Source organism: Phalacrocorax carbo, chromosome 3 (assembly GCF_963921805.1).
Source record: "Phalacrocorax carbo chromosome 3, bPhaCar2.1, whole genome shotgun sequence".
In the NCBI taxonomy this organism is placed as follows: domain Eukaryota; kingdom Metazoa; phylum Chordata; class Aves; order Suliformes; family Phalacrocoracidae; genus Phalacrocorax; species Phalacrocorax carbo.
The window spans coordinates 16,810,261-16,954,439 of NC_087515.1; the positions used below are offsets into that span (position 1 = coordinate 16,810,261).

The window sequence follows — 144,179 nt, forward strand, 5'->3', positions numbered from 1 at the left end:
GGATTTTTAATTAGGAAATTTGAATTAGGAGTCAGGGACTGTGGTGAGAAATTCGAACTGTCATAAACTTGTTTCCTGTTGCAATACACGACTACAAACAACCTTTACATTTCTATACTTCTAAGATTTTTAAATATGGGAATGTCTGGGTCAGATTCACAAATTATTCAACACAGGGCCATATGAATCCTTCAACAACATTTTATGGAAAAGATTTAAAGCAATTTCTTCTTTATAAGACAGAGGAGGTAAGCTTTGTGTTGAAATTAGATACCTATCTAAATCATTCTCTCCACAAAATCATTACATCGAATAAATTCCATAAGGCAGCTAGACCCCAAAAGTAGATACAGCTATTTCAGTGCATTATGTAGTTCACACAACTCTAGTTAAAAAAAACAAAACAAAACAAACTTTGCACTCATTTCTTTGTTGTCACCAAGTAATATATAACCCAAAGTGTACAAGCCATACTACCTGAGAGCTGAAAAACTGAGCTGTCCATTTTGCTCAAGCACTACTCGTTCTTCTTGTATATTTTCATAATAGCAGGCCCTTATGTCTGGAACTGCAAACTAGCAACAACTTACATTCATTCATTCTGAGTCTGCATCTACAATACCACGTTATAGAAATCTGGGTGATTTCAACCCCTACACTCCAGCACTGTGTAGCTACCATGAGACATCTCATGTACTGAGCACATTCTCCTACATATGGGCAGGTAACTTAGGTAACAGAACAATTAGCACTTATAAGCACTAAACTAAAAATAATGAGCTTATTGAGCAACTTGATCTAGCAGAAGGTGTCCCTGCCCATGGCAGCGGGGTTGGAACTAGATGGTCTTTAAGGTCTCTTCCAACCCAAACCATTCTGTGATTCTATGAGATTTAATGCATGGATGAGTACTACAACCAGTAACCAGAAGAAATTCCCCTGCTTCCTAATGCACATTTAAGTTTTGTACATTAATCTGTCACGTAACTATTTGCTGTAGCCATGTTCTGATCTAGAATACTGTAAGATCATTCTGAATATTACTAAGATGCTTAAATTACCCATTCCCCAAAGACCAGGTTTCAAGGTACAATTCAGATGATTAAATTTCGTCAAAGATATTGAAGTATATATCGCTCCAAGGCGAGATGATGTCCCTTCTAAACACTGATGTGCTTGTAATTGCAGCTGTAGCTTATGTGTTTGTAACTCTCATTTGCATAATGAGAGCTACCTCAGAGCTACCTTTCCTTTTTTTTTTTTTTTTCCCAGGAGGTCTACAGAAGGATTTTGCTTAAATGAACTTTTATTTCAGTTAAGTAGGTATCTATGCAAATTAAAATTCTACAAACACCATCCACATTCAATGATTCAACACTAAAATTCTTCTGCTTCATTTCCTAAAAACGTATTTCAAATTTCTAAGTGATACATTTGAGTAACTTCATAGGTGCTGGGCCTGAGCTCAGATACTTCAGCTTTTATTGAGCTTGGAAAGATCTTTACTGACAGTTCCTCTGGGCTTTGTAAAGAAAAACAATGAGCCGAAGCGTATTCACTGCTGTGGCACACTACTGCTACAAAACACAAGAGTAAACAGCTAACAGCCTTTCAGGCACATGGGCAACTCTTACACAGGCACTGTTCAGGGCAGCAGATCCCTCCATTTTTCATATAAATCCCAAGTTTACATAACACACTTCATTCTCCAAATCTCAGCAACCCTGTACCCTGCAACTTCAAATATACAAGATAGAAAGGAATAAAATTTCACAACGAGTTTAGATCTACTTGTGCTGCGGTTGTTTCCAATAATTGTATGCCTCTTTCCCATAAACAGACTTCTTATAAAAGATGATGCTTATAGAAGTGAACAATTATTGGTCATGGAGAAGCACAAAGTGCGTAACTTGCACTGAAAACTGATACCATTCTTTAGGACACTGCCTAAGACAGCTTGGGAAAATGTTACTCAGCAAATGTCACAGCAGAAACGGGCAGTTTCTCTGTGAAACAGATTTTTCTCTTTAGAAAGTTTCAGAAACAAAGCATTCAGTCTCACGTGAGAGAGCCGGGACCCTTGTGAGGGCTTTGTCTTTCACCCATGGGAGGATCCCATGGCAAGCCACCGATTATGCTGTTTCTGCAGAAAAGGATTATCAGGGGAGGTTATTAAAAGAGACACCAAGCTTTTTCAAAATGCAGTTTTGCCCTCAAAATACACTAAATCACATTAATAATGCTCAACAGTCATAGGAGTACAGCAATCCACGTGCTGCGGTGTAACTGGAAGGTTCCTTCTCCTTAATACATTTGAGAGGTTCGGTTTAGCCTAGAGGTAGAGGAACAAGAGAGAAGTTGTGAAGTCCTGCATTTTAAATAGCATTTGCAGTCCTTCAGCTACAGAAAAAGAGGTGTTTGCCTGAACAAACAAAATTCTTAAGTTGTACAAAGCTTCCTCGGCTCACTGCAGTGTGTCTTTCAAACAGAAAGGCCCCCCAGCTAATTTCAAATTTGGATAGTATCATTTTAATGCTTCGCTTGGCTATTTTCAGACTGTTCTTTTCTTACACGAACACTGAAAAACGATCAAGTTAAATTTTAGTATTAATAAAACCATGAATAAATATGACAAAAATCCAGCAGATGCAGGCTTTAGAGAAAACTTTCTTCAGTATTTCTACCACCCCACCCCCACCAAGACTTGAATTTGTTGGAAAAGTACCTTTCCATCTCTTGGAAAATGTCTCTCTTATTACAGTGATTTAAGTCAATAGGACTTGTTCAGCCTTCTGAAGTTTGATAATAGCTTCTTAATGGGCACATTGAATATGTGCCTGTTTGGAGTTTACTCTGATACTTTCTTTTTTTCCCTCTGAAAACACTAATGTAGATAACACTAATGTATGATGTCATTACACCTAAAAAGTTACCTTTGATTATTTCTGGAAAGCAGAATTATTTCAAAATAATACCTCTGCTTCCAGAGTGATATATGTCACCCTCATAGCCCTGATAAGGTTCTTCAACAGAGACGTGAGCCAATTAAGGTCTTGCAAAAGCAGCCGGCCCTCTGCTGTGCACAGGTGCTGGGAGTCCTCTTGGGAGCAGAAGTCCTAACTGGAAAACTTAAATAATACGCCTGGTGCAGAAACAGTAGAAAGCAGTAGAGATTTGCATGTGAAGTCTGTGCACCCCGCTAAGGCTGGCGGTGCTGTCCAGGTGGAAGAGGTTTCTTTCCCTTAATTTAAAGGTTTCTGTTGCCAGGCCTGAAGGAAGCTGGAGGATATTTTGCTCAGTTGTCTGGTATTTCTGTTGTTTTATTGAAAGGACGTGTAACATGTATGGTCTTCAGGTGCCAGGAGGAAAGGCCAGCCCATAGGCACTTCCAAAGGGGATTAGGTGTCAGGCTTCAAGTAAAACACTCCTGTGAGGTGTAACTAGGCTTGGGCACGGCCCTCTGTTAGCCTTTCCGGGGAGTCAAACCACATAAAACAGTTAACAGCCAACTGTTAGTTTTCCTAGTCACGTTTCTGGTATAGCAGGTGCTCTCCGGTTGTTTCCTTCAGGACATGAGATGACTGCAGGTAACAGAAATGTAGTTTATTTCAGAAGTTTCTTGTATCTACGTGTAATTTGTCTTGGAACGTGCACGCACAAAAATACAGATTCAGGCAAAATAAGCAGAATTTTCCCTGTCTCATTATCTTCATCCGTCTGAGGCAAGCATCAGGTATGGGTTTAAATCTTTTAAATCCAGGGAATTGCTGATTTCTTTAAAAATCAGAGAATCTTTTTGTTGTTCCAGGTGACAATGCTGTGGCTGAACATGCTTTTGCAATTAAATCTTCATTCTTCATTCCTTCTCACTGTTCCCTATGTCTTCAGCAATGTCTGTTGCAGACATACTTATTCTACAGGAACAGAGTATTTATTTTACTGGGATAGTAAAAAAATTAATCTCAACGAGCGACATAAAAAACATCACCTGAGGCAGACATTAGGGGTTTTAACTAACTTGGAGAGTTTGGGCATCATGTCTTTAACAACCCAAAATGCACGTTCTTTCTCTCTTCTTTGGGAGTAATTTTTTTTCCTTCCACCTTTGTTTTCTCTCACTTTACAAAAGTTGAAGGAAGTATCTTTTCATCCTTCAGTCAACCAGACCAACATGGCAAATTCTTTCTGCCTGGAGTTATGCATTGAGATGTCACCGCTGTCCTGGCAATTCACATGCTGAGGGATTTCATGATCTCACAGCATCGCTGCTCTGACTAGTTACATTCCCAAAGCATCAGCCTGATGCTGTGTTGTATTTGAAATTAATATACGTCATTAATATTTAAGCTATTAACTTCTTTGTATTCCAGTAGCATCTAACAGACCAATGTGAAACCTATTCCCAAGTTCCCTGTTCAATGTTGAGCTTTCCTTCTAAATCTGTTAGGTTCTGTGTGCTTTCTTCTTCCAGATGCTGGTGTACAATCTCACCAAATATACGTGATTTATTGAAGGTTTGGTTTTGCTAGTCAGCGCAAAGTGAATACGTAAGGACAATAATATGAATCTAGTACAAAACAAATTCAGAGCACACTTTTGCGAGGCAAGTAAGTTTTCTAAATCCTCCAAATTTACACATCATACTACTGCCAGGACTGAACTGTGCCCTGACTTCAAGTTGGAAACCAAGCTCCGATCTGACGTGCACCTCTGCAAATTCATGTTATAAACGGGTGATTGCATCTACTTGTGATTAAAAACTAATAAAACCCGGGCGTCGCGGAAAAGCACGAAGGCCACCAAGATGCCCGAGCCTGGACAAATTCAGATTAAAATAAAAGAAGGTGAAGAGAGGGGGGCCAGGATCGCAAAGGCATTTTCTCCGTTGTGTTTTTTTTTTTTTCTTTTTCCTTCCCCTCCCGAAACAGCCCTTCGCGCTGACGACACCGGCCACCGGCCCGCCCGCCCTCCGCGCCAAGGGGCGACCCCCGCAGCCCCAGCGCCGCCGGGCCGCGCACAGCCCCTACCGCACCGCACCGCACCGCGCCGCGCCGCGCCCTGCCGCTCCGCGCCGCACCTCGGCCGCCCCGGCCCCGGCCCCGGCCCCGGCCCCGGCCCCGGCCCCGTCCCCGCCTCCGACGCCGCTACAAAAGCGACCGCCGTCCCCCGCCGCGGAGCCTCCGCGGGGAGCGGGAGCCGGAGCCTGGCCGGGTCCCCGCGCATGGCGGGGGGGGGCCGCCCCGGACATGCCCCTCTCCCCGCCGCCGCTCGGCTTCGCTCTCCTCCTCCTCCTGCTGCTGCTGCTGGCGGCCGCGGGAAGGTCCCTCCCGGTGAGGCGGGTGAGTGCCGCGGCGCTGCCGGCGCCCTGCGCCCAACTTGCGCGGCCGCGCTCAGCGGCTGGGGCTGCTCGGGTGGCTGTGCCTGCCCCTGCCCGGCGGGCCCGGCCCGTCCGCCCCGGCCCCACACCGCCGCCCCACACCCGCGCCGCCCCGAGGCTCCTCCGCGCCCCCGCGCCCCGTCAGCGCCGGCGCGGGGGCCGCTCTCCGCCGCGGGGGTGCGCGGAGCGGGAGGCGGGAGTGCTGCGGGGGGCGGCCGCGGTGCCCGGGCGCGCCTCGAGGGCAAGTCACAAGTTGAAAGCGTTACTTTTTGGGTGCCCGCACCAAGGCGGGCGGCGGGGTTGGTGCGCGGGGACGCTCCGCGCGTGGGGCGGCGCGCAACTCCCGCGCCCGTGGCGTGCGCCCCTGCGGGGTTCTCGGGCGGGGGGTTGTAGAGTTTGGGTTTAAGGCGGCCGGAGAGGAGGAAAGAAGCGGGGACGCTGCCCTTGAGATAACGCGCCGCGCCCCCCCCCCCCCCCCCCGGCAATAACACGCCCGTTTGTCGTGTCAAACGAGCTCGGCGCCGTGGGAAAACCCGAGCGGGGCCGTGGCAGTGGGCTGCGAGGGGAGGGAGCCGGCGGGAAACCCCTTTACCGACCCGGGCGGGGGCCGGCGGGCGGGGGCTGCCCGGGGCTGCCTCCCCGAAACGCCCGGCGGGTCACCCCAGCGCTCCCGCCGGCGGCGCGACAGCGAGAAACGGGCCGCTGGGTTTTCCTGACCTTTCGCGGGACCCGTGGGCGTCCCACGGGTGGGAGGTGTGTGAAGTTGCCAGCCCTGCCGAGCTGTGTCGCGGAAGAGCCCCGGAGCGTCAGGGTGGGAAAACAAAGTATGATCATCGTGAAGAGCAACGAGAGGCGATGGAGAAGAGGGAGTGGGTGAGGGAAGGGGTGGTGGATGGAGAGGGCTGCCTGTGGTCTGGTGGGGCTGGGGACAGAGAGAGACGAGAGAAGGTGGTTGGGGGGGTGGAGGTGACGGGAGGAGGGCTGCTGCTGTGGGGAGAGCAAGGGCAGGCTCCGAGGTGAGGTTGTGGGCTGCAGAGGTGAAGGAAGGGACAGTGAAGCTGATGACAGACCAAGCTTACTGTCTGTGCGGCTTCTTCTCAGTTAAAAGTTTTTAAGGGTACTGATTTATACAGAACAGTGCTAAGATGATCTGTTTAACCAGTCTTAACTAAGAGTGACTTAACTAAGACCCAGCTAGGTCTCAGTCTGTGGGGTTGTCTTAGGTATTGGCTTCTGGGGTTTTTTTGTGGTTTTGTTTTTCCTTGTTGTGGACATCAGACCCATATCAAAGGAGCAACAGGCACAAGTTGCATCAGGGAAAATTCCTGTCAGCAAAACCTCTTCATCATGAAGATAATTAGATACTGAAAGGGGGCCCAGAGAGGCTTGGGAGCCTCCATCCGTGGGTGTGTTTGTTATTTGACAGGATAAGGCACTGAGCAGCTTGATCTTGTACCACTAAGCAAACTAACCATGGCACTGCCAGAGGCAGAGAGTGAACATGAAGTACCTTTCCTAGCAAAGGGGCTGTCTTTAGCTGGATGCAGAACTGGGGGGAGGTGAGAAGAAAGAGGCTTCTCTGGTTTCAACACTACGATTGCCCTTTGGCTTCACTCTTGCAGTAAAATAAGTACTTTTATAGCCTCTTATGACGCTAGAGGGTCTTACCTGACAACTTGTCTAGAGCAGTGACTGTGCTTGTTGTATGCTGAGAAAATGTACAAGTACTCTGCTCAGGGCTAAGTATACAAAAGGGTGGGACTTTTGCTGTCGGGAGGCTTTTCTCAGGTTCCATTCAGAATAGTGTTAAAGGTAGTATTTCAAGTCAACTGAAAATAGCACTGCTTATGCAGTAGTGGATAGTAAAACCGAGGTGATACAATTAGCTGCAAGACAGTTGTGTGATGAAGGCAGAACGATTTGATACCGGGTTGGGGGAGGAAGTATTTTATTGATGCTGTGACTACTGTTTTGCTTTGACCTTCCCCCCTCTCCTCCCAACCCCTCAAACAAGTGAGAAAGGGCAGAGGGAGAAGAAAAAGCTGAAAATGTACATAGAGGGAAGAAAAACGGAAGTCCAGAATTCTTGTTTGAGGTGGTGCTGCTGACCTGCCTCATCTTGAATGCAGGGGGACTGGAAATTGCTTACTAAGTGTCTAGATCTTCCTTACTGCGTTGGGGGTAGTAAAAGGACCAAGAGCTGGTAGCACATGGCTGCATTGCAGAATCTTATTACTAATGACAAGCCTGTGTCCTTTCCCTGCTTGGCCTTGAGCAGCAAAGTCCTGCTGCTGACAGAGCTGGCACACAGCTGGATGCTGGTTCTCTGCTACCTGGTTGTCTCTTGGATTTGGATTTCAGATCACAGTTTTCTAACGGAGTGCTTATGCTCAAAGGTTTGATAAGATAATATTGAAGTAGTTTAAATGTCAGTGAAGAGCTGACAGGAGCTGTGCCAGTTCTTAACTGGGGGTTCTGTTCTTCAAACCACCCCAGTGCTTTTGTCCCACAGGCTCAAATGTGAATAATATGGGCTCTCGGGTGGAAGTACAAACAATTGAATTCAATGGAAAGGTTACAGATCTTTTGCTCTCCTCAGTTCTTATTTTTTGAGTGCTCTTGTGTAGAAATTGAAAAGTATTCACATCAATATCAACATTAATTAGAGCATATGCGTATTTAGGTATGTGTATGTTATTGGTGCTCTCAGGTGCTATTGTATTATTCAGGCTTTTTTAGATAGTTGCTAGTCTGTTTTCCAAACCAACAGTCAGCATGACTCCTTAGGCTGCAGGTGTTAGGGGTGCATGTAGTTACTGCTACTTGCTCAACCTTCTGAAGCCTGCCATGGCTGCTTCTGGTTCTGCAGCATCTGCTTCTTTAGCCACAGATACCTAGGATCAGGTATTTGTCTCTGAGAGTGCTAGCTTTGAATCCTGATAAGCTATGATGCAATGTGGGAGGGTGGTTTAAATGCCTCAGTAGTCTGCTGTACTCTGCCCTTGCCAGCACAGAGGTCCCTGTGTGTTTGGATGTCCAGGCACGGGCTTGCAGGACTATGCCTATTTTGACTTCTTGCCTTTTGTGGCATGCCCTAATGCTGAGAGAACTGAACCTGTCCTGTAGATTTGAGTTCCCTGGAAGTCATTAGGGTAAGAAAATGGTTATAGAGTTTGGCTGAAAAACAAAGAGAAAAGTGACCCAGAAACTAGTGACTCCATGGGGAAGGAAGGGTGGGGACTTGGACTGCATCTTGACTAGTTGGGTCTTCACCTGGGCAAAACCCCCTCCATACTGGGGAGGCTGGCTGGAAGTTCTGTGTTATTCTTTTTCCTTCTCCATTTTCTGCTCCCAAAAGCTCACATGGAGCTGGTGGTCTTGTTGCCTGCACTCTGAAAATCAAAACGTGCTAGACAAGTCTCAGCAGCACATCCTGGCAGTGGTATAGAAAGCAGTGGAGAAAAGGATGAGGAGACAAGGTCTGACACTGTGCTACCTTATTGTAGTTATTATCCAAAGATACTTGGCTGGCTTCTAGGTAATGGGCTTCTTTCCCAGGGATGTGGCCAGGTTCTTCAAAACTTAATATTTGCTGTCTACCTAAATTCATTACTATATTACTATGATATAAAACTTGAAATTGCTTAATAGTAAAATAATCTAAATTAATATGGATTAAATTGGCATCCCAAATGATTAACACCTTTATGTACTCAGAATAATGTGGCTTTGTTGTTTGTGTTTTTTCTAGAAATAACTCTAATTTTCTAGAAACTCTATAAAGCTAGTGGTAGTGTGTGTGCTATAAAACCAGATGCAAACACAGCAAATCTGATTATACATGCTAGAGAGAAGATACTTAATTACTTGTTATAATATCCCAAACCTAAATTTATGGGACACACACACACACATGACATTCCAGGCTTAAGGAGCCTAGGATGTTGGATCTCCAAGGCCCAAAGGAGAGGACTGTATTTCACGCAGCAGAACAATGACGTGGCCGTATGCATCGTTTTAAAGCTCTGATGTCTGATCCAGGCAAGTCTAAGTTAGTGAAACAGTTATCAAATCTTTCTACCTTCCCCATATTTCTAGTGCCATTACTGCACACACACCCCCCAAACTAGGCAGCAGTCTGAAAGAATTTGGACAAAAGTATTTGAGGTAAAATGTAGGCAGATACAGTTGGGCATGGAAGGGGATGTTTCATGGCTGCATCTGCAGTGAAACATGTGTAGCACCCTTCTGTGAGAAGAAAAACTCATATTCCCAAAGTGACAAGGATGGAGCTTTGCAAAACTAGAACTCTTGCCCTCCAAAAGTTGTAGCTCTGTAGCTGCAGTAAAGTTCAGTGAAACTGGGCCCGATATATAAAGCATAAACAGTTGTCTGCTGGCTGTCAAAGAGATTTTTAAAGGCACTGTATCATATCTTGTTTCTGTTAGCCTGTCAGACTAAACTGAGCTTTAATTTGCTGTGTTAATTGATTGCCAGTACTTGAGAGGACAGACCAGGAGGAGCTGTTATCTCTGAAATCACAGGGCCTTCGCTAGTTATAACTTGGAGCAGTCCTTTGGGAAACCAATTGTTTCCTTCTGCAATGCTGTAGTGAAATGGAAGCTATTATCTTTGCGTTCGGCTTCTTTCATTAAAAGCTTTTGTATTTCTTTCTCTGTGGTAAACCAGTGTATGTACTGCCGCCAAGGTTGTCTGCTCAAGTTTCCTTGGTGCAGTGCATCAGTTCTATTAGTTTGTGTTTTAAAAGAAGTAAGTTTACACAATAGCTGGTATGTCTTTGCTATGGAAAAAAGTTGTCTGCTCAGTGGATAAGAGACCTTCTATTTAAGCCCTACAATGTTGTTTTCTTCTGAGGCTGAATTAAAACATTGTGCAGGAGCTCCTTTAATTAAATCAAGTCTTCCTAACGTAGCTACCTGAGAAAGGACTGAGTTTAATGCTTGCATCCAGTGCTTCCCATCAGAAGAGGGTCAGGGTGAGCAGTATCTAGGGATCTCTAGCTTGCCAAATGGAAGGTAGCCCCTTCAAATGTCATAGTTTTATACAAAATGCAGCAAATTTAGACTTAGGTGAATATAAGTTTGCCTCTGGTGCCTGAACACTGTTTTTAATGCCTCTTTTTGTTCATTATTGGAAACTGATATTTATAAGTTGCAACCGTGCTGGCCTATGATCTCCTGCATTCAGTGATCCTTCGGTGTGATCGAGGACAAGCTTCAATCTCCAGGCAAAGTTGCTTCAACATCATCTGTGGTTTGTAAAGCACAAGTGTGGAAAGTCCACCTCTTCCACTGCTGAAGGAAAGTAGATGACTCTGCTCTCACTGCCACGAATGTGGTTCCGTGCGAAGGGAAACTCCCTGCAGTTTTATCGGACTTCAGTAAGCTGTACAGACAGTGCTCCCGGGATACAGCACGGCAGATCTTTGTGGAGGAGAATATGAGTGGATTTCTACCAGTTATCTTCCCCTTAATCTTTATGGTTTTATGTTCTTAAAGAAACAAACAATAACCCCTGCCCTCCCATGTATGTGAATGAACTGATACAGCTTGCTAAGTGTGGGCGAGATAGCGTAAGAATCTTTCCCTAATGCTCGCATGCAAACCTTGTGAGCAACCCCCTGCCCAGGTTCCAGCAGGGCTTCTTAATAGTGTCATAAATACTGCGGCTATGTACAGAAAAGACGCAGGCCTAATTTAATTGAATGAACAATTAAAAATGGTAACTGTGTAGAAGAAATTGTAGTCTATATATGTAGAAAAGAATAGTTCCTCCAGCTGGTCATCTTACTGACTACGTCTTACTGCTGTTTCACTATAATCGATTGTTAATGGATTGCCATTTTAGTGCAGTCTGGTATTGACTGCTATTTTTCTTGTAATTTATTGCATTTCATTGTTAGTTCAACCTCTTGCTGTCTTTTTCCTAAATTGTTTTATGCTGGCTTTCCCAATTACCATATTTTTCTGTCCATTGAGCTCATCTGCATTCTCTTATTCTGCTCTTGCCTTGTCTCACTTATGCATGTGCCCTGCCACTCTCCCAGTGCCTTCTTCGATGCCTTCGGGACAATTTTTGAAACTTGCGTTCTTGTCTTGATGTGTAGTTTTAGCTGTTTGCTGCTGCCCTTTTCCTTGCTCTGCTGCTGCTCCTGTGCACTCTCACTGCTGCACTACAGGAGAAGTTCAGGAAAGTGAACCTGCTTTACGATTGAGCTCCGATAATCAAGGGAGATGTACAAAACTCGTTCCAAAGGAGTGTGTGGATCGCACTTCTTTAAAATCAGATGGGATATTTCAGGATATGTAGCATCAATCTTCCTTTTCCCGAGTTCTGCTAGAACAAACTTCTATGTGTTTCTTTCCCATAGGAAACAACTGTCTTATTCTTCCGTTTGCTATTCTTATTCCCTTTCTGCTTTATAGATATCAACACTGCTCATGGTATTCACCAACATCTCCTGGATGCGATATTCATCCTTATGTATTGTTTTATTCTGAAAACAATTTTTTTTTCTCAAAGCATATTCCAATTGTTTCATTGCAGCCCAACTCTTTGCAACTAAGTTTCAAAGAGTTTGTTTTTAACGTGACCAGATTATGAGTCAAATTTTGCATTTGCTCATCTCTTTCATTAGTTCAGCCTTTATTAGCATCTGAAAAAAAACCCATAATTGGAAAAAGGCCCACATAAGAGTATAATTGGACGGCTTGACAGTGTAGGGTATGACTGGAGGGAATAAAGAAGGCGTGGCAAGTAGATGACTTCTCAACTGCAGCAAGCATGACTCAGTCTTCGAAGAATCTCTTTGAGCAAATAAATCAGAGGATTACTTTGTTACTTTGGGTGTCAAAACCTGCCACCACCCTAAAAAATCAAACAAAAAAACAACCCCAACCCCACCCACCCCAAGCCTCCCAAACCCCTCCCAGCTCCTGCCCCTGCACAAAAAAAACCCAAAACCCACCCAAACGAAACAAAAAATACCCCTCCTAAAACAGAACTTCCATAGCGTTGCGGAGCATCCATTGTTTTGTTTGAATTTTGCAGTCACTGTATAGGGCTTTTGGAGGGTAGTAGGTGAGAGGGTACAGTATGTCTCTGCAATTGGTATGTCTCACCAAATCTTTTATTTTTTCAAGGTGACATAGTCAGCTTTTAATGGAGAGAAGAAAGGGCAAAGGGCCTGTGCTCAGTTAGATGGGGAGACTGTGTTTTTAAGTTAGCTGTTAGATTTGAGGCCACATATGCACAAAGCATAGGAGAAAGTATTTGATGTGCATGTTAGCAGGAGCCTTGGTGGATGTGGCTAAAGCTTGTATTCTGTGCTGCAGTTCACCTCTAAAGCCCCATCTTTCAGGAGTGGTTGGAGATATTTGGCTAGCTTTCTCGTCACTTTTGTCTCACATTCTTCTGTGATATTTGTCTCTGTCTTAGCTTTTTGTCAAGTGCAAGGTAAATCCTAGGCACAGCGTGCCATATGTGCTGTCAGCGACCCAGCAGACTTTTTTGCTCCCTTCTGTAAAGGAGGCTAACTCAGACTTATTGGAGGTAAAGTAATGGCAGAAGCCTTCCTCCCTTTGGAGTGTGTTTCTGGTCTAGTTTTCTGCTTCTGCAGGTGCCTGGTAGAAATTCTGAAGTATGGGGTTAATGTAACTACTAAGCTGTGGTGTGAAAAATAGTAATTATTGCCTTTCAAATCTTCTGGGAAAGACTGACATGCCTGATATCCATGTGCTTCTATCATAAGATTCACTTCCTGATGTGCACAGACTCCTGGCAATGCAGTAGCCACTTCATAGATTTTCTTCAAGATGGAAACTGATAACTTTGTTTGCTCCTCTGACATGTCTAAAGTGCTGTATAGAAGTTGCTGTAAGACATTTTGACATACAGAAAGGGTTGGTTGTACAGAAGCATTGACAAGCATCAGGTGTCTTTATGCCAAATTGGAGGGAGAAAACCAGGAAACTTTCAAAAGACTTGGTTTATAAGTTACAGAATGCTCTATTCAGGTTACTACTTCACGAAATGAATTAATTTACTTATACCCTTGGGAGCTGGAAGAGGGTGGCAGGGCAAGGTACCAGTCTGGTCTGGGAAGTCCAGGAGCCTGTTGCCTTTATGGCTGGCTGTGACTCCTCTGCAGACTGATCATTGTGCTGGGGAGTTTTGTACACAGAAATCCAAATTCTGTGCCTTTTGGACAGGGTGAGAATTTTTCACTCTGTTTCAGTACATGAAACTGAGTAGTAAGCTCAAAGTTTGAAGGGAATACCAACAGCTAGGAAGGTAACTGCCTGAGGTGCTACTTCTGTTGTGGAAAGAGCCAGACCCTGGGAGAAAAACTGCACTTGCACATAAGTCATCTTTAAAAGTGTTGTGGATATTGGCACAGCTGTGCATGGGTTACAAATAAGAGATACAGCCTTGTATCATTGGATCAATGATATTCAGTTAGGTCAGTCCCCACTTTCCTCCCCTAGTCCCATTCCTCCCAAATGAAAATACCCTGCTGTACAAAGGTAGTTAAGCAGAGTGAATGAAGCTTTTGGTTTTTATCCCTTGAGATGGGAAAATTAAAGGTATAGTATTTGATCGGAATAATTTGAGATAGGTATTGGTCTTTCCTTTTGTCAGATGCTGTGGTGTCCTCTAATCTATTGCCCTTTTCATTACCATTTCTTAATGAAGAAAAAATCATCATGTACAGTTTGAAATTCATCACTCTAAGAACAGTCCCTTTTAATCTCAGTGTCACTGCAAGCAGAGGACACTGGAGGAAAAAAAGAAAAAAGACGGGAAGCTATTATATGCTGTTTCCAGTGACACTGCAGAATTATAAATTGCACATGCAATAAATTAAGATGTATTTGTAATGGACTTCTTTCAAAAAGCATCAAATCCTTAATATGTGTCACTTTTCTAAATGAAATACAAAGCATCACAGAGATGGTATGGAAGACATTCAGGTATAAAGGTGGTTAGAAACATCATGTTCAAACAGTATTTCAGAAAACTAAGTTCCAACACATCAGTGTTGTGATAGATACGCTTTAAGCCCAGATCTCAGCACTTCTGTTTATTAGTTGAATTTAGCTAAAAGTTGACACAGGGAACTCTAAAAAAACCTGCATTGAGTCCCATTCAGCTGAGCTCCCTATGGACTTCAAAGGGGCCTCTATTGTTAAAGGATAAACTTGCATTAGAAGATACCTGTGGAATAATTCAGCGTGCTCTGAATTTGTTCATTGCTCTTTGGGGATTAAGACACCTGGTGGTAATGAATAAGGCTATTAAAGCTTTCTAGAGTAAAACTGATTCTTTTACTAAAGAGATGCAAGGATAAAAGAATGTTAGCTGTATAGTTTGAACCCTTGACTTAATGGCCTTGCAATGGTAGAGATGGTCATAAGTTGCAGGAAACAAAGCTGGAATTTGAAACTGCATTTCTTGATTTCTTTCTTGTTTTGTCTAAGCCATGTTGGTGTCTCGGGGCTAGCATCATAAAATGGTTGAGGTTGGAAGGAGGTCATCTGGTCCAACCTCCTTGCTCAAGCAGGGCCACCTAGAGCTGGCCCTGCAAAGGAAAAATGTGTTTGTTTCTTTATTTACTTGTGTGGCAAGATAGCATCCATGCTGATGAATCATCGAGCAGCCAAAAAGCTCTGTATTTCCTAATCTGTTTTCCTCCTTCCTTGCTGCTTATGATAAATGAGAGTTCATCTTGCTCCTTACTCTTACCTTCTTTCATGCTCTGTCACCCTTCATCCTTCTTAATTAACTAGGAACTGAGTTTACATGTGGTATTTCACCATTCAAAACTTTTTTCAAGATGTAAAGGTCTAATAAATATTCATACAATAGACTTATAATTACCTGACTGTACTCAAATAGACCGTTACGTGATTGTACCAGCAATGAAACATTATATGGGTAGGGAAATGGGCAAATGCTTACATGGATTAATCTCTTCCCCTACATATTAGTTCTAGAGGAAGCTGTTAGAGTTGTAGACTGTTAGTTTTCTGTAGAAGCAGCCTTGAGTTAGTGCAGCTTTCATTGCTTCTGCTTGATTTTGGCAAAAGGGTGTCACAGGCTTTCCAAATGTGAACAGCAGTCTCTTGTTTGGACCTTCATGGTGATCTTCCAGGATGCTCTTTGTTTTCCCAGACGGAAGATAATAAAGAGGTTTTTTTGTTGTTTGTTGGTTTTTTTTTGGGGGGGGGGAAGGAAGGAGGCGGGGGTGGTAGTGTATTGTGGGGAAACTCAAAACCTGTTCAGGATAAAATGTTCATTGTTTTCAACAGAACACTGATTTTGATGTGAGGGTGGGTGGAAGCTACACGCATTCAACTACAAAAAGTAGCTGGTTCATCTGTGGGGACAAAGCTCTGACTTCTGTACATGGGAAAGGAAAGAGGAGAAGATGGGTAACAAACTCTCCGTGTTGTTGCTGTACTAGTCATGGTTAGCCTGAGCAATCAAGGGAGATGTGCCATCCAAGACAGTGGTTGTTGGTGGCAAGGAGTCTGGCTGAACCGAAACTTCTGGTTCACAAGCTGTTGCTCTTTGTTAGAGTTCTTTTTTATCTGATATAGTGCCTGTGCTTGCAGATAAAGGCTTTCTTCTAGGAATAGGGAACGGAATAGCCAGGTGAGAAGGGAAACGTGGCTCAAGATTTATGTTAAACGTGTGTCTGTGGCCCCTATGCAAGCCTGGTGGAACATCTTGTGGCCGATAGATGACAAGAAATGCCCAGGTTTGGGCTTGGGGGTGTGTTTGCCTCTTTCTTTTTTTTTCCTTGAAAATCTTGCACAGAAAGATTTTAAAATTGCAAACTTTTAATTTTGTTCTTTCTTCATTTTAGGGAGATGGAATTGGGTGATTAACATTCCTCTGGGCATATGGTTTAATTATTAAGAAGGGAAATGGGGTACAGTGTTGTCTTGCATTTTGCATAGAAAGCAGGAGCAGTTGTCTCTCTCTCTATTAATAACAAGGTAGCATGATGACACATGCATGTTGCTATAATCCATGCAGTAAGGTGTCCCCTTCCAAATACCTCTTTTGGGGAAGGAGTGGTAGTGATGAGCTTTCTTCTGTGTGAGCTTAATTTACCAAGTCTTGTGTGCTTGGATACTAATACGATAGGTGCCTTGGAAATATCTGTAACAGCTACAGAAAGCAGAAGAGTACGAATCCCTTTTTATATTGAGTCAGGGTTGAAGGGCTATGTTTTTCTGAAAATGTTCGCGGTTCCTGTATCGCTGACTGCGGGGGGAGGAGGCGTTACAGCTGCGTGGTAGACATCTTAATCAATGAGACTGTCTGTACTATTAAACAATTACTCTTTAGAGCCAGGCGCTTAATAACAAACTAAGCTGTCAGTCGGTCTTTCACATACTGCTTAGGGAGCTTAAAGGCTGTAATACTGAGAGAACAAAGCTAATGTAAACATCCTTTATAGTTCATGAGGTTAACTTTCTAGTTGCTCAAGCTTTCAATTAGTTTCTTTCATGTCTGTCACTTGTACTGCCCCTTGCTTGTAGAGCTCTCAGCGGGTTCAGCAACTTTATTCACAGCCTGGGTTTAAAACCAGGCTTTAAACACACAGCTCTTTGCTGTGTGCTGTCCCCTGTTGTCTTTGAAGATACTGTGTAAGTTTTATTTCAGCAGAAAGACTTAGTCTTATTTAATCTTGGCTTTGCCATTCTATCTAAGCTGCTTGGCATAATGCTTAAAAAAAGCTTTAAAGAAAATTCATATGCTCAAGTAATTCATGAATATGCCTGTACTTCAGAGAAGGGGAGGGAGAGAGAATCTTTGTACTGGCTGATCAAGAGCAGCTAAATTTCCCATTAGCTGCTAGAAAGAACTTGCATAAAAATTCTGAATTCCAAGTACTTTATCTTGTCCCCAAATTACATCTGAGATGCTGATCTTTATGTTGATGCTATTTTATGGCCTCTGGAGTTTTTTGTTTTGTTTTTAATTTATAGCTGTTCTTATTCTTCCCTCTTTCCCCTATTTTTGTCATGCTGGAAATATTTGGACCAAAATCAAACTCTGAAAATAAACAGATTTATTACGCTGTTCAAAGTGTCTGTATCCTGCTCAATGGACAGCTGGGATCAGCACAGAAGAAAAGTGTTTCTTGAAAGGCAACATGGGCAGCAGACTGTCACTGGGAAATAAAATAATTTCATGGCAAATTTGTAGCAATCTTGGAACGCTGTCAAGTATGGGATGACAGGCAGCTGACTTGGAAATAATCAACTTCCAATACCATTGTGAGCTGACTGCTTTGTGCCTCTTTTGCAATGCTTGTCTTTTAGTTTCGTGATCCAAACTGGAAAATAAACTATTTGAACTGTTGGGAATGGAAAGTGTCAGCCTACTTTGGTCTTGACTAAATCATGTTCTCTTTAGCCTTCTTTGCCCTCTCATCTGTCTTCTCCATCCTGGCGCCTTCCTAAGTTTTTGACCGTTCCTGATCCAAGTAATCTGACAAGAGAAATGTTCTGCGTGTTAGTGTCCTTTCCATTAAAAGTTGTGGTAGAAACAAAGCAGACGAGCTGGCCAGTCTCCTGTGTATTTGTCAGGTTGCCCAAACTGCTCATCTAATGGGCTCCTCCAGGGAGCATGTCCCAGCTCTGGCCGGGGTTGTCTTCCGTACAGTGAGTTACTGCCTTTTTTGGTTGTGTTGTTTTTTCCTTGAATTCCATAAAATGGACACTTCTGAACATCTCCACTGTAAGACTGAGGTTTTTAGGATTTTTTTCCCCCTGAAATGCTTGTTTAGCTAGCCACCAGCCTAGTGAGATCCTGTACTAAACTGGAGCCTTGCTAAGTTGTAGTGATGAGCCTTGGTGTTTTGTTTGTGTTTTGAAAAGCTAATAATTATTCCCTTTTTCCTTTTTTCTTTAAACACTCTATGTAGGTAAATGAGTCTTCATTTTGGAGACAGGATGCAAAGGATGAAAATTTAATGAATTCATGGCTTGTTCATTTTAATAATTGGAAACTGTTGTGAAAAGGATGTTGAGAGAGGTTTGCATGCACAAAGACTCATTCACAGGGTCTGAATAACTCTAGGTTGCCATAAAGGAAGAGGATGCTTCCTGCAGGTTGTTGGACCACAAGGCTTTTCATGTACCTGCCATTTGTAGCCTGATTTGGGCTATGGCCTGTAAGAATATTATCAAAGCTGACCTTTCCTTTCCATTCTACTTAGTGCTTTTAATTCTACATGGGTAATAAGAATGCTTGGCTCATTAGGTAAAATCTTAATTGTAGCATATTCTATGGTGTCTATGTACCATGTGCCAATCTTAAAGGTCTATCTGATCTACTGACTAGTCTGTCAAAGGGTTTAAAATTTGTATTCTTATAACTTAGTGATGAAGAATAACTTGTGGTTTTTTGGTTGATTGGGTTTTTTCCTTTTTTTTAAGGAATTTTGGTGATTGCTTTCAGTCTGTTGAGAGCTAAGGGTGACAGAGTAATAAGACATTGAGAGAGAAGCTGTAGTAGTGAGTTTCTTAGAAGGTGCTCTTCTAATAAAAGGGCAAGAGCATCTCAGCTTGGGAGATACTAATCTTAAGTTGAGATTTGCTGCATTTCCGTAACATACAAAGTAAAAATATGAATTCAAGTATTATACATGGGTGTATATGTAAAGCGGGTAAGACAGCTGAGAAATTTAGGCAGCATTCAATAATTAAAGTTAGAAAGTGAATGGAGACTACTCATGTTCCATATTGTGAATCCACTTAAGGTCCTGTGCTTTGAGTCGTGTCTTCCTAGACTCCACCTATTCTCAGCGAGAGGAAGATGGCAAGAAAGGAAGAAGGCAAGGGACATGTAATGCAGTATTCTCTGGGTGCTTTGGAAGGGTGTAAGAGGGGTGTGCGGACACACACAAGCACGTGTGGTTGGTGTGATGTTTGAGCAGAACTTTCACGTAGAGTGGCTAACTTACTTGTTTTAAACTTAAACGCTTCAGTGAATTGTCTGTCCTCAATCTGTGCTGCTACAGCAAAAAAATACCTGAGGTGGAAGAGGGACTGTTGTCTGTAGTACCTCAGCGTGCTACTTTGCTAGCTCTGAGGAACAGGCTTATTTGTTGGGCAGGGTAGTGAGGCATGAAAGCTTTTACCAATCTCTAGAAGCAGATGTGATCTACAGCCCTGATACTGCACCGCTTCCATCTACAGATTTTGACTTGTTTACCCAATCCATTCCTTCTCCTAATTGGAAAAGTAGAAAGAAGTGTAAGCTCGCATCTGCAGCTGCAAAGCTGAAAGAGTGAAAATGACGTGAAAGGAAATAAATATATAAAAGCACAAATACTTTTGACTTTTTGAGGTGTTCAAGATGCTGATAGTGGCCCCAGTACCTGCAGCTGTGTGGTAGTCTTCCGTAACAACTTAAGCCATTCGTGTAAGAAATGGAAGTGGTGGCTAAAATAACTCCAGCAATGGTGTGTAGCAAAAAGGTAAGGAAGCTGATGGCAACAAGTACAAGCCAACAGTTTAAAACACACTAATGAAGGTTAAAGTATCTGAAAAGTCTGGGGCTAAAGGACAACTGACTCCTTTGTTAGAAACCAACTCAGTCTTAACAGCAGTGGGGTGGAGGACTCTGGCCTCTCCTCTACAGGGCTCCAGAGCAGAACATTAGCACAGAACCATAGAGTAGCAACACTATGAAAAATTAAATTTGTGTTTGCTGTCACTAGTAACTATTAGCTGTTTAATCTGATACTAATCCAACAGGGTTGTGAAAAGGCTGAAAAATGATCTAACGTCACAAGTCCTAACCAACCTGTTATCTAGGGAAAATTGAATCGGGTGTATTTTAATTATATCAGTCCCATTTTATTAATTAAAACTATTCTGACAGATGATGTTTTGCAAGGTAATTCCTTTTAAGGAAACTTATTGCATGGTTAGTTCAACTCAGACCAGAAATAAGTGTGGAATTCAATATGGAGGGTAATCAACCACAGTAGCAGCTTGCCTAAGGGTGCAGTGGCTTCTCTGTCCTTGGAATCGTCAAGAAGTCAAGATTAGATGTGTGTCTGAGTGGTAGTTTCTGGTTAAGCTAGCATGTGTGAGATGGATGTGGAAGTTAGTGGGAGGCTCTAGAAGCTGCTGTGCAGGAAATTGATGAGATTATATCATCATGGGTCCTTCTGGCCTCAAGGTCACCATGGTTGCCATGTACCATTCCTAGTGGCAAAAGGTGAAAAATCATGAGTTGTCTAGTAACAAGCATAGATGAAGAGACCTTAAGGGCTCTTTCTCCAATAGCTGAAGTCCTCGAGTCTTTGCTTCTTTGTGAGTAATAAACATTTGACTCTTAGCTTAACATTTTTATACAGGTAGTGGTCTTCATTTTAGGCTCCTCTTAGAACTAAGATGGTGGATAATTAAGATAATTCTTATGCCTCACTGTGAGCTGTGCTGCTTTTGCCTCTGCTTCACAGCAACTCTTACCCTCTTAAACATTTTGATTGTCTAATTTTACCCTGGAGGGTTCAGCTGTCTGGCTCACAGTGTGATGGCAAGAGTGCTTATGGTGGCATAAGGAGAAGAGAGGCGTGAGGCATGGGGGAGGAAATCACAACCTTTCTCTGGGGATAGAGGAACCACTTCTTTCAACAGCAGTGCTGGTTTATGCTGATAGTTATGCTGTATGATGACTCTCTGCTCCAGAAGTACATCTTAAGGATGAACTGAGATGTAAAACATAAAAATCCTTTGCAGAGCAAGTTAGTTCACAGAGCAGAGTTTGCCTGGAAAAGACAACATGTCAAATAAAGCCACTGCTATTGAACTTCCCAACTTTTTTCTCTAGCCTCTTCTCTGTGAATCTATTCTGTTCCTACAGATGCTGCTTGATTTAAGGTTAGTGTCAGATAGGAAATACGTGGCTGTGAAACTACTCACATGGAACTAATTGAATGATTTTAATTCCTTTAAGTGACCTATCAATTTTCAGCTTTGTCACTGCTTCCCTCAGTACTTTGAAAATCGGAGCTGGGGGAGGGGAAGCTTTGCGCTCAACTTAAAATACTCATTTTGACAAAGCTTAGGCTTGGCTGGAAGGGCAGTTCTTTTTGTTTCCATTTGTCTAGGCTGGACAGCTTTCTTGAGAAACTCTCTGCATGTTTTTTCTTTGCTTGGCTTATGGAGTTATTTCACCCTGCTCTTGGACTTCACCCCATCCCTTGCTTTCTGAAAACCAGCGTGCTTGCTGCCTGAACGGCAGTCTTCCTCTGTTGCTCACTTTCCCCCTTTCTTTTGAAGGTCTCTCCAAAGAAGGATGGAAAGAAGTATGAGTCCACTCAGCTTTAACATCAACACAATCACAGTTCACTTCTGTAGCTTAAGCCACAAACCTCTTTAGTTCCATATACCTCTAGGAGAGTATGGAAGGGAGGGAAGGGCTGAGGTGAGGAGGCAGGCTGATTTCCGTGCAGAGGTATGACTGTCTTTGAAACTGGCTGTTGCCACAGCAGTCCTGCAGGGCTGAAGGCTGTGATATCTGCCAGAAGTAATGAAATAAGATCTGGCCCTGGGCTTGGCAAGGATTCTGAATTAAGAAAATCCACCAATTTCCCACGTATTGGGAAAACGATGTTGTGAGACTCCAACTGACAAAGGTCAAAGCCTGCTAGAAGTGGCCTGAAGATGGGGTAGGGATTAACTTCTGAAAAACAAGAGGATACATCTTGCATCTGAGTTCCTTGCTTCTGCCTCGCAACGGTAGCACAAGAATGACAGCATGTGGGACTGCTGTGCAGAACTAAAACATAGACCCTTTGCTACTGGTTCAACTTGTGCAGTCAGTGCCAGGATCTCTGGGCTGAAGAGGGACTATTAGCATCCGAATATTATGTATGCAAGTTTAATGCAACAGAGGTAAGAATGCGGAGGAAGAGGGAGAACAGTGAGCTGATGTATGTATGATGCTGAAATGGGTTGCAGACTGCTTACTCATTTTATTTCTTACCTAATCAAAATACTTGGAGAGGGAATTGTGAAAATTGCTGTTTTGCTTGTTTGAGAGACTCGTGGTGTAGAATGTCTGATAAACTGTCCCAATATTGACTACTGAAGGAAATGTTTGAGGATTGGTTTTTATTAAAATTCTTAAACTACAAAATCCTCTGAACTCAAGGATGTACTGAAGCAAGATTAAGCATACAGAAGGATTTTAAATTTTATTAACTTCTGTGTCAACCATATATGCAGTTGTCATGCTACTAACTTCAGAGAACTGATATTGTCATATCCTTGGGACTTCTGTCTTATCCTGGTTCCCCAGTATCTATTTGTGTCTTGGTCACCTGTTCACTTGCTGTAATACTCGGCAACTCTCAGAATATTTGCATTCTGCTGTGCTTCCATAATGAAGAAGCTACAGTCGTCTTTTTGAAAGAGGTATTGTGGTAGACTAACTCAGATTTGAGAAAAAGCCAGATCTGATTCCTGGGGTGATTGTGTGGTTCCTAAGTTGCTTTGCAGTCCTAGAGTAAGGAAAGTCTGTGATTCAACTTGACTTGCCTGTATTTCTGTAGTCTGCTTCCCTGGCTGAGAGGGACTGTAGGAAAACTGGGAAGTAAACCTATTCTGGATAAATTTGACAGGTACTTTTACTTGTGTAAACACACAGGAGGGGAGGGTGTTATTGATCCTGCCAAGTCATTTGAGTCAAAGGTGGTAACATAACATTGTCATGATGAAATACTGAACAGCTAAGAATTGTTTGGAATTACTTGATTTCAGTCTTCAGCCTGCTTAGTCCTATGGAAAGCTGTAAAAGTACCTGTCCTGTATTAAAGCTACCAAAAAAAGAGGGGGGGGAAGCTAATGTCAATTAAAGTATTATTGAAAGCTCTTGATTTTAATGGCTTTCATTCCTGTTTCCTGCAATGTCTGCTCATAACTTTAAATATTGTAGATGATGGTGATGGCTGTCTTCAGAGACTGAAAAAGAAGAAAATTTTAGGTTGCAGGTTGGAGCTGTTGTATTTTTGCTCTAAAGGTAGCTGAATTGGCCTCTGCAAATAAAAGCAAATGTAAAAATGTACAGAAGTGAAAGCAAACATTGTAGTGCACACATATCTGCTGTTGACTCTTGTTTGTAACATCACTTTGGGAGAAAGATGACCATACGGTCTTAGCTACCAAGACCTCTCAAATAGAGCAGGCGGTTGTTAAGATGATGCTTTAAATTGCCTCTCTGCTTAGAGGCTTTCAGGAGCATAGCCAAAAAAAGCAACCCTGTGCAGGGAAGCTAAACTCTTCTAAGTTCTGTTTTAAAAGAAGGTAAAAGGAAAAGGACCTGGGAGTTGGGATGAAGGCAGAAGTACAAGTTCTGTGCTTGGGTGGCCTGTGGAAGTGGTATCATCTGGCTCCCTCTGCCTAGGAACTCAGCTCTGAGGATGCTGCTGCAGTAGAGCGTGGTGCCAGGTTTTTTTCTTCTAGCTTGTGCCTCCTATTGATTTCGACATCCACGGACTGCAAGATCTTCCCCTCAAACTTTGGATAAAATAACACAATCATCTAATGTGAGCTTAACTTCAGGCATGCTGATTTGGTCCTTGGTGTCAACCTTTGTTACTTCTGTGTTTCCCATGATCGGAGTGCAGTCCCTGGGTAACATCTCAGTACACCTTTTTCTTTTGTCTTACTACTCTTTTTTTGTTCATGATAATGCTTCTCCATATTGGGCTTAGTTAGGACTCTAGCCTTTATGCAACATTGCTCGTGTCTTGCTTTTGACAAATCAAACCCTTGGAATATAACACTTGGCAGCCATGTGGGTTGAATACTGAAAAGTGTAAGATCGTATGCAGGCTATAAAAACACCACACTGCATCCAACCAAATAAATGTGAACTGTACTGTACATGCTGCAATACTGCAAAGGTATTGTTGTAGGGGTTCTGATCTATCTAGATGTGATAAACCCATGTCATTATGTTATGTGAAGATGCACCTCTGCATTGTCTTTTATTTAATATTAGGAAGGAAAACAGATGACGTCTGGAATATGAGCTTCACTGGCAGAACTTCTCTGTATGCTCTGTTCTCAAATGTGTCATAGCTGCTGATGAAGACACTAGCAATTTGCAACGGCGCTACATTTAACTGCCTTGGCAGGGGGATGGGTAGGCGGGAAAGAGCAGTATGGCAGATAATGGGAGTGGACCTCAAGCCACTGTGACAATAAGGGAGCTAATTTGCATTAGTTAAAACCAAAATAAACTGCTGCTCTCAACTAGAACTGCAAAAGCCATATAGATTTGATTGCATTCTTTTCTAGCAATCTCTATACAATAGTAGATGCAGAACCCGTGAAATCATACACTGGACTTCTTGGGTTTGTGTGCAGTAATGTTTTTTAAATAGCTTTGTGGTGATTGTTTTTTCTATCAAATCCTTTTCTTGAATTTTTTTATCTGGAGAATTAAGTTTGTTTAAAAACAAAAAAGTATAAATGGAAATGTATTCAGTGAGAGAAAAGTCCGAAGGTTAATATGTCTGATTAATTGTGTTTTTTTCTTGTTATTGAGGTTATTGGAGGGATTGCAGTGATGGGATGACAAACTGGTGACCAGGTTTATGTTGCTGTTGGATTTGTGATTCTGGAAAGAATAGCTAACTCTCTACACTGTGCCTTCTGGTCCAGCACCATGGGTCTTTAAGAAGAGTGACTAAAATAGTCAATTGGGAAGTTGGGGGGAGCTTAATTTCCTTGGGACACTTTGGTGTGAAAGGTGAAAAGATTTATTTTTTTCTTGCCTAGCGAAAATACAGGTTATTTACAACAAAGTGATGTTCTCTCAGTCCCTGGGGTTGTGATGAAGATTACTTTTGGGGTTCCTTGGGTGAAATCCTCTCCCGGCCCCCCCCGCCTTGTGCTTGGAAACTCAAATGTTGCAATTCCCTGGCTCTGAGACTGCAGGCTCTCTCAGCCAGCTCTGGGACTGGACTATTGCTGGCTGTTACAGAGAAGCCAGTCAGTTATAAGCTTAAGAAACAGATCCTTTTAAATGCGCTTGGTTTGGTATGTCATAAAGAACCAGCTTAACTAATTGCATTTTAAACCACAGCAAGAGGAGCCAGAAGTCCAGCTTTGACAGATGTGCTTTGCTTTGTTTTGCTTCAGCAGCTCAGAGACCTTCAGGATGTCAGTTGCCCAAATGCAGACATGTAGTGCTGCTGCAGTATTCAAGACCCTATACGGGACTAATAGATATGTCGTAAGGTGCAGGGGAAATCTGCACCTCTCTGCAGCCACGGCAGGAGACAAAGCAAGGCATTAGTGCATGTTGAGAGAAACAGTAGGTGCCTGTGATCAGGTACCTGAATTCTTACATCTCCTCTCCTTTTTCATCCCTGTATATCCCTCACTGTCCCTGTACTCCCTTGTGATAGTACATGATAGTGGTGTCCCTCTGGGGGCTGTAATGGGACTGGTACTGTTAAATATCTTTATTAATGACATAGATGGTGGGATTGAGAGCACCCTTGCAAGTTTGCAGGTGACACTGAGTGGTGCAGTTGATTTCCTTGAGGGAGGGGATACCATCCAGAGGGACCTTACTAGGCTTGAGAAGTAGGCCGATGTGAACCTCATGAAGTTCAGCAAGGCCAAGAGCAAGGTCCTGCACCTGGATCAGGGCAGTCATCAGCACCAGTGCAGACTGGGTGATGACTGGAATGACAGCAGCCCCATGGAGAAAAGGACTTGAGGGTACTGGCGGCTGAAAAACTGGACATGAGCTCACAATGTGTGCTTGTAGCCCAGAAAGCTGACTATATCCTGGGCTGCATGAAAAGAAGGGTGGCCAGCAGGTCAAGGGAGGTGATTGTCCCCCTCTAATCTGCTCTCATGAGACCCCACCTGGAGTTTTGTAGCTGCCTCTGGGACCCCCAGTACAAGAAAAAACACAGACCTGTTAGAGTGGGTACAGAGGAGGGCTGTGAAAATGATCTGAGAGCTAGAACACACCTCCTATGAAGAAAGACTGAGAGCGCTTGGGTAGTTCAGCCTGGAGGAGAGAAGGCTTTGGGGAGACCTTGTTGTGGCCCTTCCCTACTTAAAGGGGGTCGTGTAAGAAAGATGGAGAGAGACTTTTTACTAGGGCTTGTAGTGTGATAAGACAAGGGGTATTGGTTTTAAACTAAAAGAGGGGTATATTAGATTATATTATATGTATTTTATATATAATATATATATATTATATATATAATATTATATATTATATTATATTATTAGAATTATATTAGATATAAGGAAGAAATTTAGTATGAGGGTGATGGAACATTGGAACAGGTTGCCCAGAGAAGTGGTAGATGCCCCATGCCTGGAAACATTCAAGGCCACGTTGGACAGGGCTTTGAGTAACCTGATCTAGTGAAAGATGTCCCTGCCCACAGCAGGAGGATTAGAACTAGATGATCTTTAAAGGTCTCTTCCAACCCAAACTGATCTATGATTCTATGTTATTACAACATTTTTAATGAAATGTCGGGTTGTTCTTCCAGTAGCATGGGCTACATTTTGCTTCTGAATCTGTGAGGGTAGATCTGAAGCGCTCTTCTCATCTTCAGTTTTGTAGCTTGCCCTGCTCCCACAGCACTGCTCAACTTTGCTTTTGTTCCTTCCATAGTGTTTCTAGCTCTACTCCTTTTGTATCTGTCTAAAAATGCAATTGAAACTCTTTATTCTACTGTTTTGCTTGCTCTGTTGTATAACTACATCAGTAAAAGTCCTCTTCTAAAGAGCACTTCACAAAGCATGTATCTAGATTTGCAATGTAAAGTAAAATCTCTTTGTATGTGAGTCCTATGATCATTTAATTGTCATGAGTGCTGGCCCACTGTCTCCCACTAAAATTGTGAAATTGCTTTCTGCTCTTGGAGAGTTTGGGAGTTATAGTTGCTTTTAAATTTTGCTTTTTTCTTCTGTCTCTCTGCATAGTTGCTCAGTAGTTTCTTCTGTCATGTTTATGACTGGCTCATGTAGTACATCCTTGACAGCAACATTTACTAGAACAGATGAAAGCCATTGTAATGAAAATCACATTTTCTGGTAACAATGGCTGTCAACCTAAATATGTGTCTGCTTCAACTGTAAGCATATGGATTCATAGGTCCTACAGTGACCAAAGCAGAAACCTCTTTCCAGGCTGGGAAAGCTCTTCACGGGGCAGAAAAACTCTGCAGGTAGCTGTTCTTGTCCCATGTCTGTCCATCACTGAAGACAGAAAGAATAGAATAACCCCCAGAGCACAGGTTTATAATGCATTTTCAGTCCGTCCTACATGGCCTACAGGAATTTGATTTTATTTATGTCTCTAGAAGATGATCCTTAATTTTGTATCATGCTGAAATATTAGGCTGCACTTTATTCCCTTGATTTTGAGACTGTATACTATGCAAGTTGATTTACGTGTTAAAAAAGTTTGGTTTGACATCTATACCTCTGAATGCCAAATACTTTGCCTTGATCCAGGAAATTCTAGGGGCCAAGAGATATTATTCTCATTGAAATGCACTTGTCAAAACAAAAATTTCAGGGATGAGAACAGAGAACTGGTTGGTTTCAAAGTACGAATGAAGCATCCCAGGACAGCCCTGGGATGTTTGGTCCCAGAGTGGAAACCCTTGTGGTTGGGGCTGAATTATCCTGCCTGTTAAGACAGCTTACGTACTTGGAACAATTTGTGAAATGATAAGTCAGCTGAACTGGGAGCTGCCTGGGCCTGGCCAGCAGAAGTACTGAGAGCAGGAGTACGTCTCAAATCAGTTTTGGTTTTGTTCTTTAAAATGCCTTATTTAAGACTGGGCAGAGCATTCTGCATTTGTCAATCTGCTTTTCCAAAGCTGCTTTAGGAGATGCATATGCTTATCCTTTTTTTCCTTAATCTAGCAAGAAGAGGTTTTAAGAATGAGGGAAGCTGGGGTGGAGATTAGTACCCTGTGCTATTATAGGCTGCTGTGGGATTGAGCACAACCAGCCCTTCCTTCTGAAGCTGTACAGGTGTGCAGAAGAGGAAGAAAAAGGCATGAGGGCAGGCAGGGCAGAATGAGGGACCTGTGGTGCAGTGGTTTATTTTCAGCTGAGAGAGGAATTCTGAGATTCAGCCTCTGATTTAAAACAAACAAAAGAACAACAAACACCACCAAAACCAAAAATCAAAAAAAAAAACAACCAACCCTCCACAGAGGTATTTTTATACATATCCTTGTCTTTGACAGGAGTGTTTGTCCTTGTCTTTGACAGGAGTGTTTGTTCTTTCAGGATGCTCTTTGGGTGGGCTGAAATACTGTTTGGAAGCAGCTCAGGCAGAGGATGAAATGGAATGGGGGGAATCTTGTGTGTTTTGGGAAGTTATTGAAAGCCCAGTGTTACTGTTCAGGACTGGAGGTACGCTGTCCATCTGGGCTGAGCAGCTCTGAAGAGACAGGTAGAAGAGGAGTGTCTCTTCTGTGCATTGATCAGATGTAAGTGCCTGATGAGAGCTTGCTCTTGCAACTTTGAGGTCAAAAGCTTGATGTCATGAAGTCTTAAAATAGTGACAGAATAGAGTGGTCTTCATGGTTAAACAGCTCATGAAGCATTGTTTTCAAAATTTGCCTTTATTGAAGTCCTGGGACTTTTTATTTTTCTTGAAGGTCTCATAAGTGCTAAGCTGCTTCAGCCTAAGAGAAAACTCAGCTGGCAGGTGTCACCAGCATGTCTCTCACTGAACCCAGTAGCTCCTTTTGTGGGAGCTCATTTGCTGCTTTTCACTATCAGGGAGGATGCTGAAAGATTGCTTTTTCAGGCGCTCTTGAGCTACTGAAGTCATTGGATCATTAGTAACTAAGGAACGGAAGCATTTACAGGAAAAGCTCCTAGAAGCTGGCAGTAGACTTTTTCTCTGGGGGAAAAAAAGTTATTTTGATCCTCTGGCTTTTTTTTTTTTTCTGAAGGGTGAGGGATTGATCCAGAGTGATCCAACTGCTGGTGAAGTATCTTGTAAAATATGACTTTGGGAGCATAATTAATGCTATGTCGTCTGATCAGTCAAGCAGCCCTACAGAAGGGACCGAGAATAATGACTTTATGTCAAAGGGTTGCTTAGTTTTGCATATGTCAGATGACTACATTGAATTTTATACTGGGGCCACGTAATATGGGAAGAGAACATGATAAATACGGAAGTCTGGGGGATGTCACATGTCCTAAAGTATGATCTCATTTTATGATCTTTAGAAAAGGTATTGCTCAGGTACCTTTAATGATACTTTTTTTTTTGTACTATCTGTTGTAGAGACGGCACTGTGATTTTTGATGTACCTACTCCTTTGATATAGCTTCAGTACTTAAAAAAGCATAACTGGACTGTCGGACATGTTGCCTATAATGGATTCAGATTAGCTCATTACCCAGAAGTTGAACTAGGTAGTTATAATTAGGTTAAATCTCGTACCTTTGCATGGGGCGGGGAGTTAGAACTCCCCCCGTTCTAACAATAAAGCCTGCTCCTATACTAATGCATTTCCAGAATATCTTTTGGTTTTCAAGAAGCATTGCACTCTTGAAGAGCTGATCCTCAACAGGATTGCTTTGTCATGGTGTAAACAGTGGGTCAAAGGACTCTATTAATCTGAAGTTCAGTATTTGGTGTTTTGGTTTAGTGTTGTATTGTTTTGTGTTTTGTTTGGTTTTTTTTCCCCTGCAACGGTTAAAGAAACACAATTGTTCTTACAAACTGGTGGTTGGAGCATCAACATTTGCAGGACTTTCTTGACAAATTTACAGTAGCCGTTGAGAAATTGCATCTTGACTGATAGGCTTAGGGAGGTAGTAGTAGCATCTTGCCATTCATATGCTTTCGTATTTATTTCAAATTAGAAGTGGAGAAAAGTGATGACAAGTTTCAGGAGGAGACAATTTTGTTCTGTGAACGGCTAGCCCTGTTGCAGAGTTGTGCTGTGCTACAGCCGCTGTTTTCAAACCTCTGCTCCCAGAGGTGCTGTTGTGGCAAGCCGAAGCATTTTGTTAGGTGGGAAAGTGCTTTCAGGAAGGCCCCACACAAGTTAATTAATTTAAGCCTGAAACCTGGAAATCATTCTTTCTTGGACAGGAGGAATCTCGTCCCAATAAATGCAAGGTGATACTGGGTCAGGGCAAAGCTTTCTGGGCTAGCAGTGTTGTGCTCTGCCCCATTTGGGCTGTGAACTGAGGACAAAACTCTCTCCTAAATCCATGCTATGAATTGAATAAACCTGTTAGGTGGCCAGCTTAGCCTCTACTCTGGCTTTTATTGATGTAGACCTATAGCTTATGCTGACATAACAAATGATTTAATAAGGTCCATATTATACAGGAATGTCAAGTCAGAATGAGCATAAAGCTACTAATGTACAATCTTCACTTATCTTGGACTTAGGTGCTGTGCTGATCCTGAGCAGAATTGCCTTGAAATAATGTGTCGCATTGGACTTTTCAAAAAGGGCAATAAAGTTTAAAAGTAACTCACTGGTGCTTCTGAGATAAAAGGCGGTAAATGTAATCTGAACCCTCCTCTCATGAGGTAGATATGTCATTGTTACTATCCGAGGGAAGAATACCAAGGCCATACCAAAGTGTGGTTCAATGCCAGGTTGCCTGGCTTTTGCTTTTGAAGACTAAGATTAGCCTTTTGGAAGTCCCAGTGGTTGTAACATTACATATGAGCCTTTAGCGGCAAGTTGAAGTCTTGCTTATTATCCTGAAATGTTAAAAGTCTGAAAAAGCTATAACATAAGTGTTCCCATTTAAAAACAGACAACACAAGACATAAGAAGGACATAAGAAGACATAATGTAAGGAGGAATTCCTCATTCTGTTGCATGTAAGACCTTTTATATGGAGATGGGAGAAGAGGGAAGAAGGTGACTCGTGGGCTTGCTTCTGAAGCTCTGAGGATTCTCCCTTCCACTCTGAATGATGCCATTTCTTGGTGCATTTTGTCTGGTCTGAGTCCCCTGAAGGTTTATACTCTGTGCGCTCAGATTTCACTGCATTAGAATAGTGCTCTTGCAGCATTGATCACCTTGGATTTGTGTGGATGCTGTTTTTGTCATAGCAGGAATAGTTTAAAAGATGTTGAGAAGTGATTAAAATGCTTCCTTTGACTGTAGGGTCTCTGAAGACAAATGACAGCTACAGAAATAGGCTTTCCTATAGAAGTGTTAAGGATTTGTAAGGAACTCTGTCTTCAGAATGTTGTATGAGCTAATTTATCACTAGAAGTTAATTACACTTAATTATACACATACGCTGAAAGGCTCCTAGTCTCTGTGCTCTTGCCTGTCTTAATTTTTCTGCATCCGTTTTATGCTCCTTACGCTGCACCATTACCTCCTTAATGTCCTTCATCCATTCTTGCCTTCTGACTCCTCCACCTTAACCAGTCAGCCATGTTTCCATCCTCTTCTCTGCCACTATCCTTCTGTAATACATTTTCACCGCACAAAACTACTGTTTTTCCTGGTTGAGTGGTTGAGTATAACGGGGGGGGGGGGGAACCCCACACCCACAACTAAAATGCAAGGACCAGTACCTTTAGCAACAAAAATACAGTCCTGAGTAATAAAGCTCTTTGAACTTTTGCAATTTCCTCCAAATTTTGGGAAGTGACCAGGAACCTTGTCCTTGTATATGTCTGTTTAGTGCTTTTGAATTCCTTCTGCAACATAATCACTTCTCAAGAAAATATAGTATGTCTTATTTTAATAACTACTTACATTTTAAATCTGTGGCACTGAATGACTTGTGATTCTTGTTCACATGGGCCAAAAATCGCTGGGAAGTTGGGATTAGCGTATGTTGAGATCAAATTTAAGTCAGTTTGTCTGATAACAAAATGTGGTATTTAGCTGAACCAGAGTAAACTGTTGCATAGACATAGAGAGAACACATTACATAGTCTTGGGATTTGTATTTGATTGTCTTATTGCAACAGAGTATAGGTAATAGAGAACTGTCTACCAAATTAGTCATCTCCACAAAAAGGCCTGTCTAATTATTTTACTTGTATAGTTTGCTAATCTCCTTGTTAGAGTTGCCTTCTCACATTATGAGAAACCAATATAAGTAGAATGTTTCTACTTTTTCATTAAATGGATAGAGGCTTGCTTTTTCCTAAGCTGTAATTAAAGCTGGTTATTCCTGCCTTCATGAAGGCAACAGATGAAAACTTGTTTTAGAACAAAATACTTTAAGGCTTGCTGACTCCAAAAGAGCTAATTTTCTTAGTGCAAGCAGTTTTAGGATATTTTCAGGATATTTTAAAAGGTAGAGTCTTGTTTCTAAATGAAACTCTGTATGCATTTTATCTTTTAATGATTTTAAAAGCTGAATTTGGATTAACTTGTGCATGATCATAGTTACTTTTTGGGAAGATGTGTGACACGGTAGCTTTTGATATTATTCTGAATCATAATTTAAGAGTTCATACTGAAAATGTTCCTTCTAATTCCTTTATTACAGTGTTAACCTGATGATGAGAAGGTGGTGAAACAGTCCTGTATATCTTCAATAACCATCCTTGTAAAATGAAGACCATTTAAACAATGCATAAACTAAAATTTACTTTTTAAAGACTACCTGAGAGAAACTTAGGTTTGAAAGTGGTTTCCTTTCCCTATATTTCTGTCATCCATCTTTATTAAGCCTACATGGATCTGTAGATGGCATTTTAGTTTTAGGGTTACTGGTTATGTGTTTCTCTGCACACTCCTGTAGACCTAATTTAGGTGATGTTTTCTTTCTCCTTCAGGTATGTTGAGCGCAGATCACTATGCTGTGGGTTTGTGTGTTTCCATAGGCATATGGGGTTAAAATTCAGTAGGATGCATTCATTTTACACTAGGGACTTCAGCACAGACAGACTTCGGCAGCATTTATTGGCATAGATAAGATGTTTTAAATCAGGCACACGAGGGTCAGAGTTTCAAAGATCCACAGGCTTGTGCTTGTTTTGACTGCAAGGGGAGCTGGCTAAATTCTTGTAAAATTATGGCCGTGAGGCCCTAGCTACAGTTAAGTTGCATATAAATATAGGCAGTTATTCTTGAAACTCAACACAGGTATCTACTAAAAGTTGTACTTCTCATCATGTGCACAAGTGCATCTTTAATGCAATGTAGTGGCTTAATCCAGGCAGAAGAATGGTGTGTGTGGTGTTTTGGTTTTGGAAACACTTTTTTTTTTTAATTGAAAGATACAAGAGAAGAGGACTTGAGATCTTGTCGTGGTTTAGCCCCAGTCAGCAACCAAACACCACGCAGCCGCTCGCTCACTCCCCCCTGGTGGGACGGGGGAGAGAATCAGAAGAGTAAAAGTGAGGTAACTCATGGTTTGAGATAAAGACAGTTTAATAGGTAAAGCAAAAGCTGCGCGCGGAAGCAAAGCAAAACAAGGCATTCATTCACCACTTCCCATGGGCAGGCAGGTGTTCAGCCATCTCCAGGAAAGCAGGGCTCCATCACACGTAACGGTTACTTGGGAAGACAAACGCCATCACTCCAGAAGTCCCCCCTTCCTTCTTCTTTCCCCAGCTTTATATGCTGAGCATGACGTCATATGGTAAGGAATATCCCCTTGGTCGGTTTGGGTCAGCTGTCCCGGCTGTGTCCCCTCCCAGCTTGTTGTGCACCCGGCAGAGCACGGGGAGCTGAAAAAGTCCTTGACCAGTGTAAGTGCTACTTAGCAACAACTAAAACATCTCCACGTTATCACTACTGTTTCCAGCAAAAATCCAAAACACAGCCCCACACTAGCTACTATGAAGAAATTTAACTCTATCCCAGCTGAAACCAGGACAGATTTGTAGTCCAGAAATGCTAGTTCTACTTCTTTTATACCAAGGTGATTGCACTGGTGTGTAAATTTTAGCCACAGTGGTTGTAGTGGACAGCATTCAGCTTGGCTTGCTGAAATACAGAATAGATTTAAAATGACTTCTTCATTTTACAGTAATCCTTCCCATGCCCTGGTTTCCTTTTAACCATCTGAAAAAGGTGTAGAAGCATAAATAGAAAATAAAAATTGGCAGTTGAAGCTGTGAGGGTAAAATTACAAGGATTATTTACCCTCATGTTTCAATGAACAAACTGATTGACAGCTGGGATTAAATGGATTTTCCTCCACTTGGTGTTAGTATGTTGTACCATTAGGTTCATGTTGTTGATTGTTTGTCTGAGATATCCATGCTGGGCCTTTCTCTAGAAAGAATGCTGAGTTAGCCATGTTATTGATTGCTTACAGCCCTCTAATCGTGACACTTGTAATTCAGTTTATACAAATGTGGAGAGGGGAGAGAAGGGCTGATGTCTCTTTACTTAAATGCAATGGGTCTCTGAGCCAAGGTGGGGCATCTGCTAGGGTTGAGCAAGTAGCCAGTGCTAAATTTTTCAGTTTAACAGCTAGTTTCCTTCGTGCTCAGAGAGAGTTTGTACACACTTTTTGCCTGCCCCTTCGGTGCTTGGGGTAGCTGATGGTGGGACCTGCAGCCTGTCAAATTGCAAAAAGGAGGTCCCCGCTCTTTCAGCAGTTTCAGGAAAAATGTGTTGGATGCAGGGAAAAGCTGTTGTTCGTGGAAGAAAAGCTGAGCTGGAAACCTTTCATCCACCTTCTGGAAGAATGCTTGGGGATATCCCTGAATACAGTGAATTAACTTGGTCTCATTTATGGGATAGCAGAAATACTGCTGTTGGAAAGAGAACCGCTCCTGAAAGGACGCGCTGCTGTCCCTGTCTTTTCATGAGATAATAAATCACACAACTGGGGCATGTTCAGGAGAGCAAGGCTAACTCAGTTTGGGTTTCAGTGAGGACACAGTATAGTTGTTTATGGGTTTCTTCAGTTCCTCATAGTACAAATAGAAAGGGATTTCTCTGGTTTCAATCAGGCATAGCAACATCTTGTACCCTTTATGATAAGCAGTGCTGTTTTGGCTTGTGGTAGTAATTTTCACATCCACCTACTCGGGCTGCGTGAAAAATACACAGTTTAAATCCCTGCCATGTCTGACACTTAGGGTTTCTCTTTCAGAGTTCAGATGGGTCCCTCTCTGGGGTTATGCAGAAGTGGAAGGAGTATCAGCTCCAATGTCTGAAATACCTGTATGAGGCACCCCCCATTACGGCAGGTAAGCCGGTTTGGTAGGGATAGGATGTATGAATTTTAAAATGCATTATAACAGTAACAAGGGGGCGATGATGAACTTGAAAATACCTCTCCAGCTTACTTCCCAGTCCATTTCCTTTTTTTAATCCCATTTGCTTCCTCCTGCTCTCTGTGGGACTCTTCCCTCTGAGGAAGCATTTTATAGAACAATTTCATTGTAAAGATCTTAGTCTTTAGGTCCAGAGTGTTTTGCAATGGCAAGTGGTGGCTGTAGCACATCAAAGCAGCAAACTAATGTAATAGCCTTGGAACTTTTTTAGGGGGCAGAGCTGAGAGAGCGCACAGGTGTTAGGAAAACTGGCACCATGCTGTTCACATTGACGTAGCAGTCTGTGGGCCTTAAAGTTGGTATAAACTATTTCTGAGCATTTTAAAATGCTGAAATGGCTTTAAAAAAAAAGATTTCCTTAGCGAAAATGAAAATGCAGCTTGTCTTAGCAGTTGAGCTGCTGTAATGTGCTGAGAGCAGCTGTGATGTGCCAAAATCATGGTGTTTAGAGGACGCTGGTGACTTGTCAATGACGCTCACAGCTGGACACAGTGTGGTCTCTCCTATGCTTCAGTGCTTTTGTGACACACTGAGAAAGATAAGATGGGTCTAAAGTTGTATCTGTGAAGACTTATTTCAAAACTGTTGATTTTCCTTCTCTAACTACGTTGTTATGGCAAAGTGAGAGCAGTAACTGATGACAACAATGTCAGGGAAACATTCATCTCCCTCTGCTCCATTATCCTGTTGAGCGGCTGAGTGCTGCCCTCTAAGAATGACAGTTTAATAAATCTGAAGTTGAAGTATTCTCCTGTTGATTAAGCTGTAGTGCAAAGTTATGGTTGCATGTGGGTATTTCGTTGATGGATCTGTATATTAGGCTAGACTTTCCAACTGCATGACTGAGAAGCATTCTCAGGAATTATCTACAGTATTCATAGCAAAAATTATTTTAAATTAAACTGAGACACATGAGGGTATAGAAGATAAAAGAAGGGAATGAATCAGTATTGATTTACCCTTCTTGTTCCTCGATTTAGTCAGACCCTAAACTGTTCTTCCATTCTCCCCCTGAAACCAGTTTCTTGTTTTGTGGGGATGAACAAGATTTATCTGTCTGAAAGAGTTTAACTCCATGTCAAAGCTTAATTGCATAATGCTGTTATGGCTCAAATGCACATGTCTCCTTTTATGCACGTTTCCTTTTACCTTCTGCTCTTCAGTCTTTTCCTCCTTGCAGTATTAATACAAGGCAGTGGCATGACCCTCCCTTCCATCTTTCTGCAGAAGGCAAGTTCTGCAATAGAACATTTGACAATTATGCCTGCTGGCCAGACGGACTGCCCGGCACCTATGTGAATGTCAGCTGTCCCTGGTATCTCCCCTGGGCTAACGCAGGTAAGAGCCTTTCCTTATAGGCGCAGCTTTAAACCAGCTCTGCTTTCCATGCACAGTCATAGGAAGGATAAAATTGGCTTAAATGGCTATATGTGCAGCCAATTCTCTACAATATAGAAGTAGGAATGGGGCTCAGTATGATATGTTCTTTATCTCCATTTAGCAAGAGAAATTGAAAATGAGAGAAGAGGCTGTTCTTAAGGGTTGCATTTAGTTTGGATTTTTGTGCTCTCATCTGTTTTTGCTGCTTGACTAGTGGTGACTATTAATAAAATAGTATTGTGCTTGTTGAAGACTATCTAACAATAATAATGGTGTAGTTCGAAAACTCAGGAAAAAGTGGTAAAGCTAGATGGTAGGTCATCCTGTAGCAGATAAAGACCAAAAGGTCTAAAGTGAAAGTCTTTTGCTGCTTCCTGAGATAAACTTATTTCTCAGAATGCTGCAAGATGAAGGCGTTGTCAGTGGTTGCAAAGAATTTCTCTGAAGGACTGAATGTCACCTTTAGATTTTACACCCAAGCGTACATGTACACTTGATGCCTCTTGAAGGCAATGCATGTTAGATTGCTTCATCTAGTATTCTGTCTTTGAATTCAGTGATTGGTACAGCTGCTTCTTCTGAAGACCTTTCTGTGTTTTGAAGCCTAAATAAAACCTTGGTGTGGTGAACTGTCTTTGCCCCCACTTAAGGGACAGAGGATACTGGTTAATGAGGATGTATAAATCTGCTGGATGTAAAGATGGTTTAAGTGTGGAAGAATACATGTGTTAAGTGTTGGTACAAAGGGATTTCAGGAATGAGAAAGAAAAGCAATGGGGTGGGATGGTCAGAGGATACTTGGGTAATATGGGACTTGGGTGTGATGCAAATGGTATGGAATGAGGGGTGGAGGTTGTACTGTGGCTGGGATGGAGATAACTTTCTTCACAGCAGCCCTTATGGTGCCGTTCTTTGTATTTACAGCTAGAAGTATTGATAATGCACCAGTGGTTTGGCTGTTGCTAAACGGTGCATGCACAGCATCAAAGCTCTCTCTAACCTATGCCCTGCCCAAGGCCGGCAGGCTGGGGTTCTGCAGGAGGCTGGGAGTAATGGTTACATGTGCTGGGGTCCTGCTTTCCAAGAAGTGGCTGGACATTTGCCTACTGATGGGAAACAGTGAATAAATGCCTTATTTTGCTTTGCTTTGCATCTGCAACTTTTGCTTTCCTTATTAAGTACTATGTACTTAGTGGTTAGGGACAGCCGTGGTGTGGGTGGGAGGGATCATCTGCTCCACTCCTTCTGCCCCCGTGCTTTGGAGTCCTACTGCCATTGCTTATCTCTTCTGCCTTGCCTGCTTTAAGTGACCTGCATGTTTTGGCAGTTTTTTTCCTGTCTTGTGCTAAACATCTGTGTTGGGGTGACTTCCCCACTCCCAAAAGTATTGCTCTGTATTCTACCAGGTTAATATTATGCTACTGTGTCCGTATTTCTAACTTCTGCACATCTTTTTTATTATCTCAACCATCTTGGCAGTAACTGCCAATTTGATAACCTCTGAAGTTAAAATGCTGTTTGCTAATCCTCTTCAGATTGTTAATAAAGATGTTTTGCTTTTAGAATGGCTAAATAAGCTCTTATAAATATATGAAATCAATATTTGCCTCATAATTAATTGACATAAAATTATTGGATGCTGCAGAAATTTTTGTAATAATACTAATATCTCTGGATATCTCAAACTCTTCACAGGATTAAACTTCTTTCATCTAAACCTGTTTATTTCCAATCTTTAAGACCCTGGACACAGTTATTTGACTTCTAACTGCTCTTGAAACATCACTGCTGGAGACAGCCAAGGTTTAACGCAATACTGCAGATTAATAAATTATTGGGATGTGCAATATCTTTCATACTTTTGGAAATAAGGTTTTTTTTAAAATTAATTATCCTGAAAACAATGTTTGTTCAATGAAAAGGATAGCAGCATTTTGTGTAACGCCTTGCTAGGGAGGATTGCAAAAGTACTTAAGAAAGCCATTAAACCTCTGGATGTGTTCCCTTGTTGCACATACTGTGCGTACACCTCATTCACTGTTTTATCAGCAAGGAATAAGAATGGAACAAGGACTTTCATTGTCGAATATAAAACAAGAATTTTGTATCGGTGCCAGGTACACAATTCAGGAGCATGAGTTACCATGACCTGATACTATTTCATGATGTCTTGTGGAGTCATGTTCAAAGTGAATGCTAATGGGCTGCCATGATGAAGAGGTAACATCTTTATAATGGAAGATCTAGAGCAATAGGAAATTGGACACCCTGTGATTTACAGTAATCACTAAAGCATGCTTATTACTTGTTCTTGCTCAGCCCCCTACTCGGAACTTGAAATAGGTTCTAGCACTGCAGGGCTTCCATCTCTTCACCTGATGAAAATGGAGAAAATGAAAAGATGAGACCTTGTTTGGGAAAGTACCTTCAAAATATGTTCAGTGAAGGTCACCATTAAGAATGAGGTGCTCCAGCCAAGCTTACCTGTTTAAGAATGCTGTTCCTTTGATTAGGAGTCAGGTTTTCAAGTGTGTAAGAAGTTTGCTGGGGGACTTCACACCATACTTCGAGAAGTCCCCTGGGGAACAAATTGAAACACTTGAAATGGAATACTGGTTATGATGGGGTACAGAAACAGAGCAAGCATTGAGTGCAAGTCTCTTCGACCTAGCCGTTTCCCTAAAAAGTGTAGAAGAGCTGGGAGCAGGGACAGGTGAGCCAGGAGGCATATAGAAACACTGATCACTCAAGCACAGGATTAGGAAAGCCAAAACCCATGCAGAATCTGACAAGTGATGTGAAGGGCAACCAAAAGGGCTTCTAAACAGATATGAGAGAAAATTTGGATCCACTGCTGATTCGGGTGGGACGACCTTGTGACAAAGGATGGGGAAACAGCTGAGGTATTTGCTGCCTTCTTCACCATGGCCTTTACTGGTAAAACTTGCCTTCAGCAATCCCAGGCCCTGAGATCAGTGTCTGGAGTAAGGAAGACTTATCCTTCATGGAGAAGGATCAGGTTATGGAACACTTAAGCAGGACACCCACAAGTCCATGAGACTTAGTGGGATGAACTAAAAGGTGCTGAATAAGCTGGCTGATGCCATTGTGAGGCCACTCTTGATTATCTTTGAAAGGCCCTGGAAATTGAAGGAGGTTCCCGAGGACTTGAAGAAAACAATTGTCACCACTAGCTACAAGAAGCTCAAGGAGGAGAACATGGGGAACTATAGGTGATTGGCCTCTCATAAGTCCCCAGGAAGGTGATGGAGCAAATAATCCTGGAAACTGTTTCCAAACACATAAAGGACAAAAAGATAATTGGGAGTAGTCAGCATGGGTTTATGAAGGTGAAATCATGCTTGACAAGCCAGATGAAATGACTAGCTTGGTAGATATGTGGAGAGAAGTAGGTGTTGTTTATCTTGACTTTAGTAACACTTTTGACACTGTCTCCCATAACATCCTCACTGACAAACTGATGAAGTGTCGATTAGACAAAGGAACACCAAGGTTAACTGAAAACTGGCTGAGCTGCTGGCCATATAGGGTTGTGGTCAGCTCTGCAAAGTCCCATTGGAAATCCTTCCCTAGTGTTATACCCCAGGGATTGATAATAGGGCCAATACTGCTTAGCGATCTTTATTAATGATCTGGATGATAGGACTGAGTGCACCTTTAGCAAGTTTGCAGACTGTACAAAAGTGGGAGGAGCGGCTGATACACCACATGATTGTGCTGCAGTTCAGAAGGACCTTGAGAGGCTGAAGAAACCAGCTGACCAGAATCCTGTGAAGTTCTGCAGAAGGAAATGCAGAGTCCTGCCCCTGGGGAAGAATAGCTGCATGCACCAGTACTGATGGGCTGGAAGGCAGCTTTGCAGAAAAGGCCCTGGAGATCCTGGTGGACACCATGCTCGGCAGGAGCAGTGATGTGCCCTTGAGGCAAAGAATACCGAGAGCTTCCTGGGCTGTATTAGGAAAAGCATCACCAGCAGCTCAACAGTATGATCCTTCCCTTCTACTCTGGGGGCTGAGACACATCTGGAGTGCTTTGTCTGGTATTCCAGCTCCCCAGTATGAGACACATATGGACATACTGCAGCAGTTCCAGCAAATGACCATGAAGATTATTAAGGGATGGGAGTGTCTCTCATATGAGATGAGGCTGAGGGAGCTGGTGCTCTTCAGCCTGGAGAAGGGAAGGCTTAGCAGGGATCTTATTGATGTGTATGATCACATATTGAAATACAGGAAATTTTCCTTTAAACATAATTATTTTACTCTGAGGTTGGTCAAACACCTGGAACAGGTGACACAGGTTTTGGAGTCTCTATCCTTGAAGAAGATGAATAAAGCTTGCCTGGACGTGGACCTGAGCAACTTTCCCTAAATCACCCTGGTGTGAGTAGGGTGTTGCACTAGGAAATCTCCGGAGTCTCCTTCCAATCTTGGCTGTTTTGTGATTCTCTGTTTCTTTTAATTTTTTTTTTGATTGTAAGTCTTGGTAACTAGTTACTGTCAGGTGTTACAAATTTCCATTGGTGTCAGCCAGAATAGGAGATGGGGAAAAGAATTAGCGTGGGAAGAGTTTGTAATGCTGTAGCATTCCTTGATCAATTACAGGTTTTGCAAACCTTGTACTTTAACAGCTTATTCTTGTTTCTGTCCCGCTCCTCTTGTCTTAGTGGTTGTCAGCCTTGAGGCTGCCCTTCCGCCAATCTTAACAGCGGATGTAGCTCAGCAGGTTGCCTAGCGCAGTGGCAAGCCAAAAATTATGTGGAGAACTTTTTACCTGCTCAGCAGGTATATGCTGCATCACTAGTCCAATGCCACATGATGTTAGATGGTTCTTGTCTCTACTTGCTGCCACCGAGGTGCTCACTGGGGTGTAACTTTCTTTTTGCTTCCTTAATGTGGCAGCTTTGGAACCACTGCCTGCATTGTGGACATGAAGCAGTAAAGCTTTCTCCAGGTCTTTGGATTGCTCATATATCTCAAGGTACAAGAGCAGCTGTAGGGAGATGGGAATCTGTTCGTGGGAAGACTTGAGAATAAAACTGGTATTCTCAGTTCTGTATGTCTGCTCAGACTTGTGTGTGTACAGAGACTCAAGACCAGGACAAAGCCATGGAGGATGGATCTGCAGGTCTTTTGTGCCAAGCAGTGTGTGCAGTTGCAAGCTTTTGTCTCACAGCATCACTCACCTTGTGATGACGATATTAATCTTCTGCCCTTTTTGACAGTGCTGCTTCCTAAGGTGGCCTATAAAGTACAGCAGAGACAATCAATCATGCCCTGCTTGTGTGTCAGATCTCTTTGGAAATGCTGAGCCTGAGACTTTTTCTTGTTGTGTTACCTAGTGTGTGTACGCATCCCTGCCAAACTCAGTATTGCCATGCTGTCCACAAGGATGGACTCTCTGAAGGCTGGGAATGTGTCTGTGATAATTGGTTAGACAAAAGATCACAACATTAGACCAAGACTTTATGCTTGAACCCATGTATCCCTGTACTGCTACAGACTTGCTTTGTGATAGGCGAGTAAATTAAACCTGAATTTTTAGAGGACTTATTGTATAGCTCACACTGAAGTACTGGGCATTGAGTTATCAGTGCCCTTTTGGGATGTGGCTCAAAGGTTGGTTTATTACATGTTCATAGGTACTTCACCACTACCTTTTTTCCATCTAACTGCTAAATTAACTCAGCATTTATGTAGCTGTGCAGCAAAATAGATTGGAAATTGCACCCAACTGAAATGTGGGGGGAGTTTCCCCATTCTTTTGAGTCCTCCTCTCCACCCTGCCATGCAGATCAGTTTCCTGATTGGTGTGATTGCAGCTGCATTAGCATTTATCTACTTCAAGTATATTGGCCATTATAGTATTGCCCTAACACAACAAGAAATCATGAAATAAGGGTGTTGTAGGTATCTGGGTACTCAGTATCACCCTGAAGCCAAAGGAACTGAGGTTTAAAGTAGCTTCTGCTTCAATGCAGGTTAAACCATTGTCACTGGAATGAGAAACAGGTGGCTGATGTGTTTTACAGCATAGTGCAGGGGTTTGGTATCAGAGCAAATCAGGAGCCCAATCACTGCTGGGCTGTAACTACATGGTAGAAATTCATGAAGTTATCTGTGTCCCTCTAATGCCATATAAAATAGCTTCACACATGTGGTGGGGAAGCCCTTTGGGACAATGAGAAGCAGTGGCAATGGGGCAAACAGAAGGTGGAAGGGAATCAGATTGTGGTAAAACAAAGCATTCTATTTAGGATTATATAGGTGAAATTCATAAACTTTCTCTTTGGGAAGGCTTCTTGTGTTTCAAAAGGGTGTTTTGAAATGCTTTGAAAATATGATGCGAAAGTGTCTGTCATCAAAACAAGTGCATGCTTAATATCTGCTGTGACTTGCTTCCCCATTTCCCCTTCTCTCTAAAAAAATTAACCCACAAAAAAAAACCTACAAGAAAGCTTTTTGGTAAGACAAGATTGTGTTTGTCCTTCTAATAGCCTGCTTATACATCTTTGAAACAGCAAAAAGCAGCAACCTCAAACCTGTATGGGCTATTTCACTCCAGCTCTTTGTCTTGGTTCTATTTGTTCTTCTGCAGCTCCTGCTGTTGGGCAGGTCTTCATGGGGAGATGCTGAAGGAGGAGGAGGGGGGTTATAGCTGAAAGGGTTTGTTCTGTGAAGTTTTCAGCACAGATTTTGGACTATGGTCAAAGCTTGTTGAAGGCAAATTTCACATACTGGTGAAATTTCTGGCTGCCTTAGTTGCAGCTTTTGTTCCCATATGTGTCTCCTGTCTTGTCTTAGGGCCAAACCTTCCATTTAGTGAAAACCCAGAAAGCCTGCTCAGTTTCTGGTAGCACTGAAATTAACACCAGGTAAACTTTGCACATTTTGCTATCCATGATGTAGTCAGATTACCATGGGTAGCTGCTGTAACAAAGTCCAATCGGTGCAGAAACCTCCAAGGGGAGCAGTATTCCTTTAAGGGATGGCGAGCACCTCACCTCACTGTCACTGGCTTTTGCTTTTTACCTTATAATTGAAGGCCAGCTGCCAATAACACCATGTGGATTTGGAAACCGTGGAGCTGCACAATTCATCTTGTAATTATGCCTCCTCTGGGGTTCTGATATTTTATTGTTTAATAGCACTAAATCCTTTTTAATTAAAAAAACCTTCCAGGGGTACTAGTTTTGGGCAAGAGTTATGTGAACAGCAGCCACATCAGTTGCTCCTATATACACAGGGCTGCACAAAGTCTGGCTGCAAACTTGTTGTAACACAGATGTGGCTGTTATTCAAATCTCCGCTCAAAATCTTCTGAACAATTTGAATGCTTTTGTTTCAGCTTAGGACCTGTCTCTGGTTTTTGAGGTGTCTGACACCTGAATTGGCTTGACTGCTGGTCTGTACCTGTATTGGTACCTTGCTCTGGCACTGTAATGAATTTTGAAGCAACCCCTTGATTGTCCTACTTGCTGTGACTGAGTTAGTTTGAGCCATTCTGGGGTCTGTTTCTTCTCAGGAAACTAAACCAGAAGTTGTGCCCCAGGTGTGCACTGGATTCTCTTCAGTTCTGGATGGAGACATAAGACCTAATTATTTGTCTGTACTACTATGAAGTCTTACCAAACTACTATGAAGTCTTTCAATATGACCATACGTGAGCCATTGGAGGATTCCTGAAGTACCAAGCTCTCGTTAAATCCTGAATGTTTCTTGTGCTAGGTAAAGGGCTAGATGGCTTGTATGCCTTTAACTGCTGTTGACCACGAGGCCTCAATGTGTTGTAATTCCCCATGATTTCTAGCTCCACCTTTCTCCTAGTTTGAAAACCTTTCCTTTTTTTAACTAATAACTTCTGTATAGGGACTGTTGGGAGAAATAATTTTTTTTTAAATCATTAACATAATATTAACATGTATCTATTGTGGGCTATGTGGCAATGCCATTCTCCATTTTATCAATTTTATTTTTTTAAACAAATATTTTATTTGTAAATTCCTAGTTCAGATTGAGCCACGTGCAACAGAGCAGTGGCTTATGAACTTTCAGCTGGGGTGAGATATGTGACTTCCTTTAGGGACAGTGAAAAATCTATATGCTCTGATTCCTCTCCAGCTGTAACCAAAACCATGGGCATTTCTCATCAAATGTGTGATAGGAACAGAAGGAGACTTTGCATGTGGCCAGACATTGAAGTGCATATATGGGTGATGGGAGCAGCAGCATGTTGTTCCTATGTCAGGTGCAGATCTGGTCACCTGAGGCCCACTAGGAAGAATTTAGTTTTCTGCATTGCTGGACATAGCATAAATGCTGGACAGCCTTGCTGTAGGATATCAGCTTGCTGTGACTGCATCTGTGGGAGTTAAGAGTAGTTGGCAGCACTGCATGTTTTCCAGCAGTTTTTCAGTTATAACTGTATAATGTTTTTGTTTTGTTGAAGTAATTCCTTGAGGTGTACTGTCAAGGATATCAAGGCATACCTCTGCAGAAACATAGGTGAGCCTCATTGTGTGACTGCTAGAGAAGTTGCCCCCAGTTGATCTGACTGCAAGGAAGCTACTGGACTACCTCTGTGCCTTGCCCATGCTAGTCTAGTAGGTAGCTTAGCTTCCAACAGACCTGTTTGAGCTCACCAATTACCTTAAACTTCATCTATGCTGTCATTACAGTTCTTGTCTAACTGAAGTATATATTATCTACCCACTTTTATTTGTTCGCAGTACCAGTATACTCTAAACAGAGGGACCTTAAATCTTCATGTTACTTGCACTTAAGAGCTTGCAGTTTTTAACTGTAGTGGACAAATGAACTAATTAAGGGCCCGAATAAACATAGTGCTTGTGTGTGCTACATAATTGAATGCTTTGCTATAAACAGCTCATCTTTCTGGCTTACTTAAATGTTGCTAATTAGTACTTTTTTTTTTACTGAGTCCTAAAGATGGGATAAAACACAAATACCTGATCTTAAAACAGCATAGGTGGAGAACAATTTGCTAGAAGAGCCAAGTGACCTACAGCCCACTTCTTCCTCCTTTTTTGGGAATCCCTGGCACTTCACATTTAGGTGATGGGAAGTGCTCCTCTCGCATCCAACCTATATGTGTTCTCTTGCATAACAAATATACTTCTGGTGTAATAGTGATCTTAAAGGCTGCTTCTTTCTCCCAAGATCCTCAGCTGATTTTGGGTGAAGATATAGCTCAATCTACTTATATATCTAAAAGTAAATGCTTTATGTGAAGGTGAATCACACTCTTTGCCTCTTGAAGTTATTAGCTCTGTGTTTTGAAATTTTTTATAGTTTTTTCATTTGACAGAGTAGTCATGCAAAAAATGTGGACTGACTTTAAAGGTGTCTGCATGGAAGTACTCTAGTTATAGAACATCCTCCTTTTCATGCCATTTCACAAATGCAGCTTTAACCTGAAAATGTGCTAACCTATACAATGATTGCACTTGTTAGTCATGTACAGAATTTTATTTATTTTGTAGTGTTATCCTTTTCCACTCGCATTTTGCTGGTAGCTTGCCTCTTGTGATTTTTCTGTGATAGACTAGCTTTTCCCTGAGAGACCCACATCACTGCTGTGAATTTTGAAAGTATATCTAATCTGTCTCAAACATGCTCCAAATGTTAACTATTAAGATTCCCATACATAACTTTAAATTTTCTTTGAATAAGAACAAAGTTTTTCTGGGCAACATGTTTATGAGAGAACCTGGGTACATGACTAGTTCAATGACAATAATAATGGTAGTGGTAGTTGGCACCTGGCCAGACTCATCTGACCTTTCTGGAACTAATTTACTTTTTGATAATTGGAATGAGCAGAAATGAATTAGACAAGAAAAGGATCAAGTGTGCATCAGCATATTTCCTCTGAAAGCAAAAAACTGACTTCCACATGCAAAACCTGCCTGATAATTGTCCTGGAACTTAATGAAGCAGGCCATCAACAAATTCCTTTAAATAGACTGAAAGTGTGGGTGAAAATGTGGAAAACATTGTGTTTGTGTGGCTGATGAATGACAGTGGGCCTCTCTGTTTTTAGAAATGTGAGGTAGGGTTTGCAGTGGATATTCAAGGAAAGGATTGCACCGTGGCAGTAAAATAAGTTTTAATCAAAAGGATTGTATGTCCATCCAAATACCTTTCAAGCAATGAAAATTGAGTGGAAACAAAAGTAGAATAGAGAACTTGGGGAATATTACCAATAGAATGGTGTAAGAGTTCCTGGTTCTTAGATCAAGGGTAGATCCCAACTTTGGGATAGAGGGTAAGATTCAGAGACTGGTGTAAAAATTGGCTTTGTAATGGAAAGGTAAATCCAGACATAACTGCAGATTTAGTGGCCTTCAGTCATTATTGACAGGAAAGATGGTGGTTTCCATGATAAAAGCACTTGGTGCTTTTTTAATTATTTGTAAGAGCTTGGATTTAGGAGCTTTTAGGTTTGCAGAATTTTGCTTGACTGAGATTCAACCCAGTAGAAGTCTGTTTTAAGGCTGGGTTTTTCAAGACATGTTCCTGAAAACATGTCAGAACCTTGTTCTGCATTTCAGCATGTGGATGAGGATGAGCAAGATGGCTGCTATGGTACTGATAGTATGCCTCTTGCTGCTCCCAGGGGTGAATTCCTTATGTGTGCTCCCTAGGATTCCTAGAGTTTGTCCTTACAGTCTCCAGAGGTCACATGAGAGCGGAGCAGTTGTCCTTTCTTCTCAAATCCTGTGTGACTGGTAGGCTAGATGTGCTTTTGACACATGGGCTGAGCAGGACTTGTCATGCCCTTGCTGGCCACAGTAGGCTCCGGATCGGAGAGCAGAGGTGCTCCATTGATTCACCCCTCCTCACTGCTCGGCTGAAGCAGAGGAGCTGCTGGTGTGTCATGAGGAGTGCCAAGGAACAGATTGCTGAGAAAGGAGGTGCGTGAGGCTGGAGTCAGGTTGCAATTTCGTTTAGTTACAGCATTTTTGGAGAATGGCAAGTCAGAATAGGAGCTGAGAGAGGAATAGGCAAGTGCGGGGTGAAGGGGAAGGGTCAGCAGTGGGTAGGTAGATCAGCAGCATAGAAGCGTTGCAGCAACAGGGAGTGTTGGAGGAATAAAGCTTAAGAGAACCAAGGAGGGAAATACAAGTAGGGGAGAAAGAGGAATGGTGTGACAGTAGTTAAAAGGACGGGGACAAAGGAGGCAGAGAGAAGAGGAAGGCAGAGAAATGTTAGTGTTCAGATATATCTGCTACAGAGCTCGACACTCAAAATTGGTATCCCCTTGTTGTGTAGCAGAGAAATCCATTGGCAAAGCACAGGGGTATATTGATGTGGCACGGGGCAGTGTCCTGAGCAGTAGACTCAAGGGCTATATTTCTTACACTTGAGCCAGGTGGGTTTGGGGTTTTATTGCGTAGTACTACTTCTTATTGTGTAGATGCAGCTTATATCTATAATGCTAGGTCTGCAGAGAGTATGAGTGACGTTTGTAGGAAAGCCTTTACCAGTTCATCTAACTTTTCTTTACAGCTTCAGATGCTTTAGTTCAAGTATACGGAGGTAATAAGCCTTTAACTAATGCCAGAGTGCGCAGCTTGCTCAATAAAAATCTACATTTTCACTGTTTGAAATGCTTGAGATGCTTCATTGTATTTGTTCTGCTTTGAAGTATCCACTTCCTTTACTTCCTGTAGATAGTGGGTAATACTTGTGGTATTATAGTCATCTCTAAATGATGGTTTGCATTCCTTTTTATGATACATTTTGCAGTTGCCTGTGCTGAAAGCTTCTAGTTGTTCAGGATTTTTTGGTTTATCTTTAAAACTGTCCTGTGAGAGATGATAAATTAGGATTATTGAATCATTGGCTCTTTATACCGTTGCTTTTGAGGATACCTAAATACCACTTGTTTCCCTGTTGCCAGAGATTAGCAGTTTGCGGCACCTGGCATTGGTTTTTAGCTCCAGAAGAAGGCATCTTGTTTTGCTCAGAAGCTGCATCAAACAACTGGTGTTTATTTGCATGTATACTTCCCTCTTCCTCCTAGCTACGCATGTTTAACATACTAGTTATCTGTTGTTTTTTCTTAAAGTTGTTTCTCCTTGCTTTAGCTTAGCAAGCATGATACTAATGATCTGCCTAGTTGTTTCCTTTTCTTTTAGCTTGTTTTTCTTTCACTATCTGTGTCTTGGCTTTTGGGGGTTTCTTTTCTGGTTTTTTGCTGGTTGGGTTTTTTTTTTTCTTATAAAAATAAGTCCTTGGAGCATGGGCATAATAAAAGAGAACCCTTCCTCTGCCCTGGGAAGACTGTAGTTGTTGCAATCTTAAGAAAACTTTATTGTATAACTTTTTTTTTGCTTCATTTTAACATCCTCTAATGAGGTGTCTTCTATTAATTACATTAACTGGTCCAATAACTTTAAAATACAAAACCTGCTGGGGCTGTTTTTACAAGCTTATTATGTATTAAGCTTCCAGTCACGTTTGTTTTTGCAATAAATATGTTCCAACCCACTTCTATTTATTCTGAATGAAACTTCTAATGGTTCTTTTTGGTATCTTACCAAACCTTCACAAAGCTGTACCATCATCATAAATACTTGTTTTTCATAAACAACCTTATTTTATTACATTAAATCACATATCTTTTTATAGTTCATAAACACTCTCTATTAAACTTAATGTACACATACATGCATGCATTTTTATGAGATGTTTTTAAAGTATATTTCAAAAAATTACGTTAAGTTTCAGTGTGGTCTAGCATAGTTAATGCAGCTCTTTCTCAATACAAGTTACTCAGCTGAAATGCTTGGAGAATATAGCTCCTTTTAGGGTAATACTCTGTTAAAAAGCAGTAATGTTTTTCAGGAAGATATTTTAATCTTTGAGATATTAACTCTTACCCAATGATGTAGAAGGTTGCAACTTAATGCTTTATTGTTTGGCATGGTCTACCTTGCTCACACAACCTTTATTGGCCAGCATTATGCAAGTAGTTTTTAATTATGAACCTATATTCTATAATTTTCCCACAGATCTTATTCCTTCACTATGCAGAATGGATCTGCTTGTGAGATACATAATAAAGGGGGCTCTTCTCTGCAGGATCATTGCCTCATTAACTGTGGGAGCTTGTGTTGAGTGAGGGAAGATATTGCAGAGCTGCTAAGGATGATCTCTGCACTAGGAGAACTGAATGCTCATGCAGAACAAATTTTGTGGCTGCATAATTTTCTGTTGTATAAATCTGGCTCAACTGTGTGACTAGAATATGCTTTTTATTTTTTTGTATCATCTGTGTACACTTATGAGATAATAGAACTTAGTATTCATTGGGGAGCTGAATTGGTGGTCTTTAGACCATACAAATAAGAAACTACTGCTTTTGGTATAGAATTGATTCAGTATGTTTAAATATGACCTGATATCTCACAGTGGTAAGGATGAATAATTTTCTATTAAATGATCTCCCTTTTCTGTATCTTGAATAAAACAGTGGATTCTGTTGGAAAATATGTATGATTCTACATAGGAACAGTGTTATTGGGTGGAACTAAAACCCACATGAGTAGCTTTGGTTTAGCACTTCCTAATTCTTGAATGTTTTGTTGTCTTAATTTCATTCCAGGATTAGTATTTTTAAATAAGAATTTATGTCCAGGTAAACAGCATCGTCTCCATATGCAGAATCTCTGACTTTGTGCTTTTGACAGCACAGCACAGGATTCAGGCACTTAGGATTTCCCGGGCTTGCAGGGTGGGCTTGTGCGGCCTGTGGCATTGCCGGTGCTCGCTTAATTGGATCTCCTTATGCACCATGGAAGGGTATCTGTGTCTGTGTAAGATCGCATCCATCTCTTGGTAGGAGTGTAGATGCATGACTTTCTCTTGTCATTCTTCTTCCTAGCAGTAATTATCTTTTCTTTATTGGAAGGGGCTGGAGGGATGCTTGGATCTTTTAAACTAGGAGCTACCGGTGGGGAAAATTCACAATAGGGATGTTCGGATCTGTTTCCCCACCTCTAACCCAAATCATAGAATATAACTGAAAATTATTCTCTTCCTGCTGCAAGAACTTGAACTGACCATCAACCTTTCTTCCCTCGAGGCAAAAATGCAAGGTGTAGCTGTGCTTCTATTTTTTTGTCATCACTAAAGCAAAGGACTTGGGATGACTAATACGCTATGAGGAGGGAGGAATAGTGGGAAGGGATACTAAATAAAGTACTCGTAGTTAAACTGCCTGTTGAGGTAATATAATTTCAGATGATGTGGCAGTGAGCCCAGCTTAAATGCATGTTTTGATAAATGTGATTCTTGGACAGTAGAGCAGGCTGGAGCTCCTCCTGCTCCCCAGAGGCTTTGTGATCAGGCTGCTGCCTGCTGTTGTATTTCCATCTGCATGCTCATGGTCGAGTGCCCAAGTCCTGGGTTTAGGATGTCTTTGCTGTAAGCAGCACCAGGACTGGGACTGAGTGACACTTACGCAGCAGCTGTTACAGCCAAGAGTGGCTTCTTTCAGGAGAGCAGTGCCCAGGTCACATCAAATGATAACTGAACAGAGCCGCTGATGGGCACGCAGCCTGCTAAATTCTGATAAATATTTGCCCCCATCAAAGGGCAAGTTGCCCGTTTCAGGAACAAACCAGTCTGCTTTGAAGACTGTCGTGATGCTCTCATACTACAGAGTCCCTGTCTTACGGAGAAAACTGTAACCTTTACAAAATGTTTCCCCTGATGGAAATAGAGAATAGGTATTAACAGGACAAGTCTATAATACTTGACACACAGCAGACAGGCAAAACTGCCATCTCTTGTTCTTATTCTCATTCTCTCATATCTCTGCCTGAATAGAATTGATTGGATAGGACATGCTGTAATTTGTTTTTACAATGAATAATATTCCAGTTTATCCTCAGGGACAGTTGGGTGAGTAGTCTCACACCAACCTTGACAGCCTGATGTTGTAAAATGCAGATCAGGTTGGTTGTTTTAAGCAGAGAAATATTGTAATTAGCCCCCTTTTACTAGAAATAAAACCTAATAAGGAAATGCTTGTGAGCCTCCTGCCTGTGTGATAACATATTTTCTCCATATATAAAAGTATTTAGCTAGTTGTAGCATTTTGTTTGCTTTACAGGTTCATCAGAGAACTACATAGATGTTGTTAACTTCAGTGCTAACTCTTAGGCTCTCATCTCTGTCTTTTATCAGCTTACAGATGCTGAGTTTTGGGCATCAATCCATGCTTTAACATGTAATGTTACTACATGTTAGCAGTGTGATTGACACTGCTCAAAAAAATGCCGTCCTTAAGTTGCTGTTCCAAAGGTTGTGCAACTTGGTGAATTAATGCATTTAGCTTACATGTTAAATAAAATCAGATTCTCTATGCACTGGCTGTAGATTTTAATTTTGTGTGTTTGCACACAAAATCAGTGTGATTTGAAACTGACTATATGGTCACAAAAAGCATTATAAGACAGGAAAAAGGTATTGTAAGACAGCAAAAGGCAGCAACCACTTGAACCTTCAAAAAAAGATTGTTCATCATGCTAGTCTATTAGAACTGAAGCTGATCATTGTACGTTTGGTATTTGCACTGTATTAAAGGTAAGAGGGCCTGAGTCACTCTGCAGAATTCAGGCATGGACAAATGTGACTCATCTCTGACTAAACCACCTGCAAGCAAGAAGCTGAAACAGCTCAGCAGTTGAGAGGGAAGCTGTGCATGCCTTCCTTCTGTCATGGCACACAGGCAACCTCCAAGCATGTCGTTAGTTTGCCTAACAACGTATGTATTAATAACTGAATTTTTTTTAGCGATGCCTTCATGTGAAAGGTGAAGGAAATGAGATTCCTAGTGGGCTTTCAATCAGGCCCATGGCAAAGAGAGAATGTGTACGAATATAATCCATCTGTCCATTTTAGGAGGCTGAAGATCTCTGACATCTTAAGCTATATCCGTCTGTGCAGAGAGGGAGTCATAAAAAGCCCATGTGAAAAAATTGTTTTAAGAACATTTGTAGGTTGCTTTAAAGGAAACCACATGCTTTCTTCTGACCAGTAAGAATGCTAAGATACTTGCAGTGCTTGAATCAAAATGTCCCTGATTAAAAGCCAGTGGATTGCTTAGAAATTAGTTGGAACTGCTTCCACTAAGCAAAGATGAGAATTTAGCTTGTATAAGAAGCAAAAAAAAGGTCTAAAGTCTCCACTTCAGGTTTTTATCAGTTATTTTTGAGACACACCAGAGCAGAGCTTCTGGTGTTGAGACTGTTCTCCACCTCCCTCTTCAATGAGGCAAGACCAGGGAAGAGCATTCAGTTAAGGTAACATTTCTTTTGAGCCGTCAGTCACTAACAGCCTGTGTTTGAGTGGTAGCAGGTGGCTACCTGTGATGGAGTCTGTTACCCAGGGGATGAGTAGACAGAGGGTGTTTCCCTTCTTCTAGGAGATGGAGAAACCAAGAACGGCTGCAGGATGAGGTTCAGGAGGGGTCTGCTCCAAAGGTGCACTCTGCAGTGGCCGTACTGCATGAAGGCTGGAGCACATGGGACTGTGGCTCTGGCCCTCCTTTTCTGGGGGGCTTCCATGGCAGATCACTCAGCGTGCAAAGATGTCAGCACCCCTGGGATGGGTTTGCCTCACAGGTCCTGCACGGTGCTGGTGTTGGACATTCCCAGCTGCAGGGGATAAAGGTTCTGGTATATGGTGTATATTGATCACTGAGCCCTTCACAGCCCCTACAGTAAACTTCTGCTGATGTGTGTTCTGTGCTGGTTGACACATAACTGAAAATAATCTATTTCCATAGTGGTGAGACTTGTTTTCACATTCCTGAGAATAACTGGCTGCCTGCAATACATCAGCTCTGCACTTTCTTCATGTTGTGGTTTGTGTGGTCTCTCAGCTCTTTCAGAGCATCTCTTCAAGTATCAACCAGAATCTCAACACTGCCTTAAAATCTAAGTTTTCTTTTTTTAATTTTTTCTATCTCATCAGCATTTTGGCTAATAAATGATTCCATAGACTAGACATATACACTCTCACGCTCTCATACTCTCATACACAGTGTCATCTATTTGGATTTTTGGTTTGATTAATTCTTTTGCTTCTAAGGCTCTTCCTGAATACAGGCAGCCCAGCTGGTCTTTAGTTTAGACCGGGTCCTGCACTGACCACCACTGTTTTGGCAAGCAGTGAGGCTATGACAACCTGATACAGATGGCTTGTGGCTATCCAGAGGTCCATAAGAGCCCTCAGTCCGGTTTCAGTGCTTGTGACTCCTAGATGTGGCAGGGACTCTCCACTGTAATAGTTACATTTGTTTTTCCTGATATCTGAATGGATTTCCTTGTCTTTCTGTCTGATGGCAAATTTCATGTTTCCCTTACTGTAAACTCTTCCATTCTCTAACATATGCCAGGCTTCAGCATACAACAGAATTCCCTCCTTAATTCAAAATAAATGTTATCAATACAAAGAAAATTAAAATGTGTCATGACGATTTGGAGAGAAAATAAATACACTGAGGCTAAGCTTTCATCCCAGTTAGACTTTGGCAGTAAGAAATACTGGAGAAAGTCAGAGTTTCAGATAATGTGAAATAACGTTTTTGGTTTGTTTGGGGTTTTTTATCAATTCTCGTTCAGCAAGTTTTTTTTTTCCAGGAATATAGTGAAATTTCTTTTTGTGTGAGGTTGTTTCTCATAATAATTTTGTCTTGTAATATTTCTTGGCTACAGCTCATGTAGTGGCAGTCAGACTGAATTGCTGAGTCCTGTGACCTTCTGGACTTTAACCCACTGGGTTTCACCTTCATTGGGTTCTAGTGTATGATATTTACTGATTTCTAGAGCTGCGTTTGCATAGATATTTTGAACGGCTTGCTTCAGTTTGCTGTCCATTAATCTTGAGGGGGGGGGAAAAAATGACGCTTTCCTACTTGCTGCCTTCCATCAGGTGTAAGATCCTTAACATTGTAGCAACATCCCGACTGAAGGAAGTGCTTGGCACTGGCATTACATGATGAAAGCAGTGACAAAATATTCATAGCAGTTAATGGATATGAATGTATATGTTGCACGTGCTGACCTAATCTCTTCTGGTTTTGTGTAAATATATGCAAACAGGTATCCTTAATAGTAAGGAAAAATCTCCACCAGGCATAACTTAATTTTTATATTGTCTTTATATTATCTCATACTAGTATATTCAGTACACCAATTACAAAAGCAAATAGGCTATGCCTAGCAGAACTATTATCAGTTACCATTTAGCATACTCATTAAAAATGGCTTATTAGAATATGAATGTCTATATTTTTTTAAAACTTCATTCTTGTCTTAGAGCACCTACTACTAGTCTACTGCTGACAATTACCAAACAAATTACCAGTTGTCAAGTAATATGCAAATGGACTATTGGGTTGTTAAAATTTCAGATAAGTTTTGCTATTTTCCCATTGAACAGAAACATGAAGCTCTGATGACTTCTAGTCTGCAATAATGAGGGAGCTGACAACTGGATGAGGTTGGAGTAGGCAGGGCTGGGTTTGAGCAAAAGCTGTAATTGAGGGGTATTTTGATACCCATGTAGAACTGAATCCTCCTGACTCGGCCTCTCATGCCTCAAAACATTCTGTGTCTATTTCTGAACATAGCCTTGGTAGAGGTGAAGCCTGGTTGAGGGATTGACCTAGAATTGCTTTTTGAGGCGTAGCTTCATAACATAGAATAGGTCAATTTACTGGGTCAGCAATGTGATTAGCAAGAAACTTCATTTGCAAAGCAGCAGACATCATTCCTCTAGCTATGCTTTGATACAGGGGCACCTCCAGATTGCTTATGTAGAGCTGTAAGAGTTGTTAGACTTCCCCAATACTCCAGACACCAGAAATAGGGTTTCTTTTGATACACAATACTCAACAAGGGTTGAGTGCTTCTTCCCCTTTGTGCTTTTATTTTGGTGCTTCAGTCTGATGTAATTTTATTATGAGCCATTTCATTGTACCTGCTTTTACAAGATCAAGATGCTAACTGCTGTGGAATGGCATTTTATATATTGTTGTGTTTGTTAGTCAAACATGTAGACAGGAGGAATAAAAAGAGTACATGGGTAGTTTAGGCAAAGATTTACAGCCTCATTTTGTAGCACAGATGTTTGTATAAGCATTTACATTTTGGGGAGCTTGTGTTAGCATACCTGTTCTGAGGTTTCTCTGTCTCTGGGTCTGCATGATCTCAGAAAAGAAAAAAACACATTTACTCTTTGTGCACCTTCTTTTCACTGTGAATTTTGTAGCTGAGGCTTAACATTTCCAGAATTTGAATGTCTTAAAATCTAGTATTTCAGTGAGCTGGAGTTTATACATGTTGTAAAATCTACACGAAGATGGCAGCAACTACTTCAGAGTGTTGTTGCTGCTGACGGGGTTAGCAGTTGTCCTGGAGTAAGTGCCATCTGGTCCCTTCGCAGCCATGTCCTGCCAAGCTACTCCCTGGCCCTGAGGATGACCAACAGCAGCGTCTGCTGCAGGCAGGGAGCGGGCAAAGCACTACCCCAGCAATGCTGCGGCTTCCCCCTCCAGCCAGGAGAGCAGTTGATGAGAAAGAAAGGTGCACTGAGCCTCAGACCGCTCTGCACACCTTGCCCCACGAGCAGGCTCTCCTCCCTGTAACCCTGTGTCTTGTTTTGCTTCTGGCAGTGCTGCATGGGCAGGCGTACCGATTTTGCACCCTGGAGGGGACGTGGCTGCTGAATGAGAATTCAACCCTGCCCTGGAGGAACCTGTCTGAGTGCGAGGCCTCCGACCAGGTAAGACTTTCCCTCTCTTGCTGCTGCTGTTGTTTATGACAAAATGGAAGAGAGGGAAAATATAGTCACCGATGCCCACATATTTTTGCCCCGTCGAAGAAATCTTTACTGACTTATTCTGGGTGCCTCACTTCAGTGAGCCTAATGGTAAGGGACATCAGGCCTCTCCCCTTCAACCCAGCGAATGTGGAGGGTAGATGAGTGGAGGTTTAAATGTACATGAGAGCCAGGAGAAGTGAACTTGGTAGTCCTAGCTGTGGTGCAGTGCTCAGGCTCAACTGCAGCTCACCTGAATCAGAGGAATGGCCTAATGTTATTCCTTTGCCTTTTCTTCCATTGGCATGTCATTACAATAAAGTGACCGTTTGTTCTCTGTCTTGTTAGCAGCTATTAAAGTGATTAAGATGAACTGAACTGAAGGGTATTTGCTTCTCACCTTTGGGCAGGGGGCAGTCCCTGCTTTTTGTTTGTTTAGGTTTTTTTGTCTTTTTACCTTAATTTGTTGTAGGCAATGGAATTAGGCTTGTCAGTGTTATTTTCTTGCCCTAGTGCTTTGTACTCTGCAGGGAGCTGAGACACCTGGCACCAAATAAAGGAGAGCATAGGGATTTCTAGGGGGGTTTTGTCAGCCACTGGCGTCAGCTAGCACACTCTGTGAGTTCCCATGACACGTGATACCATTACTGCTGTGAGCCTCCAAGGGCGTTGCTTTCCTTCACTTAAATTGCATGCTCTCTCTCTGACCCAGTACCCTGGGACCTAGTACATACCTAGCCAAAACGGTTCGAGTATATGAAATTCCCAAGTGCTGCAGGATCTATGTCCTCTGGAATTCCCATTGCTCAGCGCCTCATTCTTCAGAAGGAATAAATGGCTGCAGACTAAAAAGAGATGGAGAAGAGATAGTTTCTAAATCTCCATATATGTTACATTTAACTTTTTCCTTTAATTTGCAGCCTTATTCCTTGTCCCTTCTATGTTCTGGGATATCCCAGCAGAACATGTTATCTTAACGCAAAATTTAAGCCTGGTCATTTGACTCTTCCTTGTTTACCATCATGGTTTCTTCCAAAGCTTTGTTGGGACATGCCAAGGAGAGAGGTACCTAATGGTAACACTTGGTCATTTGGCATCTGCCTCCAAGTTTCCATGAACTGATCTGGATTCTGAAGCCCTGTGTACGTGGTGTCACTCCCTGAAATGTGAACAGCCATGTTTGGTTTTCCAGCTAATGGATATAGAGCTCCCTAATAACCTATTTATTTTACGCATCATGTACATGAGAACAAGCGATTGTTTTGATAAGTTTGCTGTGTATTATGTTACAACTGTTGCCAAAAAAAAATCCAAAGAGTTTGTGAGTGAATCCTTAGAAAATAGCATTGCTTACTTTAAGTGTGCTATGTGGTTTTGATCTGCGTAGGTGTTTTAAATTGTCAGGTCTCAGTAGTTTGCCTGAGCTTTGATACTGAAGAGATCTTTCTTTTCCTTTGTAAGGAAGCTCTCATATCATTCCCTTTTAAACATTAACCTAGCAAATCCCTGAGGAAGAGCCTGTATGTTCACCTTAAATCCTCCTGGCTGTGCAAAGTACATCTGAATAGCTGTACTTATTTCTGAAGTACAACGAATGTATTCCTTTGTACAGCACAGGTCTCAGGAGTCAATTGCAGAATTAGCAGCTTGAAGAAGGGAAGCAAAAATGTCTGAGTCTATTTAGGCAAAGATACATGCTTAGAAATGAACCAGAACAGAGAATATGAATGTGCCTCAGAGGCTGAGCAATAACCCTGTGTTACGATTCAGACCTGCCTGTAGCTTTTCAAGTACTTCTCTTCTTCCTAAAGATTTTGGCCAGCACTTTCAAGCAAGGGTCTCAGTGGTCATGCCTTCGACAGCGAATCTGAAGAGAGCCATAGCCTGGGTCTTTGGGGGTGCGAGCACCCCTACTGCTCTGGCTGCATCGGGTCGCTCCCTCCCAGGCAGTACTGTACACCTAGGTCATGAGATGGTGTGGGGCTATGGTTTTTTACCAGGGGGTTGCATAGTTGAGGCAGAAGAGAGACTACTTAGGAGCAGAAAAGAGTTTAGTTGTATGAATGCAAGGCATGCTTTGCCTCAGAGTCAACGAATGGGACCTGGCTTGTCTTATTTCTAACTATAGACGTAGCCAAAGGACCCCCTCATCACAGCAGTAAGGAGACTTGCTTTGTGTTCAAGTCTGAAAACATCAGCATTGCCATTTTAACTGCAGGGTTGAGTTGTGTCTGTGCTTCCTGCCATCTGTTTAAGACTTGCTTGTGAGGTAATTTATGTCTCTCCAACTTTATTATGAAATAATGTCACATTATCTATTTTCTAGCCTGGCTGCAAAACCCAACTGGTTGAGCGAACACCTGGGAGCAGCTGGGGAATTAAGATTAAAATTTTATTTCTCTAGAGTGTACGGAAATTGGAAGACTGATTTGATAACGTGTATTTAAACTTGAAAGTAGGAGAATGACTTCTGGTTATCATTAACAAAAGTTAGCAGCTGGGAGAAAAGAACTGAAGCCCATGAGCTCTGTCTCTTCCCCAGCTTTCCTTTTTTTTTTTTCTTTTCTTTTCTTTTCTCCTTTATATGCTCTCAGGATGCACCAGAAGAACAGCTCCTGAATTTGTCCATCATATACACCATTGGATATGCTCTTTCCTTCTCTGCCCTTGTAATAGCAACTGCCATTCTTCTTGGATTCAGGTAACTGGTGAAGCTCTGAAGAGAGTGGAGAAACGGTGTTACGTTTTTCTATATTAAATTATCAGACTTTGACAGAAATGTTTGTATTTTTTTTCCTTCTTCCATCAACTCATTATTCGTCTGTCTTATGTCACTTCTGTGTTCCTTCCTACAATCATTTTGTCTCAAAATGCAAGTAAAATTCCTAAATTTTTGCAGTGTTACCTGTATGAATGTGTGGACAGACACTTTCTATCAGTTAAAATATTTTGTTGTGATATTTTATTTCAATGAAATTTGCACTGGAAGAGATGGAAAAGGAGAGAGATTCCAGCATTCCCTCATGGTGTTGCCTTGAAGATGAGGCACTAGTCTAGGGTATGAGGGGATATTTAGGACAGAAGTTTTCATCTTGCCTTGCTTGGAATTGCACGGAGCATAAAGCTCAGTTTGGCCTATTTCCCAGCCCTCACATGCTGTGTGTATTCCAATGCAGAAATGGATTTTTGATGCAATATCTCTTTTTGGAGAACTTTCAGAAATTCTTATTTCTATTGCAATATGGAAAAGAACCTAATTTTGAAACTTGAAAAGTTTCTGTGAAATAAATTGCTGTCACCTGATCAGGTTGGCCTATTGGGTTCACCCAGGTATGCACCAACAAATTGCATGGAGTGCATGAAAATTATGAGACTATTGGTTGCACATGCCAATGACACACTCTGTAGGTTTGGCTAAAAGAAAAAAAGAAAAGTAAAAAAAACCCAAACAAACAACCTAGGACTCCAACAGAGAAAACTCTGGTTTTCCCTCTGTAAATGCAAGAGGTGTCTTTATTCCAGCCAGACTTTCCTGCAGTTTGGGGGATGCTGAGCACAGGAGACCGATATTTAGAAAACAAAGATGTGACCCTGCTTTGATGTGGGAAGGAAGTCCCTCTGCTGCGAAATCCTGTGCCCTCCTGCTGTGTATAGCCAGGTCCCATCATCCCTCTTACATGCTGATGAGGCTGATGCCTAAAAAAGTATAGTTTTCCATCTCCTGATACTCTTATTTGAAATCAGGTCAGGTACCTTCGGTGCTTTGATCCTTAAGAAACTTTCTTTTCTGACTAAACAATTAGCATTGCCAGTTAATGATCACTTGCTCTGGTGCCAGCACTCTGTGTTAGCAAGGCAGTCCCTCTCCTTTCCTCTCTCCTAAGTGTTTATACCCCTTGCGTATTTAAAAAGATCAGTCATGCCTCTTAGCTTCTAATTTCCAAAACTAAAATGATGCAAGCCTTCTAATACTGTATCATGCCTTTTAGCATTGTATTATCCCTCTTCCTTCCAGAGGAGAAGCATAGGCTAGCAATTTCAAAGAAGGTTTAAAATGGCAACTACAGAAATGCAGAGACGTGCTGACCCTCTGTGAATGCCACGTGCTAATTATGATTTATACGCATTGTACCTGTGCAACTTTGGGACTCGTCTAGCAAAACACCAGATGGTCTTGAAGTCTCTAAATGTCTCCTGGGATAAGTGCTTTCTTCTTGTTTCACCCATCAATGACACTCTTTGGGTAATCTTAGCAATCCAAATGAAGCACAACCATATAATTTTTGAAGGAAGGAAGCAAGCACATGACTTTCAGCAGGGAACAAAGAGCAATTTTGCCAATGAGAACTGGTAGGAGAGAGGGAATTTTGATGCCCTGACTTTTGTGGAGAGATGCTTTAGCATTTCTTCCTTTAACTCTGAAGTAGGGACTGGAGAAATGTACGTGAGTGTGTGCTGCTGATTTTGAAAATGAGGTTTCAGAGGTGTTAAAGGGGCTGAGAGCTGTGTTAAAACTATGCCATCAATCCACTTTGTGCTGTCCTTTCTAAATGGTCTGTCTGGAGACAACTTGGTCCTGGGTCTCATGAAACACGAGACCTGCCCCTGCATGGATTGCAGTTGCTGGATTCTGTCTGGAACTTCCACTCGTGGCCTCTCCCCAGTAGCTGTGGAACCTCAACAAATGGGGATCAAAATCTAATTCCATGGCACCAAAATGCTGATGTTCTCCACTTTTGTAATAGGAAGACCTTTTTAAGTTCTTAGACTACAGAACAACCTTTGTATTTGTTTTTAATAATGGTACAACAGAGGAACCAATATATCTCTAGTGTCCAATTTTGCATCCTCTGAAAAAAATACAAGAAAAAAGTCTAATTTCAGTGATGGAAGCTGAATTAGGCCCATAACTTCATGACTGAAATAATTTGAATAACTTGCATTGCCTGTAGCAGAAATACTCAGTAACTACTTGCAACCTATTTTCTTCAATTGGCTACTTTACATAATTTTTTCAATCAGATTTAAATGTGTAGCAGTTCTGAAGGGTAGCAACAAACAGATTTTGAGATAAAGAAAAATAAATATTAACCATAGGTAAGTTTTTTTAAATAAGCTGTGACTTGAGTGATGCAAAAAATTCTGACCTATGAAAAAAATAAGTTCTCCTTCCTCTCCAGTGCAAAACCAATAACTTTTAGACCAACTCTATTTTTCTACCCGAATTTATAGAGCATTAAAAATAAATATTTAAAGCAAAGTTCACTGAGACTCTTGCTGGAACAACTGCTGTTTATCATATGTTACCTGTATCTTTTAGCATCAAACAAGAATCACGCCTAAAACTCATTTGAAGCAAAGCGTGTACCCTTGCAGTGCTGGAAGAAAAATGTTAGCAGATAAGGCTGGTAAAACATTGGCATCGCTCTGTAGTTGGATGCCATTTACATGACTGTAGTTTCTTTTGCTATCCCTTAAATGCCTTAACATGCTCATTTTTGACAAGTAGCAATTTTATTGTCTTTGCAGCTGGCTGCTGAAATTGAAGAGGATTTTTTTCTTTGGGTTTTTGGTTTTGGTTGTTTTTTTCTTCCAATTCTGAATTCAGAGGTGAAAACTCTGTTCCCTTTAGTTCTACAGAAAGTATTTACAATTCCCCCAGGAGGCAATCTGAATACAGATTTTTTTATTTTTCTCTTGTTGTCAAAGCAGCAATTTACGGGTGGATTTTTTTTCGTTGTGGGTTTGAGCACAACCAGAAGCTGTACTGCACACCAGTTCCCAAGCCTTCCCAAGGTAAAACTGTGCAGTGACATTGGGGTCAATTCAAAGAGATTAGATTCAGCATTATGTGAAACCTGACTTTTTTAGTCCTTTTAGATATGTCTTCAGAAATAACTTTATTTTTACACTTTTGAAATTTAAAATATTTTTTTCCTTACGCGCTTATCTCCTTCCTTCCCCCAAACATTCTCACTCAGGGCTGGTTTTGAATAGCTTTTCCTTGATAGTGATTTATTCCCAAAGATAGTTTGAAATCCCTACAGTGATAATCAATTATGAGATTTCCTCTGGTACCTCCTGATTTCCAGCAGGGCTCATTTTTCCGTCCCTTAGTCCTATGTGTGATGCTGCAGCTTTTACATAGGTAGTGGATCATGACTGGTTGTTCATTTTTACAGGCATCTGCATTGCACAAGGAATTATATTCACCTGAACCTCTTCACCTCTTTCATCCTCCGCGCTATATCTGTCTTCATTAAAGACTCAGTGGTGAAGTGGATGTACAGCACAGCCACACAAGAACACCAGTGGGAAGGACTTATCTCCTTCCAGGTAGGGGAAGACACTGTGGTGATTCTCAGGATATTGGAGTCATCACTGTGGTGTGTCCTTGTGACAGCAGGTAATTTCACTTTGTACAATGAGGGTCATACAAAATGCTGTTCTTCAGTCCACAGAGTTTCTCTGAAACTTGTAGCACAATGTATGTGGTTGTAGTTGTGCCACCTTGGGCTTGGTAGATGCAAGTAGTTGATGCTATGGCATGTTTCTCTGCCCATGGGAAGTTTGCCCGTACTAGACTGAGGAAACATGAAGAGGTGGATTTTTTAATATATATAAAATTGTGCAGATCTTCCTCCTATGCTGCAGGCTCATTTCTTCTAGCAGTGAGAAGAGGGCATTCATTTCCCTAAGCCAGCACCTTTTCTGATGAGACCGTCCATCTTGTATAATGACCAAATTAGTTGGTCGTTCTTCGAGATCTCTATAATCTGTTAATGACGGAAAAAAGGGAAACATCTGATTAAAATGCAAATTTGAAAGCATTTAGAAAAGCTTTGGAGGAACAGGCTAATTAAATACTTCTAATCGAAGGGAGAAGATATACAACTCTTTTGTTGTATGAAAGCATGCCTTTCCCCCTTCAGATCTGGAATACAAAATGTACTTGAATCTTCAAAGGAAGGGATTTTCATTATTCGTATAGCTCTTGTGATTCTAGAGCATGGGTACAGTGTTTTGCGGCTGCAATACAGGGTTGGGGTCGTAAAGGGTATGTCTTCTGATGCATACTTGCTACTCATCCTTTTCTGACACTGTCTAAGGCTTAAGCACTAATACTGCTTAGTGAATCTCTTATGATGGTTGATATTTTTTTTCCCCTCATCTGCAATGTATCAATTGGCAGAAAACAACATTGTAATACATATCTTAAATGGTTTGGAAATGTTCGCATTGGATTGTCAGTAATTCCTTCCTTCCAGAAAAAACCTAGGCTTTATGCTTTCATATATGGTTTATCCGATAGTGGTTTCATCAGATCTGATGGATGTATTAGTTAGGTAACCAGGTTTCATACTAATCCAGATCCCTGCTGACCACCTCTCTGTGATTTACCAGCTAAGAGAGATTTTGCACTTAAATGTGATGTACTGGGCAATATTGCTGTTCCATCACAAATATTTTGCTTTGGAAAATAGTTATTTAGTAGTGCATTATAGGATGCACTATTTGCTCTTTAATAGAGAAATTCTCAGCTGCAGAATGGAATATCTGGAGAAGTGAAAAGATTCAGTGACTGCAGCTGGTACGCTACCTTTGATTTGCTCTTCTTTTCATTTTTGTGTTGTGCTTTTCAAATTGTAATCCATTGCTTATTGATGGACAATGCAGAACATGTACTTCTAATTTATTTTTTTTTTAAAAGGAGGAATGTTGTTGAAAGCATCTATCTGCGGTGTATAGCACCTATTACTGGCTTCTCTCCTTTCAGTACTCAAATGTGATTAATTTAGGAAAGATTTTTTTGAGGAGCAAGTAAGAGTAAGAGAGAGAACCGGTCTTCTGGTTTAGTATCTTTTTTTTTTTCTTCCTCAGCCCCTGTTGCATTCATTTGGGCTGTGTTTTGTTCTGTCACAGGAATCACTCAGCTGCCGTTTGGTCTTTGTGATGATGCAGTACTGTGTGGCTGCGAACTACTACTGGTTGCTGGTGGAAGGCATGTACCTGTACACACTGCTGGTACTTTCAGTCTTTTCTGAGCAGAGAATTTTTCGGCTTTATCTCTGCATTGGCTGGGGTAAGTTGATCTTTCTGTATGTCTGCCCGTGGCTGTGTGCACCGACAGATGGTATAGGAAAAAACATTGTGTGTCTAACATAGCGTTGCCCAGTTCAAGTCCTGCACTCTCCATTCCCTTTTTGTTCCTGATCCCTTATCTTGTTTGAGCTTGTCATGGTTTAGCCCCAGTCAGCAACCAAACACCATGCAGCCGCTCGCTCACTCCCCCCTGGTGGGACGGGGGAGAGAATCAGAAGAGTAAAAGTGAGGTAACTCATGGTTTGAGATAAAGACAGTTTAATAGGTAAAGCAAAAGCTGCGCGCGGAAGCAAAGCAGAACAAGGAATTCATTCACTACTTCCCACGGGCAGGCAGGTGTTCAGCCATCTCCAGGAAAGCAGGGCTCCATCACATGTAACAGGTACTTGGGAAGACAAATGCCATCACTCCAAATGTCCCCCCTTCCTTCTTCTTCCCCCAACTTTATATACTGAGCATGACGTCATATGGTATGGAATATCCCCTTGGTCGGTTTGGGTCAGCTGTCCCGGCTGTGTCCCCTCCCAGCTTGTTGTGCACCCGGCAGAGCACGGGGAGCTGAAAAAGTCCTTGACCAGTGTAAGTGCTACTTAACAACAACTAAAACATCTCCGCATTATCACCGCTGTTTCCAGCAAAAAAATCCAAAACATAGTCCCACACTAGCTACTACAAAGAAATTTAACTCTATCCCAGCTGAAACCAGGACAGAGCTGGAGGGTGCTGGGCCAGCACAGCTCCTGGATGCTTGCAGAGTCTGTGGGCTCATAACAGAGGGGCTGTGCAGCACCACAGAAACTCCCTAAATCAGTGTCAGGCGCATGGTACTTTTCCTGCAAGACATGAGCTTCCCAATACAAAAGCTGTGTGGGTGATTCCAGGTGAGTGCAGACTGCCCCACTTTACCTTCTGAAAGTTTCCTGTTACATTCAAAGGTGTGTTAACTACTTGTGGTGCAGAATAGCAATGATGCCTTGTATCTGGTCAAGGATAACAGTAAAGAAATGGTAGCAGCATGAGCTAGGGGGATGCAAAGGGGCTGATTATCAAGGGGCTGTTAGCAGGGAGTTGTCAGGTTGGTTATGTGGGCACAGCCGGTCAAGTTATGATTGTCGGGCGACAGAGTGGTCAGGGTGCATGTGCCATGGGTACATGTGTGCTGGAGATTAAAGACTGTGATGCCTTGAAATCAGTTGGTTAAGCCAGAGTTGCCTTCTGTAGAAATGCTAAAGCTTTGATTCTTTTACTGTTCAGTTAGCCTGAAAATATATTACTGTTCAGATTAATCCTATCTTTGGAAGGATATCCTGTGTGCTTTTATTGCATTCTCCCTGCTCCACTTTTGGTGGAAATCAGGTGACTTTTGGTAAGCAGAAAGTAAATCCAAGTAAATACTGCAAGTGCCTTCACAGATACTAGTTTGAACATTTAAATTGCTTTGACTGTCCTCCTCTCTCCATGGATTTGCCAACTGTGAATATTCTAGCAAATTAGTTCACTGGTAAAATGCATATAAATGGCTTACTGTGAATTACCCAATTCTACTGAACAGTGATATATGAGGAGGAGAGGCTTTCCAGCACGTTGATGGGAATAAATAAATGCAAATAATAGCAGTTCCCTGCTGCAGAGTTTTAGTTTAAAAAGTTCTATATCTTCCATTATTGCCTTTACACAGGACATGTAGTGAAAGCACCAGCATCTTGTGTAACATTTAAACTACATATGTTTCCATAATATTCTATGAATAGCCATACACTCATTTGAAAAAAAAATTATGGGGGAGCTATCCTGAAGCACTGACTGAGGTCATGAGAGGAAATGAAAAAGAAATTAGGACAAAATTATATCTAGCCAAATTCTGAGAGCACTGTGGTGTTTTGTAAGTAAGGGGATAGGATGATTTTCATCTGAATCATAAAATAGTTTGTGTTGGAAGGGACCTTTAGAGATCATCTAGTCAAACCCCCTGCAGTGATCAGGGATCACTTCTAGTTAGAAGTTCTAGTTCACTTCTAGTTAGTTTCTCTTGCAAAAGCAGGAGGCAGAAACATAAGATACTATTTTATTTTTGTTCTTGCTTTACAATGGAAGTTTTGCTACTGTATATTGAATTTCTGGAGGAGTTTGTGGAAATAAGTGGCAATGCCAGACCTTAGCACTGGATATATGGGTTTTATCCAAGCTTCCTGGAAAAGCTCTGCCCCACACCATTCAATCCTCATCTGTACAGTTTCTTGCTATTCCAGCCATGGCTGCATGTGCAACCCTTGCCAGTGATTCTCCATCTTCAAACACAGAAGATCTGCTATTTCAGTGCTCCCAGGTTAGTTATACTAGGTAATGGTTTCATGTCTAACAAGTGGAAAGAGATGAAGATTTTTTTTTCCGCTCTTGCTTCTTCAGTGGTGATTCCACTTTTCTTGGGTGCTCAGGTCCCTCACCAGGTGCCTTTCTGCTGTATGCCATGCTCCGAAGATTTTTTTTTTTTTTTTGAGCAGCATGATAGCCTTGGCGTAATGCTGAGGCTTCAGAGAGCCAGTAGGTTCCCATTTGAAATAGTTTTATCAACTGTAAAAATAAAGCTGGATCAAAAAGTAAATATCTGTTTGTTAGAGTTGGTTTGATACCCTGACCATTTGTTCTGTTAATGAATTGCCCTCTTACAGGATAATTTTTTAACTTGTTCATTACTTATTTATGTTTTAAAATTTCATGCATGTGATTCACAAACTTGGTATTAGTCAGTTCATGTTATTTCTTCTAATTATAACTGAACTTTGTGATCACTCACAGACCATATGGTATCGTTTTTGCTGTCTGAATAGCTTCTGCAGTCCCCCATGTGATCACATATGTTTGCACTTGTCCTTCTCTCAAATGTGCTATGAATAAAACTGTGGATTCTCCTCAAGGTTTTTGTCCACCTGAGTGTTTGCACATACTCTTGGTCATGATGTTTGCCCTGTTGTACTTCTTCCAAGGAACAACAGGTCTCAGGACAAAGAAGAAACTAGAGCAAATTATTTCCTCAGGTAATCCCAAGCAAAACTGTAATGTAAGGGCCAGCTTTCAAATACGTAGAAATGTTCCAATACCTATTTCTCTCCAAGCTTTTAAACTGCTATATTAAATAGTGCTATATTTTGTTATAACAGGGAGAAAAGTCCACATAAGTGTGTAAATTTTAAAAAAGTACTTATCCTATTTCATGTCTAACATGATCATCTCATCTCAATTTAAAATGTGGAAAGGGTGAACCTATTTTTCAAATAGGAATGTGTGAAAGATACCATGCTCAGTCTGTGTTTTCCTAGGAACAGTTAGCAGGCAGTGAGGAGTGTAAAGGAAAATGAATAAATATTTCCCAAATATATTTTTGGTATATGATAATTTCAGGACAGGTCTTAATGTTATTAGATGGTATTCCATTTAGTATCGGTTCAAAGGAGTAATTATTCTTCGCTGTTGAAGTGTTTTATAAGGGGAAGAATCTGTTTATTGTTATTGTACTTTGCAAAAGCTAGAAAAGACATAAAATCTTGATAGACCTAAGGAAACTAATGTAGTTTTACAAATTGGAAGTAATTTATATCGACATCATGTATATTGATGGGATTCTATAAACCTTCCTGATTACTTGTGAGGTAACTGTATTCCTGTAATGGCCACTTCCTTGCTGAGATTTCATGCCATAGTAGGCATTGAGATGGCAGTGTTAAATTTTTCCTATTTCATTTAACGTGGAAAATGTCTTGCTTACGTCGTCTTATTCTTTGTAAAAGCAGACTTTCATACATTTGTGTCAACCCTGAATTCCACGTATCTTACTGCAAAAACAATGGTTTATACCATTTTCAAAGCTGATTGGGTTGGGGGAGGAGCAGAAACACTAACAGCAGCAACAAACAAAATCCTTAATAGGCTAATGTCAGAGCAGGTAGATGAGTTGTTCCCTTCAGCCTGGAGGTCAGCACAACAGCAGCTAAACAGCATGTTGATTCAGATAGTCATTATCACTTGCAGGAAAAAAAAAAAACCAAACCTGTTGCTATACATTGCTGGTACCCGGTGCTTCCTTCCTCTGGCATAAGAGAAATCTTTGCCCACAGATCTCACCTTCTAGAGAGAACAAAACATTTGCAAAGGAAGGGGGGGAAGAAAAGAAGGTAACTACAGAGATCAAGATGATTACTTTTTTGGATTTGTTTTTGTCGGGATGTGCAGACTGCTCTTAATCAGGGTGTCCAGGACACCAACTCAGTGTTCATCGTGTCTGAGCCCAACTGAAGAGTCGTTGAACATGACACTGACTTCAAGCAGCTGTGTCAGTGCTGTACAAAGTAGTCTCCAGAGAAGAGCAGTTTATACTGTAATGCTGCTGTATGCATCTCTCAGCAGCTTTTAGTGGAAAAAGGACCTGTTCACATTCAGAAGCGGGTAGGAGGGAGGAATGTGGAAACAGCAATGTCCCACAGTGAATGCGTGTGACATCCAGGCAGGAAGAATAACAGGAGACAATTTTCAACATTAAAGGCTAAGAAGAAAACGTTAATAAAAAGCTAAACATCCTTTGAGCTTCTGTAGCAATTTTACACCCAGCTGCACTTGCAGCAGGGGAACTGCCGTAAAAAATAAATAACCCCCTTCCTTCCAAGCCTTGGCAATCCAAACTTTCTCTGAGGAAGAATACTTTGAGGGAATGAAGCTATTAAGGCAGGAAGCCTGGCCAGGGTGTCAAAATCTACATCCTGATTGCAAGGAGGATCTGACTGGAACAGAGCTAGTAAGAAGCCTTCCTTCTGAAGCCCAAGGTGGTCTCAGTGTAGCAACAGGATGCATTCATTGCACTAACCACTTCTTGTCTGTTTTCAAATGAAAACTGTTTTGGACCAGCATGTGAAATGGGTTTTGTGTGCAGACTGATCTTGGTAGGAAATGCATCTGTCAGGAGCTTCTCTTAATTCTCGTTACTTTTTGTCTTTCATGCTTTTCCTTTTTTAGAAAGAAAAACATTTCATCTTCTCACATCTTCAATACTCTTGCCCTTTCTATATCTAGTCATGTTTAATTATAACTTTTTTTGGTTCCTTATCATTCTTTTGGAATTCCAGAGTGATTCCCAATGACTTCTTGCATACATACATCAAGCAGTTGATCAAGTCCGGCCGTCCTGGATTGTTTCTGAGAGAAAGAGGAGGATTGGAGTTCTTCTAACAGCATTAGTGTCCTTCTGGTTTGTGTGCCTGATCATCTGAGTTGAACATCTCACCACATGGAAACCAGTATTGTCAGGTTACAGCTGAAGTATGAGCTTGTACACAAACTCCTTAGTCCTAAAATGCTGTATTCAGAATATGCCCTTATTTCAGGGTCTCGGCAGGGTGGCAGTGCTGTGGTCCTACAGAGACAAATTTGCTTCAGGAAGAATCTCTAAACTGCATGTGAGGACGAGGGGAGCCTCTCTTGCTCCTCATCCATCTTTCTCCCCAGAAATTGCCTTTATGTACAATGCAAAGCTAGAAATACTGTGTGTCTTCAAGACTGAAAACTTGCTTGCACATGGAGAAAAGGGAAAAACCAAAGGCAGTATTGAATAGCACCACCTGGTGACACCTTTCATGGTATCTGCTGCTTAGTGGACTCCAGAACAAGCCTGAGCTTTTCTGTTCTGTTACCAAAATATCTCAGAACCATTAAATGGAGAGACTGATTTCTACATGCTGTTACTAGGACATGGTAGCTTCCATTTGCAGCTCCATGAATTGCTCTCCTCTCTGCTCATGAGAGACAGTGGACCATTGCGAAAACATCAACAAACAGTGGTTCCTGTGCAGAATTTCTCACAGTTTTCTTCTCTTACCTACCCCATCCTGCTGTCATTCTGGATAATGCCTGGGTTTCCAACTTTTTTTTTTCCTTACTATGCAGACACCTGGCAGGGTGTAGAATATGTAAGCTAGAGTGAAAATAAGTAGGTCATTCTGCTTATTTATGCAGTGGGCTGTTAAGATGTTGATTTGGCAGTTCCATTACTTTCTCATCATCTGTAATATATATTATTATTGCAGCCTACAATTTAGATGCCCTGTCCTCTTTCATTTGAAGTTGGACTTCATTAGCTGAGCTGTCGGCACGCTTATTTCCTAGTACACTTGACAGATTTCATAATCACCGCGTAGTGTTAAAAGATTTTTGGTCAGTTATCAGCCTGCAAGAATTAGCATGGCAGAGGCTTATTATGAGCAGGCTGTTGCAGTTTCTGGCATCTTCAGCAGTGATGCAGTACAGACAAAAGCAGATGTTACCATTTCCAGAATTCAGGCACCTTTCTGCGTTCAGTTAATCTGGGAAAAGATGAATCTCAAAAGCTTTCTGTATTACAAAAGCAAAACCAGAAAGAGTTCAGCCTATATCTTAAATGGGTGCATATTTTTTTTTTCTCAGATATCTGGTATTCTTTGAATAGCAGCAGCAAAAGAAAGAGTTGTGGGACTGAAAGTCAGATGCACCAGAAGAGCTCTATGTTGGGAGCCCAGGACTGGAATAAAACGCTGATTCTGTTAATGAATGACAGTTTATTCAAGGAGCTGTATACAGTTCGCTTCCAGTGCTTGCTCAAGATAGCCAAATTTCTCTTGACCGAGTGAAGTAACCAGAATAATATTTGTATTTGTGCCAGTTAATACAGGTTAATTCAGTACCAAGATTGTAAATTAATCTATGGAGGGCCTCAGTTATCCTTGCAAACTACAGTTATTGCAGAGATGCTGCAGACTTGCTCTTTTGCTGTTGTGTATGACTTCTACAGTCTTCAGGTGGATTAGGGAATGTTCTTGGAGCAGTCTTCTCTTTATATCTTGACTAGGGATTTGGAAAATGGGATACATTCCCATCTGCTGAGAGTGCATCCCAGACAGTTTTCAGAGCCACCCATTTCTTAGGACAAAACTTTGTGTATTTGGTAGATTTTAGATAGTATCCATATAGAATTTGCACTGATGTTCAAAGCTTACATGTATGTGTTGCTCTGTTAAGTCTCGGTGTCTCAGATTAAAATGTGTGTTGTTAGTATAGCAAATAATGTGACTGGTGTTGCAACACCAAGGCACCAGGGGACTGCATCAGAAGTGGGAATGCGCAGAGGATGTTGAACAAGTCACCTTGTACATGCTGCCTATTAATTTGTATAATATTTTCATAGCAGGATGCTGATGCATTTCAATAATAGCCTCTCTCTATCTAGGCTTTTTTGAAATATAGTATTAATAACAGATTCTCAGTTCAAATGTCAGGTAATACAATTAAATTTGTGGACTTTTCTGGTGTATTCAGAAGACAGAGATCCACAAATCATTACCATCATCACTCAGTGTATCGGTTCCCTCCACTGACATACAGCCTCTGTGCTCTCAGTGTTCATGTCTTATCCTGTAAGTTTCATGATAAGATGGCTTAATTCTCAGCAAAGTCAAGAAAATAATAATTCGAGCTATAATTAGTTTCTATGAATCAAAGGCTCATTTGTGTTTGGAAGTGATTTGCAATGCGCCTGTTCTTAATATCTTATGCCACTATCAAAGCAGCACGGAGTTCTCGTAACTTTGCTCCCAAAATATTGTGTACCCTCAGTATCGGATACATCCATGGAACATGTTCAACCACTTGCCCCAATAATCTCTACTCAATTCATTGTCTTTTCTGCTATTCTAATTATTGGTATTTTTTCTTGCTGGTCTTTATTCTCTCTTTTGTCTTTTTCTTTAACTGATTAAGGAGAATAATCGGTCTTTCATGTCTGTAGTATTTAGCTGCTCTTATAACCGAGAATGAATACAGTACAACAATAGAGGATTTTACTGATAATACTCACTACAGATACTGCTTGTAGATTTCCAGACTGCAAGAGATCACTGTGGCTTCTGCTGTCAGGAGCTGTGTATTTGCCCTTACTGAGGCACACTGATGTTCTTATGGTCCTTTACCATATTAGTTCTTAAGAGTGCGATAACCAAGCACACTAAATGTTGCCCTTCCTATAAAATGTACATACAGCATTGGACACTGTCCAAGGAGGTACAGAGAGGAATTAGACCATCCTGATCCATCCTTGGGCAGAAATTCCTCACCCTGCTTGTTAAGTCTTAACCTGCTCTCCTTCCTAGTGGGCTTTTTTTGGCATTCCCTGTGCTGAGTATTGGTTGGGAGATGCACTTTAAACTTCGTTTTCAAGACCTAGGCATTTCATAAATGAAAGAAATTTATTTAAGAGCCTTTTACCTTGTCAAGCAAGTAATGACTGCCAGCTTATTTGGCTTTTCTCTCTTCCCTTTACACCCCAGATAAACTGACCAAGCGTAGCACATGCAGTGTCAGGTAAGCATAGGACCAAGCCTCTTTTCAAGACCAGATGCATCTGCTGTCTTTGCTGCAGCCACTCAAGTCCATGCCAGTTCCACAGTCCAAATGTGGGACTTCTCTGCGGGGGAGGCTGGAGCACACTCGCTATGTGTCATGTGCCCACACTCCCTTTTGCAGTCAGGGGTACGTGGGGCTGTGTGTTCTCCAGCCACAGTGCCAATAGACAGCCTGAGCGTCGTGCTGCCTGAATACAACATAGCTGACCCACAGGCAGAAATGCGGATGCAAAGATTTAGGTCAGAGTGCACTGTGCTCCTCTCTAGCATGAATATAGAGCCTAGCAGAGCTTCCAGAAACTTCATTCCCTTGGCCTCTCTGAAACTTTCCACAGAAAAGCTGGTGTATGCCAAGTATGTGGGTGATGGTCTGTTGTTGTTCGTTTTTCATGCCTGTTAGGAGCTAGGTGGGGGACCAGGCAAAATGAGTTACATGTATTAATCACTTGTAGGTTAGATTCCTCCTCCCACCATTGACAGCTGTCAGTGCTGGGTAGGAGCTGCAACCCTGCCACCAGTTGATTATGTTGCTGATCATTATGTGGGGGGGTTTGCCCTTCTCTCTGCTTTTCCCTGTCTCTTGGTGTCAGTGTCAACCTTGTCTCCTCTCTTCCCAGGTGTGCCAATGCTGTTTGTTATCCTCTGGGGAACTGTCAAGTACCTTTATGAAGATGAGGGGTTGGTTTAGTTCTGATTTTTGTAGCTATCTCATTTGTGTTGTATATGTGCATCAGCAGGTCATTGTTTGCTTTCTGTTTGGTGTGGTTTGCCTTGGCAATGTGCTGAAACCTCACATAATAGCTTCTGTTTTGTCTGAAGGTCTTGCATAACATTTCAGAATGGAGCATATGTTTCTTTCTGATCAGAATTTTCTGCATGTCTGAATGAATCTATCCTTTTGCAGGTCAAGGAAAGGTATGTTTTGTTCTTCTGTAGTTACAGTGTCAACAGTAGCAGTCATCATACCCAACCAAGACCACTCCTGATACTGTGCCTTTGGCAGTAGCCTTTACAGTTAGCTTCAGAGGAAGGCAAAAACCTCCCACAGGATTCTGCCTGTGATTTGTAGTGGTTAGCTTATGCCTAGCAGCAGAGATGTGATTGCCTGTTCTTGTTTAAGCTTCCATTATTTAGATTCTCTTAAAATAAAGGCACATTCTCTGTCTGCTCATGTTAGTCTTGCTGAAGTCAACTATACCACACACAAGACTGCTGCAAAACACAAAATACTTTTCATCGAGTTTTACTGTAGTGGCTGTTCTGGAAAATTGCTTTATATATGCTGTATGTACAAAATAGCATTGTAGGTATTGTGGGGGGGTTTTTTAAGCAAACAAAAAAACCCACAAACAAACAAACAAAACACTGCAACAAACCAAGATGGAGGAAAGTGGCAGTGACTGCCTGGAAATATTCGGGTAGCTTTCTTTGCAATGAAATAAATAACATTATACTATTTCCTTTTTATTTTAAATGTACTGTTTATTGGGTCTTCCTTTTAGTTTTCAAACAACCCAGCCACCACTTTTGTAGAGTGCCCCCCCTTTTTCCTTTTTTTATTTTCTTCCTTCCCCGAGACACAATCTCTCGATGCTGCAATGTGAAAATTCAGCACAGTCAGAGCCACCCCAGACTTTTTTCTAGCGTTCATGAGTACTAAGAACTGGCTTTTTTTAGTGTCTTTCATAGTACTGAACCAGTTCAGTCAAAGCTGCCTTTTCTGGCTTACACAATGATAGGATTTTCTGACTTTCCTTTTCAAGGTTGACCTGATAATATTCTGTAGCAAGATTGTGACCGTTCTGGTGTATTGCAAGTTTTGTTGAAATTATCAGAATAGGTATAGAGAACATGCGGCCTCTGAACAGGCGATGTTCCTTGGGCATATCTTCCCACTGATGTACAAAATGTATTCAAAGTGTTCATGCTGAGCCTCCTATATTATGTGGTGCTCAGAGCTGATTTATGTTTCCTATTAAGGAAAACTCTCACTCACTGCCTTCAGCAGACCTTAAAAGGGGCAATTTTACACTTTATTGAATTTTCTAAATCTTGTATAAATATTTGTAAAATATAGCAATAAATAACCACGTGCAGCGGCTTCTCTGAAAGGCAAGATTTCTGTGCCTTTGGCGAGCATTTGCTGGAGCAGCCAGGGATATCTTTCATGCTGTTTGCCATAGCGCTGTCACCATGGATGTGCAGCAGGCTTTAAATTTCATTTGTGACTTAACTGCTTCCCTGGCTATGAGGAATAACTGGAAGTAAATGTGGTCAGGGCTGGGAACTTGAGGCAATGCTATGAACATAGCCATTTGAATGAAGGACTGAAGCCTGCAAGACTTACTTGCAGGCTGGCTTCTTCTTTCCTTACGTGTACAAGCATAAACTCCTTTAGACATCAGTTACTGTTTTAAAAAGTGAGCTACTGAAAAAGACTTTGTCTAGATTACAAATAAAATTGAAGGCAAGCTGTGCTCTTTAGTTATTAGGTTGTACCTAAAATGCTGATATGCTGATACTTACAGATCTTTGTTTCTATCTGCAATTAATTATGGGAGCAAGACAGCCAGTCTACAATCTTTTTAAAGAATGGAGCCATTCAGCTGTACCTCTTCAAAGTAAAAATTCAGTGTTTTCCTTTTTGCAAAAATGACGAGCAGGTTGGTAAGCAAAGGCAGAAACTTCTCAGCAGCATTTTTTTCACTGGACCAGTTCTCCATTCACAGCTCTCAGGCTATTAGTTGCCAAGCATCTTCTGAGTGGTGCTGAGCAAACTGCACGGATAGATCCCAAACACAATAGATGTTGGTGTATTTATGAGTGTGGCGATCCCAGAAAGCACAAATGGACAAGAAATGTACAAATCTATCAATTCTATTTTCTGGACACTTTAATAGCCATGACACTTTAATTGGGCTGTAATGGTGTTTTTATTGCATGTATTTGTATAAACTTAGGAGTAGCTAAAACTGCTCTGTGCCACAGGAAGCAAATTAATACACACAGAAATGTAGCAGAGTTAATGTAAAGAATCATTTCTCAGCCTCTGGCATTATCAGGAAATTTTAAAATTGCCTCTGCTTCCACTGCAGCTAGTCAGAAAATTAGAACTCCACTTCCAGCCATGTCTCTTATCCCAACAGTCTTGAGGGATTCAAATAAAATTAATTTTAAAGGCTCCATGAGGCTGGCTCCCAGTCACACGTACCAATTAAGAAGTTCTGTGACTCAGATTTCAGATTCTAGCTCAGGTACGCTGACTGCACACAATATGTACACCTTTTTTTTCCAGTATCTAAAATACAATTGAATTGTAGGCTCTGGAGCTGCTGGTTGCAATAATATGCTTGTTATATGCATTAAACTGAAATTGAAAGGAAAAATGAAATCCTGAGCCCTTCTTGGGCTTGTAGTACCTGCAAGGAAATATGGAATGGCCACAGCCAAGCTGCTTCACTTTCCTCTCTAGTATGTGAGCGCATGTGGGTGTGGTGTTGAGCATGGATCCCTACCATGTGCTGCGTGGTTTGCAAGTTTCCCTTAAGTGGACTGTCCCATTTCAAGGTTGGGAACAGTTTACACTCCACCAACATCAACATCGCCCAAGCCGAAGTTTCACAGACCTGATAAGAAACCCTAAGGAAAATTAAGTATATGTATGTTTTGGCAGATGATATTTGGAGATTAAGAAAATCTTGTTCTGTGAAGGAACCTATGTTTTCCGTAGCACTGTTTCATAGTTTTTGTTTCACAGCCTGTGTAGCTCAGAAACCTGCTGGCTTTACTGACAACTGTTGCTTTTGTGTAATGCTGAGCAATATGGCAGGAGGCTAACGAAGTTATTTCATAGAAATATTAAGAATGCTGTTGCTGCAGCAACAAGTGAAATGGCACGTGAACACTGCCCCAACACCTGGGCCATTGTGCACACACATGGCCCACCGTACAGCTGGCTGTGAGCTGGGTGGGACTTAAAAGAACTAGATATACAAACCCTGCAGTGTAAAGTTCACTCTGAACCAGTGATCCCAAACTGTGGCTTCCAGGCATCACTTTTCTTATCGTTCTCCAGTGTTGCTCAAGGACACAGGAATTTAAAAAGACCACATGAGACTTAAGGGGGAAATTAAGTATTATATTTTCTGCAGCACGTTACTTACTTGGCACAGGGCTCAGCGAGCCAACAAAAGCTGGGAACTATTGCTCCCATCTTTGATTTTACTGGCTTATAACTTTTAAAACTCCCTTTGGGCCTGAAACCTGTACATATATGCTGAAGGAACTGGAGTTTTCTGTCTTAATTGTTTTATCCTGGTTGAAATTTGTAGGCCCTTTTTGAAAATAACAAATAAAATAGATGACTGATCTAAATATTGGTATGAGAAAAGTGGTGGTGGGTAATGGAATAAAGAACTAACAAACGGTTAAATAATATGACCTGATGTTGAAGGCTGAAGAGTAATAAAAAATAATGCAGAAAGAGGAGGATAGGAACCACACAGGAGAGGTCTGACTCAAACAGATTTCCCCCCCTTCTCCTTTGAGCCACATGACAAATTTGACCTTGGTTTTAATGGAGTAAATCTTCACAATTAACTGATGATAATTCATAGCAAATTGTGGAGGAGAGCTAGCCATTAGTGGGCATGAAAGGCCGGTGAGTAGTATCCAGCTGGATTATGATAGCTGCAATAGTACAAAGCATTCAGTGTTTCTAAGAAGCAACTGCATCTGTTTCCATGTCAGCATGATGTGCTTTCCTGGTATCTAGTCCTCAGTATTGTTTTCCATCTGCGTTGCTGTGACAGAATGAAAAGTAGGATATTTTAGTAATGTACTGAAACTTTTTCTTCTTGTCTCCTTCTTTTTGCCATCTTCCTAGTTGCTGGACCAGAAACTATAACATGAATTACTGGTTGATCATCAGACTGCCCATTCTCATCGCTATTGGGGTGAGTGGGGCATGTGCAGCGAGCTGGCAGATTTCTGTGAGAACGGGACATGACATAGTACAAAGAGCAGATGTGCACATGGCTGTTGTGCATGTCCAAAGGCTAATAACCTTTGAGGGTATTGACATTTTCACTTGGAAATGAGGTTTTATGAAACCAAATTGGTTTCTGTCACTGGAATTCCTGACTAGCATTTTGTTTGTTTAATTTGGCCACATGCTGTCACGTTGTAGTGGCAGCACAGTAACAAAACAGCATGCTGCAACAATCCAGTTAACTCCCTTGTGTGCAGAACACTATGGCAGGTAGTATGGGGAGATAGAAGATAATATTCCAGGTACTGGGCTACAGAAGAGCAACAAATCGTGCAGCATTGTGCAGAAATGCCACATTCTGCATCCACAACACTGGGTGTCAGTCTCAGCATCCAGACAAGGCAAACTGGACAGCCCACACCTTTACTGTGTCTCACTTCCCCAAGATGCAGGTAAGCTCCCCTGCTTTTAGTGAACTGTTTGTGTTTTCAAAGGTGACTTGTGCACTCACAGGGGATGTATTTAGAGCACAATTCCTTAGCAAGGAGTTGAGTTCTGTGGTAAATTCTGCAGCTGCGGAGTTGTAGGATGCACGGGGACCAATACATGCATACACATGCTTTTTGAACACTTACGCACCTGTGTTTCTTGATGGTGATTTAAATCCTTCTTTCATTTCTCCAGGTAAATTTCCTGATCTTTATCAGAGTTATATGCATCATAATCTCCAAACTACAGGCTAACTTGATGTGCAAAACTGACATAAAATGCAGGTATGTCCTATGGCGGTCTGACACTTTTTGTGCCCATCAAAGTGGAAGCAGACAAGGAGGTACATGAAAGGACTGGATTGACAAAGGTATTTAAAGCTCACAGGCCTTGAGTAATGCACATGTGTGGTGTCACACACTGGCGTGACTGCTTGGACAGTCAGTCCCCAGAAAAGCTTCCTGGTGAAGCCAGGGCAGGTGTTACACCTGAGTTATAGATAAACAGAAAGCTTGATCTCTGAGTTCGTCACTTTAGTCTTCCGTAATACTGGATGAATATTAATCAAACACATATTTTTTAAAATACTTGCAACACATGCAAGTATTGGATGTTAAGGTCATTGAATGCATCCAGAGGAGGGCAATAAAACTGGTGAAAGGGCTGGAAGGAATGTCCTCTGAGGAGCAGCTAAGGAGTTTGGGCTTATCTAGTTCAGAGAAAAGGAGTTTGAGGGGTGACCTCCTTGCTCTCTGCGGCTTCCTGAGGAGGGGAAGTGGAGAGGGAGGTGCGGATCTCTTCTCCCTGGTATCCAGTGACAGGATGCGTGGGAATGGTTCAAAGCTGCGCTGGGGAGGCTCAGACTGGACATTAGGAGAGAGCGGTCAGACACTGGAACAGGCTTCCTAGAGAGGTGGTCAATGCCCCAAGCCTGTCAGTGTTTAAGAGGCATTTGGTCAATGCCCTTAATAACATGCTTTAGGTTTTGGTCAGGCCTGAAGTGATCAGGAAGTTGCACTAAATAATCATTGTAGGTCCCTTTCAACTGAAATATCCTATCCTATTCTAATTTGAAAAAAAAATTACGAGTGATAGAAATAAAAGCTTTAACTTCAATGAAGATAAAGGTGGGTTATTTTGGGTGTTGCTCCTTGTTCTTCTTGCCAGTTGTTATTGGGACAAACTTTCAACCTTGAATGCATAGGATATTTCAAGAGAGATTATCACAGAAAGGTTCAATTTTTATTTTGCAGGCTTCACCCTGTCCATGTCTGTATTCTTCGTGTTATTTAATCACCTTGCTAAGATTCATGGTCACATCCTTCATTTCTGCATCTTGGAGGGTAGTTTTGTATTGCAGTCTGAAAAATAACGTAGAAATAACAAGTTAGCTGTTGAATTAACCCGTGTGGAGCTACATGCTGTGGTAGCTGGACTGCTTCTGGAGGATGACTTAGTTTGAAGTTGGGTATTTCAATGCTGCAGCCTTCTAAGCTAGACATGGTGTGTATTTTGGTGTATCCTCATCAGAGTATAGAGTTGCCTTGTATGTTGCCCACCTTCTTTATCAAACGTGACATTTTGGAAATCCTAATGCATGTGTAGAGCTCAAAGCAGAGAAGGGGACTCATTTGAATGAGCTGTAGGCTTTGCTTTTGTGCCTACGGTTTTTTTTCATATATGTGACCTTTATTGCTAGGGTAAAATTTGTGGTCATGCAAGGGGTGGGGGGGAGGTCCAATTCTGGTGGCTTGAAGCCATTTAGAAGTCTGACTGTAAATTTACCATGTCAAGGGAGAAAGCCCTTGCCCTCATGACTTCTGCAAGCAGCAGGAAGGTTTGATGCAGGTGAGCCATTTATCAGAGGTGCATGTTCATTCACTTCTTCATGTTGCATGTTCAAAAATCTGCTGTGTAAACAGAAAGGCTTTATCAGAAGAGGATTTACCCAGCAACAGACCCTCCTTCACTGATGAAGACTATAGTCTTGGTGGTCTGTCAGGAGGTTGGTGGTTATAGCCAGAAGGTTTGGCAGAGTCTTTTACCCAAGAGTTCAGCTCGTTGGTGTGCTTCTGATGATAACACGACCAGTAGTAAGAGATTCCTGTATCAGAATTTCCATCCCCCCCTTCATTTCTGTTCATAGACACTGGAAAAGATTTTGGGTGGAGGGGACACAGAACTGCTATGTTGGTATATGTTATTTTAAACAAGGACCGGTCTAGGTGCCCTAGAAAGTCACTAGCTTAGATACATTTGTGTATAGAAAGGAGAAAAGTGTTTTGCTCTCAGTCCAGTCTTTCCTTCAGTTCTCTGCTGTGCGTATTCATTTGACAAAGAGAGCGAGCTCACTGTTCAGTATGGCAGCAAATCCCTTTTCTCTCCAGAATGACTGGAGTTGCGGAGAAACTTCTCCCCTTGCTCAGGGAAATTATTTTCTTTAGGGAGGTCTTAATTTCCCAGGAAACCTTTTCATGGGATTTTGCATGGCGTCCTGTTTAAGGGAGCATTCTCCATCTATCCCATCTAGAACAATTAGCATTCATTAAATAAGCTAGGGGATTGCTGTACACCTACACAACTCCCCTTTTCTACCCAGACGGTGTCTCCAGAGCCAACTCAGTGCCAGTCTCCTGCTTCTACCTCCATCTCAGGCAGGTGGTGGTGGGAGAGAGCCTCCATCACAAGACTTGCCCTTAAGCTGCATATTTAAACAAGTCCCCTAATGCAATGGTCCAATTAGGTCCACTAAGGATCTGCATTTCTGCTTACCTGTATGTGTAAACTGTTTAATTTCAGCGGTTGCTTTGATTTACCGCACCTCAGTCCTTGTGTATCAAGGACATTGGCAGGCCAGTGGGTGGGCTGACAGGAGCCTTGCGCTTGGTATGTAATAACTCCATGCAGCTGTACAGGATGGGCACTGACTGGGGAGAAGGCAACTTTACAGAAGACCCAGGGATGCTGGAGGACAACAGGTTGAACATGATTCAGCAGTGTGCCCTGTGACAGCATAGGCTGACCGCATGCTGGGCTGCACTAGCAAAGATATAGCCAGAAGGTCAGGGGAAGTGACCAATCCCCTCCATTTAGCATTTGTGAGACTGCTTCTGGTGTCCAGGTTGAGGCTCCCCAGCACAAGAAAAAGACATTGTGTCCTGTCCCTCCAACCCCATAGGACTTGCATCAGTTTTGCACCAAGCTAGGTCAGGGGCTGGACCAGGTGACATAGGAGGTGCTGAAAACTGGGTTTAGTCAGTCTGGAGAACAGAAGACTAAGCAAGGATTTAACTGCAATCGTCAGCTACCTAATGGTGGTTATACAAAATATGGAGCTGGAGTCGTTTTGGAGGTGCACAGTGAAAGAACAGGGGTCAGAGGTCACAAGTTATAGTGAGAGAAATTCAAATTGCATGTCAGAGGTGAAGAAAAATTCACAGTGAGAGTGGTCTGATACTGGAACAGAGGTCCAGAGGCACTGTGGAGGACCTTGGAGACATTCAAAACTTGGCTGGACATAGCCCTGAGTAACCTGCTGTGAATTGGAGTTGGACCAGAGACTTCTGAAGGTCCCTTTCAGCCTGAATGATTACATGATTCAGAATAGCAGCCAACAGCCCTAGGGCACACAAGATCTACTAAGTACTGGCAGCCCTGCTAGTTGAGTGATTTTTTTTTTTTTTATCTACTGAATTGTCTCAAGACAGGTTGTTGTGAGATGTTGATAGGTTCTGTGGCCCAGGATAGCCCTATAAACTCCCACATGAGGCTCAGGCATCTTTCATTATCCTGTTGGGTGGCTAGCACGTGTATCTGTGAAAAGAGAGTTAAGGACCATTCTTGTGAATGCTTTCCTGTGGTCAGATGCCTGAGCATTGCTCTCTCACATATGAAAAATGTTTTATTTCAGGCTGGTTTGTCTTTTTTTCCTTTGCTAGCTGTGCCTTTGAACTTGCCATTTAAATCATGGAGTTGTCACTCACTCTAAGATAGTTTAACTGCTTTTACAAGCTATTCTGCAGTTATGGTTAGTTACAATGTTTTGAAGATTTAACACACCACAGCAGTGAGAAGTAATAGCAAGTACTCCTCCCTTTGCCAAGGTATTTTAAAAGAATCCAATTATTGATAGATTATTTCTTTCAGGCCATTAACAGGGTAGGTTTTGGTCATCTTTCCCACTTACAGATGGTGAAAAGGATACACAAGAAGACATGTAAGGTACAAGAAAGCACGTGGCCTCCTCCTGAATTTGGAAGATTTTCCAGGTGAAATACAGCCAGTAGCTGAACACAGAGCTGTGCTCTCAGCAGTAAGTGGTCTGCAGTGGAGGTTATTGTGAGGACTTTTTTTTTTCCTGCAGCTTCTGCAGGAGGTGGAGCAGCGACTTCCCAAAGTTGACAGTGTGTCAGAAGCAGAATGCAGAAACAGTGACTCCCAGTTATCATTGGGGTCAACAGTGATCTACTCAGTGGCATTGTTGGTTTTTTTTTTCTTTCTTTGTGATCTTAGGCTGGCCAAATCTACGCTGACTCTAATCCCACTGCTGGGGACCCATGAGGTCATCTTTGCCTTTATTACCGATGAACATGCCAGAGGGATGCTGCGCTTTGTGAAGCTTTTTACTGAACTCTCCTTTGCTTCTTTCCAGGTAGCACTCACACTGTGCCCATGCGGATAAGATATTTTTTAACTGCTGTTTGGGGACCTGCTTTTTCTCATTCATTGCATGTTCCCTGTTCTTTATATTTCTCAATTTATTAACATTGGATATTGCAGGATTGTGACAGTGGAAGAGAAAGTATGAGGACTAATTTTTAATAGCCAACCTAAATGTTAGTGTCACATACTGTTATTTTCAATGTCTTAAATTTATCACAGTAAACTGCTATTCCTATCCACATATTAATATCTACTTCCTATGGGGCACCTCAGTGCAATAACAAAATTGTCTGTGATTTCCTGTAATTGTATAATGGCATTGCTGAAAGCAAATTTTGTGTTTTCTACAGTGGCTTTGGTACTCTTTGGAAAATCTGTGTGAGAGGTAGCTGTCTACAGCTGTAACTGCATGTGAGGAGGTTTACTGTGATTTTTATTTAGCTGTTGCCTTAGGTAATGCCATTTCAAAAGAATCTCCTTGTCTAAGGGAATCATTATTCTGCTAGTTTCCCTGCTCACCCACTCATTCCCTGTTTATCAAGCACAGAGCTGTATTTAAGATCACTCTGAATTGCACATTTCTGAAGGGTTTATAACTTGAAACCAGGCAAGGAAGGAGGAGGCGAAAGTAATCTTTAGAAAAAAAGAACAGGTTGAAGAAAGCAGTAACTTCTTTTTTCCTAAGACTGTGTGCTTTGAGACATAGTTTGGTCAAATCTCTCCTCTGCCATCAGAGTTGGCAGGGACCACATATTGTCTTTGTCTGTCAGTTTTATGAGACGTGGCAGTGTGGAGCCTCTAGCCCTCTGCAAGTTTGCTTGGAAAAGCAAGGGAACTGCTCTGCTCACCGCTCTTCTGTTTTTTTGTTGATTTCAGGGGCTGATGGTTGCAATTCTCTACTGTTTCATCAATAATGAGGTAAGAGAGACACTAGTTGTTCCAATTTGCCTTATCAGCATCCACTACAGGAAAAAGGAAATTGAAAATGGTCTTTAACTGCTAAATTTTCCTTGTTCATGGCTTTTACTTTTTTTACAGACCCTCCTCTGTACAGCTACACAGGATAACTCCTCAGACAAATGTTGTTGGAAGGAATTCAGGCTGTATAATTTAGGGCCACTATTGGTAGGCATGAAATCTTGCAAGTTGTCTCGCTCACAGTTGTATAGTTTGCACTGCTGGAGCTTTTCTTTTATTAAGAATTAGAGCTGCTCTTCTTAATCTGTCTCATAGTGCTTCTTATTTGCTTCTTTTGGTGAATGTGGGAGTAAAACCTGTTTTATTCTGAGAACTGAGCTCAGCTGGCTGGTGAGGTTGGAGAGTGCTCTTGGCTGATGTCAGTAGTTTGGTTTCGTTTGGTTTCCCTGTGGCCCAGCTACTTGAAGACATTATCACACGTTCATTCAAACTGAACTTCATGGAGTGGAGAGCTCTCCCACAGGCCCAGAAGTAATGTAGCTAGGGCTTTGAGTTAATTGATTGCACTGAATCCCAGTGTGTTGGGGAAAGGAGTATTGTTCTGTTTCGGTATTGCAGGAATCTCTCATGTTACCTTTTAAGTGATCATTATTCTTCATTCATTTAGCAGCCAGTTTTGCAAGGAAAGCAAATACTACTAATTTGGCAGCACATTAAGTTTAATGCACATCAGTGTGTTTTACACTCATGCTAAATCCACTTTTAAACGTGACACGGTAATTCAGGATCACCTATTGAGAGATAGGCATCATCAAGGAGTTGGAATCAATGGAAAAATGTTCTACTTGTGTCATTATGGCCAGGCTGGAGTCAACAGAAAAGCAGCAGGCATCCTGAATTAAGCCCTGCAGGAGACTGTTCGCTTTTGTAGCTTGTGGGTAAGATTTTGTTTAAGTGAATATGTTAATTGTACTGCTTACGACAGTCAGAGGTGGGTAGCGGCAGGCTTTGCTCAAGCATGAATTAGAGAATATTTCTTTCAAATCCCTCGTACACCTTTAATGGGTGTACTTTAATCCTGAAATGCAGCACCGTCTGCTGGTGGATCGTGTATTTCTTTTTATTCACTTTGGCCTTTGCTCTTGGCAGCTGCAGCCAAGCCTCTCGTGAGTAATGCCCAGTGATTTCCTCCATGTGATACAAGGGCAAAGTTACATCATAGTCCAAACTTTATTACAAACTCTGAAACAGGTAAGCTTGTTTCATTTGAGGGAACTTACTGTGAAGTAGCCTACCTGCATTTTTAAGAGGTCCTCCAAATCTCTTGTTGCTGTAGTTCTCTTGCCTTTGTAATGTCATTTGTAAAATCTAACCAGAATGTACTCAGCTTCACAGAAAGCTGACAGATAATCTAAGATTAATTATTTTGTTTGTTCCAACTCTTGTTAAAAGAAGGGAGAAGGATTTTGTCAAGCCCAGTCATCGGCATCCATAAAATAAATCCATGTAAAGAGTTTGATTAGGTTAAGTGTCTTCTATTTCTTTCCTAAATTATATGAGATTTTTTTCCTAATCCAAATGAGGAACTGGTTGTTTTTCTGACAGACTATATGTGCCTAAAGACTATCCTTGTCTGCAATATGGTCTATATTTTTATTTTTGTCTATGACTCATTGACTCCTTTTCGTTTTCCTTAACCATACAGAATGAAAGTTTTTTGCAAGTGCTTGTACCAGATCAAGAGTAGAAATGAAGCTAGAAACAATATTAATGTATTTTTGTATTATCTACTTATGGAAAAAATATTAAAATATATTCATATTTCAGTCAAATATCACCTGATATTCTGGATTTTCTCTGCTGCTCTGAAGTCAACAGCAGGGTCTCATCACGTTGCCTGTTATTACCAATGGTCTTTGCAAAATAAGCCAGGCCTAATAAAACCAGTTTTTCTGCAGTTAGTGTTGCTTTCTGAAATAAATATTCTAAACCATAGAGATGCTGCTCTTTCCACCAGAATTAGTTTAAGCTGGTTCAGGTTTCATTCTCTGTGGGCTTGCTTCTCCTTTTTGCCTCCTTCCTATCACAATGGAAGCACGCTTCACTCTCTTTTAACTTACTCCAGGAGTAGGGTAGACTGACTCCAGGACTCCTAAATTTTTTTTTAATTACTGCCCAATCTTCCCTTTTTAGTCTCATTTGTTTTCATTCTCTGTACAGACTATCCATTGAACTCCTCCACCAGCTCCATTCCATCTCGTTTCATACCTACTTTCCTTTCACTATGATTTGTTGAGATTTTTTTCCAAAATCTAACTTTTTTGTAGTCTGATTCCAGATCCATTGCCGCACTCTGTGCATCCTTGCGCATTAGCTGCATTAAGCTCAATCAGCTGCTCTCTGTGAGAAGTCTTCTCGACCTTTAACCTCCATGACCATCTTTTCCAAGTTCTCATACCTCTTCCCTTTCTCTTTCAAAATACTCTACAGGAAAGTTTTCCTTCTTCCCCTTTCTTATGGGAGCTTTGTTCTTGGTTCCCTTTTCCTTGTATAGCTTATTTCTGAGGAATCTTATCCACCTATGGAAGTTACTAGGCTAATAATTTCGCAGAAAGATCTGTAGATCTACTTCTGTGCTCAAGAACTGCCTCTTTACAAAATAAATCTTAACCTATTCCCTCAGTCATACATTCATTGCCACCTAGGGAAAAACTCAGTTCACCATGGGCAGCAGAGCTGCTCTTTACCCTTTTCCTAACCTCTGCAGAGAAAACTAACATTCTGTCATTCAGATCCATTCCTAAGACATCATCTCTGATATAGTCTTTTGTTCAGGTCTTCCCTTTCACTTCATCTCAATCTTGCAGGCTATTTGTATCATAGCTCTAGGATACAGCCTGTCATGTCCAGCCAGACTGAAGAAATTTCCTCCCTTTGATTCTAAGACACCCATTTCTATTGCTCATTGACTTATTCTGTCAGTGGGTACATTTATGCTTTCTTTCAGGATCTGTCTGTAAATGTCTACAACTGCTTTTTCCCAGTGCTGCCTATTCAACCAGCCATTTTCCACACCCACAAAAGGTACCAAGGACTGGGGTGGTAATACGGTCAACTATTTGCCTGCAGACAGTATGGTCCCTGCATTTCACTGTTTCCTTTTCTGTCTTTATCAGGCTGTTCTCCTTCATTCTTCTGTGTCAAGTTATGCCAGACACACTGTCTTTTTCTGGTGTCTTTGTGCAGCTTTTGACACAACCACCCACAGTTATAGTGGTAAAATACAAGCTTCTAGCTCACATCTTTCCTTCTGTCCCATTTGGTTGTGATACCGCAGGGACAAATTCCACTGTCAGAAATGCAGCGATGCAGCTGGTTCCCCACAGGACAGTATTCAGTACCAGGGCTGTAGCCCAGAGCTGACAAGCACTGCTAGAGATAACCACCAAGGGAAGACAACTGGTTATGTAAGGCTCTGCTCCTTTTTTAGGGCTGCCTCCCAGATTCAGTATTTCACAATGAACAAGCAGAGAAGGACATAGAGCAGCTGGTTCCCTAGGAAGTTTCCCCTCAGAGTATGAAGGTTTCAGCAGCATGGGTATGATGATAAGCCTGTGCTGGACCTGCCATCAACCTATTTAGTCTCTTGGTGGTCAGTACCGGACCCTAAAAGGAAACAAAAAAGAACTCTCCAGAGAAGGATCATTTGAGCAACAACCCACCTATAGTGAACTTATTTCCAGGCTGAAGTACACACCATAATGAACTGATTACTCTAGTTGCACTCCTGCCTTTTTTTAGAGTAAAAAAAGGTTCAATTTTATGTCCTCTGCTTTATGTGTTTAAAAGCTAATGGATGTTCTTACTTCAGTGAAGTGGCAAGAACTTTGCCCATGGAACAGGAAGATCTACATTCTGTTCTTGTTTAGCAGTTATGAGATCCTGGACAAACGTCCAACCCAGAACCTTGTGACTGGATGAGCATGTATTGTAGCTTTAAAAACAGCTGGTTTCTGGAATGAGATATTGTAATTGCTATTTTAAAAAAAGGGGGGAAGTACAGTCTTTAATGTGCTTAATTGTTGGTTTTTCAATTCTGAATAAATATTCCATACAAAAATGAAGAACAAAAAAAGTAAATATTCAAAGAACAAAAATAATCCAAGACCTAATACTGTTTAAATCAAACCAGAAGTTAAAACAAAACATTTAAGAATACCTGTGGAGACAGTATTGAGCAGGAAGCCAGTCTTTTCAGTCCTTTCATGGCTGATAAGCCAAATCAACTCTATACCCTACCAGTACTAACAACTGAGTACATTCAGTATTGCAGCTGAACACAATTCAGAATAAAATAATGAAGATAAGATTTCCTGGTGCATAAAAGAGCTTTATTTCTACAAGTAAAAGTAAATGCTGTCATTATTTTAAATATGGAATACCCTACAATGGACTAATGAGATAATTGGATAATTTGAGGCAATAATATTGCAGGTTTAAAGCATTGCCAGCTTTTCTCAGTAGCATGGTATCGTTATTTTTTCCTTGCTCTTTTCTAATGGAGTCATTTAAAGATCTGATTAGTTCTACATTCATTCCTTTTGTTTCCTTCTCTGCTTCTGTTAGGTTCAGATGGAGTTTCGGAAAAGCTGGGAGCGCTGGAGACTGGAACATTTGTATGTCCAGAGAGACAGCAGTATGAAACCTCTGAAGTGTCCGGCCAACAGCATCAGTAGCGGAGGCACAGTAGGCAGTAGTGTCTATGCTGCCACTTGTCAGGCCACATTCAGCTAAGATTTCTGCAGGTGAATCAGACTGAGAACAACGAACTGTATAATATACCTGAAAACCCTTACATACCCAAGCAAGTGGCTTAAGTATTCCATCTCCAGCAAGAAACTTAGGCATATGCTCATTGCCTGCAGGCTGTTGGACAAAGGTTTCTAGGGAAAGCAATCCACTAACGTAATCAACATATCAGTGGAAAAATTGATCATGTCTAAAGTAAGTTAAAAGAGTTTCTTCCTATTTGCACACAAGGCCTCCAGGTGTCCAAAACTAAAGTATTGCATTGATCCAGTCTGAAACTACAGGGTCAATGGCTTATTACTGCTGAGTGGGCGAGCTGAGTGATCGACTGATTAAATTACAAGGATGAAGATGATGATTATTGCCAAAAAATACATTTAGACTTTTATGGGGATGGGGGAAGGTGCTATCACAAGTTTTAGAAAAAAAGTTAGTGGGACACAACTTGTGTTTTAGGGAAGAATCAGTTTGGTGGTAAGAGTTTCGCAAAGCTGAAGTTGAAAATATGCTTACCTGTTTTCTGGATAGGTGAAAAATAGCATCCTGAAGATCTATCAGTACAGCAGATAGTGTGGTGTATGCTTCTGAATGCTCTTTTTAAGCTTCACTTGTGCGGGGCAGGGTGGGGGAACCAAACCAAACCCAAACAACCAAAGCCAGTATCTGGTAGGGGCCTCTTCTGCTGTTAATAGGTGCATGTTACCTCTGTGGACACGGATGGAAATATCTCCTGAATGCACAGCCCTTCCGTTTTATACAGTACCCTGCCTCTCCAGTTGGCACACAGGTGTTAACAGGGACAGGATAATGACTTATGTGTCAAGAGGACACTTTTTTCTAAGCTATACTCTGCTTCTTGTGGGTGCAAACATGCACTAGTCAGCTTGTGGCCACTGCTGGTCTCACCAGGCTTCCCCTGTTTGGAGAAGATTGGGTAGGTCACAGTGTGGGCTCACTTTTGTTTCGCCTCCAGCCTTGTCCATTTTCTCCAGCCCAGAGCATCCCCCAAGTGGGGCTGCACTCGGGGTGGTGGGAAGGCAGCGGCCCAGCCAGGCAGCTGGAGGCTGCGGCTTCAGCACGCCGGACAGCTCCCGGGGCTGGCTGCCTTCCTCCTCCTCCTCCTCCTCCACAGCCTGCCTGCCATCAGCAGGATTCAAAAATTTCTGCCCCCCCCCAACTCAACGGGCTTTTTTGTCTGTCTGCTCAAAATTACGAGGGCTCTTGCAGTGAATGCATCTACACTGCTAATTATCTGTTACCCTCCCTGATGTTTGAGTTGTGGGGGGGAGGGGGTGAGAAACAGAGGTACCTTTACTAGCGGGATGTGATCCATTGCATCACTTAATTAAAAGCTTTTCATTATCTTTACTCAGCTTAGATATTCGGGGTCCATTTACAACAGAGGCACGGTGCCAAAGACTAGCTCTAGGAATATCCCTGTCCATAGCTGCCTTGTAATAAATAACTTCTGTGGTGTAGCAGTTAGACTGAGTACAGCAGAGATTTTTAAAAAAAAAAAACCAAACCGCTAATCAAGTCTCTCTCTGCACTTGTGTTCACATCACCTATTGCCAAGAAAGTGGACTGGATATTCTGGGATGTAATTCAGCATCTTTCCTGCCTGAAGCTAGATTGCTTTGCATGGGATTATTTAATCATCATATTAGAATCCAAATTGCCAACAGGGTGGATTAGTTTTGCTGTCATCAGGTTAGAATTGACTCGGAGAGGATGGGTATCCTTCTGCTGTAATGCCTGTAACTGAGCTCCAGGGGGAGTCAGACTCCACCAGAGTTCTCAGGATGGTTTACGGACATTGAGCTGGCTTCTATGTGGGCCGTTTCCAGGCCATCCCTTCCTAACATGGGTTGCAGAGCTGACCTTGGAATGAAGCACCTCAGGTTCTTCTGTAAATTTAATAACTAGCTTCTATGTTGTGTGACCATCAGTAGAATACCCAACTACTGCGTGTGTATGTTAACTGCTGTCCTGCAATTTAATTATTTAGCTTCCTGTACGTGGAGAGTATGCTTGATGTTTCTATTTAACATCTACCCTTAAGTGCTTTGAATAGGAAAAGACTGATGAAGTTAGTCACTGGTGGGTGAAAAGGCAGCATGATGACCGATGAAATTTACAGCTGTATGATAATGCACACTGGAGGGAATAATTTTGCTCATGAATAATCAAGAGTAGGTGCCAGTTTTCCAGGGCCCTACTTAGTTGTGTGCAAACCTGGACAAAAAGGTTTCTGCTATTTGTGCAGCTTTTAGCGAGATGATAGTTTTGCTGCAAATAGGAAGTTACAGGAGTGTCTTAACTCATTATTATGCTGGAGAAAGTATACGTAACAAATGAAAGAGGAGAGACATAGGAATAGACAGTATTTTTACATGTGTGGTAATAAACCTGTACTTAGCTGCTGTCACAGGATTCTTTCAACAGTTTGACGTGCTTTTGAGTTACTAGGCTTTTTGCCCGAGTCGCTTACGTGAGGGCTTTGAGCCCATGAGAACAGCTCCAACATCAGATGTCAAACTTACCTTTATAACTTCTGCCTTGTTAGAATCCAAGAGAAAACCAAGATGACGTGAGATCTTAGCCAAGCAGAGGGCTGTGGTGCAATTTTTTTCCTCTCTGATTAAGCTCTCACTTCTTCAAATCGTTTTAAATCCCCTTTAAGTACTGAGGGAATAACTCAGTGAAAGTAGTGGCCACCAAAGCGGAATTACAGTAATTGTGTATTTTGAGAAATACTTTCAGCAAGGCCTAAACACCAATTTCTCCATCACTTTTATCTACTTCAGTAAAACCTTTAGAAGCCCTTGTTGTTATTCATACCATCTCTTTTTCAGAACTTATAATGTGCATTTGAGTAGCATGAAATAAGTAAAGCAACACAAAGCGCTGGAACAGATGAACTGTATGAATTTTTATTTCTCGTGCCTTTCAGCTTCATGCTCACTTAAGGTGGTAACTTGTTTCATGAAGCATTAAATAGGAGAGTATAAATTCACCTGGACATAATGTAATTAGAGTTCATAGCAAATGAAAACTTTATTTCCAGCATTGCTGCTAAAGTTTTATGATTTCATGGATGTTACCTTATATTTAATATTTATTTGCATGTATTTCCTTGTTTTAAAAAACACCAACAGAATCTAACTGTACAAGAGACTAGATTATCAACTCCCCATAAACATCACACTTACGTTTATTTTTCTCCTTGTGAATAAAGTTTCAACTCAGAATGTTCTGTCCCTTACTGGTGTATTTACTTTAAATATCGCCTGACTACTACTAACTCTGTAATTAGAAGAGCACTTTCTTAGAATGGAAAGACTCAGATTTCATGGTTCTCCCAAAGAAACAAAGCTTCATATTGGCAACTCTGTGCCCACTGCAGAGGTTATGTTAAGCAAAACCAAAATGCAGCATGTTATTTGTATAGAGTCAGAAGGAAACAATAGGACTAGTGAGAACTCTGAGGGGGTTTTTATCAGAGGGTGATAGAGTATGTGCAAATCCAATAATTCTGTGCTTAGCTTTAAATAGCAGCATTTCAAGTTTACACAAGAGACCAATATTAGAAACTAAGAGAGTGCTGTGGAGAGCTACTGAGAGATGCTTAGCAGTGTTAAACATCTTACTTGTGCTTTAATCTACTGTTCTCTTTCCAGTCCAATTAAATTCAATAAAGGACACTTCCTTTTGCTTCCCCAACCAATGACAAAACATGGGGTAAGTCAAGCCCGAACGCTTTGTGTAACTTAATTTAGAAAAACCATAATGAAACTGGATTTGAAAGAACAATTTGTGACTTTTCTTCTCAATGCAGTCCTCATAGGTGTACGTTCTACCAGCTGCTCTTCACTATGACTTTAGATCATTGCATTAAAACAAATTGTTACTTTTGTAACAATTGTATTTTTGTAAAAATACCAGTGGATGGAACAAGAACTACACTTGACAGTCTGTGGGATGAGGGTGAGAAGTGTCATCATCAGCTGTGCTCTAGTTAGAAGGACTGAATCTGATGACAGGGCCACTCCCCTTCTGCCTGAGGGCCTCTCGCTTCACACCAACCCTAACTTTTTCAAACTGGTTAAAAAAAAAGTGTATTACCTGACAGGAATAATAAAGCTTTTTTGTCTACACTGCAAACTATGAAAGCTGTAGTGTAGAGTGAACAGGGAACTTGCAACACAATCAGATATCTGCATTAGATGAAACACATAAGCATGAACAGCAGCAGCCTATTTTAGGTGTATCGACAGTGCTTCACATCTCTGAAGAAAGGGGATTCGAACCAGTGCTGGGAAGAAAAGCAGATGGCTTTTCTGCTAAAGGTATCGTCAACCACTGGCCCTCCTCTTACCCGTGGCAAAGGGCAGGAGGAGCCAAAATTCACCAGCTGACAAGCTCACAGCTACAGCCGGGGAAAGGCCGTGCCTTGCAGTGCCGCTGCAACAGCAGAGAAACCTGCTGCCCCGGGGCGGGTTGCAGCCGCCTGCCCGGGCCCGGCCCCGCCAGGAAACGAGACCACGGCACACACTTTGTCACGGTTTTATTCGGGACCGGACAGTGCCCGGGGAAACCGGGCCAGGAGTAAGGCGCAAGCGGCGTTTTGCATAAAAATAACCTTCTTGTCCTCCTGCCCCAGCCCGCCTGGGGTCGGTGGCCCGGGCGGGAGGAGGCCGCCCCGCGAAGAGGCGGTCCCCACCGGGCCGGTCGCTACCTCCCGGCGGCGGGCCGGTAATGCAGCTCCCGCTCCAGCTGCTCGGCCGTCAGAGTCCCGGCGATGGCGGCGCAGCCGGGGTTGAAAACGGAGTAGGCGCTCAACTCGCCGGGCCGCCGCTCGGCGGGGCCGCGGGTGCCGGCGTACATCCAGTAGAGCAGGGAGAGGACGAAGTAGGGCAGCCCCAGCTCCAGCTCCGCGAACAGCGCTAGCAGAACCGCCCACAGCAGCACTTTCAGCAGCAGCGGGCGCGCCCACGCCGGAGCCGCCGCCGCCCCGCCGGGACGGGCCTGTGGAGGCAGCAGCGAGACGTAGCGTCAGGCTCCGGCTCGCCAGTACACGACGCCGACCCGCTCGGACCCGCCCCGTCCTGCTCACCTGGGCACCGCCGCCCGGGCCCGCCGCGGCGGACTGCTGTCCCTCGGCGGCCTTCGGAGCCGCGGCCTTTCCCGGTGGCTCCGCGAGTCGCGGCGAGGCGCCGGCGGCACCGCGGGCGGCGCGGAAGCGGGCCAGCCGCCGCTCCACGGCGGCCGACATGGCCGTCCCGCGCCTGCGCAAGGCCGGTACGGGAGCCGCACCGGTGGCGGCCGGGCGAGGGGCGGGACCGGAGAGCGCCCTGCCCACGGGGCCGCCGGTGGCGGGCCGCGCGCGCGCCGCCCTGCGGGCCGGGCTGGGGTGCGAAGCGGGGGAGGGTGCTCCCCGCCGCCTCAGCCCCGACCGGGCAGGGCCCCCTTAGGGAGCCCCAGACAGCCGGCAGCCCCTGCCTTGCCTCTGCCGAGCTGGTACCTGTGCCTGCCGTTTACCTCTGGAGGAAAGCTGTAAATCACCAAAGGCCTCCCTCTGTTGTTTTGTTTTTTCATATTTAAATCTTCATGACAAATGTTGACACCAAAAAGGAGAAGGAGAGAATAAAACATAGGATGACCAAAGCCTGAAGAAGGTGCACGAGGCATGAGCAGCCGGGCTGACTGGCAACGCTTACGTTAGGCGTTCGAGCGGCCACTTTAGAAAAGTACTGAGGCGCCTGGGAAGGGGCGACATGGAGGAGGAGGGCGCCCGCGCTGGGCGCAGCCAGCGGCCCCACGGGCTCGGCCCGCCCGGGATGGCTGCTGCCCTCGGTGGGGCGAGAGGAGCCGGGGCCCTCCCTGTGTCACCTGCTCCCAGCCGTGGTGGAGCACGCGGTGGGCTCCATCCAGTGCAGGCTGCAGGCCTCGATGGCATCCCTCCATGTGGGTGTCTGCTCAAACCGGGTTGGGCCAACCCACCTGTCTTCAAAGAACTAAAATCGGGGAAGCCAGCTCTGTCACATCATCTTTCAGCTATTGGTACAATTGAAAACTATAATTCTATTTACAGGAGCTGGCTCTTAGCCTCAGGAGTAAAATATTTATCACCCTCCGGCAGTAATAGTTAGCAGTGAGCCATCATCTCATCCTGCAGTGCTGTTTCCAGTTACTTACAGCTTTCTCAGAAGTGACCTTTAGGGCTGGATATCTCATGCATGTGTCAGCTCAGAAGTGAATATGAGAAGTCTAATAAAAATCAATTTGTGTGTTCTTAAGTTATCTTAATGTGGAAAAAATTGTGTTTTTTCCAGCTAAATAATTTTTCAAATGCCTGTTTTATGCTTGGTTACAAAATAACTTTCTTTTAACCTTCCAACTTTGCAAAAAGTGCCACAATGAATGACATTTTTTTCTTTTTATTTGTGGAAATTTGATTTTGAAATAACAGTCGAAAATGTTTTAAGATAGCCTGCACAGGACATTATTCTATTTTGATTTTTTTTCTTCCTCTTGCACTACTGTTCATGAAAACAGCTCCTCCAAGAAGTGCTGGGTAATTCCACATATTATGTCCTGTATGTAGCATTAGTCAAAACAATAGTTATACCTACGCTTAATACCACCTTTGCAAGCCGCACATGCTATCAGTGCGGCTAATTCAAAATTTACTGGGTTTAGTAAATTTTCGTGCATCCAAATAGCTATTTTTTGGCTGTGTCAGGCTACCTATACTGCCATGTATTGTTAGGAAACACATAAAAGGGTGCCATGAATCATGCCTTTGAAGTGCACTACAGGAGCATCATCTGTAAATGAGTGTTACACTGCAAGCAAATACCTAAACAAATTTTTATCCATGAAGTCTTAAATGACTTCAATATATCCTATTTTTAAAGTTTCATTGAATAGGGACTTGGGCTTGTTTGTTTAACAAACCATCTGGAGAATTTGTTCCATACTCTAGTGCTTACAAAGGTCCTGGGCAGTTCACCAAGCCCAATCTTTGGATCCTCAGCCAGTGACTGGGAGGGTGGGGAGGCATGGAGAGGTTGAAGAACACGTCTCTGGGACTCTTGAGTATCTTCAGGCCTTTTTCACTATGTACGAGAAAAAAAAATTGAATATAGTCTTTTTGTAGGTGTGAGACCATGAGCCAAGTCTTTCTCCCCTTTGCTGCAGCCAAGTAAGTGATTAATCAAAAATGTTGGGTGGTGTTGATAGACCTCTAATTCTTCATTCTTGAAAACTGAAATTCCGTTAACTGACCATCTACTTTTAGGAGGCAGCATTAAGATCGCTTTAAGAGTGTGGGATGTTTTTTAACTTGGTACACCAATGCTAAATCATAATCGTCATGTCTACAGTAAAAAGAAGCCCATATGCATATTTCTCTCAGCCAAGCAGAAAACCTGTTCTTTATATATTTCCACTTCAGCGATTTTGGAAACTTTACCCCAGCTATCAAATTTTCATTTTACATCAATATGATACAGAAGAATCTTTGCATTTTGCTCTCAGCCAATTATCACCAGCTTAAGGGACTACTTCTTCAGTACTTGGGAACTTCCGAACCATTAGCAACCTTGGATATGGCACTCCATCAGCAAGGGGGCTGAAGGAGATGAAGTGGTTGCTGAAAGACAACAAAACAAGAAAACTATCAAAGCCATGTCCAAACTGCAGTTGATTTTTTTATTTTTGGGGGGGGTGACTGCAGAGTTTTTCTTAACTAATGTTCAAGTGGCTCTGCTCTTTCATGCTCCTTAAGGAAGCAAGAGAACTGAAAACTGATTTGGGGAAATATTTTTACATGACAGAAGGCAGTAGAACTATTTTGTGGCAAAATACCAACCCAAGTGTGTTAAGCCAAGTGCTGATAGCAACACTCGGATCCTGTGGCGCCCTTTGCATTTATCACATCAGCAGCCCATCACCACATCTTGGCGTCAGCAACCTCTTTATTCAATAGCACAGGCTCAGAGCCTGGCTCAGCGGTTTGGGGTGTTATTTTATTACTTACTTCCTATGGCTTCAGATATCTGTTCGTGCGTGCCGGCTTTTTCAGATGTATCATCAGTAATCAAGTCACATTAATTCTTTTCATGGATTAGTTTAATTCATTGACAGGAGCTTTCTCCTTCATGAACTAAGCATACACACACACACTGACTTGCTAAGTGCCATAAATGCAGACAGAAGGGCAACCCATTATTAATATAATGACCTAGCTTAATTAGTTCAATGGAGCTGAGGGAGCATTAGCTTTAGTCGTTGAGGTCTTGGAGAACATGTATAAAATAGATTGGAGTGCACAGACTCACACTTGTCTAATTCCATACAGAGCTTTCTGCATATCCATTTACTAATCAGTCCTAAACTGCAGAGAAGAGCTGCTTCCTTTGTAAAAAATTATCATTAATTTTCCTTCCTAAAATAGCAGAACCAGGGTCCTTTGCCTTTAGACATAAAGGAAATCTTTTGTCTGTCTTTTTATTGAACTAGTTGAGTTCTGATTTGCAAATTTTCATGTCCGCATGGTTTCAAAACGTGTGCATTTGTATATTTAGCAGTGCATGCTAAAAGGTGCTGAGAAATTATCACTTACGTTACTGCTTTACATGATGAAATGCTCTATCTTTAAACGTATTAAACCATGGGCAAAGCAGAATTATTAATGTTTCCATCAGAACTCTGAAACGTTCCTTATCATTTCATGGGAAGTTTCCATTTGGGGAAAAGAAGAAGGTAAATATCCCTTACTAGTACAATGTCAGCTGTAAACATCAGATATTTAGTGAAATCATTGTAACAGAAAAGGGAGATAGGCTATTTTATTTCATTTAGAAGGTAACACCCTATGAGCATTCTACCTGGGGTTGTTTTGCCATATTCATACCTTTGATCTGATTAGAAAGTCAAAGTTTTGAAAACTGATTTAAAACTTCAAAAGACCAGAATACTGCCTTTTGATTTTTTAATATATAGATAGGATAGGAAAAATGCAGCTGCCACCTGAAATTCACTATTACTTAAGTGAACGGAAGCCTGATTTTTCTCTCCTATCTGTCAGCATTGTTATGGTGGATTTAACCAGTCCACTCTTCTCAAAACTTTTATTAAAAGAATACTTTGTAAATTAACTATCGAAGCACTTTTGTGAGGTTGGAGGTACCTGAGGCTCTTTGGGCCTGGAGTGAATATTTTTATATTCAAGATTTGCATCACACTTAATCACAACAGTTGATAACTAGGACTCCTAGATGCTGTAGCACTCCCATTAACTAGCAGTATTTCCCCCATGTTACAGACAGGGAGAATGAAGTAAAGAGAACGTCAGAGAGCATCTTAAAACCAGTTCTAGATCTGAGTTCTGGTTCCACGCTGATTTCCTTCAAATCCATTGGTGTTTAGAATACAGAAAATACTATACACCAAAAGGTGAATAAAGAGTGAGGAAGGCAAAAGAGGAATACATTACCCCTTACACACACACTCGCTCAGTCTTCAGAAGCCTTTTGTTAAGAGTACAGCGTAAACTTTAATGTTCACATTGCTGCCAGTTTTATACAGACACTTCCACAAAAACACAAAGGGCAGTGGAGCACTGGCAGGCTCAATTTTTAGATGAGCAGAACGCTCAGAAAGGCTCTGCCACAACCTTTTCTCATGCCTTCACCTCTCTGCCCTATATGATAGGGCAAGTCATCGTCCAGAAGCACTGAGCTGTCATCACACTTGGCAATGTGCATTCCAGCCAGCTGGGTGGAGCCTCAGGATCTTGCTGATAAATATAATTTGCCTAGAAACAGCCCAAATGGCGATGAGACTGTACCTGCACCCCTGAAATTGGTATACCAGGCATTAGGGCTGAGTGCTATTTCTTCATTCCCACAAATTATCCAGCAGAACACAAGATGAAGGAGGGAGACGTCATGGTAGCCCTATTCCTCGTTGGCTTTCAATGAAAGAAATAAGCTTACCTGAAACAAAATAGTTGCATATGTATATCTCCACATAATCCGCAGAACAATTGTCCAAACTATTACTTCTGACAAACTGTCAGATTGTATGGGAATACTACCACATTATTCTTTTGGCCAATTTCGCCTCATTATCATCTCCTCTCAGCCCCAACTCCTACACTGGATTTTGGAATATTTATGGTGGTTGCCACGAGAAGTGAAACTGCTCAGTCAGGTCACAGCTAACAGATGATGAAAGATTAGGGGTAAGGCCTTCCCTAGTCTTTTCAAAGAGAGGAATAAACTAGCCAATTCTCTAAAAGAACTTTAGACTTTCAGCATGACCTAGGAAACCAGTTTTCCAAAATGCTATTTAAACACATGACATATGACCTACTTCTTTCCAAACTATGCTGCAGAATAGTCCAAATAACCAGTTGTTATTGCAACAGAAGCTTTGTTCTCTAAGCTGTGTTGGGGTCCACCAGCGAAAGCCAGTGGATGGCATACACAAATAAAAGATAGGTACACCAGTAATGAACTTAATCCCTAAATTCATCTGCTGTTACAGAAGGGATTTTTTATGGGTTTATGACCCTGGGAAGAAGGCAGGAGCAGAAAGCTCTGTATCCCACCAATGCAATGAGTCAAGGCTGGTGCATCATCAGAACCAGCTGTGAAAAAACTAGTGTTTGGTGGGGAAATACTCCAGCTGTTTTACCGTTGTACAAAACGTGGGCATCACCATCAGTACAAAGTTCCCAAGTACTCATTCATTTTCTAATGGAAGTGGTGATTACTTTTTAATGCTCTGTGCTGCATCCAGAGCTGTCAGATCTCTCAGCTGTGTACCAGGGATGAGTAGTTTGAGCATCCCAAATTAAATTTGTAGAAAATAGGACATGAAGACTCTCTGCTCAGTTAAGATGACAGCACTTCTGTAGGCACACAGGCGCACCCAAGGAAGTTTTCAGGACAATGTCTGGCTTATTACCAGGGCAAAGATTTTGTACATGGTTATCTTGGATTGCAGCCATGCAATCTAAATTCTGTCCAATTCCCTCACCCATGTTTAGATCACTACATCTGCTCTATTCATCTACCATCTCGTAACTGTCATTTCGTATGAAGTCAGAGTCCAGAGTGCAACTGATCTGCATGTAAGGGCCTAACTGAAGTTTCAGCCTCAATCTCGGTAATTACATGCTATTTTGCATCTTACCCCCCCAAACGTTGGTTTTTAATTCATTTTAAAAATACCAACAAATTTACCTTCATGATTGTAAAAAAAACACGGGAACCCAAACATACACAACCACAGTAAAAGGTGCAATAGTGGTATACAGGACACTTAGGATTCTGAGCCTGTAGGTTAAATTTAATAGGGTATAATTCACAGACAGAGTATTTTTCATGCCAATATTTGTTCTAATAAATGGAATAAAGATCTGGAAGCAAAGCCTATGTGAGGTAAAATGGGAAAAGAGAAGCAAGATTTAAGTATATAAGAATCACAGAAAGACAGCCCTTACTAACTGCAGAAAGCTAGTAAAAGGCAACTTTGCCTATTGAAACAGATTAATAGCTCTTTGAATTAAACACATTGACAAGCCTGAATTGCAAAAAAAAAAAAAAATCTATTCTGCACTCCAAAATCTAATATATAATGGAAAGGCCTACCTTCAACATTCTCAAAAATGGAATATCCTCAGTGTTCCACCAGTTACCCCTTTTCAAGTTATTTATTTCCATGGCTTGGGGCTGACTGCGAGCCCAGGAGCAATACAGTTCTTTGCAGACACATAGCAAGCATCAAGCAGAGACTCAGCAGCAGTCTCCTCTGGTTAGTCATGAAGACACAAAATCTTAGATGTAAAACCCAGTAAGGTGGGACTAGATGAATACACAGGTAGAAGGGAAGAACAAGAGAATACATGTGAGAACAGCGGAGGTGAGAATGGAGACACTCCAATGGGTCTGAGAGAAATGGAGACGCCAAGCCAGATCCCCAGCTTTCCTGAAGTGATGAGACCCTGCGATGTGAGATCCTGACCCCACTGAAGTCAGTGGCAACTTTGCCGGGACTACGCTGGGGTTGGGATTGCATCTTCTGACAGACTGAACTGAGCTCTTACTTCGCCATCTGCCTGATGAGACCTGTGGGCCTCACACAAAATTACTTCACATTATTACCCTTAAAAACAACACAACAAGAAAAACTTGGGAACTTTTTTTTTTCACCATGAGAGAACCAGACAATTTATTCTATTTATTATACTGTAAGTATTCCCCACAAACTTTGTACCTTATGCATATTTATGTCCTACTTATTTAGGACAAGTAAAGTTCAAAACTGTGTCTGGCTGGTTCTAGGGCAATAAGAGAAGGAGGAGTACTCATCCTGCCTCTAGTGGCTTCAGAAACCACGGGCTATATTTTGGCATTTTTGGACTTACCCTGAAGGACACTCAGCATTGCACTCTCAGCAGCAGGTTCAGCATAAAACCTCATGCCTGCACTATCTGTTTACTTCAGTCAAACTGGACCAGAGTTTAAGTACTTTGTTTGACTGGGGCCTCATAGGCCACACTTTGAGCAACCAAACTTCCAAAGGAAGGGGGGGAAAAGCCCAAATCCAAGGAAATCATGCTTCATATGTACTGGTTAGGTAGAGATTGCAGATGGCAGAAAAGACTGAGGACTGTTTCTAGGTTATTTGTTTATCTCACAGAGCAGCAAAAGGTGCAACATATTCTTTTGTCAGTTCTTCCAAAGGATGACTAAATGGCTTTCATAGGCAAGACATTGTGAATGTGTAGCACTATTACCCTATCATTTCCGCTTGAGCAGTTCAGTAAGGACAACAATCTGTAGCAGATAAGGTATGAATTCATAAGGGACACATATTTACAGATTAGAAGATCTGTCATTTATGTTTCTAGAGAAAAGGGAAAATTAACCAGACAACAGCAAACTTGTCTACATTTTAGTTTTGTAAAATCAAATTGCTTGTTGCAGAGCCTTCACATTTGGAAGCTGAGTTCTGGCCTTAAATATATACCACTGTATATTTTCTTCCTCCCTCAGTGGTCTCTAACTTCATTCTGAATAACTTCCACTGAATTTCAGAATTTGTTTTTTCAACGTTCTTGAGAGTAACACCACAAGGGGTAAAAGAGCCACAGGTTCAGTTGCACCGCCATGAACCGAAGGAGAAATGATAGCACCCTCTGCTGTCATTTTAGATTGTTACCGTAAAGATTGCTTTATTAATCTCAATAGTTTCATCTTGCCTGAAAAAAGCCACCAGAATATTTGGTTCATAATTTTTAATTCATGTTAGAAAGACTGTGACTGCCTTGTGATTTATTTATATTTTTTTGTTTTGTAAATGACTGTAATATTCCACAATCCAGATTAGTTTATCTTCTGGGATCTAAATAGAACTGAAATTTTAAATCTATGCCATCTGCCTATGTGAGATAAGATTCGCCTTTCAAAATATACCTTCTCTTTCAATAAGTGTGTTTTTTATCACATGCACATTGACTTTCAACAGATGTTTTCTAAAACCTGCTCTCTCATTGACGAGCCCAAGAGCTAGACAGCTTTAATCTTCACTTCTGTAATTCATACAGCTAACATTGGAAAGATGCACAGTACAAGTTTATATCCCCCTTTTCCCTGCTGCAGACACAGCCAGTTCTGACACTGATCTCCCAAAGACATATTTGTGGATTGACTACAGAGGCCTGAAGGGATTTAATTCCAGGATTAGGGACTGACGTACAATTTACATTACATTAGATGAATGTACACTCCCTCTTTCTCTAATTCTCGTTTCCCTTCTGGGATGTATGTATGTTTGTGGTTCTGGGGTAAACAAGTTAGAAAAGTAAAATTGCATATACAAAGATTCTTTAATTATGCATTTATGGAGGTGGACTTTTTTGCTGTAGAACTGATTGGATAGATGACAATTTGTTTTTAATTCATTCACATGCATGAACAGAGTGCAATATATTGAATTTTTATTATTGTCATCTACACAAAAACATCTGTGTCTCCAGACCGTGGGATACAGAAAAGGGAGCTCTGGACCAATACCAAGAAAATCCTTTTCTTTAGAAACTTTATGTGCTCTATTGAGCCAAAAATGGATCAAGTCTTCCTGTATATTTAATGCCTGTTTCATTAAATGGATTTCAGAGTTTAATTTCAGGTTTTCCAACTATTGCTTTTTCTTTCCAGAGGAAATTTGGTATTCAGTCCACTTTTTTTTTTTTAGTTTTTTAATGTTCAGTATCAACATTTTAAATTGAAGTGCTAGGAAAGATTCTTCTGTGTTCATTAAAAGAATCTGTTCTACTGGTAGTGGTTTTAAAACATTGGATATCAGTACTCATTCACATTCCTGAACAAAAGTGATTGTAAGTAGAGAAGTGCAAAGTAAATACTGATGATATACATGAAATAACAGAATTTTTGCTAAGAGAGAACAAATAATTGTCCCAGCATCTCTTTTGCTGCATGTTGTTGTTGCCCAGATTCGTTAGCATGCAGTAAAACAACAAAACCAATGGGAATCAACAGGACAGAGCCGACCAGGTTCTCAATGGGCATCAGCTGGTGCACAGAAATCACTCGAGTTGCATATACATACATTAGCAAGTATCTGGCCTGTGGAAGATACAGGCCTGATGCTACGACTCATGGTTGGCTCAGTTCAGTGTCTGTGTTTATCTCTGAAGAAAAAAATAATCCTCAGAGACCAAACAAAATGGCATCTGCTCTACAGATGTGTTTGCTATGCATCATTACCTGCAGGCTATATAGCCAAAGAACTTGAACCATAGCTCCAGACTGGTCACAATCTGGGTCTGTCTTTAGTTGCTGTATTGCTACCGCAGCCTCACTTCACAAGTGAGTTGATGCCTTCTCCTGGTGTTCTATATTTTCGTGTTCTCCAGTCTTGGCTGACTGCAGAAAAAAGAAATCCACATTCACAGGTCACAGCCTCGGTCCTCCCGTCCTCTTCTCAACAGCTAGCAGGGCCAAGGCTTCCAAGGCCACTTCCATTTAACAATGCTTAGGTGCTTCATTATAACTGTTTCTCTTAATGCTTTATTGCACTTACAGTTTTGGTGTATATCTCCAGTTTAAGACAAAAATATTCTCTCCATTTGATAGGTGGCAATCTCTTTAGGCCAAAGGCCACCTTTCACAGCACATAAATCAAGCTTCTTGACTTGAAGCACACTTCCGTGGCCTTCAGTCAAGTTCCTACAGTGTTCTGCTATTGCTGACAGACATGTCCTGAAATGTGGCCCTTGTCATGGTCCAGGACATTAAACAAAGGTTCCTCTGACCTCTTGATGAATCCCAGTGCAGGGTCAGAAGACAGCTGTGGTCCTTCCTTCAATATAAACAGTATCAGAGACCTTCTGGGATGGAGGGCAGTTTTACAGCATGCGTCGCCCCAAAGCAGCCAAGCACAAGCAAGCCTCAGGCACCTAGGCGCACCAGATGAAGGAGCTGTAACATCACAGCAGGCAGATCTCAGCTAAGAGCATGACACAGCTCTGCCTTGGCCTTCCTGCACTGCACCATGGACCGATAGTAAAAGCAGCAGGGTCAGGGCCCAGGAACAGCAAAGCAAAATCTTACAGCAAAGAAATTCAGGGGAAATACCTGCACAGAGTTCTCACGTTCTTTCCCTGGTACTGACGCTCACCTCTCTAAAAAGTCTGCTTTAATCACACCTGATTATGTCCACTAGGTGGTAGCAAAAAGGCGTTATTGGGCGAGGAAGTGCTCCAACGCTCCTCTTTCCACCCGGTGAATGTACCCATCTCCACCAGCACAGCCGGCTGTCTGCAGGGCAGGCCCGGACTCGAGCGGCTGATGGTGGTGGGTAGGTGGCGGGGGGGGTGCCCGGAGAGCTTCAGTTGTATAGATCCTGGACTGGGAACTTGCTAAAGAGTAAATGCTAAGAGTAAATTTACTAAAGAGTAAATGCTTCTCAAACTTCAGGAAGATGCAAGGAAGGCAAGTTGCAGCAAATGCTTTCCTTTTTCAGAACTACAAAATAGGGAGAAGGGAATACTTGGGGACTTTCTTATTGAAAGCATCCCCAAAACCTGCAGAGGAATGCTCTGATGCCACGTGCCTCCAGTGATGCTGTCCCACACACAAGTTGTCAAATGCGTGGAGGTTTCCATGTTCAGCTTGTTTTTTCAGGGTATGCTACATATGGTAAGGCCATCCCCAGGGAAAGCACTAGATGCCAAAGAAGGGAGCAAGGTAAAGCAGTTCATGGTGTCCTGGTGGCATTATAGCTTCATTTTAAAATACCTACAATTAATAAATTAACTATCTGTTGGGATGAAGATTCAGGCACAAGGTTAAAGACATAAATATTGATCTCCTCTGCTCCACATCTGTAACACTGTTAGCACTAGAGCTTAGAAAAGATATGAAACTTCTGATCTCATAGAAGTTTTCCTTTTTCATACAGGGACAAACGCAATATTTTTTAAATGGAAGATAATTATCTTTGGTGAAAAGAGAGCAAAAGAATTACCTTGAAATAATTAGGGCATTTACATGGGAAAAGAAAGAAAATAAACCAAGAAAGATCTCTAATTCAAATCCCAGCCCTGCTTGATTCAGGGCAAGTGCTTGATTTCACCAGAGATTGTGACCTCTACATTAGTGCTACTGGGTTACCTCATGGGACACAGTGATGCAGTCTGGTTCTACCCAGCCTCTGCTTATTTGCAGGTCTCTCTCAGCATGCTAATCTCTATTACCACACTACAGGAAACATCTTCCGCTGAAACATTCTTGCAATATATTTGGATTACAAAAAAGGGGTCTTTTATTTGGAAAATTGCTCCAGGAACTCCTGACTGTCTCTGTTCAATGGAGCAGGAAGACCATGACTTCAGAGTAAAAAAATCAAAGGCTAGCAAACTGCCCGACCTCCTTTTATGCACATACAACATCCCAGCCACAGCTGGAGCCTAGTAGAAAGGGTGGCAGTATGACTGTGCGATGTTTGGTACCAACCCAGTAGCACTAGAAAGGATGCAATTTGTTTCTCTTCTCCAGCTCCTCAGTGTTTAAGGTGCAGCAGCTCAGCCGCCTTATGAGAAATTCTAACCAGACTGCAGTTTAGTTGAGTTCTTACTGTTCTATAAGAGAAAAGCAGAGCAAGGAAAACACCAAGCAGAACAAAACCACTAACTCTTTATTAAAAGTGAATTGTTTCAAGAGCAAAAATTCAGAAAATGTCCCAAGTCAGACAGGATCAAGTATATTAGATTTTCGTTCCTGCATTCCTGTACAGGCAAGGTAATCAATAATCCACATTTTTCTTGATCCTAGAGGTAGTACTTTCACAAGGACAAACTGGTCAGCAGTTTCTTCAGTATATTAATCACAAGCAAGCCTTTCTTGAATGTCAGGCCGTCCTGTACTTCTGCTATTTATCTTTTTTTTTTTTAAGGCAATATTAAAAGCACAACAAAAAATATCCCTGGTTTATTTGACCATTACTTAACTTCATATCCTTTTCACAAGACAGGTTTGCCTCAGAACCCAATCCCTGTGGCACCTCCATTTCCTCATATAAATTGTTATTTGTCACAGTTGCTGCATTTAAGTTATAACCCAGTGTTGCTCCATTTTTAGATTTCACCATAAAAAGAATGCTTTAAATCAAGGTGAATACATTTCTGTTACTATGCTGGACTTCACAAAGGCTTTTCCTGATGTCAAATCTTCTCTAGTCTCTTGACAAATACCATTGCATTTGTAGATGAAAGTTTTCCCACTAACAGGATATGTAGCCTTTCACCTCTAAGATTCTGTTTTGAATCCTGCCCTTTTCAGTTGCCAAACAAGTGTCAAAGAGCAGCAATTTAGATTACAAGAGTTGAAGGATCTTGATCTAATTTCCAGGGAAAAGACATGCACAAAGCATGGAAGGAGTTCATTTGGCCCCTTTCTTTTGAGACTGGCCTCGCTAACCAAAGAGTTAATAACCAGAAACTAAAGTTAGACTGGCTCAATTATGAAATGAAGTGGACATTTTTGGTAAGTCATGCAATGAAGTAGCTTAGAGATTTAGCAGACTTTAGATTTGGTCAGGGAAAGGGTATCCAGTGACCTGAAGCACGTACTGCGTGAGTCGTGCTAACAGAAGTTTTAATACCTTTGCTTTACCTCCTGCCAGCAAGAAGGAGCTAGTGACTGCAGCATCCCCTTCTCACTTAATAAATTGTTTGCCTCTGTGCTGATGCCTAGCAGTGCTTTCTCCAAATTAGGGTTGGCGTACAAGCAGAGGGAAAGGTACCCTTTTTGCATGCCTAAACCATACCTATCCCATGGTTAAATAGAGTATTCTGTCATCATGTTCTTCATGGGTGATGGTCCAGGAGCAGCAGTATTCATAAACTCTCTTACCCTGTGCAATTTCATTAACCTTGTTCAATTTGTGGCTATGAGCTTTGCAACCTCAAGTGTCACCTCATCTTCACCCACCATACACACAGGTTAGTCATCCACAGCTTTATTTATAAACGTACCATAACCTTGTCTATCTCAGCCCCAGAGCTTTTAGGTAAGCACAGAGCGTAGGCAAATGGACATACTGGCCCTGAGTGTAAAATCCAACATTTTTTGAGCACACTGCTGCCTGAGTAAGAGCAAGCAAACAGTCTAAACAAAGGGAATACCAGAAGGAAAGCAAGCAGCAGGAGGACTTCAGTTAAACTTAAATCCAAAGGCTTTGCGCACACACATGAAAAATTATTATAAACAAAATCAGAACCCATACACACGACGCATGGAGGCAGGGAAGGGAAGGTTGCTCTTTGGGTGTGGCCCATACTGTGCTGTGGCAATACAGATACTGCAGTTGACTCTTGCCAGTCCTGTCACCGCCTGCCATCTTTACCTTTTGGGGGGTCTAAAGGAGGATGTCAGCTGCCCTGGGACAGCTCTGCTGAGCCATTTTACTATTCTATCAGCTGCAGTGGGCAGACTTAGATTTCAGGAATTTTTCAATTTTTTTGCTCTACAAAAAGGTCTTTTTGGTTCTGGCAGGTTTTTCCCTTTTCTTCCTGGTGAGGTGCTGAGGTGAAGAAACTGCTCTGTTTCCCAGCGCTGTCTAGTGCATCCGTGAACAACTTCCCTTTGGCTTAGGCAGTCTCTCACAGACCTTTTGTTCCTGACACAATTATAAAAGTACTACTTTGTCTTCACAGTCTTCAACCCAGTTTTATCACATCGTTTGTTGCCTTCCTGACATTTCTGGTTTTTTTGACCTTTTTCCGTAATTTTCCTATTTCTTTGGCTTTGTAATGTTGTGTTGATTCTGCTGATTTATATTTTTTACTGTGTCTTTATCTATTCCACACCCAGCATTGAGATAACTGGCTGTTTTTTGCTCATCAAGTATTTCTGACTTGGCAATAAATACCTTGAAGCCCCTGTTAGTTTCTTAACTTTCCCACTCCAAGCCTATGCTGTTCTGTACAGTGCTCAGTGCAGTCCATAGCTCTTCCTCAAAAGGTCAATGAAAGACATGCTTGTGCGTATCAGGACAGAATTTGGCAACAAAAGTTTACGTTTTTCCATGTTTTACTTTGGGGAAACTTAAAAATAGAAATATAAAAAGAAATTAAGAACTTTCCCAACCCACATTTCTCACTCGATCAAGGATGTTTATTATTCCAGTGATGTGTGTTTTCACTTGTATCCACTATCCCAAAAGCTCCAGATAGATGTTTCTCAGGGGTGTAGGACATGTGACGTCAGTGAGTGTTTTCCTGGGACTCTCAGGGCCCTGGCGTTGAGCATTCCTGCAAATCTGACCTTGGTTGCTTTTCAAATATTTGGAAGGTAAATGGAACAATATGCATTGGGGTAGATACCTGTATGTAAATATTCAGTAATTTTACCATGTAACAGAATTGGATCAAGAGCTTCAGTCCCTTGTTCTGGATTCTAGCAACACTTTACTGTGGGACACTGGAAACATTGGAAATACAGCAGATTGCTACACTAAGACAAAGGACTTTAAGAACTTGAACTGGAAGATTCTATAAATAGGCAACAGAAGATTAATTAGTACCATGTTATCCTACATGACACTGTGCTTAATGCAGGGAATGGATTTAGTACAAAACATGAGCATGAATGTCCTCAGTAGACAAGAGGGCATTCATTGAAGAGGGACAAATAAGTCTTGAAATTCATCTGCGGGTGAAATTGTTTGATTTTCCTTAGTTTTATTTACCACTGCATTGATTAGATAAACTCTCCATTCTAAGCAATCTAAGATTAGATAAACTCCCCATTCTAGTTTTGTCCTTTGCTCTAAAACAAACGAATGAACAAAAAAGTAGGTGTCTCGCCTGAGTTATTTAGGAAGTTAAATTGTACATTATCAGTATGAATACAATACCACCTTCAATTTTTTTCAGTCCTGGATGCCATGTTATTTAACAGAGCAACAGTTAGTGCAAGTAATAAAGGCCACGAGAATACATGAACCTTAACAGTTTGTTAGAAAAATATTGTAAGATCAACAAAATGGACCTCAGGCTGCTGTATTAATTGGGTCCCATCCGAGACTTTCTTACTCCACATCTGGTAGTCACATACCACCTGAAGGCAAATCTTTATTTTTGTGCTTTGAGCCCTGGAAAAAAAGTTTGCAATATCTTTTGTATTACTTTACCTGCAGATGTACTTTACTGAGGTCACGTAAACACATATCAGTATTTTTTAATCAACGTTCTGCCTGGGAGTTTGTATTCTTCTTTATACAACACTGACAATTCCTCAGCTGCTTGCTCACAGGCTATATTCACAGGCTAAGATTCTCAAATAAAAGATTTCCTGTTTTTTTCACTTTCTTGCTCTACTTTTACAAACTATCTATTTCAAATTGCCAGTATTGAAACGTGAAACATAATTGAAACAAACAGAAATATTAAAACTAGCCTAAGGATACAGTCACAGCAATGTCTGTAGGTACAGCCTACGTGGGAACTGTCTAGTCCCCTGACAAGAGAAACACATCGTTTTTCAAAAAGCATTTTGTTTGCTGGGGCTTACACTGACATTTCTTTCTATCCAATTTTTAGTGTTTCTAACATATCACCCCACTGAAGAAGAATACAGATTGATTCAAAACAATGCACAGTGCTTATTTCTGGTTGTAAGATGCATATAGTATTTTTAAAGAATTATCACATATCAATAGTTTTTGTGAGGCTATAATGATACCCTCTCACATTACCTGATAGCAAATTAGTAGGCCATGTTTGCAGTTATTGGATTTCATATGATGTTTAATAATTTCTGTAGAATTAATTTTACAGACTCATTTAAACACACTCAGGACTTTGTTAAAAAAAAAAAATATTTCATCTGAAAATAGAAGCGTAGTGGTTTTTGATGTAGTGTTGCACCTGCAGTAATGCCAAACAATATGGGAATGTACCGAAACCTGGATGAAGTTGCTCTTATCTCCCACTCCACGGTTTATATTTAGAAACAAGAAATCATGATTGAGGCCATTGTTATAATGCTGAGCTGTGCTCTGCATGACTGAACATGTGTTCAAAGCCCAAGTTTACCTAAAAGAAGCAGTCAGTCCAAGATCAAACATTCCCCTTGCAGGGAATGGGAAGCGCTGAGAACTTTGGACTCTGTGAGTTTGAGTTTCTGCTAGTGTTGCTTGGTGTGTGCCACCTCTACGACGTGGGAGTAGCAGAGAAGGTGAGGATGGCGGGAGGGTTTCACAGGCAGTTCCTGCTGGTCTGAGCAAGTGGAAGGGGCAGAGTAGAGAGGCAAGGAAGTGGCTCTGGGTGTCTCTGGTTCCTGAGTCCTGCTTCAAGGTGCCCAAGTGAGAAGGGTGGGTGAGCAGGGACAAGAATTGCCCAACGGTAATCACAGTGCCTCCTGAGCCAGAGATCCCTGCAGTCTTCAGCATCCTCCTGACCTATTCTGCTTCTGCCCACACTCCAAGTCTCCAGTACTTTCCCTTTTCTGACCTAGGTGTCATATCCCTCATTTCCCTGCACTGCAGTGACCCACTAAGAGCTCAAATGACCTAACTGCATTCACACTACAACGCCTTCCTTTGTCCTCACCACCCCTTTTCCATCCAGCTTTCTCTAGTCCCAAATCCCCTCTCTCCACTCCTGTTTCAAATATCCCACTTCCCCTTTTCTCAAGTGTCCCATAAATTAACCACAGAACCCTCAGCCTCTCCCATTCAAGAGCATCTCCTCATTAAACCCTTTCCTGTTTCAGTTTCTTAGTCCTGACCCCTTAACACACCCTGAAGCTTCTTACCACCCTCTTCTCACTTCTCCCCTCACCCCCACACCTCTGTCCTCCTCCTGAATTCTCTTCCAGCTCACCCCCATGCCACACACACACTCCTCATTATCTGTGACTCCTTTCCCACCTGTGTCCTTGCCTCAGATCACCAAAGCCTATGTGGCTTTTTAGATCTTCCAGCTCAGCTTTGGTGATATGCCCACCTGCCATACCTTTCCCGTGTAGCTGGCTAAAGCCTTCCCCTTTCTTGCCTCTCCTTGCAGGATAAAAGGAAGGAATCTGAGCTCCTCCTTTATCCAGGGTTTCAGAAGATCAGTCTGCACTTACCAGATGTCAACAAGAACAAAATAGTTTTCAAAAGAAAATAGTGAGGTAAGGAAGAGGATGTAGAGTAGACATATTTATCAAGAAAGGTCTCTGCAGTCCAGGTATCTGTTCCTAATTCATCGTAGGATTGGAGAGTGGACAAGGGAATTTGCCTACAGGAAGAAGCAGGGCAGAAAACTTTGGCCAGGTCAGCATTCCCCTAAGCAAATCCCTGGAAAGACAGAAGGGGTCAGAACAGGACAACTCCCATCTCCCTCAAGTCTGCATACATTTGTGTTCTCCAAGACACCTGAAGAAGCACAGCCTAAGCTGTCCTACATGCATCACATTTAAGCTCCATCTCTGGACAGAAGGAAATGGGGCCCTGGACCCCCAAGCCCTTGGGAACAGAATGAAGCAAGCCATCGGGGACCTAACTGAACCAACAGGGGAACTTTCTGGTTTGGATTTTGAGAAGCTTGCAACACAGGCCATAAGAATTTCCCCAGAGCTATGTATGAACAACTGCACTGCAGCAGCCCACTGTTAGTTGTAGGACATTATGATGGCAGCAGGAGAATTCCTTCATGTATATTGTTGCAAAATGGTACTGAGCAATATCTGTGAGTATATCCTTGAACATTTTTCCACCACTGAGAGTGACTAATCTTGTGCAGGTTTAGCCAAATTTTCTCAGCATGCCAGACAGTGCTGAGGAGCAAAGCAGTCGGGCCATTGCACGAACTACAGTGTAGCTTTTAGCAAGGACACGTGGCATGAGAGCGGAAAAAAAAGAATAAAAAACCAGTCTCCCTTCTACTTGAGTAGAATTTCTTGACAATGTAAAATTCTTTCCTTAGAGAACAAAGGGCCTCTTCATGATGACTGAAGAAGAGTCATTTCTGCTGACAACAGCATCCAAATTCTGGAGGAGAAACAAAAGAGCCAAATGATCAATATATTGTAAAGAGCACTACACTAACAAATTTACGTACTTACAGCAAACAGCTAGGACATATTTGAACACTCCAGATTCTTTCTCATAGATGTCATGTGCACAGACACTACCCTCCTCATCATTGTACATGTGATTTGTAAATTCTTCTGTTGGCATTATTGAAATATCGGTTTTAAAACAACAAACAATATTTCCTTCACATGCCAAAGAAAACAGGAATTTTAACATTTTAAGCCTTCCCTAGAGATGGCAGATTTCCCTTGGTTTGTGTGTTACTCCACAGAGTTGCCTGTTATGCCCGTGTGAGGGAGGGACAGCTCCTCTGGATTTTTCCACTTATTTCCCAGTGAGGAGCTCTTTGTCCGCAGACTCCTATGACAAGCCTCCTTGTTTCCTGGCTGTGCTCATCATTCATTTCTCAGTCTGCTAGGTAGGACAGTTTTGTACGGGGTGGGGGGGGGAAGTTATTGCATTTGCCCAGACTCCTGTGGTAAACAGTGGGCTTGAAAGGAGGAAACATGACAGGTTAAGGCTAGTTGGGTCTCCCTCAGCTTTGGTCCTTCTTTAAGAATCCCTTTCTTCCTACCAGGCAAATATTTCTGCTTCTTATCTGCTCACCTCTCCACATAGCCTCTGGTTTCCTTCTGCCACCAAGGTCTGTGTGTGGGCTGCTTCTTGCAAAGGACAAACGTTCAGCTCCAGCAGCAGCCAACTGACCCTCTGCAATCAGGGCATTGCTCCTCTGCCTGACTCTGACTCAGAAATGGCTGGGGGCCCTTCTACCCTTGGCGCTTGGCTCCTCTTGCCCCAGGTTTGTCTCCCATCACACAGTGCCATGCTGGGCTGCCAAGTATTCCGCTTAGGTAACGCTTGGCATTTCCAGCCCCAGGGCCTCAGCACTGACGCAATTTCCAAAATTATTTTTTAAAAAGCCACAAATATTTTGAATTCCTAGCAACTGAGAAGCCCCAAAAGCAGCATTCTTCTGCTAGGAAGGGAGAGGAAAGGCTGCAATCAGGACAGGAATGGTGGATTGAGAACTACTTCATCTTTCTACTCTGTCCTCCTTCTGTTTAAACTTGCTGGTAATGCAAGGTCAGGGGGGAGGGGAGAAAAAAATGGTGTGAGGGGAAATACACTCTGGAATCCTCTCTCCAAGACTAGTGGTGGAAGAGATCACAGAAAACAAGGGCTGCAGCTTTTTCTCTCTCCTGTCTAGCTTCTCTCCTCCATAAAACCCATATATCAATACAGGTGAAAGACAGATGATATTCATGCGTTAAAAATAAATAAACAGAAGCATAGTTAATGGTTAATGCTGCTGAGTTCATGGAACAAACAGTTCTCTTTTCCCATCTTGCCCATAGTTTAATTGTGAACTTACGCTGCCTCCAGGCTACAAAGGGCAAGAAAGCAGGGAATACATATATCCAGAAATGCAGCCAGTGTTTGATGTCTCTGAGCTAAAATAATAATTTTAAAAAAAAAAAAAAGTGGAGAATAAAAGCAATATGCAAACCATGTTGCTTAGAGTCAAGGGGAGAAAAAGCAAAAAAAAAAAAACAGGTCTAAAGACAGCTGAGCAACAAGCAACATGGAGGACTTTCAAATTCAACAGTAATGCTAGAAAGCTGTTTCTGTGAAGGTTGTTAGAAAGTGATCTTCAAAGTAGTCATAGGTTAAAAAATAAATGAATAGGCTGTGGCTGCTATAAATGTGGCCTCTGGGTTTGCCAGCACTGAACAAGCAAGGTAGGAGGAGAAGAATCAAGATCCCATGGTCCGAAGTTAGAAGAATGACAGAGAAACCCAGAAACCCTGTGGAGGTGCAGAAGAGCCAGAGACATGGTGTATCCCTGCACTCCTCCAAAACACAAAGGAAACTTTAGGATTGCCTTGGAGTACGTGGTGCTCTGAAACACTGAACACCAGAGCTTGGTATTTATCTGTCAAGGAGATTAAAGCAGAGCTGAAGGACCACATTGGATAAGGATGCTCATACAAATCTGACACTCAGCAGTGCCATAAGTAGTCACTGTACAACTTCACTGCCACAAAGACCAGGCTCCAATTCCTGATGCTGCAGGAAGGAGAGGGCAGCTTTCTGTCTGGGTTACTCCATCATAGAAGAGGACAGCATTTACAGAAGCCTGCCAGAATGGGAAGAAGGATTTGGAGCTTTAGAGCAAATCAAAACTATCCCCCAAAATATTTCCTTTCATTGTGATCCACATTTTTCTATGGCAAAGCAAATCAGAGGGCCTAGTCTCAGCATCACAGCTAAATACTCGAGATCCATACAATACAGGAGCTGATCCAAAGTTCACTAAGCATCAGAGAAGTGAATTGGGCTTCCCTTTGGATACAATAAAATACAGGCGACTGTTGTATTTACAAAGAATAAGAGGCACACACAAACTAGCTGACTTCACAGAACATATAAGGTCACTATTATTTGCAGGAGACATAAAACATGACGAATAGTATAGATGTGCTCAAAATTGTTAGGAATGCAAAATTAACAAGTACCTGAAAACATGTGGAAAGCTTGCTTTTCAAAAGTGAGGCAGGTAGGTAGTCAGGCCAATTTCTAGGAGAAATTCCAGAGAATGTCTCCCATAGTTTAACACTAAAAGGACAGGGTACCCCAACATCAGACTGCTGCTAGAAATCCTGTGCATCAAGAGAACTGTGGATACTGAAGACGCAGCACCTACAAACTGCCAACTCTGAAAACATCTTGCTGATGCAGAGTAAAAAGATGCTGTAATTTTAACCAGTTTTGTAGAACTCAGAAAGCTGTCTTCCTGGTCTGTAACTTTCCCTGTATCATCTAGTTAAATCGCCGTGTTAATCAGCATATGAGTTTTCTAAAACAATTGAGTGCCAGGTGAACACTATAGGAAGGATAGAGTTTTGACAGGGACCAAAAAAAACCCCAGAAAACCCCAAAACCTTTTAAAAAATCCAAATAGCTGCTTTACAGTTTTACCTCTTTAACACATAAAGATAATATTTAAATTTAGATACTGGTATCCAGATTACAGGCAGTAATCTTTACGTATGCATCCCAAAATCTAACTATCTTGATACAAAAAGAGTCCTTAAGCAACATGAGATTAAAAAAAGCGACTTGTGGCAGAGCACCTCATGAACTTCGATATGGTCATACACATTTAAAACTAAGACTGAGGAGTGGGGAAGAAAAAAGCTTTCAGTGCTGTTGGAAGAATATCCCTTGTTGTCAGAATAACCATGGACTGTCAAACAGGAGCCAGAATAGGTTATTCAAGTACCGCTGCACATCTATAGTTTAGGAAAGGAGAGCACAGACACTATTGTGAAACAAGGTGGAGATAATATATACTCCTTTCTTTGGTTTTGGAACCATTAGCACAGGAGATCAGAACTGCATCATAGTATATTAATAGATCAGATCAGTCTATTAATAGATCAGAAAAGCATAATAGTGTATTAATGCGTGGTCAAAGGACAACACATCATTAATCTTATTATATACCTGTTATATTACTAATTGAAAAGCCTTATTAAACAAAATCAATAAATACAATCTTTTCCCTATAAGAAAGCTCATTAGGGAGACTGACATAAAAGCTGTTATGATCTACATATATTTTTATTAAAATGAGGGGGTTTTTGCCAGAATACTAAATGCATGAAGGATCTGACCACTAGTTGGCATTGTTACTTCATTCAATTAAATAAGCTTTAAATGAGGTGTTCAGCTACAAAATCTGACCTCTACATTTTTGAGCTCTAAGTTTCATTTAGCAACATCTGGGAAAGGTGGTGAGGAGAAACAGAGGAAAAAGTAATACATGATTGGAAAATTATTTCCCCCTCCCCACCCCATACATCTCTCTCGGCAAATTCTACCTAGAATTCTGAAGGAGGGACTGAAGCAATCTCAAGTATATTTGTGGGGGGGAAAAAACCCAAACCAAAACCCATAGCCATAGTCACATGTACTTAAGCAGTAAAGTCCAGGCTGTGAATGTAGACCCAGTGGTCAGGAAGCTTAAATAACAGAAATACAACTGTTGAATGCAAACATGAAATGAAAGCACCTTATATCCCAGTGAGCTGCTCCTTCTGTTACAACTTTAATAACCCAGTGGTACAGCAGAGCCTTATGTTCTGTTCTATGTGCTCTGAGCTGCTGGTAATAACAGAAGTGACAACTTTTCTGTGTGGAGTTTCTGTTATTTTTAGAATAAAAGGAAGGGTTTGTTCCTCATCTTCCCAGAAAAAAAACAGGATGTTACATTTGTAGTTTGGGTACAAAGAGGCCTTTTGGGCAAAGAGTCTGCCTGCGCTGGCTCCAAGAGGCTACTCATTCCTGAGTCCGGTCGATCCGAGGCTGCATTATCACACACAGCATGAGATGTCAGATTCCTCCGGGCTGTGCTACCTGTAGCTCTGCCATGCAAGACTGGGGAGCATTTCCAGGGTCAGCAACACACCTTGGTTACGGGGGTCCCTGCAGGCAAGTGGAAAAGAGAACAGGCTGTCTGTCTACATGCAGTCGGTGGGAGAAGGAGAGGGGATTTTCACCTTTCAGAGTCTAATTTCTAGGGCTGATGTTGAAACAGTTAACATTTTGCTTTAGCTGTAAATTGGGCTTCCTTTCAAGTAAAGTTAACATTTCAGTTATGTAGAAGCAAGCTTTCAAAAATATCCACTTCTCAAAGGAAAATGAACACAACCTGAAAGAGTTGCTTTAGAACAATAAGAAAGATGTAATCTCTATAATACTGCGGATCCTGGCTCATACACAAACCCCACAGACTGACACTACTAGCACATTAACTACCGTGAGTCACAGAAAGGTTCTCAAATTAAATCCTCATCTACACTGCTGACACACTTTATGGCCTTAGGTATGTCTCACTGACACTCTTGAGCTCTAAGGTATACCTAACGCTTACCCAGCATTAGGGAGATTAATTCATTAGCAACTGCGGAGTGCTAAGTAAATGTTTACAATAATTAACAACCAAGTAGGATGTTTTCATCACCAAAACAAAAATAAATGTAAAATGCAGCAGCACCAATGTGAATGGTGGAAAATAAAGTTAAAGCAAAAACTTGCTTCCATTCTAATGAATGTTTGAAAGCCAAAACAACAACAAAAAACAATCAACCACACTGTCATTTTGAGTGAGTAGCTGGAGTAGCTTGACATCAACTCTTTAAGAAAGCACTGTAGGTTGTTATATAAGAAAATTAAACCAGTTAAATTTTGCAACTGCTTTGCATATACAACTTTCTAAAGTCTCATGATAAAAAGCAGCTGATCCCACAGTATCCAAGATTTCCCCTGTTGTTTTAGATTTAATTAAATTAAACCAGTCACAAGGTTATGGTATGTCACAAGACAATCCATGGATGATCACAGAAGCCGTAGTAAACCATCCCCAAATTTTCCATTATCAAATATCTTAGCAATTGTTCTGAAGAAGCTGTACATTAGAAACACTCAATGGGTTGGAGTTAGCAGATGTAATGCTGCTTAAGACACCCACATAAGCAGTCTAACCTCATTCCTCTCAGTGAGAAGTAACTGAAGTATCCGTGATGGCTCCTAGTTATAACACAGACTGGAGTCTGATATCCAGTTGTACTCGTTATCAAAATCTATATAAATGCTGTCCAAATTATTTAGCATTAAAAGCTTCCATCCTTTGAAGATAAACAGGTTAACAAGCTTTAAAATCATTAATGAAGTATGGCTTGAGGAATATCCTTCTGAACAGCATAAACATTGGCTCAGCTAACATCTCATGCCATCAACGAAGAAAGATCACTAGCAGACCCAGGCCAAGATGCTGTGGGAAATAAGTGGAAGGCAATAACAGCTGGAAATATTTGGCACATACAATAAAGTTTTGAAACCCTTTGGAAACTGGGTTTCCAAGCTTTTTTTTTTTTTTAACCACAAAATATTTCATTAGCACTTGCATGAGAAACAAGGTCAGCAGCACCCAGGTGTGTTATGACATTATTACCTGCCATGAGATGGTACAAACATCCCTCTCCTTCCTCCCTCTCCCCTCTAATTATCTATTTGCAGAATGCATGTAACAGCACATCTTCAGAGCTAATGTTATATATCTGAGCAGGAATACATCTCTGTATGAATTACAATTGGAAATGCAGTGCTTTGCTGATGAAATGGGCTTTATACAATAGTCCTGTGTATCTGTCCAGCTTTGCATTTCCTAATGGCTTCTGAACACAACAGGCAGTTTTAGCCACATTTGATGGATGGATTGAGGAGGTCCCAAATTCCTACAGTGCTGCAGGAGATCTGCATGAGGAAGGAAGATATCAGCAAATGACCCTGTTGAGGGAAAGGGTGCAACAGGGGATCAGCAGCTGAGGCAGGTCAGGGAGGGCACGTACAGCTCAGAACAAGGCATCGCACACACTGCATTTTGCCCATACGGTAGTTCAGAGGAGGATGAGAGTATGCATGCAGGGAGCAGGAAGGCAGGGAACACTGAAAAGAGAAGAAACATATTGGTGGAGGGATCCAAGGTGGTGCAACTGTTAAATCTGGAGGATTTATTAAAATTTCTTTTATTTATTTAATTTTACTGGCAGAAATTTGGGCTGTAGGATGCAAGACTTGGGGGAACTAGATTTTTGCTGCTCAGAAGAAAAATAGTTTCTTTCTACTGCAACAGTTCCTAACTATTTAGACATCTGACTCAATCAGATGAAACCTGCTTACCCACTGATCAGTGTGGCGGGGAATGAGAAAAGTAAGAACACAAATACTCATGTAGAGTGGTACAGGAGTCCCAGTCACTGCATGGGCCTGGCTGTGTTCGCTCCACAAATGTAAACAGAAAAGATTATTCCTGTCCTAAAAAAAATTACATAAATATTTTTCCCATCTGCCCTAAAATAGTGAAACCAAACTAAACATAAAACAACCACCCTCTTTAATGGTGATTGTAGTCTTGCTGAATTCTGTGCACAATAACAATGGTTTGAATTTATTAAAAGTTGCAAGGAAAATTACAGCAGCGAGACCTTGTAGCTGGCAGTGTGTTTTTGTTTCTCAGCTTCAAGCATATGCCGTAGCTGGCTACACAGCAAGTGCTTTTAAACACTAATCTCTACAGAAAAAAGGAATTAACTATGCACTATTGAGCAAAGTAAACTGGTAGATAAAGGTATGACTGGTACTCTCTGAAGGTTGATAGCTATTTCACCTGTGCAAATATCAAAGAGTAAAAAAGCAAATAACACTGCTCCTTGCCTGTGCGTCCGAAGGAGGAGGATCACTCTTGCTGTCAGTACAGAAACATACAGAGCTCTGCCATAACACTGGGGCACAATGAATATTTGAGGAATCCAGAGAGTGCTCCTCTCCCATGATATTATTTTCTTATGCACTGGAAAGGAGGAATAATTGAGGCAAAATAAATTTGGATTAAATCAGTACAGCATGAGAAGAACTCAGTTGTACCCCAGGCCTTTGCTTGAGTAAAGAGCGATGTGTCTCATGAAATGTTCAATACAAAAAACCAAATAGCCTTTAAAGACACAAACCGTATCTATAAACAGAGGGTGGGGGAACACTACTGGATTGCCAGGGCCTTTTGAGGGAAAAAGAAATCAGCAGCTCTCTCTTTTGCAGGAGTGGAGAACTGGGATCCAGGGCCTGCAGCGAGGCTTCCTGCAATCCCAGGAAAGCATGGGACAGATGTCTAGGTACCCACTTCTCCACAATACCTGCTCAATATTCATAACCAAACAAGGACCTAAGTGACAGCTCAGACAAAACAGCTGTAGACAGCAGGCAGCAAACGAGAGACTGAACGCACCGCTGATGTGCTAGATCCCTGCAATAGCAAGAAATCTGTTAAACAGAGTTTGTTAAATAGTTTGAGGGGGACCAATCTCTGCTGATCCATACAAGAAAGGGGTTGAAGTCTTCCACAGGATTACCAAAAAATAAATACAGTGTAAGCAGTGATCTGGTTTCCTTTTGAACCTAGCAGATACACATGGTTTCTTATCTTTGGGAATTCTCCAAATTAGTTACACAATCTCTTCCATTGGGCTTATCGCACTCAATCTCCCAACAATTTCAGCTCCTCACTCCCTGCAGTCCTGTTTGAATCTCCACTCTATGAGTGTTCAGGAACCTTCCACTTTCCAGCCTAAATGTATTTATAATCAGATAATAAACACTTGATCTGAGAGTAATATTACCCTTTTATATAGGATTTTTCCGTCCTTGATACATAACCCTCCAATCCATTTACAAAGAGTTCTCCTACCCCCTTATAAGCATCTGTCCACCAGGCTAAACAAACCAAGGCATTTTTAACTCTTTGTAAGGGTAACATGGAAATGTTTAATCCATCCCACTCTTCTAACCGACCTACTAATCCTCATCTACACCTGTTTGAATTCACGTTAAGCTTTGTTAAAGCTAGGTGATCTCACCTGTACATGAAATTTTACCATTGCCAGGTACAATGGCTTGGATATCTCTACCAAAAATTACTCACTCAGCGTGCTCTAAAAATGCATTAGACTTTTTACTGCTACTTCATTCTCGTTGCTCATGGATATCCAAAAGTTTGACTAACCATCATATTCTTCTCTTTTTTTCTTCTGTGCTCTTATTTGTTTCAAAGACCCAGCCGCAAGTACAAGCAAGGCAGTTCATTGCACAGGATGTCTGTTGTGGTGCTCCTGCCACAGGGCTTGTGAGAGACGTGTATTCTGCACCACTTTCTTAAATCAAGTAGTGGAATTATCGGATTAGGTGAATAGATTATTTTGAAAGATTTAGGTATTGCAAAAGTACAATACTCCCCTGCAAAAAGGAATCAACTTTCTCACTATTTCTACATCAACAGATACTTGTGGTTTCATGTAAATCGAGAGGGAAAAATTCACGTAGTTTTGCATGCAAAGCAACCAACAGGGAATAACTTTTGTATACAGATAAGTATTATATTCAAGTCCAGAATAAGGAAATGTACACTTCTTTCAAGATTAAAAAAAAAGGCAAAAAAAATCCCTGCTATCAGGATATTGCTAAATGTGTTGACAGCCAGCAGACACATCAGCGTGGCACTGGTAGAAAGCATACCCAAAGCTCTAAATCAGGTAGCAGAATTAGGACTTCTGTAAGTCAGAGAAATAAATGAATAAATTTTCTGGGTCAGCCCCAGAAGAGTTCATTATGTTTAATACAATATGTTCAAAAAGCGACAAGCCCCAAGAAACAAGCGCATGTTTTTATTAGTATGAAGGGAACGCATTTACTCCAGCTCCAAAAAGACACCCTCATCCAGAAACAAAACCCCAAACCCAACAACAAACCAGCCAGCTTTCTGCAGTGGCCTCTGGACTGACATTTGATGCCTCTGCCTGAGGTTTGGCAGGCGGGTTGTGGTGCTCGGGGTTGAAGGAGGGAAGTGTCATTGATGCCGTGCAACTGGAAAACAAGAGCAGCAACCCCCTCCCAGAAGCCCAAGAATCCTGAGAAAAGCTCTGCAAGGTCATTTCAGGCATGCACAAGTTATATTGGCACCACTTTGCATCAGATGAAACATTTATTTTGGTGAAGTTGTATCGGTTCGTTCGAATAGAGGATACAGTTCATGACTTGAAAGGCTCAAGGAGAAAGCGCAAGTCCGTTTTCAACAGTTGTGAGGGAGGTGAAAGGCAAAGTGTCTGATCTCAGAGATCTTATAAACTTAAGTGGCACCCACAGGGATGTGAAGGCACAGATCAAACAAGTGCCTGATAACTGGGGAGACCTGAAGAGCGGGAGAAAGAGAGAAACAGAAGGTCATAGGAATTTACAGAAACATGAAGGAAAAACTCTAGTGACATCTTTGGAAATTAAGTTTAAAACTGCCAAATGCAACACAAGTGAATGACAAAGAAAGAGCAAAGTACTCACTGTATTGAAAATTGGCCTGGCAGCTGCACTGCCCGCACGCTTTCACGGCTGCCGAATACCACCAGAAAGCTCACAGACATGACTAGCAGTACCAAAGTAAGAACAAAATGAATTGTGCAATTTATTTTTATCACTTTTTTTATTTCAGTATAAAAATATGTAAAATTGAAGTGATAAATTTCCTGCAAAACAGTTTCATTAGCTTCAAACACATGCATACGCTCACAACGGTCTGAGGGAAAAATATAAGATTTGGCCTTCAGTGGAACAAGGGCATATCAAAGAATTATTAAAGAAAATAAAATTAAGAAGAGCCAGAGCTAGTATTTTAGCTTCTTCTTAAATTTGAATTATGGCCTGCTTCTGGATTGCATGGCATCATAGGGGAGAGAAGTAAAATATTACATAAAAGGATTGCTTTCAAGTGAACTCAGACACCCAGCTCTTCATGACCTGCAGACATGTGACTACGAGAAGTGATCTGCTATAACTTTTATCACAGGTTGTTTTGGTTATAGCACAGACTATAACGCTACCCATCTAGGAAGCTAGGAAAGCAGATCATCTTCTTGAACACCTGGCTCATGACAGGACCATATGACGAATGCACCCTACTACCTGCCCTGTTCCTTAGCTAGAAAGAAGGCTTTTATGCTACCCTGCCCCTGCACAAACTTAATACCACTACTAATTTCCTCTTTCCAATGTTTGCATTTATTTACAAAATAGATAAGCAAAACACTACTGAGCACTAGAGGAAGCGCTTTCTCTGCTCATGATGCCAAGCCTCCTTCCAGCTAGTAGCTGAACCCCAAAAGCTCCTTCTCTTTCTCAGCTTCATGCTTCAGGTAAATCTGCATTAAGTTTCTGTAAGCTTTCTTTGGCTGCTGCTCTCCCAGCCCTGCACTTCCATAGGAAGATCAGCACCAGCTTCGGTTTTTATTAGGCTGCTCATAAACTCTGCCTACACAGCTTGCAGCGTCACTGAGCTTTCTACGAGGCCTATGCTTTGGACAGTGATGCTTGTTATTTCTTCTGTGTCAGAAGACAGCCAAATAACTTTCTTACACTTACCATGGAAGTTTCACCTAACTCTCCTACCACTGATTTTTCCACAGACTCTATTCATGCCCTCCCCCAAGTCACAGACCATTTCTGATGATTGGCTAAAAGGCAAGGCAGAGGACCATCCCCTTTTCACCGTTGCTCACTGCTATGGTTATTTTCTGTGCAGGAGTCAAAGGGACAATTCTGGTCTTGGGCTTGAATCTAGAGTCAGGGCAAGCTCTGTGTTCCCTTTCCTTTGAAAGGGACATCGACCAGGCACCAGAACTACTGAGAGAAATGGAGTTCGGCAGAGCTGAATTAATCTTCTTCCAGGTCCCCCACCCCTTCGCTAAAAACCTTGGGAAAGCTGAAATCCAAGCTTGGTCTCTAGGTGCAATATGCGTCACGGCCACAAAGTGCAAGCTTACAACTAGAGGTGCTTTGAATACACAACAGATTTCCCAGTTGGGAATTGCCTCCATTATTATTTTTCGTTTTCCATTTCCTAACATTCAAATACCAAAGAATACATCCAAGCACACTTGGCTTTGAAGAAGGCAGTTAAGCAAGGACTAAACTAGGAAAGAACACTTGGCCATCTGCAACATGGCCATTACATTAACTCCTCTGAGAGCTGGTCTTTTGAATCCAAACACAGTTTGTTTTTCTAAAGTCACTAGTGATTACCAGAGGAAAAAAATAATTGTTGGGAAAAGCTTGGTTTATTCACTGACCAACATAGCATTTAACTCCATCCCAAGCTCTCTGCAGCATGATACATTGCAAGATGATGGCATGCTGTACTCCGAGGGTCAGCTTCAAGGGCCAGGAAAAAACAGTCACCCAGAACTTGAGTTCAAAGGAAAAGCACAGTTAGTTTTTGGAATGGAATGACTGGTGGGGACACAGCATTAGGATTGAACTTTGGCAATATAAAAATACTTGGTTTTCTGTATAGACTAATTCTATGTACAAATTTAAATATCTCTTCAGGCTGTTAAGTGGGATCCGGGAGCAACAAAACCAGTTTTTTAGAGCAGAATTTTTAAAAAAATCTATTCAAGAAACTTTAAAGATATGCAGATAAAACCATAGACTATCTCAGCATCTCATTTTCTTGCCTTCATTACCATTAAACACCAGAGGGAAAAAAGGCCAAAAAAAAAAATATTTTTTTAGGACCCTTCCAGAGCAAGTTGTATGCATCAGCTGGAGATTCCCACATCTTCCTTTTAAGCCAAGGTTACTCCAGCTGAAAGCTTTTTACAATCTGCAGTTAGATCAGAAAGGTATAGCAAAGGGACCATGGCCAATATAATGCAGGCCTAAATTGTAACTTGAGGTTTTGCCAGTGAAAGCTGGTATTTTCTGAAAGGACAAGCACATCAGTGTCACCCAAGTCTAAGCTTTCAAGTTAACAGAGCTGTAACCCTACTTCGCCCACAGTGAGGTATAAGTAATGAGACCAAGCGCAAGCATTAGCAGTACTGCCCATGCCCACGAGGAGAGGCCACGCTCTTCCAAGCCCACAAATATAGAAAGATGCCCCATAACCTTTGACAAATGCAAAAAATGTACATGGGAATACAAACTTAGCTGTTTGTCTGGACATATCACCACAGTAAAATGTGCTTGTAAGTAGAAAACTTGATCTTTAGTCAGGAGATGTTATAATCATTTCAGTAACTGGATGCTTCTGCAATTCCAGGGCTGCATTTAATTGGATTTACTGACTGTGTTTTACACAATGGTCATGGAGGGTCAAAAGGGGTTCTCCTCCACCCTGTGTGCCTCTGCCAGCATAACAGTGATTGCTGCCTCATTAGGTACTGCAAAATACGATGATAAGAAGCAGCCCTCTTGCTCCACACAAAAGAAAGGAGGGAAAGCACAGGTGAATTTGCCCTGCAGTAGTACTAGGAAGGAAAAAGCATTTCCTCCTCTTTTCAGAGTTTTTTCTAGTTTTCAGCTTTTTATGATAGTGCAGTTTGTTTATTTAATCAGAAAATGTCATTCCCAGGGTGAGGTGAAACTGAAATCCTGAAAAGTTCCTCTGATCTTGGCCCATCAGTGAAAGCAGTTTGAAATGTCTGCTTCTGCAAAAAGTTTTGTTTGGTAACTTCCACTAAGGATTAAGGCTTAATGCTTTATTTCCATTACAATGTCATTTGAATGGGATTTTATAAAAGCTTAAATGAAATAAGAAAACACTTTAGGTCAGAACTTAGAATACATAGCAATGTTTCTTCAAGACTTTATTAGCCTGGGATTGAATGAACTGTATTGTATCAGCTGACAAGCAGTAAATAAAAGTCTGGGTAATTCTAGTTTTTTCAGTTCAGTGACCCTTTCACAGCAGCTCCGGCGAGGGAACTTGGTACGCAAGAATGCGACGCCGTTTGCTGAGAGAGAGTCAGAAAAGGGCACATTTGCTTGCCAGTACATATACAGCCACGTATACACGGTACCTCAGAATGCAGTCAGCTGAAAATAAGCGCAGCAGATTTTGCAGTCTGTGGGCCAAGTTTTGTTTGCATTTAGACAGGCCTGTATCCAGGTCACGTCTATTATTTCACTGAATTTAAAAACAGAATTAAACTTTAAACTGGATCAACAAAAGCGCTGTCTGGGTCTCTGAATCCAGCAGAGAGCCATTTAAAAGTGTTTGAAAAGAAAACCCTCCTCCTTTAGCACTTCATTGTATGGATTAACAAATACATTAACAAAAATTTAATTAAACTGCCAGTAGGCAAGTGTGAGAGAAGGTCACTCTCCCAGTCACATACTTTAAGTCTTAATCCAATCTCTAGCTACTAGAGATTGGGATAAATCCTGGAGTATGAAGTGTACCACCCTTTCCAAACTTTTGTTAGTATTATTGATTATGCATCCTCTGGCATCCCTTTTCCTTTCCATGGCAGGCTGCAAAGAAGTGAGGTACACAAATATTCCCATGGCCACAGAAGGCCCTAAAAAGCCCCTTACACAAAGCATTTCCCTGCAGGATGCTGCAGCTGGTTTTCAGCATATGAACAAGACAGAAAACCACAGCAGTAATCCCTAAAAGGCGGAATAATATCAGGAGAAATATTTTGCCAGAGTACATGTGCTTTCTGACAGCAGTGAAGAGGTTAATCGTGACAGCATCAGAGCTTATGACTCCATGGTTACAGCCCTGAAAATGTGTCCTACTATAAAAGCGGCTCTATATTTCCTCTTACACTGTAATCTTTAGAAGAAAAAAGTTACTCCTCTGATTTGCAGTAAATTACAGCTCCAGGCAAAAACTTCACCAGAAAAGAAGCATTTCTGACCATCCACTTTTATCTATACACACGATACAATCAGTTTCTGTTGCAGAAAGTCTCCAGCACATTCAGTTATAATTTCATCCAAGGTTAACTAGCATCCCCCGAACCCTGCCCGCCCCAAACCCTGGACTTACTCTGGCGCTGCAGCGTTGCTCTAGAACATGCTGGTGATTTTCCACTGTCTGTGCAACACACAGTCTCTGAGGTTTCTCAGGCGTCTTGGCTACATGGATCAGGATCTTCTAACCAGATAATCCATTTCTTTATGACGTACCATGCTTAAAACTCTGCCCTGTTCAGAGTAAGTTGCAGGTTCTCGCCTCTGAAATTATCCTACCTGTTTGTTCAATTTGTCCCAAGAAAATAAGTTATAAGTTATTAAAATAGCTCCCCCCTTCCTCACTAGTACTTCTTTTTGTAGACATTCTTCCATATTCATCTGAAGTCTTTTCAAAAATCACTGCACTTTGCTTTTGGTTACATGTACGTGGCAAAAGGAAAGTATTTTGTAGGACATATTTAAACAAGTGAGAGGTGTGGAGGTGGCTGAGTTTTGTGGTCCTGTGAGAAAGGCAAGGTTAAGTACTGCATGAGAGATTTGAGATTGTCCTCTTTGATGGCAGGGGGAAATGTCATTAAAGAAAGACCCTCACCATACAGCCCCCTGGTCCCTCCACTTGTCCTTTTCTTCACCCACGAGCCTTTAGCAGCCTCCAGAAATGCAACCTGCTCTGAGGAAAGCAAACCAAAAAAAGCCCCATTTCAGCTTTTTGCCTTCCTATCCCATCCTGGCAGCACTGTCTCTTTCCATCCCTGGTTACCTCTCTCTGCTTGACCATGAAGTATTACAATCAGCTGCAATCCTTTCTTGCCATCTTTCTGATCATAGACAAAGGCAGAAGAAATTAACTCAAAGTAAGTGTCAGTCTAAATACTGTCCTAACAACATGTTTCTCAGATACACAGATGACCTTGGTTATCATTGCCTTTTACCTTTACTGTTTACATTAATTTCAAGTGCCTGCAAAACAGCTGCCAGCAGCTCCTAAGGGAGGCTGGCTGTGCAGTGCACTAATGCCACCGACTAAACACTGTACAGACTTACCAACTTGGATTTCCTAGGAATCCCTCCACCCTCCAAAAAGCAACATGTGGCATCTCCTCTGGGAAAGGCCAAGATATGTATATAAAGCATATTTACAATCTCAGATCAATTCAATTTCCTGCTTTATTTGTTTTCATCAGGCACAATCAGGTTCAGAGGGAGATTTTTTGCTTCAGATCTCATGCAGGGAAATGGTTTGCCAAATGCAGAACTCAGAAGCCCTGTCAGAGTCAGTTCAGTGAGGTTTTTTCCTCATCCTTGCAGAGGTCTGGTATCCTCCAACCCCTTTTTTCCCCCCGACATCCCCAAATCTGCCTTAAACTTCAGTGGTGTGTTTGAACAACTAGTTGTGGCTTCTCTATCCCTCTAGTATGGCCCCTGGGAGCTGGCAAGGAAGATACCTGACCAGCGTCTTTGTATTTTTCCAGATTTGACTGAGGCACTCTTAGAACCTGAGCTTATCAGCAGAGGTACACAGTCAAAAACATTTTAACTGTTCTGAGTTCAGAGCCACAATCTTAAGACATAGTTTATTTGTTTATTAAACAGCATTATGATGTCCTGGGAAACTTTTTAAGTTGCTTATATCCTATGAAGTGACATCACTGAAATGAAACAACGGGTCACAGTGTCACAGCTGGAAACCTTGAATCCATCATAACAAGATCTCCAAGTTTCCAATTCAAAAGCTCTGGAGTGCTGAAGTATTTTTCTTCCTAAGGGTATTTAGCTCAGGATTCCACTTTCCATGGCTCACTGTGGGTAGGATTTGGTACTAAGCTATATATAGGGTTTTTTCTGGAAGCCCTAGCTGTGAGAGCACTGCGTATGGAAAAGCACAGTGTCAGAAGCCATGGTACAGTCCCATCTAGCGCCAAGGGAGGGTTACATTGCTGTGTTGCCATGCCATGTGGTCTTTATGAGCTTCAGAAGTATATGAAATACAGGTAAACAGTCCAGGTTTGATGAGAAATAACTGCAGGCTTAGGTGAGGGAGTAGACATATGACACGGATTAATTGCTTGTGGCAGAGCAGGAGTTACAGACCTAGGATTAAACACAAAATCCGGAGGGATAACTGAGAAGAGGAGCTTCTAGAATATGTACTATGTTAAGACGATGTTCATCGAGGAAGAGAAAGCAGCCATGCAAATAAGTGCATGGAAGAGGTCCCTTATACAGAAACATATTATGCTCAGCTTTTTCCTGTTTGACCAAAGGAATTCAACGTTCTTGCATCTTTATGAGGTCACAGATGACAAGAGTGGTAGAAGAATAATGTTGAAGTAGTTTGGATAGACCTAGGGACTCAAGCCTTCAGGTTTTTCAGAAAGTAGGTAAACTTGAACAACAATGCATACACTTTCTGCAAATGCTTCTGGATGAAGTCATTTGCAGGCAAGAAAGTTTAGCCTGTCTAGCATCAGTTGTCTAAATTATCCTCTTCTCTACTGAGACAGCTTATGGGGACAATATTTCTGTTAATAGACTTACTACAAAACTAGCATCTAGTTAATGTGGAAACCCAAATCCAGCAGGATTTTTATACCTGCTCCTTGGAGGTGCTAAATTCCACGTCCCCTCACCAACCACAGAATGGTCCAGTTTTTCCCCAAGCCCTTTTACTGACTATAGTTCACTTCTGAGATCAATGTTTTCTTGAAATTCACTTAAGATGTATCTGTAGAGGTGAAAAAAAATTAAGTCACAAGTTTCACAAAAAAAAAAAAATTAGAAAAAGCTTCAAAAGATAAACAGATTTTCCTACATGGCTTAATGGCCCAGGTAGGATTAATCAGCCCAGCCAGAAAGACTATTAAATATTATTAAACCACAGAAACTACCTGAGAAATTTCTGCATGCTCTGGAGGAAGAAAAGTTAAGTATGAGTATTCTTGCCCTCATATATAAGATACAAAGGATTCTTTCTTAAAGATAAAAGCCACAAGAACAATTATGTTAGTGCCAGCTCTAGCTGTCTGCAGAACAAGGAGTAACCTGATACAATCTCAAGTAAGTCTGATACAGTCGGCTATCCATTTGCTGTAGACACTTGTTATTTTTTTAGCCCTACAGGATATGTCCCAATGAAACAAAAGGAAGGGGAAGATGGTAGGGATTGAAAGTGTCCTTCAAGAAGGAAAAGAAGCATGAAGCAGCTAGGTGATTCATGTGAAGTCACCCAAGAAATTTTGGACAGAAGGAAGGAATTAACTCAGCTCTGATTTCAAGGTTAGTGACTGAAACAGAAAATAATGAACTCTCTCATCTCACCTTTCTGTATCTGACATACTGGCACCAAGGCTCACTATGCACCAGCAGAGAATTTTGCCTATAGAAAACTCCAGAAGGAAAACCACTCCATTTCCCAATACATCAGGGTAAAATTAATGCAAAAATATAATTTTACTTCCTGAAAAATAAGGAAGATCTTTCTATCCTTCGACACAATACAGCATTGGCAAAAAAAAAAAAAAAGAGATGACAAATCCCCTGCCCCACTCCCCCACCCCCCCAACCCTGAAAGAAATTTTTCTTCAGGAACTGCACAGCATTCTGCTCCTCTAAAAGCTATCAAGAGAACATGAAATAAAACCCCTTCCCAATGTTTCATGCTCTTTCATATAACACATTTAAAGAGAAATAAACAAGTTGTATGGGACACTGATGAGGCTCTGAACAATCCCTCTTTTCATCAGGATCCAAACTGGGTTTCAAAAGCTCCTTGGGACCCGCCTAGCTATTTCTGTTCCACGGTGATACAGTCATGGAAAGTTTTCCATGTACCACAGCAAGGCCACAGAACAAACAGTTTATCACTGGAGTGTCTGAGCTTGCATGATAAAAAACAAACAGGGAGTAATATATGACAAAACCTTGAAAGCAGAATTTTGGACTCTAATTACCTGGTCAGAGGCCCTTTTGAATGGGTTGTGTGGGCTAATAAATTTCTTGTTTAGAGAACAAGAACAAGTCTACTTTGTCTGGGCTCTAATCTTGGTTTTATAGCGGATTGTTATCAGTGCTTTTTCCCTGGAATTTAGTTTCTCTGCAAAGATTTAAAACAATAAGTCTTCTTCTATTCCTTCAAGGCAATAGCGTGCTATGTAGCCGCTCCTGTATATTTTTTGCCCATATTTGGGGTGAATGGCAACTGGCTTGATTCTAACTTATGCTTCTGTTTCCTTTGGCTCCCTGGCAATACAAGCCCACAGAATACTTACAGAAGGCCTCCCTCTATAACACTGAATTGGCATTGAGGCTCTTCAGTATTTTTCCCTTTCCTGTTCTCCAGTGCAAAGATTTGAGCAGGGAGCCACTAAATGCACATCCTATATTTTCAGGATGTGGCAGCGGGGAGCTCAGAGTAGTTCACAGGCAGGAGGTGGTGGAGCTTCTTGTGGTTCAGCGATGTTGCCTGGTGGGACTGGCAGGCAGCTGCATTCAAGAGCAAATGAGAAAATTCAAGCTCAGTGGTTCTTGCTGTGCTGTGTCTCACAGCTGAAGACCTACAAAGCTCACAACTTCCCACTGGTATACCTTGACTAGTCAGGCGCCACAGCACCGATGTGGGAACAACATTGCTTAAGAGCTGTGGGTTTGGCTGGTGCCAGGTCATAATGATTGAAGAGCATGAAGAATGGTGAGAATCAGGACATGGGTTTTCTATAATTTTTATACCAAGCCAGGGAAAATCACAGAAAGCAAGGATGACTTCGTTATCCACCTTAAGGACGTAAGGAGTCAAGAGGACTAATGGCCTCATGTTTTCATGCATTTCATTAAAGTCTTTCCATGTCTTCCCCTTGTTCTGTTTTCTACACCAATCTCACTGAAGTACTTAGGGAAGGTCCACTTGACCGTGCCGTGATCATGTTATCACAAATATAAGACTTCTACAAAAGAACAGATGTGCCAAACCAGCCTGAGGATGCTGAGCTGAATGGGAAGTACGCACTGATCAAATATTTACTATTGCTGCTGGGGAGGGAGCTGAGAGGTGGCGTTTCCATGACATTTTGTTCCTGTAAAGCCAAGAACTGTTCTATAACTTTTGAATGTCCCTTGAAAATGTTAATCTCACACCAGAAGCAAATTGAGAGGTTTAGAAAGGATGATATTATTTATTCTCAGTCCACAAACACATAAATAACACTTATTAGTGAAAGTCATTAATAAGTGAATCCTCACTATGACTATGAGAAATAACTGATCATAACAAAATGATTTACAGCTTAAGAGCAGGGTGACATAGAGGCTCAGTGCAAGGTTATCTTGCTCTGTCCTGTTGTAATAGGCACATGTGCTTAGCTGAAAGTTTATTTTAGAAAGCACACTCATATTCCAAAAGTCAGCTAAGAATCATATACTAGGTGTTTCAATATCATCCATTAGCCAGAGCTCCCAGAACACTCTATAAGAATCAGTGAATTAAAAAGTTTTAGTCACCTCCACCCTGCATCAGGCCATTTCTCATTATTATCCTTTTAGAAAATTGCTATTAGAGATATGGCCTGAGGTACAGGCTGGTTGGACTCGCATAGAACGCAAGCAGGACCAAGGATTGTAATATATATGCTGTGTTCAAGGAGGTAACTGTGGCAAGACTCAAAATACACATGAAATGTTCAACATGAGATTAAAATAGTTCCAGCAGCAGATTTTTCTGGCAGAACAGAAGTCCAATTTATCTCTTCTAAAAATGCACATATAGCTTTCTTCTGAAGCAGATGCCTTCACCCTTTTTTTTGTTCCTTTGCACCCCTAATGGGATGCAATAGACATATACATACACCTTCTTTATCAGGCATCACGAAATACCTCCAATTCTCCCTAGTTCTTCTCCCTGGGAAAAGTGCAAGACTGCTACCTATCCTACATTTATTTACATTTTGTCTAAAATAGTTTGGGAATGTGGCAAGTGGTTTAAAACAATAGCAAGAGCTGTCCTGAAGGAGAACTCAGTGCATTTGGTTTATGGTGTTGTGTAAACCCATACCAGCATGCTTTTACTAATGGAGGAGATGTGTTATTGTCGTGGTTCAGCCTCAGCTGGCAACTGAACACCACGCAGCCGCTCGCTCACCCCCCCCCACCCCTGTGGGACGGGGAAGAGAATCGGACGAGCAAAAGAACTTGTGGGTTGAGATAAGCACAGTTTAATAACTACAATAGAATGATGATGATAAATGATTATGATAATAATGACAGTAATGTTAATATAATAAAAGGGAAAAGGAAGGAAAGGGAAAACAGGGAACAAAAACGCAGAAACACGAACGATACAACCGCTCACCACCTGCCGACCGACGCTGCCCGTCCCCGAGCCGCGATTGCTCCCCCCCTCCCCCGGCCAGCCCCTCCCAGGTAGCATACTGGGCATGACGTTACATGATATGGAATATCCCTTTGGTCAGTTTGAATCTGCTCTCTTAGCTGTGCCCCCTCCCCTCCCGGCTTCTTGTGCACCCAGCAGAGCATGGGAGGCTAGACATGTCCTTGACTAGTATAAGCGCTGCCCAGCAACAGCCTAAACATCTGTGTGTTATCTCAACAGGTTTTTTCCCATGCTAATTTCAAAGCACAGCACTATACCAGCTAGAGTGAAGAAAATTAACTCTATCCCAGCTGAAACCATGACAGTTATGAAGGCGGGAATAAAGGCCGAAATAACCCCACCCCAAAACAAAACACCGGAACCCAAACTCCCCCAAAACCTCTCCTAAAAGTAAAAAGAAACCACAAGACCGGAGCTGGGTGGGTGGGGGGGAAATCTCTTCACCACTGAGCCTAAGATATTGCACCTGCAGCCTGTGGAAACTACAGGTTGGTTAAAACTTTGCTTGGTTTTGGGATAGATGCAGATTTCACTTATTCTTTTTTACAGTATTTTATACACAACCTGCATTTCATTATCACAAGTATTGCATAATCATTGCAACACAGAAAAGAAAGTCAGGATTGTTGGGGGGACTTTATACAACTCGTCTACTCTATATACCCCTCTGCCTCCATGCCTCTGCAGAGATGCATAATCTATCACAGAGGGCAAAGTATTTTCAAAATTGCTGTGAATGAAATGCAAGTCCTTTGCTGTGATTTCCCTGAATCTAAGTCCCCCATAAAACAGGGCATTAAATAAAATTGTTTTCATTCTGGAGAGGGGTAGAAACCAATAAGATAAATACAAGAGAAATATTTTAGATCACAGCTTAACTGCAGATGCTGCCTACTTCTCACAGCAGCCCAGCCCACCTCCAGCTAGAGGATATCACACTTTGTTAGAGGAGCTTGAGGGAGTCCATGCACCCCTCACTAAAGCATCATTAAATTCCAGTAAAAGTAAAAAAAAAAAAGAGGAAGTATTTTTCTTGAACTTTTTCCAAACAAGCCTATACATTCATCCAAGTCATGCATATAAAATTTAGTTGTTTTCACTAACATCTGATTTAAATGTGTCTATTAACTTCTGGAGACTACTTTAAAATGCAGACTAGAAAATCCCTTCTTTCTCTCATTTTGTTGTTGTTATGTTTAAAGACTCTTCCTTCTGTGTTTAAAGACTCTTCCCTCTGGGAATTTGCTGTGGTCAGAAGTCTTCATCACAAACTCACTGTACTACATTTGCTGTAAAAACAAGAAGTCAGAGCCTTCTCGATTTCCTTTTCAAGAGCCATGGTTTATGATGTTTTAATTAATCTCCTCTTAGCTTAACAATTTAAGAAGTAATTTGAACATGCTTTCAGTGCTTTATTGCTACAGCTTCAAAGTTGCTGGTCATTGGTAGAGAAGCCTGGGTTCTCAGATCATATCCCTCGGTGCGTTCATGTCTGGAAGTATCCTGCAACAGCCTCCTCTTTTTCTTCCTTAAGATGGTCTCATAACATACAGATATGTAAAATTTAACAATCGTGAAAAGACCAGAGACTGCACTATCCTCATCATAAGATCCTGGGTGCTCCAAGTAAAACAAAGGCAATTCAAGCCGTGCCATGAAATAAAAGCCAACTCTTTCAAAACCAATGCTGAGACAGCTTTCATATTTTCCAGGGGTGATTTATAGCAAAACGTACAGTGGTAACAAGGATGTAAGAATGCCCAGCACAGGCAAATCTCAAGAACAGGTGAGGGAGAGAATCCAGTGTTTCAGATAAGAGTGAGAAGCAAAAAAATAATGAATCCCACTGTACAATGTGGTAGCAGAATTACCAAAGGGCTAGAGGAAGCCTATCACTTTTTCAGTCTCCCAAGAATCAGAAGTATTTGGCAGATACTTGAGACAGGAAACAAATAAGTTTTATTTGAGGCCTCAAACATGATTTATAAAAATGTCAACTCATAGTAATCTTCCATGAAAACCTCATACTATCACAGCTGTAAAATGTATATTTTAAAACATGACTTTAGAGTATCAGAGTTGCCTGAACCGTCTACATCTCTGTCTTATATATATATACATATGTGTGAGTTTGTAGGTGTATATGTATCTATAAAGCAATTTCTTTGCCTTTAAAATATGTTTCTCATAAGCCAAAACACCCTCCTGATTGCACTAAATTGCTTGGTATAAACATTGATCTCTAGGGCACTGATAAACAGTATTTTTGTGGCTTTGGGAAAGCTGCAAATATTTGTACTTTAAAAATCCCATATTGCAGAAAAGCAACGTTTCCACAATTAAGAACATGGCCCGCTCTCTGAGCATGATTCACTGTAGCTAAGCTCCCAAAGAAGCAGAGCTTAGTGGATGATCACCAGTAGTAGCGGATTCTAGAAAGGTTAAAAACAGGCCCTGAAAACATAAATAGGTGCTGTTGAAAACAAATTATGCACAAGTACCATTCACAGACCGGCAGCCAGTGTTACACTGCAGTCCAGACATAGACGAAATTTCCTCCTGGCAAACAGGAGCACTCCTGTTAGATATTCTCAGCCAAAGCAACAACAACAACAACAACAAAAAACCAATCTGGACCTGATATAAAATGTAGTCTGTCCTTGGCTAAGTTTAATCTCTTCTGGGGACCACATCCTGGGAGCACCCTGCCCCGTTTGCTCCCGCTAGCTGTGAAGGGGATGGCAGATCCCCACCTGCGAGGGGATGTGCAGCCAGCTGCAGGACAAGGCTTCCCTGTTAACATTTGCCACCTTTGTCAGTCACTGACAAGGGAGGGATTTTTGTCAGCAGTTTTGCAGACCATATGGAGGCTGGCTATTCAAATGCTTCAGCATTTGACTGACTCCCAGCCACCTACCTCCTTTTGGCCCAGACTCAGTGCAGCTCAGTGCAACCTCAGCGATAGCATTTGATATACAGCAGTGCAAGGACACAGCACCTGAAGCTTGTTACCGTAAGCTGTATACCAAGAAACACACTACAGACATTTAGTAGCCATATAAGGAACAACTCTGGCACCGATCTGCTGTTCTCATTTAGGTCTCCCTCACCTCACACTGCTGCAGCACAGCTTCTGCCTGTACAGACTCCCACAGAATTTTGGGTTGCACAACCCTGTGTCTGAAAGCAGGAGTAGATGAACCCGGTAACTTAATGACCAATTCTACAATCTGCATCAAAACAAAATGACAAAACAGAACAACCCCCCCACATCTGTGCTTAGTGCTCATCCCTGGTGCATTTTTGCCAGACACCCCTAAAGCCAGGGAGTTCATGGCAAGAGGTATCTTCTCTGCAGCCCTCAAATGGAGCAACTCCATTGCTCCCCATTCCTCACCAGGCCATGCCCCCATGCCCCAGAAGCACCTGTGGTGCAAGCACTCCTACACCTCCAGATGCCCCCATTGTAGCACAGCAGCTCCAAACTGAGACCAGCTTGGGCTGAAGCTGCCTTTGCACAACTCCTCCTGTTCCAACCTGCCCAGATGAACAGGTCCTGAAGAGCTCGTTCCTCTGCTCAGCTTTCATACAAGACAAGAGCTGGTTTTGCAAAACAGACTCAACCAGCACGAATTCTACCTAGCCTGCACAGCACCTGTAGGAAAGTATGGGTTATAGATATGACCAGTACTTCCAAGTAAATATTGATGGTTTCTGTTCCTCAAGGTCCAGACAGGGAGAGTGGAACTACCATGGCAAAAAGCAGCAGAAGTTCCTGCCATGTTTGTAGGGACTCTTACATCTGGCTTTTCTGAAAGGAGAGCACAAGCGTTTTCCTGCACTCTGGAACAGCAGGAGACCAGAGAGGGCTGGGGCAACAGGCAAGGACAAATAACCTCCTTCAGCACAGCCTTATTGGTCTCAGGAAGCTTCCTAGTTCTCAGTGCAATACAAATGAGATATAACTGAAACTCACCTGCTCTCCCTTAATCTCTCTTTGACAAACCATTGTAACTTCTGCAGCTCACCACCTAATAGAACATTAAAAAAAGAAAAAGAAGAAAAAACAGAACAACTAAAACAGACCTGCCCCTGTGCATCTGGTACTAAAAATTCGGTCTGACAGAGGAAGAAACAGATACCTCACCGCTCGCTAGAAAGCACGATAATCTGTAGAGCAAATAATTGTTTCTGTGAGTCACTGCTAAAATATCAGTTTGAAACCCAGCTGTAACTAAAGGCAAGTAAGCAAGTGCACCATCAGCAGGAATCAAAGTACACAGCACAACTGAGCCCATGAAGCCTTCTAGTTTCAGGTATCAGAAACCCAGTCTCAGGCCAGGCAGTAGAAGTCCCTGTGAGCCCTGACATCTCATGTTCAATCCCTCCTGGGAATGATCAAACCAGGAATGACAGAATGCCTACAAGGGGCAGCCCAGGAAAGGTTAGCGTTGCTCAGTAGAGGAGAATAGCAATAATTGTATCAGCACCCATTCAGGCTATTTGTGTTGACACAAACATTTTGTAACTCCCAGGGAAAACGAAATTGTCCTTCTCAGGAACACTTCACAGTGAGATGAACCTCTGTGCTATTCTCAGGGTGAATATTTCTGACAAAGACACAAGTGAATGAATCTCGGCCACGAACTAAATAATATAAAAGAATGTTTCTGTCTATATCAGAGGAAAGGCGTATTTGCAACTCTACTCACATTTTTAAACAAGCAGCCAAAGGGTCTTTATCTCCCATATGAAAGGCAGACAAGGAAGAACTTGTTTATTTAAACTACAAAAATTTATAGATGGTTGAAGCTGGGGGAAGCATTTTAACCAGCTGAAGCTTGAACTGCTTTAGGGCTGGGAAAATACTTTATCTTCCATATTTGATGTGGGTGGCTGTATAAAAGGACAGGAAGGTCTGATTTTGCAGTGCATCCAGGCAATCCACAAAATAATTTTAATACCCCAAGTTATCTTTCCCACTGACCAATTTCCATACTCATCTTCTTATAACCCTAGTTGTCCATTTTCTCTCCAAAGTCAGATTTTGTCAGGCTGTAGTAAAGCTGCTCTACATGTTTGTGTGCCCCAGAAGATGCTCTCTCTGCTTCCAGCCTATCTCACCTGGCCATATGCATGGTTTATCCTGTTCTATCTCTAGTAAAGTTACAGGGTGCATGTGAGCTAATCTACATCTTATCTCATGAAGGGCCTGCTCCTGTGACCTGAGGTCTTTCATATGTTTGTATTATCTTAATGAACTATTGCCAGCAATATCTGAGATTGTTTTTATTATTTGTTCCCTCCATCATATTTGCATGCTTTTCATTAAAGCCTCCTTGTCTTCTCAAACTTGACAGCCTTATACACAGTTCCAGTGTGTACCATCATTAATAAAGTAAATCGTCAAGTGAAAGAAAACCTCCCCTATATTATCCAATTGCAGAAGAAAACAAAGCAGCACATGGCTTTCTTTAACTACAGTCAATGTCTGATAATGCTAGGTATTTTCAGCAACTGTAGAGAAATGTACCATGTCTGTCTTTGAAATTATCGGTAAACACCGAAAACCAAAAGCAGCTCATCTGCGCACAGGTGAAGTGGGTTTTTTTATTCTCCATTCAGTTTTTCCTCTTTGTCTCCTCTTATTTTCCGAGTCCTACAATCCAAAGAAACCCCTGTAGGGCTTCTCTGCCTCTGCCAAAACTTGAGACATATATGATTGAGGCATGTATTTAGAATAATTCAGATGTCACTATCAGTTCCTTTAATTTTATCAACTAGAAATAAATGTGACTGCAGGCTAGCAGTCTTCTCTCCTGTGTGGCAGAGATTCGATAAGCCATATGCACTTGAGATGATATAGCTTTACCAGGTGAAAAGAAAACCTGAGCAAGAAAAACTCCTCGCAGCCTTTTATTGCAGGTTCATTTGTGCATTTGTGTTCCCTTCAAAAAGGACAAAATCATAACACTGAAGCAGGGAGAGGAGGCTCTTGGCACAAAGATTTCACTGTCCCACCTTCAGGTCCGGTCACTTTCGAAATAGTTAATCCTGAGGTTACATAGAGAGCTTTCCCCTGTGCTGCAGTCTCAGGGACATGTTAAGAAGAGTTAAGCTGCCTCCCATTGGAGGGGATGCACGGATAGCTGGGCATGGGTTTGGTGAAACTTAAAGACTTACAATTCCTGGAGCTACCAGAAAAGTTTGGGTCCAGAAGATGATGCTCTGAAGTCATATGAGGGAATATGAAGACAACAAAAATATTTAGGGTGTCAGTTTACATACTTATACACTTTTTTGGATCCATTATTCTTTTAATTATCTTTACTTCTGACACCACCTCTGGTCTCTGCCCTCTGATAGTAAACCTGTGTGTGGTGGGGCTGTTTAAACTCTCACCACAAGTGACACAGCTTTCAGACTAGCCACTTCCTCTACCCAGCCCACACAACTTACAAAACAGATTGCGACTTACCCTAAAACCTTCCTCAGAATCCCACACCCACACCCACTCATCCAGGAAAAAACTGACACCCACAGCTTTTAAAGTAGCGCTCCTTTCTTCACACCATGAAGGTAGAACTTCTGATTCAGTCTGTATTTGGGCGCAAATTTATTCATTAAGCCTCTTCACAACACCTTTTAAGAAAATGTAGTGTTGATCAGAGATGCTGGATTCATTTACTTTGGACACAGAAGGCCTCTGCAGAATCAGAGGCACCACAGGGCTACCTGCTATTGTAGAGTCTCCTCAGGAGGTAAAAGTATGGAGCAGTGAAACATAGTATTGGAAGTTTTGTAGGCTTGATAGTACAGAAAGGAATGCACAAGTTTTTTCCCACCTTATCACCATGTCTTTAAGGTTCTATGAGAACAGATTGCTTCCTATCATGCATTAAATCCCATTAAAAAATTGGTAATATTTTTCCCAGCTTAATTTTTTTTTTGTCTGGTTTCATTTTGAATATTCAGTTAGGTTTTTTTTCTAGCTCAGTACAACAAAATGCACATAATCCTTTGGTAACAATTACCTATGCTCCAGTATACAAAAGAAATGGTCCACAGGGACTGAAGAAGAGGCTTTCCCTCTGCCTCTCTCCCTTCTTTTACTTCCACCATACCCACACATTTACAAAAAGCATAGTTTTGACTTTTTTTAATTGTTGTTTACTGTCCTGTGGTTGGATGGTGCCATTTCCAAGGCTGTAAGATGACCTGGCTTATTACCAACATTCCTAATACTGCTGCTGCATTGGGAGAAAAGAGTCCCCATAAACCACCTACATGCCCAAAAATTCCCTTTGGAGAAGAGCAAAGCACCAAGCTGGGAAAGGATAAAGGTCAAATCCATAGCACATAATTGCTGGGCAAAACCATTTGAGGTTTTGTGGTGTAAAAGTGACATGACTCTTTTTATCATACAATGGTGCACTGATGCTGTCATTGCTTTAGAGATTATTGCACTTCCTGACTCAGCACTGACAAATGACCTGAAAAGCAACTTCTAAAGGAATAAGCGAGTTCAGTGATAACTTAGTCAGTAGTGGATGAAAACTATTTGAGCAATCTGAGGCACACAGTGTCCCAACCACAAGACTGCCACCAAATGTCATTTCTTGTCACCCTGTGACTCACATAAGAGGCAGCTATGAAAACCATGAAGATCTCTTATTCCTCTTACTGGTAACTTGGATGACAGAGGAGCTTATGCTGAGTGGTTTATAACATCAGCTTACTTAGGAAATATAAACTAATGCTAACTTCCTCTGTTCAAAGCCTTTATGATAAAGTTTTAACTTGACCCTCATTAAAGCTAGAGTTGCTCCATGAGTAAAAGACACTGAGCACACTGGTGAATTCAAGCTTGCTTTATGCAGGACTTGCAATGTGAGAGTCCAGTTTCCAAAATGTCGTGTATTCACACCTTGTTCTTCTGCAAAGCAAAGAGAAACAGGGTTTTTCTTCTGAAATGAAGCAGTCAGTATTTCAACAAAGGAAAAATCCCCTGCAGAAAGGTGGGGATGTACACAATATCAGGAAATAATATTCAGGCAATTGAATTCTCTGGGGTGGACCAGCTGCTAAATGCTAAGCCGTCTCATCCTGAGGGACACTGCTTTTACCAAAAGCTTGTATATGAAGAAGTAACTTGCATCACTGTGAGAGAACTTGTTCTGGGAGGTAATAAAAACAGATAAAACTCTGCAAAGAAGAACAGCTGAAAACACTGTGTATAAGAAGAGAACAGGGCAGGAAAGTCACTGGACTGGGGACTTCACATGCTCTTTTTCACGTCCTGTACATTGCACTGAAACCTGCATGAGAAGGGCAGGTAAACGCCAAGTGGAAGAAAAGTTCTTTATGTCTGGTCCAGGCAAGAGCCTTGGCCAAAGTCAACACAAGGAGCTAGGTTTAGTCATAAAACCCCTCAGTCTGCCTTGATGGCTTGGGTTTTTTTCCTCCTTCCTTAGTAATGTTGTTATTATGTGCAACAAAGAAAGATTTCATGCAGTTTGCTTACATATTAACTACTTATGATTTGAGGATAAAACACTAACCACAGGCATTGCATAAATATTCTACTATTACAAGCTAATGAAAGACACCTATCCCCTCCTCTGAAAGGACTTCATGGTTATCCCTTCTATCCCTAGTATGCAGGAAGTCACAACTACTCGGTTGGTAGGAACAATTGCTTTATACTCCTGTTAAGGGGAATCAGAAAATTATGGTAACATGATACGCTAAAATATAATATAATGGACAAAATTAATGAAAAAGAAAACACAACACCTGGACCAAGAGCATTAAAGTCTCTGTGGGAGAAAAATAGTTGCAGACTATACACAGTGTACATTGAAAACAATGAAGCCTTCATAGAATGAAGATGGATCTCATCTAAACCTCCTTGGGAAACTAAAAGTTATACATTTCAAACCTTTACTGAAAGTCAGGAGGAGACATCTGAAACAATGAGAAACATTTGTGCTACACTATTACCTTTACCATTTCCAAACTGCAGTAAGGACATCTCCTTTTGCGAGTTTATCCATTCCTGTACTTGCCAAATATGAAAGTGCATCATTGAAACGGCCTCTTTTTATATATTACCTGATTTGGATTGGTCGAGTGGTCATTTAAGGCACCATTTAAGGGTCCTTTTGTCTCCATCCAAATCCAGCTCTGGTGATGCAGACTGCAACGAACACAGGGACTTCGCTCAGCCCAGGACCAGAGCAGCTGCCTCCCACCCCTCTCAGCATTTGTTCTTTCATCCCGGGTACAGAAGCAGCACCAGAGCATGTGCATCATTTGTGTTATGAACATTTAATGCTGATGAGCCATATGGAAATTAAAACAACCCACCCAGAGTTCCTGTAATTTATACAAGAGTGAGTGGGCGAGTGGGTCCACAGGTAGCACATAATTATTTTGTTGCTCTTTCCTTGGGCTGCATCTTTTGTGGAGCATAAAGCTGCCTGAACCTGAAGTAAAACAGCTTAAAGACTACCACCTTATGGTGGCTAATCATAGACATATAAATGCAATTAATATATGTTATTTAACTGCTGCATTCACCATGAGCATGTTATATAACCACATTATTGCATGCTTGGGTTTTCACTTACATCCTTTTTGTTTCAATACTGTGACTCAGTGGAGAATAATTCTTAGCTTATTCTCCAACTTCTTTCTGTTCTCTGTCATTGGTGCATGTAGTGTAGGACAGGGAAAAGACACCAGTGAAACAGCTCAGACCCTGCCACTGTACATAGACCTGAAAGCCAAATCTTTGGTCATTTTTGCATCCAGCATCACCCACTAATAAGAACTGTTGTGCTGTTTGGCCCTCGTCTCACTCATTCGAGCTGTGCTACCAGCTCTGTGAACTGTCAGGAGTGAAGCGACATAAATCTTTCTCTCCCAGCCTTTGTACAGACACTGGCAGTAGAGTTTCTGAAAGTAAGAGCAATATGAGCGCAGGATACGATGCACCCTTCCTCACACAGGATTTGACTCAGACTCCCTTACCCAGCCAACCCCCTGAGCAAGTATTACTTCCTGAGTCAAATCTCTAAAATTTAGCCCCTTTCCTGGACCATGATGCTCATCAGCTAGTGTTGGTCCTCCCTCTGTTTCCATCAGCTTTATGGCGAGTGTTTGCAGTGGTCATAGGGCTGAGCTGGGAGAATGAAGGGCAGAGCATGTGCAGCTCGGCACAGACACCGGCTTTACCATCTATAGAAGTTGGTCACTTGGATGCTTCAGAGGTTGAGAATAACAGATGTAAATCAATCCTGAATCTCTGATTTTTATTTAAATATTTAATAATGTCATTTGACATGTTCTATCACAAGATTAGTCTGGAGAAGAGGAGGCTGAGGGGAGACCTTATCGCTCTTTACAACTACCTGAAAGGAGGTTGTAGTGAGGTGGGTGTTGGTCTCATCTCCCAAGT

General features: G+C 41.8%; 2 protein-coding genes across 2 annotated transcripts; one reads left to right on the plus strand and one right to left on the minus strand.

Annotated features, from left to right (window-relative positions):
* The first annotated feature begins 4,976 nt into the window (after nucleotides 1-4,976).
* Nucleotides 4,977-92,546, plus strand: GLP1R (glucagon like peptide 1 receptor). The gene is made up of 13 exons (XM_064446019.1): nucleotides 4,977-5,339; nucleotides 35,512-35,608; nucleotides 36,923-37,033; nucleotides 56,810-56,919; nucleotides 59,550-59,656; nucleotides 63,138-63,291; nucleotides 64,879-65,038; nucleotides 74,093-74,153; nucleotides 78,361-78,430; nucleotides 79,150-79,238; nucleotides 83,467-83,605; nucleotides 84,493-84,534; nucleotides 89,161-92,546. The coding sequence occupies exons 1-13, from the start codon at nucleotides 5,247-5,249 to the stop codon at nucleotides 89,326-89,328; spliced, it is 1,401 nt and encodes a 466-aa protein (XP_064302089.1). The 5' UTR covers nucleotides 4,977-5,246; the 3' UTR covers nucleotides 89,329-92,546.
* Nucleotides 92,547-93,893: 1,347 nt separating this feature from the next.
* On the minus strand, nucleotides 93,894-94,669 carry SAYSD1 (SAYSVFN motif domain containing 1). The gene is made up of 2 exons (XM_064446020.1): nucleotides 94,460-94,669; nucleotides 93,894-94,371 (listed from the first exon to the last, which is right to left on the minus strand). The coding sequence occupies exons 1-2, from the start codon at nucleotides 94,616-94,618 to the stop codon at nucleotides 94,078-94,080; spliced, it is 453 nt and encodes a 150-aa protein (XP_064302090.1). The 5' UTR covers nucleotides 94,619-94,669; the 3' UTR covers nucleotides 93,894-94,077.
* Nucleotides 94,670-144,179: the final 49,510 nt, after the last annotated feature.

Bases quoted from the DNA above. Each gene is read 5' to 3' on its own strand.
- GLP1R (XM_064446019.1), top strand. From the start codon at position 5,247: ATGCCCCTCTCCCCGCCGCCGCTCGGCTTCGCTCTCCTCCTCCTCCTG. The intron at 5,340-35,511 runs GTGAGTGCCGCG...TTTCTCTTTCAG, and splicing joins GGTCCCTCCCGGTGAGGCGG to AGTTCAGATGGGTCCCTCTC. The intron at 79,239-83,466 runs GTATGTCCTATG...TTGTGATCTTAG, and splicing joins AAAACTGACATAAAATGCAG to GCTGGCCAAATCTACGCTGA.
- SAYSD1 (XM_064446020.1), bottom strand. From the start codon at position 94,618: ATGTCGGCCGCCGTGGAGCGGCGGCTGGCCCGCTTCCGCGCCGCCCGC. The intron at 94,372-94,459 runs GTGAGCAGGACG...CTGCCTCCACAG, and splicing joins GCCCGGGCGGCGGTGCCCAG to GCCCGTCCCGGCGGGGCGGC.